This window comes from Molossus molossus, unplaced genomic scaffold, assembly GCF_014108415.1.
Source record: "Molossus molossus isolate mMolMol1 unplaced genomic scaffold, mMolMol1.p scaffold_m16_p_10, whole genome shotgun sequence".
Classification (NCBI taxonomy): Eukaryota; Metazoa; Chordata; class Mammalia; order Chiroptera; family Molossidae; genus Molossus; species Molossus molossus.
Window position 1 is genome coordinate 5,443,505 of NW_023425345.1, and position 126,967 is coordinate 5,570,471.

At 52.6% G+C, this 126,967-nt stretch overlaps 5 protein-coding genes and 1 long non-coding RNA gene across 11 annotated transcripts; 2 read left to right on the forward strand and 4 right to left on the reverse strand.

The window, feature by feature from the left end:
* Positions 1 to 1,226: 1,226 nt before the first annotated feature.
* LOC118624519 lies at positions 1,227 to 13,449 on the reverse strand. Its single transcript, XR_004958370.1, has 3 exons — positions 13,340 to 13,449; positions 1,730 to 1,874; positions 1,227 to 1,563 (listed from the first exon to the last, which is right to left on the reverse strand). It is a non-coding gene; the product is annotated as an uncharacterized LOC118624519 (long non-coding RNA).
* Positions 13,450 to 15,045: 1,596 nt separating this feature from the next.
* Positions 15,046 to 24,802, forward strand: SOX10 (SRY-box transcription factor 10). Its single transcript, XM_036252878.1, has 4 exons — positions 15,046 to 15,259; positions 15,707 to 16,209; positions 20,279 to 20,547; positions 22,908 to 24,802. Exons 2-4 carry the CDS (start codon positions 15,785 to 15,787, stop codon positions 23,609 to 23,611), a joined length of 1,398 nt encoding a protein of 465 aa, XP_036108771.1. The 5' UTR covers positions 15,046 to 15,259; positions 15,707 to 15,784; the 3' UTR covers positions 23,612 to 24,802.
* A 3,606-nt stretch (positions 24,803 to 28,408) lies between these two features.
* On the reverse strand, positions 28,409 to 38,199 carry POLR2F (RNA polymerase II, I and III subunit F). 3 transcript variants are annotated; one of them, XM_036252879.1, is made up of 5 exons: positions 38,096 to 38,199; positions 36,704 to 36,773; positions 33,707 to 33,837; positions 29,071 to 29,142; positions 28,409 to 28,580 (listed from the first exon to the last, which is right to left on the reverse strand). In XM_036252879.1, exons 1-5 carry the CDS (start codon positions 38,113 to 38,115, stop codon positions 28,490 to 28,492), a joined length of 384 nt encoding a protein of 127 aa, XP_036108772.1. In that variant the 5' UTR covers positions 38,116 to 38,199; the 3' UTR covers positions 28,409 to 28,489. The 3 variants fall into 3 exon arrangements, with proteins under 3 accessions (XP_036108772.1, XP_036108774.1, XP_036108773.1); XM_036252881.1 differs by having other exon boundaries at positions 28,575 to 28,647; XM_036252880.1 differs by lacking the exon at positions 28,409 to 28,580 and adding an exon at positions 28,590 to 28,704.
* Positions 38,200 to 38,326: 127 nt separating this feature from the next.
* Positions 38,327 to 44,907, forward strand: CUNH22orf23 (chromosome unknown C22orf23 homolog). Its single transcript, XM_036252537.1, has 7 exons — positions 38,327 to 38,463; positions 38,714 to 38,825; positions 39,624 to 39,686; positions 43,344 to 43,526; positions 44,164 to 44,295; positions 44,517 to 44,617; positions 44,799 to 44,907. Exons 2-7 carry the CDS (start codon positions 38,723 to 38,725, stop codon positions 44,868 to 44,870), a joined length of 654 nt encoding a protein of 217 aa, XP_036108430.1. The 5' UTR covers positions 38,327 to 38,463; positions 38,714 to 38,722; the 3' UTR covers positions 44,871 to 44,907.
* Positions 44,908 to 46,174: 1,267 nt separating this feature from the next.
* Positions 46,175 to 72,753, reverse strand: MICALL1 (MICAL like 1). Its single transcript, XM_036253070.1, has 16 exons — positions 72,608 to 72,753; positions 68,430 to 68,478; positions 67,967 to 68,108; positions 63,051 to 63,130; positions 61,821 to 61,963; positions 60,097 to 60,527; positions 58,820 to 58,877; positions 57,651 to 58,030; positions 56,066 to 56,469; positions 52,851 to 52,985; positions 52,160 to 52,286; positions 51,950 to 52,040; positions 51,720 to 51,793; positions 49,214 to 49,328; positions 49,030 to 49,076; positions 46,175 to 47,829 (listed from the first exon to the last, which is right to left on the reverse strand). Exons 1-16 carry the CDS (start codon positions 72,751 to 72,753, stop codon positions 47,708 to 47,710), a joined length of 2,544 nt encoding a protein of 847 aa, XP_036108963.1. The 3' UTR covers positions 46,175 to 47,707.
* Positions 72,754 to 78,077: 5,324 nt separating this feature from the next.
* On the reverse strand, positions 78,078 to 116,615 carry EIF3L (eukaryotic translation initiation factor 3 subunit L). 4 transcript variants are annotated; one of them, XR_004958300.1, is made up of 14 exons: positions 116,449 to 116,615; positions 115,862 to 115,910; positions 114,723 to 114,933; positions 111,373 to 111,452; positions 106,282 to 106,343; positions 100,471 to 100,540; positions 99,502 to 99,575; positions 96,681 to 96,852; positions 94,362 to 94,516; positions 93,099 to 93,269; positions 91,750 to 92,247; positions 89,052 to 89,132; positions 88,029 to 88,182; positions 78,078 to 78,205 (listed from the first exon to the last, which is right to left on the reverse strand). XR_004958300.1 is itself a non-coding variant. In XM_036251409.1 (13 exons), the coding sequence occupies exons 1-13, from the start codon at positions 116,479 to 116,481 to the stop codon at positions 88,144 to 88,146; spliced, it is 1,695 nt and encodes a 564-aa protein (XP_036107302.1). In that variant the 5' UTR covers positions 116,482 to 116,615; the 3' UTR covers positions 87,472 to 88,143. The 4 variants fall into 4 exon arrangements, 2 of the variants coding, with proteins under 2 accessions (XP_036107302.1, XP_036107303.1); XR_004958299.1 differs by lacking the exon at positions 78,078 to 78,205 and adding an exon at positions 87,472 to 87,801 and having other exon boundaries at positions 87,906 to 88,182; XM_036251409.1 differs by lacking the exon at positions 78,078 to 78,205 and having other exon boundaries at positions 87,472 to 88,182.
* Between the last annotated feature and the right edge of the window lie 10,352 nt (positions 116,616 to 126,967).

Consider the following 126,967-nt stretch of genomic DNA (forward strand, 5'->3'; position numbering starts at 1 on the left):
GGGACAAACTGCAACCGAGGTAGGTGGCCTTAGCGGGAACCGAACCTGGGTCTCTCTGGACCTCAGGCCAATGCTCTAACCGCTGAGCCAAACCGGCCAGGGCTGATTTTTTCTTTTAAAAGTCTGGGTGATGGAAGATGACTTGACTTTGGGTGGTGGGCACACAGTGCAATATACAGATCTTGTGATATAAAAATCCACACCCGAAATCTACATAATCCTATTAACCAGTGTCATTCCAATAAATTTTAATTAAAAAAAAAAAAGTCTGACCATGTCACCATGCTCCTCTCCTTCTTAAAACTTCTCCACAGCCTGGCCGGTGTGGCTCAGTGGTTGAGTGTCGACCCTGCACCAAGAGGTCGCCAGTTCAATTCCAGGTCAGGACACATGCCCAGGCCGTGGGCCTGATCCCCAGTAGGGGGCGTGCAGGAGGCGGCCAATCAATGTTCTCTCTCATCAATGTTTCTATCTCTTTCTCCCTCTCCTTTCCTCTTTCTCTAAAATCAATAAAGAAAAAAATATTTAAAAGAGAAAAAAACTTCTCCATGGCTCCCCATTGTCCTCAGGGTAAAATCCCCTGCCAACCTTTCTAGAGACACTCGGGCCCCTCCCCTGTTCTCAGACCCCAAGTCCAAAGTATCTTTCATTCCAAACAGTGTGCAGGCCTCCCCAATCCTCCACACGCTTTCCTGCCTCTGCACCTTGACTCTCGCATCTCCTTTTACCTTACTGACCACAAGGCTGCTTTCCTTTCTGTTCACACCCTTCTTTCTCTATGAGGTTTGACCCAAATGTCATCTCCACTGGGAAGCCTTCCTTGATTGCCCCAGACGCAGCTCCCTTTGCTGGGCACCCCTGGCCTTTGGTTCCCAGAATCATTTCATACGACCCTGTAGATCTCAGACTGACCCCACTTCTCACTGAGCCCATTAAAATGCACCCTCAGCACATGCTAAATATAATCATGTGGCTAGAAACACATTGTAAAGGGTTTTTGTGATTTTCTCATTTGGGAATTTTGACTAATTTTTATTTTGCTATTTTCTTCACGTGCTTTGAAACTGGTGCTGTCTTCTTTAGTTCTCGGATGGTTTGTGGGCCAACAGAAAGCCCCTAGGCCCTGAGCCTCCCCTGCCAGAGGTTCAGATCCCCCGGTGCTGTCTCTACCCAACGTGACTGTGGGGGTGCAGTGGATTAGGGGTTTATCTACCTATCTCCTCCTCAGGACCATGACGCTCCAGGTCAAGGGACAGTTCCTGACTCCTCTCTACGTCCCAGGTGGTCAGCAGACAGCTAGGCACGTATGCTCAGTCCATGGAAGAGTAACTTCATCAAAATCTTCTGCCTCTACAGTTCTAATACAATGCAACTCATATTTATTTCTGTTTCTGTCACTGTCTCTACAAAAGATTTCTATAATTGCTACCTGTTCTCTCAAAGCAGCTCTGTGTCAGGTCACTCTGTCGGGGTGGCCAGTGTGTGCGGTCAAGAGCCTGCCGTGCCCCCGGGTGTCAGCTGCCCTGAGTCTCGTGACGATGCCATAAAGTCGACCTGTTAACCCTATTGACAGAGAAGGAAACTGAGGCTCAGAGCAGAGGACTAACTTGCAAATAAGAGGTGGCAGAGGTAGGAAGCAAACTCAGGACTGTCGGACTCCCAGTCCCCTGACCGCCCTCAACACCCCGCCCTCCCCGGCACAGGTCCCCTGTCCGCCACCACACCTCACCTGCTCCTCGTCCATCCTCTGCTTCCAGGCACGACACAGACTTCACCTCCACCCACACGCGTCACCCCGCCAACAGTGGGGCTGTCTCAGCACCGTCACCCTTCGGTCGCAGGTGTGCTTCCAGAGTCCGCCCGCTGCGCACAGGCTGCAAACAAGAGGTGAAATGACGAGACGCCAACCTCACCGGCTCCGAGCTCAAGATCAGGCAGCCAGCCCGGCGCAGAGGTGAGACCTCGCTACCCGCCCTTCACTCTGAAGATGCCGGAGGTCACGTTCAAACACCCACCACACCTCCGAGTTGGGCAGGGCCCCCAGGGCTGCCTTAGCGCTTCCCCAGCTTGAGCCCACCCTTGGGCTCCGAGCACCAGCCACCCTAGATCCCCACATGGGGTTCGGAGCAGAGCGTGGGCACAGGCCTGGCCACCTGCCATCCTCCTCTCAGGGTCTCAAGACCAGGGGTCAATACGTTCATGGGAAGTGGGGTCCCAAAGTGACCCACTTAATAAACCCCTGTATTTCTTTTTTGTTTTTCTTTATTGATTTTAGAGAGAAAGGAAAGGAGAGGGAGAGAGATAGAAACATCGATGAGAGAGAACATTGATTGGCCGCCTCCTGCATGCCCCCCACGGGGGATCGAGCCCACAACCTGGGCATGTGTCCTGACCGGGAATCGAACCAGTGACCTCTTGGTGGATCGGTCGACACTCATCCACTGAGCCACACCAGCCAGGCTAAACCCCCCTATTTGTAGAGTAATTGCAATTTGCACAAGGCTCCGCCTCCTTTATTTCGGTAGCTCCTCCCCCATCCCAGCTGGGGGCAAAGAACGACCCAGTCCACTTGGCTCCTAGAGGTGGCACCTGGGCCAGGACCCCAGAGCCCAGACTGCAGCCATGGAGAGGGGCCTGCAAGCTCTATTCGTCTCTCACGGACTCAGAGGGGCCCCTCTTTTCTAAACCTCAGCTCCCTGTCTGTGCCACAGGGGTGTGTGGCCGGACAACCCCTAAGACCCCGTGTCGACCATGGTGCAGAAGGCTGGTTGGGCTACCAAGGGGGAAACTGAGGCCCGGAGCTTTCTAGAGCGCCCCCCCCGCCCCGCCCCAGCAGCTGCACACTGTCCCTGTGCGCTGTCAGGAGGAAGTCACCACATTCCAGCAGGGCCAGCAGGATGAGTCACCAGGTGGAAATGATGCTGCAGAGGGAGGCCTGGGGGCCGGGACACTCGCCCCCACCGAAACCACAGCCGAGGAGGGCAGCGACGGGACTCCGAGGACTGGCCCGAGGGCAGGCTGCCGGGCACAGATTCAGACGGTCAACGGTGAGCTCAGTGAGCCTTTCAGCCCGAGGCCCTGGAAGCCACCCAGACCGCCAGTGATACCAATAATCACAATAAAAACACCAGCACTCAGCAGTTAGCAAGTGTGTCGGGCGCCTTACACCTGTTACCTCACGGCCGCTGCCGCTGAGTGTCAGAGGACCCACCTGACAGATGAGAGCCAGGGGGCGCAGAGACACTAGGGTGCTGTCCCCGGCCACACGGGCAGCAGAGCCTCCATCCTTCGCACCCAGGGGTTCTCCCCACCCCGCACAGTCCAGGAGCGCTTCATGTTAGCTCAGAGGCCCGCAGACACCTGGGAGGGCCCCCAAGGGGCAGAGTCATGAACTGGGCTGAGAGGCAGATGACTTATGGGTAGGTGGTACCCTCTGGGGCCTTAGCCTGCACATCCCGAAAACCAGAATCGGACCTGGAGTGTCTCCAAGGCCCTTCCTTGGGCTGTGACCGTTGAGAGGCCTCCAGGACCTCACGCACAGGCATGGCCTCGCCGCACCAGTGAGGGAGGCGGAGCCCCACAGTGGCCCAGTGGCCCCCACAGGCAGGCAGCCGAGGGTGCGATGCTCATCCGGCAGGAACGTGTCTGAGCTCACCTGGAACGAGGCCTCGGGGCCCTGGGGACACAGGGTACAACTCGGGAGCCCGAGCTGGGTCTCCACAGTGCCAGCCTCCGGGCTGTTCCCACAGGGAACGCAAAGGACCCCAAGCCAAGACGGGGCAGACGGGGGGTGCCAGGAGAACAGGCCCGTTGGCCCGCCCCGACAGGTCCACAGCTGGGCTGGGCTCCAGGCCTCGAAGGAGACAGTTACATGGGGTGGAGGCTGCAGGCACCTGGGCAAAAGGGAGGACAGAGGGAGGAGATCTTCGGTGAGAGGAGAGGAGAGGAGAGGGGTCTCCATCCTGCACGGGGACAGGGATCCATCTGTGATGAGAAGCAGGACTCCCGTCTCAGGGCCACAGGCTCACCGCCAGGGCAGCTCCTGTTACCAGCCGGACCCTGATGCCCTTCCTCTGACATCTCTGCCTCAGGCCTCTCCCTGCCCCCTCCCACCACTCTCTCTCTCCCTCTCTCTCTTGCATTCCTCTGGGAGCTGATCAGGGCTTGAATGACACCCCAGATGACTCTTTGCTATTAATTCCCACACACAGAATGGGGCCCTTGTTCTCCTCTCCCTGAGGAGTCACCGTGGCCAAAGCCATCCCAAGAGCTCCTGACTTAACCCTTCTCCTGGCTGCTCCTCTGCATGTCCCCACACAGGGCGTGGGCGCAGAGAGCACGTCTGGGAGAAACCAGGGCTCTTGCAGCCCGGAGCTCCAAGCACCAAGTCCCCAGGATGGGACAGCAGGACCACCCGACCTCCCTGGAGGGCCTGACCCAGCTGCTGGCCTGAGGCTCCCCACAGGACTAGTGGCCAGAAGGCCTTGCCTGAGTGTAGAGCCCAGGGCCAGCCTGGCATCGCCGGCCCCCGGGAGGCTTCTTCAAAGGGAAGCCCTGGGCCCTGCCCTGGCCCTACGGGTTAGAAGGACTAGAGGCCCATCACCGCCTGTCCTGGCAGGTCACCGAGGAAAGAAAGAGGTGATTCTTCCGAGCCTGGAGGACAGAGGAGGCACTGGTCTGTTCAGTCAAAGCCCATCGTCCCCTTCATTCCCGGTCCCCACCCCCACGCCACCCAGACCCATGCCGTGGGAACACAGGGAGAGGGACCTCTGCCTCAGAAGCAGCTAAGCTGGGAATAGGAGCTGGGGAGCTGGGCACAGGCCTGAGAGAGCAGCAGGGTGAGGGGCATGGCTGTGGACCAGACAAGGTGGCCTGGGGGGAAGCACGCTGGGGCCACGGGCTGGGGCCACGGGCTGGGGCCACGCAGGGAGGCCCGGAAGGTCAGGCAGGAGGTGTGCACCCTCATCAGAGCCAGTCTGTGGTCCTTGGCACAATCTTGGTATCTCTAACTTGTCACTTCTCCCCATCGCTCCTTCCCCAGGACCCTGCACCCCCTGGTCGACAGGAACAGGGCAGGTGAGGGGGGCGGGGCACAGAGACTGAGAAATGCAGGGCTGGGGAGAGCAGAATTAGGGGCTAGAAAAGAGGGCGAGCGAGGAAGGAGAGGGGCCAGAAGGGGAAGGACCACCCGCTGTGGGGTGAAAACTGCGAAGCCTCCCAGAGGGAGAGGCTGTGGACAGAAAGAACAGAGAGAAGAAGCAATGGTGAGAGAAGGAAATCGAGGCAGAGAGAGTAAAACAAGCCTCGGACAAGAGGCAGGGACAGAAGTAGAAAAGGGAGAGAGCCAAGGCCAGAGGAAGAGGAGGGGGCAGCCGGCCTGCGCTGTCAGGGCCCCTCCCGAGCTCCTCTTGGCCCTACAGGTCCACCGCCCCACAAGGCGCCTGCTCCCCAGCAGCTCCTGGGCAGGCCCAGCGCAGCCTCGGGGCTCAGCTCCCCATCCGCTCCCCGCCCTGCCCGAGGTCCTCCGGTGCAGTGAGGGCACCTCGGAAGAGGTGGGAGTTTTGAGGCTGGGAGGGGAGCCTTAGAGACCATCTGTTCCAATAGTTCCTGCCCCAGCTGCACCATACTCTCCATGAGCTTTTAAAAATAGACACCCACCCAAGTCTAAGACAAGGAATGGGACCTGGGCATCAGTGTGCTGCAAGCTCCCCAATGAGTCTGCAGTGACACCAGGTTTGGGTCACAGGGCAGAGGAGGATGCTGGTCTGTTCAGTCAAAGGTCATACAACCCTCGGGAGCTGGGACTCACAGCAAGGCCTCCGGGTCCCAGCCCAGCCCGGTGGGTCCACCCAGTGCCAGGCAAACAGGAAGGGCCTAAGTGGCAGCACCCTCTCCCTCTGTCCCTTTAGCCTCAGGGCCCAGGACCAGCTCTCCAGGGGTTGCCAGGGCAATCACCATCCCGAGGCCAACAAATCAAAGAGGAAGGCATTGAGCCAGAATGAGATTTCTGTCCCCATTCCCCCGCCCCCGTCCCCCTAGTGCCAAGGCCTGGGGCTGCAAGCTCTAGCCAGAGATGGGGGCGGAAGGTGGGGCAGGAGGGAGGAGGGAAAGACCGGGTGCTTCCTGTCCCCCCCCAGCCCCACCCCACCCTTTCCCTGCAGCCTCCTGGGGCGCAGGGCTGGGCCCCGGGCAGTGCTGTCTGAGCTGACAGATCTTCCCCGTCCTTCCTGCCTGCTGGAGGAAGAGGTGGGGCTGCCCGGGAGCTGGCTCAGCTCCCCATCCCCTCCCCGCCCTGCCCAAGGTCCTCAGGTGCTTGGTGTCCCACTCAAGCCAGCCTGTCTCTCCAGGGCCCCCCAATTCCACAAGAAGAAGAGCACTGGGAATCAAGATGCCTACCTCCATCACACGAGACCCTGGGCACGTCTCCAGTCTAACAGGCAGCCACCTCTTCGGGCCACCCGCCGCCCCTCCCCCCCAGCCTCCCCACCGCGACATTTACTCCTGCGCGCTTCCTTCACTGGCCGCCTGTGGTGTGCCGGGCACTCGGCTCACCCTCAGGGACTCGGAACGTGACCCTCTTGTGGGCAGACAGACAATGCATTTCACAATAAAATACATGTAATATGTATGTAATGTATATAACATATAACGTGTATTATACATTATACATACGTCAGGGTTGTAAATGTGTGTGTCTGTTCACAGAGCAGCGTGGTACAGTGATGACCTCACAGCAAACACGCGGTCACAAGTGGCAGTGAGGGCCGCACAGGGCAGGCTGGGGTGCTGCTGCAGAACCAATGCTGGGGCGGAGGGGGTGTCTCTGTAGGGGGTGTCTCTGTAGAGGTGACCTTTAGGCTGAGCCCCAAAGCGGAGCCAAGGAGGGGCTGTTGGAAGAGCTGAGGGAGGGCGCCCGGAGGCCCGGGCCCGAAAGCTCTGCCCATGTGGGGAGCTGGAAGACGGACACTGGCTGGAGTCCGGGGACGAGGGTGCGGCCGGGTCACCCGAGCCTGTGAAGAGCCCGGACTCCGACCCTCACAGCGGGGAAGGAAGCACGTGTTTGATCGGTCTGTGATGGGAGGTTTTCTTCCCGTCGGTACCCCTGAGCAGGGGGTGTGAACGTGTAGGCACTGCCCCCAAAGAGCCGGGCCAGCCCAGGGACAGGTGCTCTGGGAAGAGGTTTCCGGCGGGTTCTCTCTCTGGTCAGCAGGGTCCAACAAGCACGTGTGCACCTGCCGTGTGCTCGTGTCGGGCACTGAGCAGCTGCCCCCGGGACAAACCGGATGCGAGCCTTTCCCATTACCCTAACCCTGAGCGTACAGGACCTGCAGGGCCGGGCGGAAAAGGCGACGGGATTAAGAAGTACAAACGTAGTGACGGCGATGTGAAGTGCAGCCTAGGGAATACAGTCAATAGTAGTGTAACTGCGCACGGTGCCAGGTGCGTACTTGAACTACAGGGGGGTGCCTGGACCCCTGAAACCCATACCAAATAACACTGAATGTGAACTATAACTGAAAAATAAAATTAAAGAAAAAAAGAACCCCTGGAGGTCTCAGAGGCCAACGCCCTCCCTGCACAGATGCAGGAGGGACTTCCCCAAGGTCACACAGCAAGAGTCGGGACCTTGGCAGAGGCAGGAGCAGCTCTTCCCACTGCACCTGCCAGAGGTTCCAGCCCCGAAGGGGAGACATTCAACCTCGGACTTCTCACCTCGCCACCTGGTAGGGCGACGAGACAGATGCCCATGCCGGCGGCTCACAGGTGTGTGCCACCCAAGCACCTGGACACGCGCGCACTCAGGCTGGGCCCGATCCCTTGCTCTCGCCAAAGTCAGTGCAGCTCCCCCCTGGAAAGGGAAGAGATGTTCCCGGTGTTATTACATCCAAGACGTTACTGCACCCGACACCTGAGCCACCCTCCCTGCAAAACACTGGACATCGGCCTGCAGCTGAAAAGGCCGGGAAGATAGTTACTGTGTCTACCTTTGTCCGGGCACTGTGCTGAGTACCTGCTACTTCCTGGTGTGTGTGTGTGTGTGTGTGTGTGTGTGTGTGTTTCTATCTTTGTGACATTCCTACAAGGCAGCATTGTCATCCTCATTTTAAAAACGAGAAAACTGAAGTATAGCAAAGTTACATGCTGGCCCAGCCCCACCACGGATTACTGGGGCAAAGACCAGATTGAACCCAGTCTCTCTGGCTCCAAGTTTCAGGCTCGTCATCACTTCCCTCCCTTTTTCATTAAAAAGTGACATCATCAAAGGAAAAGGGAACCTTATTATAGAAAGGCCCCTTCAAGCTCTGAAGCTACTGAAATCCCACTGGGTCACCCCATTGTCACTTTGAGGGGACAAAGGTAACCTTGTGAGGTCAGGGATGCACTCACAACCCAACCTCAAACGGGCATCTGTTCATGCCCAGGCCAGCCCCCTGCCCCTGCCCTCCGGCATCCCTACCCCCAGGTTGCCCAGTTGCCTGCTCATGATGGAAGGACACAGGCCTTGCATTTGCCACACAGCCACCTTGCCCTGCAGTAGCAGCCCCTCCAGGGACAACATCTGGGTCTCATCTGATAAAGGCCACCCTCGGCCCTTCCCACCCTTTCTTCCCTCCACCTGCCCCATTCTTCATCCTCACATGTCTGTGCTGCCCTGACTGTGAAGTGTGTGGGAATGAATGAATGAATGAATGAATGAACCAACCAACCAACCAACCAACCAACCAACTCCCAGCTCATGGACAGTGTCCTTGAAGACAAAGCGAGGACTCCTCCCTCTTCATTACCCTTCAGACAGCAGAGCCTTGCCTAGGGTGGGTCCTCAAAAAACACCCGGGTGCAAAGAGTCACGGCAGAGAGATCAGGTTCCATGACTAACAGTCATGTGACCTCAATCAGTCACAGTCAACCCCGTCCACCCCTTTCTGCTTTGGTTCAATGTGATGACAGTCCTGTCCTGGCTCTGCAAGTCCCCAGGGTTACTGGGAGCGATGGGGGAGCAGCCATGACAGCACTTTGGCAGGACAAGAAGCAGTGACTGCTATCACACCCAAGGTCAACCGACAGCCACCTCTGCAGGCAGATCCCCGAGATGCTAATGACAACAGCTGCCATTTACGGAGCCTGTCATGTTCAAGGCACTGTCGTATTTACATACATTATCTGATTTAATCCACCCCACGACCTGGAAGGAGACGGAGACTCAGAGACAGTAAGTCACTTGCCAGGAACACACAGCTAATACATGGTGGGGCCAGGATTCCAACCTGAAGCGTCTGACGAGAGCACCGCACCTTGCTGCCTGTGTGTTGATTCATTCCTGCACGTCGCTGTGTGCCTTCCATGCGCCAGGCGACATGGTGGCAGGTGACACAGACCCGTTCACAGGGACAAACCCAGGGGGAGCAATGTCCTGGTGCAAAGGTGAGCGAGGCAGGAGGCAGGGAGGGCTCCTGGCCCCGGCCAGCCGGCAAGGTGTCCCGTGGACAGGGCTGGGCCTGCTGGAGCTCGGGCCACGCCTCTGGAGTGGGGAGAACCAACGTGGCTGCAGCTTTAGGTCAAGGGTAGGGGCAAGGTAGGGTGTGGGGGCTGTGGAGCTCTGTGCTGGGATCCTGGGGGCACGAAGAACTGAGGACAGTGTCCTAAGCAGTGCCCAGCCCTCCCTGCAGAGCTCCTCAAGGGACACCCACCTTCTTGACTCCTAGGAGAGAGGGAGAGAAAAGGACCAGAATGGGAGGAAGGGGGGTCAGGATAAGAACTTTAAGCAGATCCACTTCTTAACTGCAGCACCTAGAGCATCTCTAGAAAGAGGAAGTGAACACATTGCTTCCCAAACAGATTCGCCCACAAAAGTCTCTTCAAGAAATTCGGTTCAGGTCTAAGGAACAGCAGGGGCCTGAGGTACCATCTTAGAAACACTGGCTCAGGCATGGCCTCTTGTTTTGAAATATCACTCACGGGCTGTCGAATCTGGGCGCGCCCTCAGCGACAACTGGCCTGGCCCCCATTTCACAGGGGAAGAAGGCGGGTGAGGCAACAGGGCCCCCGGAGTCCAGCTGCACCTGACCCCGGCCCTTGGGGCTCCAGCCGCCCGTTCAGCCGTGGAGGACCTCGGCTGTGCCAGGGTTCCGGGTTTTTGGGAAGGTGTCTCCCATTAAACTCAGCTCCTTGAGGTCATACTCTGACCTCCATCACCCTCCCCACCCCAGCTCTGGCCGTGCCCTGCACAGAGGGTACGTTCACAAAAGTTAACCACAGCTTGAGAGGTTCAAGGGAGACACCAGGAAGGACTTTCCGGCAGCTGGACTTGGGTGACAGGAACGAGCAGTCTCCTTCTCTGAGGGCTTCTAAGAAGAGGACAGAGGCCAGCTGCCCCGAGGCGGTGCTGGGCATTAGCCCCAGCTCCCTTGTTCCTGGAAAGGGCGGGATTAGGAGAGGAAGGAAGACTTAGGCCCCAGGACCTGCCTTCCTGGCCTGGGTCCAGGACCCTCAGCTTGGACTGGAAACAAGGACAGCCGACAGCCTCTGTTGGGACAGGCCCCAGAATGCCCCCTCCCCCAGCACTCAGGCCCTCCGCCTCCAGGAAGCCACTCCTGCCTGCTCCAGCCCCTCTGATCGGTTCATCCTTGGAGCTTGGAAGGTAACTCAGCTCGGGGAAGACTCTGTGAGGTCCTGCTGGGCCCATGGCCCCGCCCTCAGGGGCTCCCAGGAGGACGTGGACACTGGCCTGGACAGCAGCCGTGCGTGAGGAGGAAGGCAGGTACTAAGCTCCTGCCTCACTTCCCTGGGCAAGTACCACAGGACAAGAACTCCAACCAGCGTCCAGGAGGCCAGGGCCCGAGCTGGGCTGCAGCAGTGACGAGGAGAGCAAGCGGGACAGGGCGGGGGACGGGCCCTCGGTCTGATGGCCGTAGAGCCCAGGGGTCAGAGGTGAGCTTGGGAGGTGAACTTCGGGGGCCAGTCCACACCCTCCCATCATCAGCTGGGTGAGCTCAGGCCTGTCACTGGGCCTCTTTGTGCCTCAGTTTCCCTCTGAGAGGGAAAATGATAACAGCACCTACTCAGGATTGTTGAAAGGAGAGGACCCAGTGAGTCGAGGGTCAGGGGTTCTGAGCTGGGCCTGTCCACGGGAGGCTCTAGAAGTGGGGGTGCAGGCCAGCGAGGCCCACCCACGAGGGACCTGTCACACACCACCCTGGTCTGATGTTGGGAGTCAACAGGCAGATTATTAACTCCTGAAGGCAAGTCCCCAGTAAATCCCTGCGCGTTTAAAGTAAGTCTCCTCACCTCTCAGTACTAAAGTCCTTTTCCTAATGACCACATATTGAGTACTCACATGTAATAGATAAAATTATCAGCACTTTACACATGCAAAAGCCAGGTCCTGGGAGACGGGCATCATTCGCCCAAGGCCACAGGGACACCAACAGCAGGGTCCCCACTCCAAGGCCCGCGCTTTCCTGGGCCCCACACCAAGAACACAGCCTGGCCAGAGGTGGGGGTGGCCCAGGAAATACTCGGAGCCCCACACGCTCCCCATACATGCACCCGGACTAAGCTTCTGTATTGGTCACTATCGTACCCTTGACCCCTGACCCAAGTTCTTCAGTCCCCCTCCCCTGCCACACCCCAGTGGAACTATACTTCTGGCCTCCAGCTCTGGGGTCCAGAGCCCCAGCCCCCGACCCTGTCCCTAGAGATTTTGGGTCCTGCAGGGGGGTCATCATAGTCTGGGCTCCAGAGAGCCAAGTGAGGGTGAGCAAGGCCCCAAGGGAGGTTCGGAAGGTAGACATGCCTGGACCTCCTGCTCAGTTCACCATTAGCCAGTCTGCAACGGGATCCAAGTTTCAGTATTTTTAAAATCTCCACACACTTCTAAAGAACATCAAACCAGTGCTCTGGGCAGAAGCTGTCAGACATGCAGCGTCTCAGGCCCCGCCTTGGGCCCAAAGAATGGGACCAGGTGACCCTGCACCTTTGCATGGAGAGCCTGGGGCCACCTGTCTCCACCAACCAGCGGTGGGGTGCAAGGGTCCCTGGGTGCTAGAGGGGGCTGGTGCGTGTTCGAGGTGCTGGGAGGGCACAGGCCTGCAGAACAGGGAGAGGACAGCCTGGCCCACGCATCAGCCACACAGCACCAGAGGGGGAGGGCGCTTTCCCGGGTCCGCCTCGGCCCTCAGCCCAGCCACCTGAGGGACTGGGAAGCGTGTCTCCTGGCGGGAGAGCGAGCACTGCCCCAGGTGACAGGTGAGGGACCAGGCCCAGAGCAGGGAACCTAGGGCCGACCCTTCCGCGGAAGCAGGACGGGTGCCCTGGGAAGGGAGCTCGGGGAGCTCAGGGGTTAAGGGTCACTGCAGCCAGCAGCAGCCCTGCCAGGCGGGTCATCAGTGGGCTTTCTCCTCCCCTCAGGGGCTGGGACCAGTATTGACAGCACCCAGGTTGGATCCCAGGAAAATACTGTTGCTCCTGAAAGGCTTCTCCACCCAGGAAAGGACGCCTGACTTTCCAATACACTCACACTCGGCGGGCGCGTTGGGCGAGGACAGGCCCAGAGCCCCCCTCTCCCGCCTCACCGAGGGGGCAGCCTGGGCTGCGTGTGGGGGGGAAGGGTCCTGATGAGCACCCTTGGGGGAAGGGTCAGGAGTGAGGGGGAAGGGGCCCCTCCCACCCGCACTGGGATGGGAGCAGGAGGTGGCGCTGGCCCACCTGGCGGTTCTGCCCAGGGCAGAGGCCAATGTCTTAATCCTGGGCTCCTCCCCCTCTCCAAACTCCCTGCTCTCCAGGGATGAGTATGGGGCCTTTATCCTCCCCTGCTGGAGAAAGCTGGGCCCCCAGGGCCTGGAATGGGATGGAGGGGATCACAGCTGCCAACATGGTGGGTGGATGGAGGAAAGTGTACACAGTGGGAGTCCCCACCCCCACAGCCCTGGGCATCTGACAGCCCTCCCCCCACCCCTGCGGCCCACCTGCTCATCCAGCACCTCTCAGCAGAAAGCCCAAGCACACACTGAGGAGAGGGGAGGAGAAAGGGAGAGACAGAAGGAAGGGAAAAGAGAGGCCCCCCTCTGTCCACCATGGCTTCTCTGCAGGCCCACAGCACCCAATGCCACCCCCACCCCCATCCTGGTGCAGCTGGGCCGGGGAGAGTAAGGGAGGAGGTGGGAGTCAGAGAGGGGAACTGTGGGACCCCACACCCAGCTTCCACCCTGGGCCCTCGCCCTCCATAGCCACCCCTCCCTGCCCCAGGGGGTCTCAGGACCGACCACAGACACCACAGGGGGCAGCAGGCCCTTCCCTCCAAGAGGAGGAACCAAGGGTGGAAGGATGAATGGGGACCCACCGGGATCAAGAGATGCCAGGCAGGCGGGCAGCGGATGGGCAGCAGCGGGTGTTGGAGAGTGCTGCAGGCAGCCAGACACGACCGGCTGGATGCTCGTCCCTCCGTCCCTCTGTCCATCCAGGGCGGCTCCTCTCTGGGCGGTTCTGAGGCCGGGCGGGCGCTGTTAAAAAGCTTTTTATGTGTGTGTGTGTTAATCACATGATTGCCGTTCACCTGTATTTCGAACAAAGACAGCTCACTGTTTCAAGGCCCCGAACAAGAGTCTGGGCACAGGGAAGAGAAGGGAGGCGGGGGGAGGAGGGTTGGCAGCGCCGGGGGTGGCGTCGAGGAAAACTGGGGGGAGATTGTCCAAGGCCGGCAAGCGAGAGAAAGAGAAAACCCTTATCAAACTCCTAATTCACTGGGCTCCGAGGCCCCAGACACACTGGCCCGATTGTCTGGCTGGTGGTGTTCAAGCATGTGTGTGTGTGTGTGTGTGTGTTTCAATGTCCGCTCCCCCCAGCCCCAACATGCCTTCGCCTCGTGTGACTACTTCATTGTGTCCCATTACCCACCCCCCTCCACCCCTTGGCCTTTCCCAAGCATGAGGCCTTGCCCAGACCCCCTTCCAGCCCCACTGCAGACAGGACTCCCTGGGGTGGGCCTGGGGCACTGGCCAGCTGCTGAGGAGCTCAGACCATACCTGGTGGCCAGTGGGCCCAGGCTCCACCTGCCCTCCATGCACACACCTCTGCCTCACACCGCCCACTGAGAGGGCAAGGGAGATGACCTTCGGAAGAGAGACCTAGGAAAGGAGAAAAAAGGAGCCTTGGGTGATGAGCAAGACGGAAAAATGGAGGGTTCACCCAGCTGGGGAGGGGGCTGAGGGGAGAACTGGCAAAGAGGAGGAAGAGGGGAGCAGGGAGTGGGAGTGGGGGACTTCATGATAACCAGGACTGGGACCCCCACCAAGAGTGTGTAAACTCAATGTGAAGGAAGTAGGGTCCCAGGAGTGGGGTCCCAGGAAGTGGGGCCCCAGAAGCCTTTCAGCCCTACTTGAAGAGGACCCTCGGCCCCAAGCCCAGCCTACCGGTAACTTCAGTCCTGTCTGTCTATGGTGAGCCAACCCACCCTTATGTGCGCGGGGTGTCCGGCGAGAAGGGACCAGGGCCAAGCCGGGGCATCTGCACTGGGCAGGAGGTGTTTAGCTGCCTGCTGCCATACCAAAGTCTAGACCTGGATCACTGCAAGTTGAGGCCCAGAGGGCAGCCAGGGTAGCGGCTGAGGCAGTGCGACAGCTGAGAAGCGGGGCCTGTCCACAGCACTCCATGAGATGTCTTAATGTCAGCCACCCTCACACACCAACAGACCTTCACCTGCCTTCTCCTCGTCCTCCCCAGGCCCCTGCTAGCTGCCACCTGAGGCTGAGAATGGGGTCACAGCTGGGCCCAATTTTCCTCCAAGCAACAGGTTCTGGCCCCACCCACGTGCATCCCTCGACTTTCCTGGCTTCACTAGCCCACTCCTACACCTCCCCAACTAACTCAGGCCCCAAGATGGGCCTGGGGCAGCGCGCAGGGAGCTGCGGTGGGGGGGCCTGGCGGAGGAGCCCTGAGTGTTGGGGACGAAGGAAAGCGCTGGAGGCTCCACCTTCTGCCCTTCCCTCCCTCCCCTCCCCCTCCCCCTCTCCCCCTCCTTCCGTCCCCAGCCCTCGGCAGCAGCTCAGTGCTCAGTCAGTCTCAGGCTGTCCGGCCAGGGTGGTTGGTGGTGAGGATTCAGGCTCCGTCCTGACGAGGCCGTGGCCTGAGGCTCAGGGCCCCCCAGCCCCTCCCTCCCAGCCCACCAGCGTCAACCCCCAGCTCCGAGCTGGACCGCACACCTTGGGACACGGTTTTCCACTTCTTGAGGACGAGCCCCAGGCTGGAGGAGAGGTCCGAGGAGGTGAGTGAGTGCGCAGCCCGCTCCTCCCGTCCAGGGCCCAGGCCTGGACCCAGGGTGAGGCCTGGGGTGGAGAGCGGCTGACATCCTCACCTGCCCCCCACCCAGCCCCTCTGGACCGGCGGGCAGGCAGAAGGGAAGGAGGAAAGGTGAGAGAAAAGGTGGGAAATTCCAGGAGCCAGGATTAGAGCAGAATAAAGAGTCCGTTTTTATAACTTTCCATCAACAAACCTCCACCCAAAAGGAGGTTGAAAGAAATCCCAAGCCCACCCACACCAAGAGACGGCTGGGACCAGGTGGTGGGAAGACGCGGAGGCAGGAGCTAGGAGGCCACGCTGGTCCGGTGTGCGCGCGCCCGGGGCTGCCGTGGGTTAGGGGGAGAAGGCAGGCGCCCCGCCGCCGTCGGGGCTGCGCACGCAGCCGCTCCATCGCACCCTCCTTCCCGTCCAGGTGAGCGTGGGACTCTTCGCGAGGACGCCGGCGGCGGGCCCCGGGGAGGCGGCCGAGGCGGTGGCGGCCGGGGGCGACATGGCGGAGGAGCAGGACCTCTCCGAGGTGGAGCTGAGCCCCGTGGGCTCCGAGGAGCCGCGCTGCCTGTCCCCGGGGAGCGCGCCCTCGCTGGGGCCCGACGGCGGCGGGGGCTCGGGCCTGCGAGCCAGCCCGGGGCCGGGAGAGCTGGGCAAGGTCAAGAAGGAGCAGCAGGACGGCGAGGCGGACGACGACAAGTTCCCCGTGTGCATCCGCGAGGCGGTCAGCCAGGTGCTGAGCGGCTACGACTGGACGCTGGTGCCCATGCCCGTGCGCGTCAACGGCGCCAGCAAGAGCAAGCCGCACGTCAAGCGGCCCATGAACGCCTTCATGGTGTGGGCGCAGGCGGCGCGCAGGAAGCTGGCGGACCAGTACCCGCACCTGCACAACGCCGAGCTCAGCAAGACGCTGGGCAAGCTCTGGAGGTGAGCGCGCCCACCGCCCCGCGGGCCCCAGTTCCTTGGGCCCTTCTCTGGGGGCAGCCATCTCCTGATGAGGCTGGAAGGCCCCCCACAAGTACCCCTTGGGGTGGTGCCGGCTCAGAACTCCTGGGGCCTAGGCCGGCTCCCCACCGGGGCAGCTGGCAGAAAGGCGCCCCCTCGTGGCTGGAATTCTGTCGGTGGCAGGCGGTAGGGCCCGGGCTTCTTTCGGGAGGTAGAGGCTGGAGGGAGGGCAGGAGGCGGGCGCTCACCCCACAGGCCTTCATAGCCGCTTTCCCACAGGCACACACTCTCGGGGGAGCCACTGCCCCAGCTTAGTGGTGGGGGATGCGCTTGGCAAAGAATTGAGGGCGTGGCTGGACAGGAAGGGAAACTGAGGCAGCCAGAGGCAGAAGTGGTGGCAGTTCAAGGAAAGCAAGGAATTCAGACAGGAATCAGAGAGGAGTGCAGACGGCTGAGGGACAGATCTGTGGCTGCAGACCCTGTTCTAGCCCAGTTGCCTCCACTGTGCCTTCCTGGCCCCCTCTCTCAGTCTGGGGCCTCTTCACCCCCAGGAAGGAGACCCCTAGAAAGAAGCCTTCCCCTCCCACCCTGTCCCAAAGCTGCCAGACTTGTCTCTGTCCCTCCCTCTCCCAGTCGGGCGCCATCTTCCTTTCCAGGGCCCCACCCAGCGTTGAGTAACCTCCTACCCTCCACCCTGAAGCAGGAGCTGGGAGCCCTGGCCAGGAGGAAACCTTGGCCCCGCTCCTACCCAGGGTCCTCAGACTCCCAGGCTCCTGGGACCAGCCCAAACTTCTAGGGGAAAACATCTCCCCAAGGAGGAAGTCTGCCAGCCCTTTACTCAGCCTGGCTCCTTGGGGACATGTTGAGCGAGGCAGCCCCCACCCCCAGCGTTCTGGTCAGCAGCCTTCGGAGGTCACCCGATTCCCCACTAGACTGCCCAAGAGAGCCCCGAAAGGCAAAAGGACCGCAAAGGCCTTGCAACAGCTAGTGGCAGAGCCAGGGCCAGAACCCAGGCCTCCTGACTCCAACCAGTGGTCTTACCCACACGGTCGGTGACAGTGGCAGGTCACCGTTTCTCTCCAAGGCGAGCTCGGGAGGTTGTGAGGATGGGGCGGAGAAGGAGCGGTCCGTGGGCTTGCTGGAGGAGCCCGCTGGCCCCAGCACAGCGGAGACTGGGTCCTGAAGGTCAAAGGCTTAGGGTGTCGGAAGGAGCCGGAGAGCCTCCAAAAGACCAGGAGGGATTCACATCTCACCCCGGGCCCTGTCCTTGGCCATGTGTGTGCTGAAGGCCTGGTGTCCCCTTCTCCCTCTCAGCCCTCAGCACTCTGCTCATCCTGGGCAGGTCACAGGCCTCAGACCCAGAGGGTCCAGCTCTGCCCAAGGTCCATCCACAACCATGTAGGGCTTAGCCCAGGCCAGTACCGTTGGTACCATGGGACAGAAAAGTCCAAGAGTGAGACAGACAAGCAGGAGGGAGACAGACAGGCAGACAGAGCAGGCCATGGGGACAGTGAACAGACCATGTGAGAGCGGCAGAGCCAGGATGGACCCCCACTTCTCCCAGCATCCCAGCACCAAGGATTTAAGATCGGACCTCCCGTTACCCGTGTCCCGGTTCCCCCAGCCCAGAACCCTGGGCTTGGGCTCCCAGAGGACTCCTTCCTGGCCACCACTCAAGGTGTGAGCACAGGGGCCCAGCAGGCCCCCCAAGGGCCGACCTGGGGTGGGGCAATCCGGAAAGCAGGTACTGCTTGCTCAGGCCCCAGTGCCAGCAGTAGGAGGGTGGCAGGACAGTGGCCAGGATCCAAGACTATGCCAACATGTGGGCGGGCTACCTCGATCCTGGGGTCCCGGGATTTGCACGGGCCGGCTCCTCCTGAGGTCCCAGCCCCAGGATCATGACTCCCAGGCCATCAGGAAGGGGGGTGATTAGGTGGGCGAAACTGGAACACAGGGGTCCTGACCCTGAAAACAGACAGACAACTGTATAGGGTGCTGGAAGGGGGGGGTCAGACACACCCCCATTGGTCCTGGCTCCTAAGCAGCATGTGGGCTCCAACAAGCGCACTAACCTTCGGTGCCCACCTGGGCCAGGCCGGGAGGTGCGGATCACGTGGGGCTGGCTGGGTGTTAGCTGACCTGCCCGAGGGGGACAGAGCCAAGAGACTGAAGGGGCCGCAGGCTGGACCCACAGGCCCCTCCCTGACAGGAGGAGCGAAGGGAGCAGCTGCCAGTGTCCCACCTTGGGAGCCCCCAGGTTGGGGTTCTGGTTTGCGTGGGGAGCCAGCCTTCCCTCCCCTGCCCCCCTTCCAAACCTTGGAGTGCAAATAAGGACCGGGTTTGCAGTTAGAGCTGTGGGGGGGCACTGGGGAGATTTACGTCGTGGGGCAGGATGGGTTTGGGGTCAGAAGAGAGCCTACGGAGCCATGGGCTGGGTGAGGCTGGGCTGGGGCTGGAGCTGGGGTTAGGGCTGGGGTTGGGGTGGCAGGTGGGCTCAAGGTTAGGTTTCTGTCAAGGTTAGGGTACTGGGAGGAACCAGCAAGGGAGGCGACGGTGGGATGCAATGTTGGAATCTTCCCTCTCTTCTGGCCTGTGCCCTCCCTCCACACCCCCTGCCTGAGGGCACAGGGAAGGTGTCCCAGCCTCCCAGGGAGCTCTGAGCTGCTCTTTGCCCTCCTGCGAGTTCATCCCAGCCACCCCGCCCCACACACACCTTCAGGGCCTGCCCCTCCCACCCCCCTGGGCCCAGCCTCCCAGAGACCCGGCTTGGGGGAGGAAGTTGGCATCCTACTCCTGACCCCTGAAGCCCTCAGCTGGAAGGACCCTTGGAGAAGCTGGGCTGGGGCTGGGCTCCGGCCTGGGGAGAGGGGGCAGGGTGGAGGCTAAGCTGCAGAGGAATGCTGCAGCCGGCTAGGAGGTGCCTGGTATGACCACCCCCTCCCATCCTGGGCAGGAGTGCTCAGCTTTGCTGACTAGGGGAAGAGGTGCCCACTGGGGGTAGGGGGCTAGAGAGAGCGGCCCTTTGGGCAGAGAACAGAGCTGCTCCCACAGAATCCCTTGTCTAGGATTCCGCAGGTCTTTCTTTCCCCTCAGCACCCTCTGCAAGGTACCCCATCCCGCCCTCCTCACTCAGCCAAGCCCGGAACACCTACCCTCCCCGCCCTCCGTCCCGGGCCTGAGACTGGTCCGGTGGGCAGGGGCATTGCCTTCAGGGCTTCCCTCCATTAGTCTTGGGCTTGAGAAAGGGTCTGTCTGCCCTGTCTCTGGTCTGGGAACAGTGTCTCTCTTCCTCCACCCTCTGTCACCCCTGGATGAAGAGATATCACCTCCCCCCAGAGGGAGTGAAGGGCATTCCCATCCTGCCCCTTGGCCCCAGCACACTGAAATGAACAGATCAGTATTCCGAGTTGATGGGCCCACCCTGGGTCCTCCCGTCCAACCACCCCCAGCCGCGCTGGAATAGCACCTACTTCTCCAGCGCCAGCCCCCACCCCTGCCCGGTGCAAAGCGCTTCACACCAGGATCTTGGTCAGTCCCACACCTGGCGAAGTGGGCACCGTCGTCCTCATTTTGTAGGTGAAGAAACTAAAGCTCAGAGAAGTGACTTGCCACAGTCACAGAGCTAGTAAGTAACAGGCTGGGCTCTTCCCCTCACCAGGCTGCTTCTCTGTTTGCACACCTCTAGTCCCAGGGAGCTCACCCCCTGATGAGGCAGCAAACTCCACTTAGACAGCTGTGATGCTGAGAAGTTTTCCTCTTTGAAATGACGCCTGCCCCACCTAAGCTCTCTTCCTATTCTAACTCCATCCTAGGGGCTGCCAGGAACAGCAGGCTGACGCCTCTTACGCCCCAGCCCCTCAAGACACTTGGGGGTGAGGTCACAGTCCTCTGAGCCTGGGGTCCCTTGGGCCTCACATCTGCCAGTCCATAAATCAAAGGGCAGGCTCCCACACTGGGCTCTGCCCACTGGGCTCCCATCCTCAGGCCTCGTTTTTTTCCAGGCAAGACACTCACACTGGCCCCTCTGCTGTCTCCCCCACTGCCCCCCCAGGCTGCTGAATGAGAGTGACAAGCGCCCCTTCATTGAGGAGGCAGAGCGGCTCCGGATGCAGCACAAGAAGGACCACCCAGACTACAAGTACCAGCCCAGGAGGCGGAAGAACGGGAAGGCGGCCCAGGGGGAGTCGGAGTGCCCTGGCGGGGAGGCCGAGCAGGGCGGGGCTGCCGCCATCCAGGCCCACTACAAGAGCGCCCACCTGGACCACCGGCACCCGGGAGAGGGCTCCCCAATGTCGGATGGGAACCCGGAGCACCCCTCAGGTGAACACTGGGATGGGGTATGAGGAGCTGTGGGCGGGGGGAGCCTGGCAGTGGGGAGAGGTGAAGGCTGGATGGGTGGCATGAGACCCTGACACTCCGCGATAGCCCTGTGCCCTGGGAAGCACTTGCCAGGCTGTGTGGTCACCGCAGGTGGGGCGCAGGGACCCAGAGGGAGCTCAGTGGGGACCCAGGTGCCAGGGAAGGCAGTTGGGCAAGACGGCTCTGGCTGGGTGGCAAGGCCCGTTAAGGAGGCCGTGGGGTGAGCTGACACACAGGCAAGGTGGCACAGGACGAGTGTGATCACTGCCCTTCCCACCCCCAGGCTGATGGGGACACAGCACGTGACACTGAGCAAGAGCCACGCAAGGGCCAAACAAGCCATCTTGTTTCATTCTCTTTCACGATAATGACAGCTAACATTAACTGAGCACCTACTGTGTGCCAGGCACTGTGCCAGCTGCCTTCTGTGCACACTCGTTCAGTCACTCTACACTGGGACGTGAGCCGCCTTGCCGGGCTCAGACCTCAGCGGTGAGGCTCGTCCTCCCCCGCGAAGGGCGAGAGAACCGGGTGATGTGCCGCACAGCTGAGGTCTGGGCCCAGGCACTCTGGCTCTGGGGCCTCTGTCAGCACCACAGCTACCTCACGTGGGTTCATAATGTGTAGAAGCCATGCATGTCCGGCCGGCGTGGCTCACTGGTTGAGCGTAGACCATGCACCAGGAGGTTGCCAGTTCGATTCCCGGTCAGGGCACATGCCCAGGTTGTGGGCTCAATCCCCAGTGGGGGGCATGCGGGAGATGGCCACTCAATGTTCTCTCTCATCGATGTTTCTCTCTCTCTCCCTCTCCCTTCCTCTCTCTCCAAAATCAATAAATAAAAAAAGAATGCCGTGCGTGCCTCAGGCACACGGAGTCTCATGAGCAGAGTCTGCCTTAGGAGACAGGTCCCGATGCCCCTCTGATCCAGGCCCAGGAGCAGACTCAGGAAGCCAGGGTAGAGGAGGAACAGGAGAAGCACACATGGAGTAGGTGTAGGAAGGGGCAAGTGCCCAGAAAGCCTATCCAGGACCCAGAGGGGCATGGTCTCTGGGGAGGAGTCACCCACCATCTGTCAGGTCTGGTCCAGCCAGCCGCCCACCAGACTGGTCCCGGAAGGCTTCAGGACGGAGCCGTGCCTGAGCTACGTGGCATTCTCTGTTTCACCGATAAGGAAACTGGTTAAGAGAAGATAGGGGTCTGCCCGGGGTCACACAGTGAGTGACAGTCCAGAATGCTTGGCCAGCACAGGCCTGCCCTGCAGGCCCTCCTGGTCTCTCTGATGGGAGCTCCAGTCCAGTCATCCTTCCCACACACACGTCACCCTTCGAGACTCAGGGACACCACCACACACACCCGAAGACCCTGGACCATGTGCAGAACCCCCAGCTCAGAATGCAGCTGTGGGCATGGGCCTCTCCGCAGCGAGACCTGTGCCAGGGCCCGGACAGGTGACCGGCTGCTTCTGCTGGCCCCGGCCCCCACCTGCCCTGTCATCACAGCACTTCGGAAGCTGCCCTCTAGCCACGTGGGTCTCAGGATCTCCCCCAAGCCTCTGAGCTCGTGAGGACAGCGGCCCCTTTTACGTACGCTGTATCCCCTCTGCCTGGCACAGTGCCCCTGAGTGTTCGCTGAGTGACTGCGTGTGGAAATGGACAGGGGGCAGTGGAGAAGGTCGTCACCTCAGTGTTCTGACCAGCGGGGGAAAGCCGCTGGAGGAACGGGGGGCAGCCCGGCCGGTGGGGCTGGCTCAGAGGGAAGGGGCTCCCGGAAGAGGCCTTGCAGGAGAAGAGGGCTGGAGGCTGCTGGGGGCCAGGGCAGGGGGAGGCACAGGCAAGCCGGCCAGAGCGAAAGGGAGAGTCCAGAGCGAGGCGGGCGGCGAGGCGGCGAGGCGAGCAGCCAGCGGGCCGAGTGGGCAGTCACTGAGGGGAGCAGGAGAGCTGGGTGGAGGGCAGGACCCCACCGGCTGGCAACTAAGGAGCCATGGAGCAGCGGGAATGACTTCAGCTGATGTGAGGAAGAACTTTCCAACGAGAAAGGTTTTTCTGAAGGAAGCAGGTCTTTCCAGGAGGGGATGACGGAGTCCTGCTCTGGGTGGGAGGCAGGACCCATCCCTCAGATTGGGGAATTTCAAGAACAACTAGAGACCAACCCAAGACTGTTACATAAACATATGCCAACTCAGACTGCCCAGACACGCACAACGTGCGAGGTCACGCAGGGGCCAGCCCTCAGCTCCGAGAGACATGTTCTCTGAAGGTGAACCATGCGAATCTGGAAGCTCTGACCTCATTTCCTCCTCCTCTGTCTTCCTTCCACCCAGGCCAGAGCCACGGCCCGCCCACCCCTCCGACCACCCCAAAGACAGAGCTGCAGTCGGGCAAGGCAGACCCCAAGCGGGACGGGCGCTCCATGGGGGAGGGCGGAAAGCCTCACATCGACTTCGGCAACGTAGACATCGGTGAGATCAGCCACGAGGTAATGTCCAACATGGAAACCTTTGATGTGGCTGAGTTGGACCAGTACCTGCCACCCAACGGGCACCCAGGCCACGTGGGCAGCTACTCAGCAGCTGGCTACGGGCTGGGCAGCGCACTGGCTGTGGCCAGTGGACACTCCGCCTGGATCTCCAAGCCGCCAGGCGTGGCTCTGCCCACGGTCTCGCCACCTGGCGTGGATGCCAAAGCCCAGGTGAAGACAGAGACCGCAGGGCCCCAGGGGCCCCCGCACTACAGCGACCAGCCGTCCACCTCCCAGATTGCCTACACCTCCCTCAGCCTGCCCCACTACGGCTCTGCCTTCCCTTCCATCTCCCGCCCCCAGTTTGACTACTCTGACCATCAGCCCTCAGGACCCTACTATGGCCATTCAGGCCAGGCCTCTGGTCTCTATTCGGCCTTCTCCTACATGGGGCCCTCACAGCGGCCCCTCTACACCGCCATCTCTGATCCCAGCCCCTCAGGGCCCCAGTCCCACAGCCCCACACACTGGGAGCAGCCAGTCTATACGACGCTGTCCCGGCCCTAAGGGGCCCTGTCACACCCCTCCCAGCCCCTCTGGGTAGCGTGCCCCTCCCCAAGCCCTCACGTCCTGGTCCTCGCCCTCTCAGGCCTGGTGGTGGCTGGGGAGGAGGCTGCCGAGGCTGACAGCTGAGGGAAGGCTTTCTGTCTGGCTCACTGCCTTTGATGACCCCCACCCTGTCCTAGCCAGGCTCCAGCCCAGGCAAAGCCCTGGACTACTAGGCCGGGCGGAGGAGAAAGAGGTTGATTGTTGCCCCTTGACTGAAGGATGAGGGGCTGCACCTTCCCCCCAGGATGACCCTTGATCCCAGGACCTGGGAAGGACCCGCTCACCCTCCTCTGGGAGGCGGGAAGCATCCAGGGTCGGATGGGAATCGGAGGCCTAGCCATTCCTGTGACTGTTTCCTCTCTCGTGGAGAGTGGGGGGGTCTGACATAACCCGTGCCACCTGTGCCATGTGCCTAAGGTCGCCCCTCCAAGACCTGCATCGGTGCCTGGAGTGGGCTGCGTCTGCCCCTTGGGGGCTGAGGACAGCTTCGAACAGCCTCAGAGGGTGTGGGGGGGCTCGGCGGGAGGTCTCCTCATGCCCCCCCATGCCTCCTCCCCTCCTGAACACAGAAAGGAATTGGCATAGAGGCCCCAGATCCGATTCTAGGCCAACGACCTCATTCTTTGTCTCATGGAGAAAGAGGGCCCAGGTCCTCCTCCACTACAACCTCCCAGATCTTGAGGCTCATCCCCGGAGGTGAGGAAAGAATTCAGAGACAATTCACAGAGCCTTCCTCCTGGCTCCCCGCCAACCCCTCCCCTCGCCAGGCTCCGTGGCCCCTGTGCTCAGCCTCAACCCCTTGGGCTTCCCAGAGGGCATCAGCTGCTCAGGCCCAAACCCTTGGCTCCAGGAGGACACGCAGGGCCCAGCACCCAGGTTGCTGGCAGCAGGCTAAAGACACTAATTCCTGACGTGTACATTCTGCCCTGGCCTTTTGCCCTTTGCTTCCCAGTGGTATCTGAATAAAGTATGTAGCTCTGTCTGCCCCTATTTTCCTGTTCTGCAGCCCCACAGTCCACATGTAACTCATTACTGCCCCCTCTTATTTATCTCAGTAGCTCCCTCTCCCCTCACCCCTCTCCTAGGTTCTCCAGCCCCTATTAACTCTGCATTAAGCATTCCACGTAATAAAATTAAAGGTTCCAGTTACCTGCTTGGTGGGCCTGACCTGGCCTGTCTCTTGGTCTCTTATCCCTGCACCTGTGCTCCTCGAACACTTTCTGGAGGTAGGTAGGGGTGGACTGCAACGGCCGGCTCGCCCAAAGGCCTCCGCCGAGGAAGGTGGGCGCAATGCAGTGGGTGAGGTCCGTCTGCTGTGTCTGGGGCTCAGATGGGAGCTCTTCCCCCCGCCTCGCTGTGCCCACACTACAGGTGGGCCACTCCCTGGGCTCAAGCTGGAACTCGGCCCGAGCACCTTCCGCGCGGCCCTTTGCTTGCCCAGTGGAGGAGAGGGGCTTATAAAGAATCTGAGGGGCAGGCATTTGGAAGAGGCAAGTCAGGCCTGCCTCCTTGGTGGCTGGCAGCCGCCCCAGTCCTTTAGGATGTGCCTTCTTTCTCTGCACCCCTCCATTTGCCACATGTCCCAACACACACACACCCAGTCCATGCCAGGATGGAGCTGATTTTCACAGCAGGCCTGAGTGTAAGCCCAGGACGGCAGCCCTGCGTCTAATCCGTCGGTGCGGCCCCTCGGCTGAATTCTGAGCTGTGCTGGGGCCGAGGAGCCGCTCCGCCTCAGGGGCGGAAGATCCCGCCACGTGCTCCTGCTGGACGGCCCCGACGGGAAAGTGACAGTTACAGCTACCGCATGTGGAGTGCTCCCTGGCAAGTGCTTTATGAGGGGGTGGATCCAGTCTTTTTTTTTTCTTTTATCCTCACCAGAGGACATTTTTGCATTTATCTTCAGATAGAGTGGGAGGGAGAGAGGCGGAAAGAGAGAAACATCGATGTGAGAGAGAAGCATTGACTGGCTGCCACCCAACCGGGACCAGGGACAAAATGCAACCGAGGTACGTGCCCTTAGCGGGAACCGAACCCAGGACTCTCGGGTCCGTGGGCCGGCGCTCTAACTGCTGAGCCAAACTGGCCAGGGCTGGTGGATCCAGTCTTTATCCTCATTTTCCAGACGGGGAAACTGAAGCTCTGAGAGGTTCATGCTAAGTGCTGATGCTCTTACTCCATCGCTGGGCTCTTAACCATCTCTTCCACCGGCCCATCATCTGTGGGCCTACTTCCACTTTTAAACTGAAGTGATGCCTTTTCCACTGCTCCAGACCAGCAACCTCAGCTCCCTTATCCACCTCTCGCCTTCTAGTCAGGACCTGGGGTGGGGTGGAGAGTGCCCGGGCCTAGCCCGGTTCTCCGGGGTGACCAGACCCCCATCTGGAAGCTTCATGGAGCTCTTCAGGCAACCTCACCAAAACCGCTGGCTCCATGAAGCTTAGTGGTAGCTGCGAACCCCTGTTCTCATGAACAGTATCTGCTGCCAAGTCAGATCGCCCCCGACTGTATATGTTTTCTGGTGTTTCGTTGTCAGTAAATGCAGGATTTCATAATGATCTTTAACAGATTTCATCTTGTTAGAATTGACCATTTCCCACCTATATTAAACCTTTTGGAATCCTGAATACAACTTATTAGCTCTCCTGAGCTTTATGTGTCTGCAAACCTGAATATCCTCATTCAAGGCGCTAATAAAGAAGGTTGAAACGGAGAAGCAGACCGTGTACACCACTAAGTCCTTCGCTGTCGTTGCTTCTGTCATCTAAACTCTTCAGACTGGTGATCAGTTCTGAATCACCACAAAGTACACACTTCTTCATCAGAGCACAAAGATGCCTCACTAAAACCAAGACGTGCTGTACCCTCTGAACTTCCAGACCAGTCTCCATTGAAAAACTCAAAACTCGGTTCACTTGGCAAGTCTGAGAACCCCTGCTAGCTGCTGGGTCTCTAAGTGTTTGCCAGTATGCAGTGACCTATTCTAGGTATGTATTAGGGACCGATCAGTACTAACCTTACGTGCTCATAATCTTCACAACCCACCCTTTGACTTCTACTGAAAAACGGATGTTAGTCCATTTCCAGTCTGGTCATTGCTCCGGCCCTCGGCAGGCCCCTGCATCTCAGACCAACTGGAAGTCACTGGGGATGTGGGAAGAGGAGAAATGGACCCAGAGAGAATAAATGACCTTGGAAAAGTCAGATCTGGCTTGTGCTCATCCCTTAGACCCAAGGTTCTGGATGTGCTGAGGCCTCAGTCAGAGTGACCACATGTAAAGAAGGAGCCAGGTGTTCCTGGAGAGGGTCGAAGAGATTACGCCCCGGCCTGGCCAGCCGAGTAGCAAGGGACTGACTCCCTGAAAGAGCAGAGTGGAAAGGTGGGGGTGGGAGGAAAAACACCCCCTTCTCCATCTCTCCTACACCCTATCCCCTAAGAGTTAACCCCCCCTCACTCTTCCAGCCCCAACTCTCCTCCCCCACCAAACCCCATCTCCCTTTAATCACATCTGATACTGAGCGGCCCAGCAGGAACAAAGAGACCATTTAGAGAAACGGGGCCGAGAAAGTGACCCCCACACTGGGGCGGCCGCCTGGATGCCAGCACAAAGGCGGCGTTTCAGAGCTGAAATTTCAGCACCCAGCTTGATTAAAGGATTCCACAGGCTTGGAGGGTGGAAGGGGGTTCGAAGTCCACTGCTCCCTGAATTAACCCTTCTCCAAGGCAGCAAGCACCCCTCCTGGGACTGCCCATCACTCCCACCCTGGCCAGGATGCACCCACCCAGGGGCCATGCCTCTTGCAGAGGGCAGGCTAGCCCGGCTCCTCCTCTTCCTGGAAGGGGAGCTGCAGTAGGATGGAGGTTAAGGCTAAAACAAGCTGGGAGCCAATTTTCCCTTCAGTCTCCTGTTGGTGTCAACATAAACCCTCTCCCTGCCCCTCCCCGCAAGGGAGGAACCAACATGATTGGTCTCACCACATGTTGGGTAAACAGAGTGAAGAGAATAGGACCCATTAGAACCTAGGACAGAGGATGATGAGCTCGTCCTGAATTAATGCTACGCCTTGAGCCGAGGAGCCCTGCTTCCCGCCTAGGCATGCCAGCACCCATCCCGTCAAGGCCTCGGAGGGTCACAGCTGAGGGTCACAGCCCGCAGAACAGAAAGGGCATCTTCCAGAGGCTGGGAAGGAGAGGGTATGGGTGTGGCAGGCCAGAGAGGTGGGCCACGGAGTGGGGACCCAAGGGGGCTGAGGTGGGCAGGTGCTCAGTCCTTGCTCCAGCTGACTTGCCCAGCGGAGCTCTGCTTGGGGAGGGCGGGGATCACTGCGTCCCCAAGCTTCCTGCTGGGGCACTGCTCCTGAAAGGGGATCCGAGCCTGTGATAAGAGGCTCGAGGCAGGTCCTCAGGAAACAATGGGTGGCTTGATGAGACCTGCTCTGTGATACTCCTGAGAAGGGAGAAGCCCCTGCAGCCAGTCCCCACTGGAAAGGAAATTGGGAGTTTCCATGGCAACCAGCTCCCTGGGCACAAAGGCTCGTCTGTCTGCTGGGAAGGCAGCTGAGGTGTCTCCTGCAGCAGCCTTTGCTCTGGTGAACGGGGAAATGGAGGGAGGGATGCAGGATATCCACAGGGGGTGAGGGCCCCTGGTGCTTCTTAAAGAGCTGACAGTCATGGGTCCACTGGGATGGGTGCAGCCTCCAGACAACAGGGCAGAGTGGGTGGGCACAGCAGATAGCTGGAGGCAGAGGAGTAGAAAGGCTGAACAGTTTATTATTTACATATATATAGAATGTGAGGCGTTGGGGATGAGGCACAGTTGGGAAGATGATTCCAGCTCAGTCGGTGATGATGAGCTCGTCCACCCCCCAGTCTTCGTAGCTCCCGTCTGGCAGGTAGCGCCGAATGATGATGGGGATCTTTCGGGCCCTGGGCAAGGGAGAAGTCACAAGTACATGAGGGCTGGAGACCCCAGCTCTACAGCAGGGAGGACAGACTGTGCAGAATGCAAGGAAAGAGAAGTCTTAGGAGCATCTTCCTGGGGCTGAGTGTACTTTGGAGAAAAAGAATTACAATAAAAAGAAAAATCCCTGCATCCCGGAGTGTGGGACAGTGGGTCTGGAAGGGCTCTGCCACCGCATGGCTGAAGGGAGGAAGGGGTGTCGGTAAGTTAGACTACAGCAGGAACCCGGAACTCTGACAGCCAGGAGAGGTCTATGTCTCATCAGTGCTCTCTCCTTGCCTGCCCCTCCACTCCCTCCCTCCTCCTTCCTGGTGGGCTGACTCCTGAACAAGCTAAGGACCCACAGGAATAATCACACTTCCCCAGCCAGGGAAGTACGGGCCAGGGTGTGCAACAGAGAACCCAGAAGGTGCCTCCCAGGGCTCTGGGGCAGCGAACCATGATCTGGTGACTTACTTGAGCTCTTTCATGGCGATGAGCAAGGGATCTGTCTCCCCCTCCAGTTCCACCATCACCGGGGCACACATCCTGTAGGTATAGGGACAGGTGTTGGGGAGACGGCAAACACAGGGAGAAAGGTCTAGCAGGAAGCTGGGGGTGGGGCTTACTTCACAAACAGAACTGGACGGGCACCCCAGTCCTCACCTAGAAAGGTCACCTTCTAGGCAGACAGGTGTGGCGGGTGGGAAGCAGTGGTTAGGGCACTGAGAGTGAGGGTGCGCAGTGGGAGCCAGACTAGGTTTAATTTTCCCCCAAAGACAATGAACTCTCCAAATCTCAGTAACCTCATTTGAAAACAAAGACAAAAAGCCCTGCCTTGCCTACAATGACGCTACGATACTACTGGCTAACAAGCAGACTCACTGAGTACCACCATCAGTTCTTTACACAAACTATTTCATCTGAGATGCGTACTAGTGTTACTGCTGTTTACTGACGAGGAAACTGAGGCACAGAGAGGTCAGTAACTTGCCCAAGGTCACACAGCCAAGATTTGAACCCTGCATGCCCCTACCACTGTGCTATAACACCTCCCATTTATAAGCTGAAGACCCACAAACTTAAAAAAGGTATTGTGAGTGGGACAAGAGTAAGCTTTAATCACAAGGCCACGGGACATTTACTGTGTCAGCTCCCCTACCAGGCCCCTCCCCAGGGCCTATGGCAGACTCCTGAACCTGGTGGCCCAGGCAGTTTTCCAGCACAAAGAAATGGCAGGTGCAAAGGCTCCCCTTCTGATGGCTCTAACTCACCACCCCCCACCCCCCGGGCCTGTCTCAGGGCCCAGCTCCCATGCTCCTTCTCTATCTTGGCAACACCCCCTCAGAAGTCCTGCTCTTCCAGCCTCCACACAGGGCCTACATCAGGTGCTCACCTGCTTATTAACCTCCCATGATGCCCCATGGCCAGTAAGAAGAACCCAGTCTGGCCCCTGGCCCACCTTGCTAGCACCTTCTCATGCTGCTTGCCTATATTCACCCCATGTTCCCATCACATCAAACTCCTAAGGTTCCCTAGACAGACGCTCCTCATACCTTTTTGTGTCCTCTTACAGCTCCTGCTCTCCCGACAGGCCTGGGAGACTCAATGTCTCCAACCCAGGGGTCATGTGCTGGACCCTCAGTCCTGTGCTTCTCTCCGCACCAGTCCCGCTGCTCTCTATTGCTTGACGTTTTCCCACAGCAGACCCTGAAGAGCGTCCGGTGGCCCAGGACACGCCCTCGCACAATGCCGGACCCACAGCAGAGGCTCTCAACAAAAATGGGTGGGGTGCCAGTTCTAGGCCCACCTCCTCTAGGAAGCCACCGTTGATGAGTCCAACTCAGGTGTACACTAATGGATCCCAAACCTGATCATCAACACTACTAGGAGAATATGCTAAAAATCTAGGATCCCAGGTCCTTTTTCCAGACCCTCTGAATAGACTCTCAATGAAAGAGCCCGAAAACCTGCGTTTACAAAGCTCCCTGGTGGTTCTGGTAATCAGCCAGTCGGAGAGCCACCAGTTTACACCAAATAATTACCAATTTTATTACTAAATATTTTTCTTTTCTTTGTTGATTTTAGAGAGACAGGAAGGAAAACAGAGAGAGACACAAAACATCGACTGGCAGCCTCCTGCATGCCCCCACTGGGGATCAAGCCCACAACCTGGACACGTGCCCTGACCGGGAATCAAACCCCTTGGTGCATGGGTCAACACTCAACCACTGAGCCACACCGGCCGAGCATTACTAAATATTTTCATTTATTACTATGAAAAGCCTGAAAACTTCCCAAGGGCAGAGACCAAGTGTTTAATTTTCCCTATATCCTCTCAGTAAGTACTAAAACTTTAAAGAATGTGGCAAAAATGCCTTTCGTGATCTACACATGCTTCTTTCTTTTAAGATATGAATAATTAAAGAACATGCATTCATCCAGCCCTACTGTGCACACGCAGTGCGCTAAGTGTGCAAGTGTGCCCTTTGGGAATTTGCACCAGAGCCTCCACAAATGAACACAGCAATGATCCTTAGGAAGAGGCTGTGGTACACTTCGCCACTAGGTGGTGCTAATGAAAGGAATAAGACTTCTCTAAAAAAGGACCAAGAAATGTTTGTTCAGCACCTACATGCAGGGTCGCACACCTAGTGCTGGAGATAAGCTACAGCCCTGGCTGTCCACCAGTCACAGCAGGTAGGGAACCACCGGACAGCATCCTACCCCTTAATCAGAAGGAGCACTGCAGACCCAACCAAATGGGACCATGCCTTGCTTCCATAGAAAAGCAAGTCACTGGGACTTAGTAGTGTTCTGAATGTCTGTCTCCACACTTTTTTTTTTTTTTTTAATCCTCACCCAAGGACTTTTTTGCATTTATCTTCAGGCAAAGCGGGAAGGAGAGAGGGAGGAAGAGAGAGAGAGAATCATCCAATGTGAGACCGACACATCGAGTGGTTGCCACCCACATGACCCCAACCAGGGCTGGGGACAAACTGTAACCAAAGTATGTGCCCTTAGTGGGAACCAAACCCAGGACTCTCTGGTCCACAGGCTGACGCTCTAACCACTGAGCCAAACTAGCCAGGGCCTGTCTCCACACTTTTAAGTATTGCCCACTGCCCACCAAACACACACCAATCTTCTGAACTTGTCACTCAAGGCACCAGTGACATCTTTTCCAAGTCTTGTACCCCAAGACACTTGCCATTCATTCCCCACCACAAGCCACACTTGCCTGTCTCCACTTGGACCTTTCCTTGTGCTATTTGTGGTCCCTCAAAACCAAAACCACCTCCCTTTCCCTGTCCCCACTTAACTCTAACCTCCTCATGAGGCTTTTCCAGTCACCCCTGCAATTACTCCCTTCTCCCTTTTGGCACCTCTTACAAAGCATGACACCTGCCTGCCTTGAGTTCTGGGTACTTGTGAAGGGGTCCATCTCCCCACCAGGCAATAAACACCTGGAAGACAGGAGGATTGTGTCTAATTATCTTCTCATCCCCGACAGGTACAAGCATGGTATCATATTCAATGTTGAAAGACTTTAACTTATTTGAAAAATAATTCATGAATTATTCCTTCTGGTGGGTCATTTTGCAGAGATGAGCACTAGAGCACCAATAAAATGCTTTGCAGCAGTGGAAATGTTCTATCTGCACTCTTCATTATGGAAGCCACGGCCACAGTTGACTACTACATGAAATATGACTAATGACACCAAACAACTGACTTTTGATTTTAATTAATTTAAATTTAAATGACCACATGTATTTAGTAGCTACCATAACTGATGGTGCGGGCCTCGAGGATCTGGACCCCAGGGATACCAAAATTATCATACGGATTGTGGTTCTAATTTCCCCCAGACCAGCAAAGAGTGCAACCAGGCTGGCAAGAGGTCTACTGCTGAGGAACGGATGAGGAACAATGTTGCCCAGCTGCAAAACCCTTTATTGAAGTGGACACAGTGGTCATCTTCACCCCACAGGACTGGAGATCACGTCCAATGCTCACTGAAAACTAGGGGGGAACGCACAGATTAGGTGTCACTGCCCCTCCGCACGCTAAACTCCACAATGCTGGCCCCAGCTTTCTTTCTACCCTATTTTCCACTACTCCCCACTTGAAGCAACCCAATTTCCAGATAACCACCATTTCCCACACCAGCTTGTAAGAAGTCTGGGTAGGGCTCCTTTCCTTGGCCTTGTGTTTCCCCAGGAGACCTTCTATGAGAGCAACAGTACCACACCTGCCCTCTCTCTGTTCCCCGACTTACCCCACCCCGAGGAGAAGTAATTGATCTGACAGAGGAACCTGGAGGGGAAAGCAGGCATCTGTGGCACAGCTTTTTTGGGAGTCTGCATTCTCAAAGCCACCTGCCTGCAGAAAGGGCACTTCTGTGAGGCGCAGCACCTTCCCAGGCAGGCCTGCCCCTGCAGACCCAGCTTCCAGACGCCTGCACTGCCTGACCATGCACTCAGCAGACACGGTTGTTAATCCTCAACAGGGATACTTTTTCCACTTATTTTTAGAGAGAGTGGAAGGGGGAGACACATCGATTAGTTGTCTCCTGCACATGCCCCCACCAGGGCCAGGGATCAAACCTACAACCTAGGTACATGCCCTTGACCAGGAATAAAACCTGCGACCCTTCAGCATGTGGGCCGACGCTCCAACTATGGAACAATACTGGCCAGGGCCTCATCAGACATCTTGGTCTCCACCTATCCACTGGCTCTCTCTCGAATCTTGTTATTTTTCAACTGGTTCCAAACTTGGAAGATAGAGAGGAGTTTGCTAATTTCAAATCCCCAGAACCGCACCACTGTTCTGTTTTCACATCTCCAGCATGGCCTCTACATGGAGGGCTCTCCCACTCCTCTGGGCTGGCCACAGTCTAGCTCAAATCAAGAACCACCATAAGCCCAATGGGTGCTGCCACAGCACCCACAACTTACTGGCCCACAATGGTCTAGGGCTCTCTAAATCCACACTTTTAGCATTTGAGAGCAGGAAGAGTCTGTTCTTAGGTGTCAGGCTGGGCCACATCAACAGCTTGGAGGCTCTCTGTGGCCTGATGAACAGGAAAGACGGGGCACACACTCACGCAATCTGGAGGGCTCGGGTGCCCAGCACGCGGGCTCGCTCATACTTGGTCATATACGGCGTGGTGATTCGTTTCTGGTTGGCCTGCGGTCGCTCTCCGGAGGGGAGGATCTCAACATTCTCCTGGCCCTCCTGGACACCAAGGAAGAAGGAGGAAAAATCTCAGGATGCATTATTGGGGGTGAGGGGGAGGGTGATGATTACAATGATTATAACGACCACAACCACTATTGCCTATTACATGCCAGCGACCTACTTATTTAATCCTCACAATAACATAAGGTAGGGATTACAGTGCCATTTTAGAGGCTTGGAGAGTTAGCTAACTTGGCCAAAGTCTCAGATCCAGTAAAAGAGAAGAACCATGATGAGGATTCCAAAACCAGCTGCCTCATCCAGAAGGGAGAAACAGAAGGTCCAGAGAGGGGGCAGTCCAGGAACATTGGCCCATACAAAGAAGTCCTTGAGTACAGACAACAAATCACCCTAAGCAGGAAGCAAGGGACAAGCATTTCATCTTCAGGATAACTGAGTCAATGGGTCAAGTGGTTAAAAAGTCAGAGTGAAGGCATAAACATACCAAATATGTTTTCACATATGTATGTATTCATATATTTAACAATTCTTTTTTTTTATCCTCACTGGAGATCATTTTTCCATTTTTGTTCAGATAGAGAGAAAGGAAGGGAGGGAGGGAGGGAAACATCAACGTGAAAGGGATACATCAAGTGGCTGCCTCCTGCACGACCCAACCAGGGCTGGGGACAAACTGCAACCGAGGTACGTGCCCTTAGCAGTAACCAAACCCGGATCTCTCTGGACCACGGGCGGAGGCTCTAACTGCTGAGCCAAACCGGCCAGGGCTATTTAACAATTCTTTATTAAGCATCTGTCACATGCCAGATATCATAATAGGTGCTGAGACAGAAAGCTAAGAGTTTCTGCTCTCAAAGAATTCACGGCCTGGGAAGGAAACAAGAGTAAACAAAACAACAGGTGCGTTGTAGGTATTCAAGTGTGCAACAAAATCAACAAGAAGGTGGGAGACATCTAACTCATGCAGGGGGTTAGGAAGGCAGTCCAGAGATGAGACCTGAACTAGTATAAAAGAATTAATAGGAGTTCCCAAGCCAACAAGGAAGGAAGGACATTCCAGGCAGGTTGAATTGCATGTCCAAAGGAAAGAGGAGGAAGAGAATATACTAGGTTTAGACAACTAATTTTGCAGTATGATGAGAGCAAAGGTGCACAAAGGATAGGAGGCAGGAGAATAAATTCTATAATAAACAATTCAGTCAACAAATATTTACTGAGTGCTTACTACGTATCAGGTAATGTTCTAAGTGCATGGGACAGAGCAGGAAGACATAAAAATTCTTCCCCTATAGAGCTTATATTATAATGAAAAGAGATAAACAATACAATTAATAAGTAAAATGTACAGTACAGTACAACAAGAGAGAAAAAAGACAAAGTCAGGGCAGTGGTGTGGGAGGAAGGGCAGATGCTGCAATTGTAAACAGGATGGTCACAGAAGGCCTCACTGAGATGACTTGGACAAAGACCTGAAGAAGGAAAGTGGCAGGTCATGTGCATATCTTAGAAAAAGTCTTCTTAGAAGAGGCAACAGCGTGATCAAAGGTCCTAAGCAGGAATCTGCTTGGCATGACAGGGACAGCAAGAAGAGATAAGGTCACAATGACAGCAAGTGGCCAGATCATGGAGAACCTTGTACATCTTTTTGGCATTTATTCTAAATGAGATGGGAAACCACTGGATGAGAGCTCTGAGCAGAAGAAAGACCAATTTGACAACATTTAAAATGATCACTCTGGATACTCTGTCGAGAATACTCTGTAGGGGCGAGGGCAGAAGCAAAGAGACCTTTTTAAGGAAGACCAATAGTAAACAATCATGTGGCCAGTAAGAAAGATGACTCTGGCAGCAGAAAAGCAATCAGGCATATTGAAGGCAGGAAAATCAGGAACACAATTTCTGCAGTAACGTTGGAAGAAAACAGTAAAGATCTAAACCAAGCTGAGCACTAGGTATGTAGAAAAAGAACAGGGTTGAACCACATGCAGGAGGCAAAACTCATAGGCATGGAAGGGGACCAGAAAGATGGGGAAGGAGGTTTCTGACACAGCGAATAGGTACCCGAGAGTGCCATGCAGAGAGAAAATTCAAAGAGGGGCTTCAGCTTTCTAGCCTAAAAAAGTCAAGGGATCACTCTCTGCAGGAGATATAAAGCACTTCTTCCTCCATCCGTCACACAAGAGAGAAAGCCCTATTTTATTCATGAAGCTAGTAACCCATCTACCTAGTTGCTCAAGCCAGAAACCTAGGAGTCATCCTCATCATCTCCCACTTTCTCCACCCCATATCCAATCTATCAAAATATTTCTTTCCTCTTTCTCATTCCTGACTCTAGTAGTGCCGAAGTCCAAGCTGCAGGTCTCTCACCTGGAATCTATGAAAGTTCCCTAACTGGTTTCGCTCTTCTACTCCTGTTTCTCCCCAATTTGCTCCTTACTGAGGCAGTGTGCTCTTTCTAAAGTGCAAACTGGATCATGCCACTCCCGAGCTCAAAACTCGTCAGTGGCTTCCCGCTACCTTTAGGCTATGAAATCTGCCTGATCTGGGCCCTTACCTCTCCAACTTCATCCCAGGTCCCTCTCCCCCTTGCTCCCACTCTGCAGTGTACCTGGCACACAATAAACATTCAACACATTTGTTGAATGAAGGTGACATTTCACTCATCAGTGAACTGACTGTTCCAGAAGCCGCGGGCTGTAATCCAAATGGACAAAAGCCTTCAGGCCCACCCTGAAGGGCTTCTCCACCACCCAGGACCAGAACTCTGCTCACTCTAATTGGGGGTGCTTGTGGCAGGGGCTCTGACCACAAACAGGAGGCAGAGGCATTCAGGGAATTATCACTGGCCAGGCTATTTGGCAGCCTGGGGTGCAGAAGGGAGAGCCCAAAGCTAAATACTGACCTCCTCAGCATTCTCCAAGTCATCCAGTCCTTCATCCTCCTCCACATCATCAAAGTCATCGCCATCAAAACTGTACAAAAAGAGGCCAGTTAGTTAGAGCATCACTTACTGGAATCAAAAAGAGCAAAAGGTGCTCATCCAATATTTAGGAGGTCCTCAATAAATACCTACTTAATGAGTAAATCAAACTTGTGTTTCATTTTACTACTTCAAACTTGCCCCCATCAGCCCCTAAATTTTGTTAGGACTCATTCATCATCACTGTTTCTTTTATCTCTCTACTGGGAGCCAAAAGCATGGCCAGAGGTTGGGCACAGAAAGGCTCAAGCTCGAGGGTCCAGCAGTCACCTCCTCTTCTTGACTGACATTCCCCTGATCTCACCTGTTGCTTAGTTTGGACTAATATCCTTATATGGACCACTCCCCTATTTTTATCTTCAGAACAGACCTCTCCTTGGACCTCACACATCAGACAATCATTTTGGCCCTAACTTCAAAATAAATCCAGAATTCAAAACCACTTCTCACTACTTCTACTACTCTCACCCTAGTACAAGCCACTTCCTTCTCTCACCCAGACTACCACAACCCTTCAAAGTCTCACCAGTCCTGCTTCTGGAGTACTTCTATATAGTAAGTCCTCACGTAATACATCACACTGTAAATAGGTTCTGCGACTTTACGCAAAGGAATGCATGACAAGCCCGGCCAGAGTGGCTCAGTGGTTGAGCATCGACCCATGTACCTGTCGGGGCTCATGCCCAGGTTATGGGCCAATCCCCAGTGCGGGGCATGCAGGAGGCAGCCAGTCGATGTTCTCTCTCATCGATGTTTCTCTCTCCCCCTCTCCCTTCCTCTCTCTAAAATCAATTAAAAAAAAAAAAGAATGCATGACGAAACCAACTTTACCATGGGCTAACTGATACTGTATAAACAGGAATTAAGTTCCTACAGCATCTCATCACCGTTGGAACAAAACGACGTCGCTGGAGGACCTGCTGTTCTACGAACTTATACTGCCCAGTCTCCCACGATGCTGTGCTACCTGCTTGCCGGCCCGTGCCCTTCTGGAAGGCAGCACGTGGAGAGCAGGGACGACGCCTGATACACCCCACTGCTGCCAAAACAAGCTCAGGACAAGTCTGCCGGCGGACACTCCCCACTGACGCTCTGGGCCCTCGAGCCTGAGCCTTTCTCTGCCCAACCTCCAGCTACGCTTCTAGCTCCGCGCCCTTCCCCGCCCCCGCCCCCGCCCCGCGGGCCCCCTCGGCAGCCCCGCTGCCCTCCGAGACTGCTCCCCGACTCCTGGCTCCTCAGCCTCCTTCGACCCAGGCTCCCGCTTCACCCGCCCATCCCGAGGATCCGCGAAGCTCACTTCGCTCCCGCACTCACTTGTCCTCGTTGTCTGACATGACGCCGGCGCCGGAGCGACCCGAGCCCGCACCCCAGACCCCGGCGCAGACCCGCGAACAAACGCGCCGCCTCGCGCAGCACCACACGTCCTCTGCGCCTGCGCGATGACCCGGAGGCAATTACTTCCGGAAGTCAGGCCAGCACTGTAGGTGTGCGCATGCGCCGAGTAGCAGGTGCTCGTTACCATGGTAGCGAGAAAGCGTCCGGCTGCCGGCTCTGTACGGCGGGATCTCAGAGTATTTCTGCTGGGCCCCCGCGCGGCGCTGCGGTAGAACCGTGGTTACGGTCTCCCGATTCCAGCCGCCGCGGTCCGCGGGGGGCCCACCCAGCCGGCGTCTTACTTTAGGGTGAGGTTTCAATTTGGGCGTAACACCCGAGGCACTATCTTAAGGCCCCCTTCCTAGGGCCTTTCCTGCCACAGACACCGGATCAAGATGAGGTTTCTGTTCGTGTGTGTCTTCCTGGGTTCGGGGTGGAAAGATCGGGCACTGTCTCAGCCATGAAGAGAGGCGTCACAGTTCTCTTGGGGCCAGACCCGCTCCCAGATTTGGGTGGTGTTGGGGGCGGGGGCTGAATAGACTTTTTTTCTCTCCTCAGGGCCCTCCCATGGCTTCCCAGGGTAGGGTGGAGGCAGCGACCAAAGGAAGGGGGTTCTGGCCCTGCCCCAAGCAGGCCACTTACACCCCTGGGACCTGCGAGCTCCTCAGAGGTCAGTGCGTTTAAAGGACAGGGTAAGAACGGTGGTAGCAGTTACCCTCTGACACTCAGGTCTCCCCCTCCTGCCCTGTGGCTTAGCAATTGCTATTTTCATTTTACAGACCAGAAACCTTGGGTTCAGGAAGGTTCGTGTCCTACAACTTGCAAGTGGCCAAAAGTCAAAGAACTAAGAATTTTAGAGTAGATAACTCCTGTGCATCCCTTTCAGTTTCCTCCCGGGAAGCCTCAACTCTTCCCCACCTACCCCAACAGTGGAACCAACTGGGTGTGCCCTAACCTACCAAATAGCTTTTTCTTCATTGGACTCAGCATAGCCTGTAGTCTGGTATTTAGTGTGTCCCATTGGATCAGTAACCATCTACCCCTCTAACCGGTGAACTCCATCAGGGCAGGACTGTTCCTGTGTTGGCTCTCTATTGTAGCTCCAGTGTCTCACACACGCTTAGTGAATACTTACTCATTCACTCAAGGAAAAAAACTTTAAAAGCCCACTCTGTACTTTAGACATTGTTCTGGGTGCTGAGGATACAGCATAAGGAAAAGAAAAAAAGCAAAAAATTTTGCTCTCATGGAGCAAATATTTTAGTAGGAGTGTAACATAAAAAATGAGTAAAGTCTATAGAACTTAGATGGTGATCAGTGGCATAGAAGAAAAGAAAGCAGGGGTGGAAGAGAGGGAGGACTCAGGTGCAGAATGGGGTAGGGGGTGATCACTTTAAATTTCTGTGGCATGAGATGGAGCCTTCTGCCTGCAGCCCAGGAGGCCTCAATAAAGTGCTTTATCTTGCAGCAATGATGAAGGAATCCAAACTGACGAAATTCCAACAGCGCCACATCATGGACACCATGAAAAGTAAGAGTCGGTCCACAGAGGCATCCTGAGCAGAGGGATTCTGGGCCATGGTTTTTTGTTGTTGTTGTTGTTTTTATCCTCACCCAAGGACATTCTTCCATTTTTGTTCAGATAGAGTGGGAGGGGGAGAGAGAGAGAGAGAGAGAAATATTGATGTTAAAGGAACACATCAAGTGGCTGCCACCCGCACGACCAACCAGGGCCGGGGACAAACCGCAACCGAGGTACGCGCCCCCAGCGGAAACCGAACCCGGGTCTCTCCGGACCGCAGGCCAACGCTCTAACCACTGAGCCAAACCGGCCAGGGCCTGGGCCATGTTTTTAATGCTGCTCCATATTAAGGGGTAGGGGCATCATTTTAAAAGACCACAGTAGTATAGTGTAGTATTTTTTACCTTGCCCCTGGGGAGTTGACCTTGAGGAGCCTTTGTTACTTCTCCCTGACATGCATCCCAGCACAAGAAGCCTCCTGCAGTCCAACTCTAGCCAACCTTCCCAAGAGATCCCAGAGCAATCGAAACTTCCTGCCCAGCCAAAACTGTCTCAAAACTATCATGTCTACAGTCTCTCCCTTCCTGTTACACCCATACCCTGTGAGCTCTCCAGAGGAGCGGACTGTGTATGTGTCTTGTCATTTTATTACTTCATAGCTTAGCCAGCAGAAACGAGGAAATTGGCAGAATTCCAACTTAGGAAGACTATGCAAAGCCTTTCCACAGCTCACCTCTGACCACACCTTGTATTATTTATTTTTAAGAAAAACTAAAGGTGAAAGTACATGGGCACTAAGATCTTATAAAAACCCTTGCTTTCTGAATCAACATTTAATGGATCAGAACAGAGACCTGTAAAGTTGCCTTTAAGAGACAGAATGCCAGTGCTGGTCGGTGTGGCTCAGTTGATTGGAGCATCCTCCCATATACCAAAAGATGGCAGGTTCAATTCCCAGTCAGGTTGAGGGTTTGAACCCTGGTCGGGGTGTATACAGGAGGCAACAGATCAGTGTTTCTCTCTCTCTCTCATCAATGTTTCTCTCTCTCTCTCTCTCTCTCTCTCGCTCTCTCTCCTTCTCTCTCTCTCCCCCCTTTCCTCTCTAAAATCAATTAGAGAGAGAGAGAATGCCACAGCCGGCCTGCCAAGTTTTACTTGAATCTATCAAAAGCTATTGCCTTCTCTAAAGAAAGAATGTGCCTATTAGGAGGACATCTGATCAACCACAGAAGCATAGGGATGGAAGATGCAGAGAATCAGATAATGGCAGTGCCTGTTCAGCACTGGCTGGGGGAGGGAGGCTCCATCAGGCCAGGTCAGGGGTCACATGTTCTTCCTTATTGTGAGCAAGGACAACTCAGGCTGGCAGAGCCTAGTGACATAACACATCTGAATCATAACTCAATATCCAGACTCAGTAACGTATTAAAATTGGTGTCTCTTGTAGCACAACTACAAAGAGACTATCCTAGAAATTCCACTAAAAGGAAATACCAGAAGACCAAGGACTATGTCGGCCTTGTTCACCATGGTAGCCCCAGAACTCTGCTCAATATTTATTGAAGGACTAACCGCATTAATTGTTAGGCCAACACAAGTAACTGGTTCATCTGGCGGTGTTATTCCCCTTAGAAGTTTTTTTATTTTTTAATTGCCTCTAAGCATTGGTGTTCAGTCTGCTTCCTCCTCCTCCTCCTCCTCTTCCTCCCTTTTCCTCCTTTTTCCTCTTCTTCTTCTTTTTATTAATCCTCACTTGAGGATATTTTTCCATAGATTTATTTTAGATAGAGTGGAATGGAAGGGAGGGAGGGGGAGGAGAGAGAGAAACATCAATGTGAGAGAGACACATTGATTGATTATCTCCTGCATGACCCCGACCAGGCCAGGGATCAAACCTGCAACCCAGGTACATGCCCTGACCAGGAATCAAACCAGTGGCCTCTTGGTGCATGGGATGATGCTCAACCAGTGAGCCACACCGGCCGGGCCCTACTACTGTTTTGAGCCTTAGTTCAAATTCTGTTGCAAGCCACACATTTCTTTCCTTTACCTGAACATCCAGAATCACTGGGGCCATAATTATTTGCCGAGAATGGGCCAAAGAAAGAGGTGGCATTTAGCACCGGATGGGCAGAAATAGGAAGTGGAGGGAGCAGGAGGGACCTTCTAGGAAGCACAGCATCTCTTTGGAAAAGAGACGCATAAAGCCGTGGCCCCAGGTAGAGGACGTGAGAAGGGTAAAGTCAGTAGGAAATATTGGCAGCTCCATCCTCCCAGTTCCTCAGGGCAGACACCTCAGTCATCCTTGACTCCTCATCTCCTAGACCCCTCATCTGACCCATCAGCTAGCCCATTGCTTGGCCTTCAAACCATATCCTGACTCTGACCACCTCTACTCTTGGCTCCCAACACTGTAGTTTCAACAGCAACCAAGGAGCATGTCATTCCTCTGCTCAGAACTCTCCAGTGCCTTCTAACCTCACACAAAGTAAGAGCCTGTCTTCCAGAGGCCCTGTCTTCTTGTATTTCATGAACTGTGACCTGTACACCCACCACACCCCTCCTGCTCACTCCTTCCCCAGCACCCTAGCCTCCTGGCTGTTCCTCAGACACTCCAGGGACATGCCCACCTCAGGGCCTTTGCTCTAGCTGTTCCCTCCGCCTCAAATGCTCTTCCCTGAAATATCTGCATAGCTGTCCCCCTCACCACTAGTGGGTCTGTTCTCAAAGGTTACCTTCTTCCTGAGGGCTTCCCTGGCTGCCCTATTTAAATGGTAAATCCTGCCGTCATGCACACTAGGCTCCATCACCTAACATACTATAGATTTTATTTTATCATCTTCCATACCCCCAAATGCAGGTGCCACAAAAGCAGGTCTTAGTCTTACGCTCTACCCCCAGTGTCCTGGGCCTGGGACTGCTCATGTCTTCGCTGGGTGCATGATAGAAGGCTGGGAAAGTAGAAGAGGTAGACAGGAGCCAGAGCCAAACAGTGGGTGGGGGCTGCTCTGAGCTGGGCGTCAGGGTGACTAAGAGGAGGGGCCCGTCAACCAGACAGGAGGTGACATACTTGGCTGGCCTGGGGGAGGAGCCCCAGGTCTGGGCTTAGGTAGTGAGGATGGACAGTAGAAGGGAATCCATCCAAACCACCCCTCCTTACCCGTGGACCAAGCGGGTTTTAGGAATCCATCTATAGAGATAAAAGCACCAGTACAAAAGCTTGATGTACAAGAATGTTTATTGTAGCATTGTTTGAAGTTGTAAAAACAGAATAAAAATAGCCTGGCTTTCTGAAACTAAGAGACTAGTTGAATATCTAATGTAGCCATTAAAAGGACGAGTATACAGCTGTAAAAAAATAAATTATATAAATGGAGTGATCTGGAAAGCTATCCACGATAAATTATTAAGAGTCTATCATTGAATATAACACAGTATGGTCACAGTTTGAAAATAAAATCTTAAATATGCTCATATATCTTTGAACATATTTATATAAGCATCAAAAAGAACGGCCTGAGACCACCAAACTGTCATTGCTCACTGTAGAGGGGGTACTGGAGGGGAGAAGGTACTGTACTGTTAGCCTTGTTATAACAGGCAGGTGCCACTTTTAGTTGAAAAAAAGCCAGTGGATCCCCCCAACTCCAACCTTTTCTTCCCCAGGAGGAGGTGCTCTGCCCCTATACTGCAGTCCAACAACCAGCCAGAGGGTCTTGCCTTCCAAGCAGCCAGCCTCGGCTATCTGCCTGCCTCCCATCCTGACAGCCCGGTCCAGCCTCCGGCCTGCCAGCGTGTGCCAGGCCAACGGGGCCTACAGCCGGGAGCAGTTCAAGCCTCGGGCCACCCGTAAGTCAGAGGGCCTGGACAGAACCTCTCCTACCTCTGTCCATGGGGGATGGGGGTGTGGGAAGATGAGCAGCCCATAGGGCAGGTGAGCGAGTATCTCATCAAATTCTCCTGTTTATCCCTATGCTTGGGGGTGTTCAGGGTGCAGGGGAAAACAGGTTGTCCTTTTTCAAAATTTTTCCAGAATGCTCTTTGACAATTAACTGGATTCTACCAGTCTCTGATGAATGGCTGACCATCAGATCCCATGACCGCTGGTCTCTCAAGCTTACACGGTGCCTCGGGTCCGAGCTCTCTGTGCCCCAACCTACTTCAGGGAGCCGTTCATCCCCCCTCCTCCTTGGCATTTGACACAACTCTTAGCCCAGACCCTCCTAGACTGCACACAGCTTCTGCACACAGGCTGCCACATGGCGATCACTGAGCTTTCTCAGCCTTGCTCGGCACCAAAGCTGTGTGTGGGTTTTCCTGCCTATCTTGACACGACAGGCCCAGGAGCCCTGGGTGGAAGGTGCCGGGATTGCAGAAGCGCTTTCCATGTTACCCAGGCACCTTGGAGCAAGCATCCCAATTGGGAACACCAGCCACGAATGGGGGTGCCCTTCATGCCCTGACCAGGCCTTTCTGGGCCTTACAGGAGATCTGGAGAAGGAGAAGCGAAGACTCCAAAATATCTTGGCCACGGGGAAGGATAAAGAGGAACGGAAAAGAAAGCCCCCTCCCGTGCAAAGGGAGGACCCAGCCCCTGAGCTGGACCGGTTTGAAGAACGTAAGCCACTGAGGGCGTTATGCTGGGGAAGGGAGGGTGAGGGGGCCCAGGATTGGGGGCCCAGGCTGGGGGAGGGCTGATCCCTGCCAGCCAACTGGTGAGAAACAGTGTCTGACCATAGAACTGCTTCCTCTGCCCGAGAGGCAGCTCCTGCCCCTCCCGACCCGCCCGGGAGCCTGCTGGCCATTGCCCTGTATGATGACGACCTTTTCCCTGTCTAGTGGTCAGGGAGATCCAGGAGAGGAAAGAATTCCTGGCTGACATGGAGGCCCTGGGACAGGGCAGACAGTACCGAGGAATCATCCTTGCTGAGATCTCCCAGGTAGGAGGAGCAACAGGCAAATGGGAGGGGCCGCAGCCACCCTGCCCGGGAGTGTGAGATTCGAGTAGAAATAGAGGGTCAGCGGTGGTTGAGGTTTGGGGAGTCCAGCTGTAGCCTCAGATCTATGTAGGCTCCGAGAGTTCCTGCTCTGGTACCCAGCTTCCCCTGACACCCTCTGCAGAAACTCCGGGAAATGGAAGACATTGACCGCCAGAGGAGTGAGGATCTTAGCAAGGCTCTGGCCAGCACCTAACCTGTCCCCAGGGGCGGAGTAACCCAACCTTGACCGCTGGAGCCCACCCCCCCTTGCCAGGCAGGGTCATCCCAGGTCAGCACACCCACTCGGGCCTTCAGCCACGTCAAGTGGTCACACAGCACTGCCCCAGCCTAAGGTACCCCCCGGGCATATCCAGCGCCCTAGAAAATGGACATCAGAGAATGAGCTGATTCTCAAGACTGTGCCCAGGGGCCCTGGGTCAGCTGTGCCTGAGACCCAGTCACAGACACATGCACACATGACTGAGTCTTTTCTTGGGGGAAGAGCCCCGGACAGTGGAAGCAAGGCCTGAGTCTCACCGTCTGGGGCGAACGTCTAAGGGCGCGCAGCGGCCTCTTCCCACCCTCTCCACCCACTGTGTCCCCACATTTAGTTTTCTGGACTTAAGAATGAATATGATGCCTTTCGTCCTCCCTATTGTAGGACCTACTTATTTCACTTCTTACAGCCTTGGGCAAATGTTTAACCACTATGATTAATCGGCCAATAAAATACATTTAAAGCAGGTCATTACACATGCCGTTTTGTATTCAAAGGGATAAGGCTTATTTGTTCAAGGAGTTAGAATTTTTCAAGCATGTTTCTAGTTGTTTGCATACTTCAAGCGGAAGTGGAAACCAGCGCCTCTCGAGCACCGATGGCTGGCGCCGTGGCAGGTGCAGGTGGTTCCCTCCGTAACCCCTGCGGTGGCTCGTCATCCTGTGAAAACAGGCTCACCACGGTACTGTGACCGAGGTCATTCCACTAGCAAGTAGCCCACTCAGGAATGAGAGTTAGCTGTGTGTCCTTGCACTAAACCCACAGCCAGAGGAGGAAACAGAGGGTTGGGAAGGCCCCGGACCCAGAGCTCTGGCGTTGGCATTCCAGTCCAGCCTGTGCTGCCTGAGCGTGGGCGCCCAGCCTCAGAGGAGGCGTCTGTCCCGAGCAGCCCCGGCCTGGCACACAGTACATGGTCCCCATTGTCTTTTGACAACCACGAGCCCTACATTCCCCAGTATTCTGTCATTTTCTTGTCTCCATAAATCAAAACATTTTGACATTTTCAGCCAACCCTCCGACCTGAAGGGATTCATATAGCCCTACAGGCCACATGACCCAGGGTTTGGTTTGTAGGGTAAACTCCACCCACAGCCTCAAACAGGTAAGCGGAGCAGGGGCAGATCACGGGCTGGTTCAGGAACATTCCAGGGGAAGCCTGTGTCCACACGCCCTCCAGAACCTGGGGCCAGAGGGTGCAGCATGACAAGGACAACCATCCTCCCCCTCAGAGGCCCCGCGTGGCCCAGAGGCAGCAAACTGGAGTGCCCTAGGATGCATGCAGCCTACCCTTGGTTTAATTTGCGGTTAGTTGCCAACATTTACAAATTACACACACACACAGTATCTAGATTTCTAGTTTCTTTTGAAAAATGGAAAGATCTGACGACACTGGACCACATTCCCAAGGGCTACAGTTGACGTAAGGAAGACCCTCCCCCTTTAGCTATGGCACAGACACACCCATTCCCCCGAGGCCCCACCACCCGAGTCTCCTGACACCCAGCCAGTTCGTGTGTCCTGGCCCCTGAAACACCCTGGAGCTGGTGACCCCAGCTCCAGGTCAACAGGCACATTTGGAATGAGACCACCAGGGGCAGCAGCCACCTCTCCCTGCAGAGCAAGGGAGCCCTGCCCGACCAGGCAGTGAGGGTCACAGCCCCGTCAGTGGACAGTCAGCGGACAGCCCTCCACGCCCCGGGCCAGCAGTGAGCCCTGGCCGCAGTGGAGGCAGGGAGGAAGGCAGACCTGGCTGGGAGCGCTGCAGGGCTCTGGCATTGAGGTTGTCTCCATTTATGGTTAGTGAGGAAAACCCTCACGGATTAGTACAGTGTGACCTTTCCCAGAGGGTGCTGAGGGGAGGGGGCCTAGAGGTCCCCAGAAATAGCTTATAGCAACAGTGTTTCGACCAGGAGCTGCTGGCACGGTCCCTGGGGAAAAGGCATTGCTCCCATCGGCGCCCCCCAGTGGGGTGAGTGGCCGTCAGTCCTTTGGTGAGAATAAGTCAGGAAAGAACAAACAACAGAGAAGTGTGAGGAGACTGGGGATGGCCACGCACAGAAATGGGCCCCCCATGCCCTCCTGGGGGGAGGGGGAGCCTCAATGAGGCTCAGACTACAGTGTGTTAAAGAACCAGGATTAGCACCTACGGAAAGCATCGATCAGGGACCAGAACTGCAACCGGGGCCTGCCTTCCAGAGACTGTCGTTGGGAGACTCAGCATAGGGCCCCCACCCACCCAGTGCGGCCGTCACAGCCCTGCGCTGGTGAGGTTCCTACAGAGCAAGGAAAGAGGAAGGAAGCACCTCCTAGATTTTCCAGAGACAGGGAGGGTTTCGTCCACCAGGTCCATTCGAGTCTGAGGACAGAGTCACTAAGTAAACTAGGGACTTCATAAATAGAGCTCCTGAGTGAGGAGAAACAGACTCGGGCCCCTGCCCTGGGAGGAGGACAGGGACCAGAGCCAGCACAGCCCGGCCTGCCGAGGGGAGCAGAGCCCTAAGGCAGGAGACCCCTGCACAGACCCTGTGGGGGAAGGACCCTCAGTCAGAACTCTGACAGCTAAGAATCCCATCCGGACATGACACAGAGGGAAGGACCCAGGAGCTCCTGTTACGGCAGGGGCTGGGCAGGACGAGGAGCAGGTGTGCCCAGCTGCTGCCGCTCCCTGGACCCGGGCCCCTGCTTGCTCCTTGGGTCCATCACAGCATCTGGAGTCATCAGAACCAGACTGGGCAGGGCGGTACCAGCAGGGGGTGGTGGAAGTCCCCTCGATGTTAGCTCTTGTCCCCGGGGAACTTGCTCTTGGTGTCACGCTTATTTCCTAGCAGCTTCAGCACCTTCATGGTCTTGAACTTCCCCTTCTTCCTGCCCTCGGACTCAGCCTCCTTCTGGAACTCTGCAGGAGAGAAGGGGGGTCCATTGGGCAGGCCAGAGGTTGTGACAGAGTCCTAGGAGTGCCAGCCCAGCTCCAGCCCCCGCTCCTGGAGCCCTGGGCACGTCACTTCTCTGAGCCTCTGGTTCTTTGGCTTTAGGATGGGAGCCACACCCTCTCCGAGTATTTTGGCAAGGACCTGAGATAAAGGAGTGTGAGCCCTCTGAAATGTGGCATACATTTATCTTTAAAAGGTTTGTTCCCCAGCCCCGCTGGTGTGGCTCAGTGGTTGAGTGTCGACCCAGGCACCAAGATGTCGCTGGTGCAATTCCCGGTCAGGGCACATGCCCAGGCTGTGGGCCCGATCCCCAGTGGGGGGCATGCAGGAGGCGGCCAATAGATGTTCTCTCTCATTGATGTTTCTATCTCTCTCTCCCTTCCTCTCTCTCTAAAATCAATAAAGAAAAAAAAATTTTTTTTAATAAAAAAATAAAAGGTTGGTTCCCCAGGCTGGTACTCACAGCTCTATGCGTTACAATACAAATACTGTCAGAGCTAGAAGAAATCTCAGAAATCATCTCCTAGCCCTCATTTTATAAACGAGGGAAACGTGGGTTTGAAATGGACTAGCACCAACTGAGCTATTTGTAAGTGCCAGGCTGGTGAAGTGCTCAGCACACACCTGGGAGGTGGGCCTGCACCCCAGTTCTGCAGACCAGGACAGGCAGGCCGAGCAGGAGAAGTGGCTGGCTCAAGTCACCCACAAGCAAGCTCCACAGCTGGGACTAGAACCCCAGCACTCTGAATGGAGTCCAGACTTAACCACAAGGCCACACAATGAGTCACGGGTGGAACCAAGATTAATCCCAGGTCTCCTGACTCCCGGGCCAGTGCTCTTTCAGCCGGTCCTGGCGCTATCTTATGACCGATCAGCACTGCTATTTGAGCCCATGGACTCTCCCCAGACCACCTGCAGCCTCGAGGAGGAACACAGAGCTTAAGGAACCACCCTGGGAAATGCTCCCTGTACACCACAGTCCTCTCTGTGGGCACCAGGGCATCCCACACCCACCCTCCAAGCCCGGGCCACAGCTTTGCTGGCTGCAGGCTGGCTCGCCTTGCCACACACGGCCTTCCCAGCAAAACAGAGCACCCACTCCACGCTCCTGCTCAACCTGGCCCCCCCCAGGACTTGAATGGACCAGCGCCCCAGGAGGGCCTCACCTTTCTTCCTGATCATGGCTTCCAACATCTTATCTTCCTCTTCCTCCCTGAAACGAGAAAGGGAAGCTAACTCTCCCCCAGAGGGAGGGACCAGCCTCCGACTCCGACAGGCTGGACAAGGGTGCACTGGCAGCGAGCCCTTCCCCCAGGGAACCCAGGGCAGCCCCTGACCAGGCCAGGTCACCTCTGCCGGTCCTCATCCAGGCAGTTGACGATGGCATTGCGCTGCTCGATGAGGTTCACGATTTCCTGCATCAGCACCTTCTCCCGGCCCCGGTCCTCCTCTGTCCAGTCCTTCTCTGCCCAAGGAGAAACGCTGGGCTGTGAGTGACAGGAACCCCCGCTGCCTTCCCAGGAGGCCTGAGTGCCTCGGTGCTGAGTTAGGGCCAGCCCCGTGCAGGAGGACAGTAAGGAGGGGCCCAGATGGGTGGGGATTACACGTTTGGGGGAAATGAAGGTTATTATGGAAGAGCCCAAGGATACTAGGCTGCCTACCAAAAACACCACCCTCCGGGAGGGCCCACACCACCTGTTCTGAGAACAGAGACCAGCAGGTGCCAGATGGCTCCCTGCTTCTGTTCATTCATTCATTCAATAAATGTTCATGGTGGTTTCTTGGAGGAGGGAGGCTTTGGGCTGGGCCTCTTGAGAACTTCCAAAGGCAGGCTGGCCAGAGTGGGCAGGGATGGGGAAAGAACAGGGAACCCCAGGGGTCCTCATGCAGGAGAAGCAACGTGACCCAAGCGGCATATTGGAACATCAATGCCATGAAGGAGGGCAGATTGGGGGGGCCCTGGGGAGGGAGCCCAGCCAGGAGGTGTCCCTGAGGTCATATACCTGCTGCTCCTCCAGTTTACTCTCAAGAATCCTCAACAACCACCCTCAGGGGCCCGCCTGCCCCTGTGTGTTCCTCTCACCCAGCCCACGGGCTCCCAGGGGATGGGTGCCCACACTTGCCCCCCCCACCTGCCACCACAGGACTCCTTGTTTTGAAACAAGCATCCGGAGGTCCCCTCGGCCATGCCCCGAGCCCCGACCACTTCACCTTGCCACAAGTCAGGAGCAGATGGCCCAGCATACTTCTGGGGACAGCATGGTGACAGAGTCACCACCCCAGTTCAAGCTCTACTTTGCCACTTCCCAAATCTGGGGTCTGAGTAAATTATGCCACCAATCTACATGTGGGGAAACTGAGGCTCGGGGAAGTTTAAGTCCTTGGCCAGTGTCACACAGCAAGGATGGCGCCAGTGTTGGAACCTGGGCAACCTGACACCCTCAAGCTACAGCCCTTATGGTATCTGTTGGTCTCCAACCCACTTGGGGACTTATAAACAGTCTCACCCTGCAAAAGCACCCTCTGGGACAGGACGATAAACCTAGGAGGGGCTGCCACCATGCAGAGGGCTGCCACCATGAGGAGAGGCAGAACAGGCCAGGGCCAGGCAGGCCTGGGTATACAGGTGTTGTCCCCCCACTCTGGCCACAAGGTGTCGCTGTGTCTCCCTTGGAGTGGCGGCCATCCCCAGCCTCCCTTCCCGGAGATTTAGGACCCACTACAGATGGAGCAGAGTCTCCAGCCATAGCACCCCGAACGCTCCCGATCTCGTCAGATGGCAGCAGACAGCTGGGACTTCCCGTGGCTTCCCTAGGGACACTCCTGCCTCAGGGTCACATCCTGCCTTCCAACTTCCCCAATGCAGAGTCAGGCCACCACTGCAGCTGGCAGGAAGGGCTGTGTCTACAGTGTCGGACCCAGGTCAGAAACATGGGTAGAAGCCCAGGTCCACCTCCAATGGGCAAGAGTCCACCTCTCGGGCTCCCATTTCCTCATCTGTTCATGGCAACGACGATGCCCGCAACCGGGGCCACAGGAAGCGGCCAGAGGCCTGGCTCCCATGCTAAACACCCCTAGCCCTGCGGCCTCACTCCATCATAGCCACAGACCCCAGCTCGGCCACGTAATAACCACCAACTGTCAGCCGCTCGGAGGCCACAGGATTTCCATATCCACCATCTCTTGGCCCCAGTAACACCCTATGAGGCAGGTACCTTCATCCTGTCTTACACTTGAAGCCACTGAGGCTCAGTGAGGCTGAGAAACCTGCCTTCCCTCCCTGTCCCCGCCCCCAGCACATCAGCAGCAAAACACAGGACTGGCTGACTCCACGCCCAGTCCCTCCAACTGCCCTCCACCTTTCTGAGCCAGCCCTGTCTGTCCCTCCCGAAGCCACCCTGAGTCACGCTGTGCAGGGGTACCCTCCACCTTCCCTTCCCCTGCCATGCTCTAGCCTGGCGGCCGTGAGCCAGGGCTGCCTCTGGACAGGCATCTGCCGTCATCTACCCAGCGGAGCAGCCCTGGACCCCGGAGCCTGAACTTCTCCCCCTGAACCCGCCCACCCACAGCTCCAGGAGAGGGGCAGCCACAGGTGCTCAGCTCCTGAGCCTGGTGCTCTATGAGCCGGTCACCTCTGACACCGTGTGTCACACACCACCACGGATCAAGCCTATTTATCACCTGTTACAACCCAGCCGGCACCTCCGGGCCCTCTCCTCTGGCCCTGCCCGGAGTCTGTGCCCACATCAGGGCGCTGTCCGTCCACTGCCCGACCTGGAGGGGAAGAACTGGGCCCACTCCCCTGTACCACCAGGCCCTGGGCAGGTGCCCAGGTTGTGCTTGAGGCTGCACTTACCCGGCTTGTTGAGAAGGCACCGGAGCTCATACTCCACATCGGCCTGACGCTGCTCCAGGTTCTGCTGCTTGAAGCTAGAGGGCGGGAGTAAGCCGACTATTAACTCAGCCCACGCAGGCTGTTCTACCCTGAACCGGCAGTGAAGAGAAGGAAGACAGGGGAGTCTCTCCATTCTAAGCTGTGCGGGTTCCAACAAGAGGCGCAGGGGGCCGAGGGGAGGGAGGACTCACACGTAGATGAGCTCGGACTCCCGCCGCACCAGCAGGTGCTTCTCGTGGATGAGCTTGAACCAGTCCACCAGCATGTCGTCCTCACGGCCCTCTGGAAGCCAAATGCCCCCTGAGGCCAGGGCTGGCAGCAGTTCCCACCCTCAAAAGAACCATGAAGGCTCCCACCAGCCCCAAGTCCCACCCGCCGGGCCCTCCCAGCGGCTCTCGAACCATTCATGCCACCACGCAGTTTCTCCTCCAGCAGAACCCCACGGAGTTCCAGGGCATCCAGTTGGCGCTCAATGGTGTCCACCTCTTGGTGAATGTCCTCCTCGGGGATGTACTGGTCAGCCTGGACCTGCCCGACAGCACCCCGGTCACCTGGAGAACAGCCCACCCCTCCTGGCCGCCACAGGCCCAGGGCTGGGCTCTGTCCCACACCTATCGCGGCCAGACGCAGGACCCAGGGTAGGGAAGGGCTGCTGTGGGTACAGACACACTGCCCCCATGCTCCTGGCCCCAGCGCCAACAGGCACACTCGGGGAGGCACAACTTCCTGCCTCTCTCGGCAACTCTGCCTGCTTGTCTGCCGCTCCACAGTGATATCCCGGTGTGAGAGTGACCCTACTATAGAGGTTAGCTTGAGAACACCCTGGTCCATCTAACTAGCAGTGCATCACGTGAGTGCTTTGATCCTTGAACATCACTGGCAACAAGTTAAACGCGCCACCCTTGCTCCTGCTTGAGAAGAGCTGACCTGCTCGAAATCCCTGTTAAGCTTCCCAGCTGGACCACCCGCGTGCCCCCTTTCCAACACCTGAGCGCAGCTGCCCCGACAGCCCAGCCCTCAGTGTCCCGGGGGAGCCTGAGGCTGCCCAGGGGGGGGCCGGGCCCAGGCAGTCTGGACGCTTCCAGCTGGTACCTTGCGCTTGATGAGTGGGAAGCCGTGTCCTGGGGCCGGTGGCCTCGCTGGCTTGGATCCCTTGGTGGCTTTCTTGGTGGCTGGGGACGCTGTGGGTGATGCTTTGCGGTTAAAAGGATTCTCCTTGCAGGAAGACTAAAGGCAGGGTGACATGACAGAGGATAAGTCTGGGAAGGCAGCAGTAAGACCCTGGCTGCCTGAGCACATGGGACTTGCAAAAACAGGCTGGACCCTGGGGCAGGCAGAGGAGGGAGCCGGCCGCGCCGGCATCTCCCAGCATCCGGTCTCTGGTGCATCAGCTCCACACCCACTCCCAATGCCCAGCACCTCCCGCGCATTCGCTGCCTCGGGAACCTGTGCGCAGCCTTGTCCACTTCTCACAGCCACTCCGCAGAGTGGGTACTGTGACGCCCATTTCACAGCTGAAACTCAGGTTCAGAGGTTAGGCAATTGGCTCAAGGTCATGCACTTCTCAAGGGTCCAAGCAAGGGTGAGAATCTGTGTCAGGGCAGGGCAGCCATCCAGCACTGGGGACAGTGGTCAGGACGTGGAGTTTAGGGCAGAGCTGTAGTAGCTCACTCAGGCCTCACAGCCACCTTCTCCAGAGCGGGGACGCTCAGGCTCAGAGAGGTACAGGTCCTTGCCCAGAGTGGCCCAGCCAGGAGCTACGAAAGCAGGGATCCCACCTCCCATCTGGCCAGCAGGTGGAGAAGAGCAGCCCCCTCGCTACCCAGCAAAGACCCCTGTCCTCTGCTGGCCGCTTCGTACAGCCAGGGCCCTGCATCTTCCTGTCCCTCTCGAGAGCCCTGCCCGAGGCTGCACCGCCAGGCTGGGCCAGCGCTTCTACCACTTTCCCCAGCTCCCTGGAAACAGGAGTCATCGGGGCCCTGCATCTTCCTGTCCCTCTCGAGAGCCCTGCCCGAGGCTGCACCGCCAGGCTGGGCCAGCGCTTCTACCACTTTCCCCGGCTCATTGGAAACAGGAGTCATCGGGGCCCTGCATCTTCCTGTCCCTCTCGAGAGCCCTGCCCGAGGCTGCACCGCCAGGCTGGGCCAGCGCTTCTACCACTTTCCCCAGCTCCCTGGAAACAGGAGTCATCGGGGCCCCATGGAGAGGCCTCCCTACTGGCTATGGAGTGTTCCCAGTGTTTCCCTGGCTTTCTCCCAGAGGTGGGGGAGGCAGGAAGGAGCCCTGCTCACCTCCCCTGTGCCAGTCCGGGGAGAGAGTCTCCCAGGCACAGCAGGGAGATGGGGTATGGTTCCCACAGGACAGCACCCACCCAAGACCCCTGTCCCCTGTCCTCAATGCCTCTGAAATTCTCCTAATCTTGGGGTTAGGGTGGGGTGTGGGGATGCCTTAGAAGGAAGCCACGTGGGACTCTGCCTCCTCCCTCCACAATCGCACCCAGAGGTGCCCAGCAGGGCCAAACAGCCTAAGCCCCAGCCCCTCAGGAGTTCTCAGCCTTTTCTCAGGCGCACAATTCCTTCGCACACTTCCTCCCCTCCCCAGGAAAAGGGCGTTTAAAGGGAGCTGCCTGGCCCTGGTCAGTGTAGCTCAGTGGTTAGAAGAGTATCTGCCCATGCACAGAAGGGTCTCGAGTTTGATTCCCAGTCAAGGGCATGTACTTGGGTTGCAGGTTTGAACCTCAACCAGGTCAGGACATGTGCAGGAGGCAACCAATCAATGTCTCTGTCTCTGTCTCTCTCTCCCCACCCCAGCCTCTGTCCCTCCCCTTCTACTTACTCGCTCTAAAAATCAATAGAGCCCAGGCAGTGTGGCTCAGTGGTTGAGCACTGACCCACGCACCAAGAGATCACCAGTTCAATTCTTGGTCAGGACACATGCCCAGGTTGTGGGCCTGATCCCCAGTGGGGGGCATGCAGGAGGCGGCCAATCGATGTTCTCTCTCATCTATGTTTCTATTTCTCTTTCCCTCTCCCTTCCTCTCTCTCTAAAAATCAATAAAGAAAAAAAATATTTAAAAAAAATAAAAATCAATGGAAAAAATATGCTCGAGTGAGGATTAACAAAAATAAGAATAAAAATAAAGGGCCCCCGCTGGTTTGGCTCGGTGGTAAAAGCATCAGCCCACGGACCAAGGCATCTCAGGTTTGATTCCGGTCAAGGGCACGTACCTCGGTTGCAGTTCGCCCCTGGCCCTGGTCAGGGTTGTGTGGGAGGCAGCCAATCAATGTCTCTCACATCGATGTTTCTCTCTCTCTCTCCCTCCCTTCCACTCTATCTGAAGGTAAACAGAAAAGTATCCTTGAGTGAGGACTAAAAATAAATAAATAAAAATAAAGGGAGCTGTCTGAAAGGGGGGTATCCACAGTCAACCCTCTCCCCCAACTCCCACCAAGGAACTCTGGGGCTTCTCAGAGCTGCTGAGACCGCGAGAAGGGTGGGGCAGGACCTTCTCAAGGTCTCACAGCAGGTGGTGGCAGAGCTGGACAGGGGCTAGCCCCAGGTCAGGGAAGGTTAACTGTCCGAAAGGCACACGGGCAGGGCAGGACACTAGCTCAGCTGCCTCCTCAGCCTCATCCGCAGTCAGCTGGGTCAGACCAAGACCATAGCGCCCCCTATGAGCTGTCCTGCCACCCTCCCCCGGGGCCAGACGAACCTGGGCCTTCAGAGAGCCAGAGTGCGGAGCAAAGGTAGATGACCAGAACTCGGTGGCTCAAAGGGGCTATGGTTGCAAGAGAGGCCTCTCAGAAACTAGATGCCCAGAGGAATGTCCTGGCCCCTGGTGACCCAGTTCTCGGCATGAAACTGAAACAGGTATGCAAACAGCCCGCAAAGGTCGTGAGCTCCCTGGGATGGCTGCCTGGTGCCCACTGCACCTCAAGAGGAGAGGGAGTGCGGGGCGGGCCTGGAGGGGCCTCTGGCATAAGCAGGGACCTCAGGGAACGGAAGGGGGGACAGATGGATGGTGGCTGGGTGAACGGGCAAGGGCGTGGATAGGCAGGTAAGCAGGTGCCTGAATGCATCAGTGACTAGAGGGCCAGGCCGGAGGGCAGGTGAAGAGACGGACAGGAGGACTGGCCAATGGACAGAACGACAGACAGGTGGATCTGTGCCTCAGAGAATGGACACTGCCAGGTCAGTCAAGAAGTTAAGAGGTCAGCAAAGATGGAAGGCCATGGACATCCCTGCCCTGACCCCAGACCCCCGTCCACTAGACAGGACGGCAGCCTCAGGGAGGGTGAGGCACTCACCTTCACCTGGAGCTGCGGGGAGGCGCTGCCGGGGAAAGGCACGGGGAGCTTGTCTCCCACCAACAAGAGAGGGGTGGGGGCAGCACCACTGCAGGGCTTGGCTGGCTGGGGCCCTGAGCTGCCCCTACTATTGCGGGCAAGGCCAGGGCTGGCTTGAGGCATCCGGTCCATGGTGTCCCCAGAGGAGGACAGGGAGGAGTTGGCAGAGAGGCTGGCAGAGGTCCCAGGAGTGCCAGGAGCGTGGACAGCAGGCTCTGAGGAGCTCTTGGGCACAGCTGGAGGCTCCAGAAGCCCCCCACTGGCGGTCTGGCTAGGGCCCTCGGATGACAGGCTCTCCACACTGAGGGCTGGCGACGGGGTAGCCGAGGGCGGCTCCGAGCGTGAGAGGCGGGAGGCGTGGAGGGCTGCAAATGGACAAGCAAGTGCGTGTCAGCCCAACACAGTCCACTCTCCACAGCTCTGCAGCTGGCCTCGGACACCCATGTCCCTCCACATCCAGATGAAGCCAGAGCCCAGAGGACCCACCTCACACTTTCTCACCCAGCATGGCTGCCATCTCCACTCCCCTCCCATATCTGACCTGACCGAAAGCCAAGCCGCATTTGAAAGGCAAATCCGCCAGGGGAGGGGAGGGCACACAGGAAACCCCCAGCTGGCCTCTCCTGTGGCTTGGACCAGGAGCAGAGGGGGGAGGGCAGCGGGAGGGGCAGGCGCTGCCCGGTACCACTTTAATCGTCATGTGGGTGATGGACCTCATGCTGAAAGCGTCGTCATCTGTGCTTTCCAGATGAGGCAACAGGCTCAAAGAGAAGGCACTGGCCCTGGCAATGGCTGGGTGGAGCCAGCTGGGTCTGACTCAGAGCTCATCTCGTGGGCATACCTGTCCATCACCTCCACTGGCTCAGCTAGAGTGGGGACCCCAGACCACCTGGGCACCTGCCTCTGATCATGGCCAACACGCTCTTGGCCCAAGTCTGAGGGGCTCCTGCTGAGGTCTTGGAGGCAGTCGGACCCCAGCCATGGTGGGAGGTGACTGGGCCTAGGGCCTAAGACTGCAAGACAGTGGCAGAGGGGACACAACGCCCTAGAGCTAACCCATCTACTGTCTTGCAGATGAGGAGACTGAGGACAGACACCGGGGAAGGAACTGCTCAAAGTCACAAGGGCTGAGTCACGGAGCCAGGTCAGGGCCTGAGGCTGTCAGCGACTGGAGGACAGTGACTAGCTGGGCAGGGTTCCAGCCAAGCCTGCCACGTGCTTTGCTTTCCCGGAGCCAACTCTATGACAAACGCTTCACCAGAGCGCACTAATTCTCACAAGACCTGCGAGGTGGGTCGTGAACGGTGAAATGAGTGGAGTCTAGAGCCTGGACTCAAATCTTGCCTCCACTGCTTAAGTGCTGTGAGGCCCTGGGAAAAATCACTTACCCTCTCTGTGCCTCAGTTTCCCCATCTGCAAAGGGAGATATGATGCCTACCTCGAAGGTTAGCTCAGGAGTAAATGAGAGGACACACAGGCGAACCACACCCCCTCCCAGGCCCTGACCGAGTTCCCACGGCCAGGAGCTTCCAGAGGTGGCACTCACCGAGTGGGGATGCGCTGGGTGCTTGGGGGGCAGGGCGCTTTTTTGTCTTGGGGCTGCTGGTGGGGGTGATGCCATACCAGGGGTGCAGGGACTTGGGTGTGGACTCCGGGTGGACCTGGACAGGGCCAGTGGCCAGACTGGGTGCAGCGGGGGGTTCCTCCACCTCCTCCTCCTCCTCAAAGGGGTTGTAGGGCTTGGGCTCCAGTCCAGCTGCTGCCGGGCTCCTCGGGGCCACCTCCTCTGTGCCTCCATTCTCCACCTGCCTGCTGTCCCTGCATGGCGGCCGGGGGCTGCTGCTCGGGGGCAGAGGGGCTGGCTTCTTCTTTGGCTCTGCCTGTACCAGTGCGATCCAAGGAGGGTCCTTCCTGGGGGCTGGCGTCCTGTAGGGCAGCAGGAAGAGGCAGAAACCATTAAGAGGTAAGGGGAGCAGTGTCCTCTCTCTGGACAGTTTTGAGTCCATTTCAAAGGCATGGATGAAAAACTATGCCCTTCTCCCCTCCCACCCCCAGCCCTTCTCCCCTCCCACCCCCAGCGCATTGGGGCTGAAATGGACTATAGCAGCCTCTGTTAGCCCAGCCCAGAAAAGGCTCCCTCTGTGACACTGAGGAGTCACGGGCCTGTGCATCAGTCTCCCTCCATGAAAGGGGGACAATGGTAACCCTCACCTCACAAGGCCACTCTAAGGGGGCAGTGGGCACAGCACCTGGCACACAGCGAGTGCTCATGAGTCTGAACTACTGTTAGGGCTGTGGCCACCTCTGTCTCTCACACACCACAGGGGACGCAGCGCTCCAAAGACCAGCGGAAAATAGATGTCCGCACCTGGGACACAGGGTCCCCGGGTGGAGACCTGAGCCAGGCGTTTCTATACCTGGCTGCCAACTCAGTGAGCTGGGCCTCCCATGCTACAAAGGCAGCGGGGCTTGCGGAGATGAAGGGACTGCAGAGGTGACCGACCCCACCGGGCACTGCTGCCCACAGAGGAGGGAGCCCTGGGGAAGGGGACATGCGTACAGCAGTCCTTCCCCACCCAGAAATGAACCCTGCCCATTCTCAGGAGGGTGTGAAGGGGGTCCCATTCCCACAGAAAGCCTCGCCCCCCACCCCCGAGCAGGACCCGGGGCCCCCATTTCCACCACCAGGCCCGGAGAGCCTCTTAGCCAGCGTACCTCTCGGACAGCTTGGGCGTCCCTCTCGGCTTGGGGACGGGGGGTTCGTGCAGTCTTCCTGGATGGGAAAGGGAGTGAGACAGGCCCTCATGGCAGCTATGGGCTCAGCAGCAGTGGGGCACCCGGGCACCGCCTGCCTCACCCAGAAGTGCTCTTCCTTCCTACTGGCGGGTCATGGACTCCAGGGCCATGACGACTGCCCTGCACACTGCACCTCCCCACCCAGAGCTCAGGGAGAGTAGATAAGCACCAAAGGGGACAGGTAGAGAAGGTCGGAGGGACAAGGACAGGGCATCTGAGACCCCATGGCATTTCGTTGAGGGGGGCCCAGGTGCCCCGAGGCACTGCCGTGGGGACAGGAAGCAGTCCCAGCACCGCCTCCTCCTCGAAGCCTCCTGACCCCAGCTGTCCTCTGTGAACCACACAACAGCCTCTGCTCCCCCATCTTAACAGACTTCTGGCTCCACTGAAATCCCTGCGTCTGTGCCGCCTCGAAGGCGCACACAGGTCTGAACGGTCTCTGCCCTCGGTGCCCAGCTCAGGGCTGGGCTCAGAGAGGGCCCACGAGTGCGGAGCGGCAGAGCCGGCCAGAGGGCGTCTCTCCCCAGCCCGGGGCTTTCCTATCCCAACGCCTTCCCTGACCAAGCGAGAGGCCGCAGCACGTCTCAGGTCCCAGGGGCCCTGTCGCCGAGCTCATGCAAGCCAGGCAGGCCATCTGGGGAGGTCCTACGATGAGGTGCGGCAGGGGTCTCCGCTGCAGTCTTTTCTAGCCTGAAGAGAGCCCCCCGAGGCCCACCTGAGCAGGGACACCCTAGCCTGTCCCCTGCCCCTAGCCCCTGAGGGCTCCCAGACAAGGACAAGGGCAAGGGCTGGGCGTGGGAGTCAGGTCACTTGGATGGAGAATGCAAACCGACTGAACACACAGTGTCCCAGATACAGGCAGGACACAGGCACACACAGTGTACACTTACACCCCAAAACCGAACCATACAAGACACACAAAAGAACACAAACACCCCAACACACACAGCATGAGACAACATGGGGCCATCTGTATGCATCTGTTCTATTCAAACTATACCCCCATCCTGGAGGGCAGAGCCCAGCACAGAGGCCTGTCACTATTTCTTGCATGAACGAATAACCTCAGAAACACAGTCACCCCACACAGACGCAAAGGCACAGAGCATGGACCCATCAACCCTCTCAGTGCACGTGTCCATTTAAACACCAGACACTCCCCAGCGAGCGCCCACTCCCAGCGGGAGCCTGCTCACCGTTCACTAGGCTGCTGCTACCCTGCTCCGCCAAGGTCTCAGGCTGCAGACTGGACCGGGGCCGGGGCGTCGGGGGCGTCAGGGCAGGGCTCTCGAAGGCCTTCCGGGGGGCAGGCATGGGGCGGCCAGCCTGGGGACTGGCCAGATCCTGTGGTTTGTCTGGAACACAGGGCTTGGGGGGGATCTGGGGCTCGGCCTCAGTCCCAGCAGCCACACTAGGGCTAAGGCTGCCTCCCTCCACATCCTTGGCTGCTGCTTCTGCTTCTTTTGCTTCTTCTTGCTGTTGCTTTGGCTGTGGGGGGAACCTGGGCTTGGCCCCTGACCGTCCGCCCGGGCCCAGCCTGGCACAATGCTCCGCACACACGAAGGTGCCCTCCTCAGGCCCACTCCTGTAAGCCCCGGGGATCAGGGTGCTGGAGCACTGCCGACACCTGCCAGGGAGAACAGGGTGGGTATTCACCTTGGCCAGGCAGCCAGGCCCAGCACGCGGGCCACGCCTCCTCCAGCAGCCACGCTATTCCCTCCTTCCCCTCCTCCCACCTGCCAGCCTGGATCCTGTCTCAAGACCCTGGTCTTCCAGAGGAAAAGGAAATGGTAACTGTCAGGACCATAGCAGAACAATGAAATCAGCAACAGAAATTGAGAAACGTGTTAGCTTATGCTGCAAGAGGAAGCAGAGGTCCCCAAAGAGATGCCACCCCGCCAGTCAGCGGGCTGCCACTCATTAGTGGCTCAGGAAATCAATTCAGTGGTTTTCAACCAACCAGGTTTTTTGGTTTTGTTTTATGGAATAGAAGAAAATTACATAATACAATCAAATAAAATGTCAGAGTGTATCACACCTGTTTTACGAACTCTAGTTCTAGTTGCGCAGCTTTTATACAAGCTTTACTTCAGGTATGTATTTACAACGGGTCCAACATCAGATAGATTTCTTTCTGGGAGGAGTCACTGTAAAACGTTTTTTTAAAACCTCTCAGTGGTTGAGCATCGACCCGTGCACCAAGAGGTCACCGGTTTGATTCCCAGTCGGGACACATGCCCAGGCTGTGGGCCCGATCCCCAGTGGGGGCGTGCAGGAGGCAGCCGATCAATGTTTCTCTCTCTCTCTAAAAAATCAATAACAACACATTTTTAAAAAGACTGCTCTGATGGCCAGTAGGTTCCCCCATGACACCTCAGTCCTGCAGCCAGGTCCCAGGTTCCAGGTGCAGCCGCCATGGAACACACACACACTAGACCAGGTCCGTGTGCCCAAGGCCACTGTCAGTCACCCGCTCCTTTGACTCTTCCATTTCCTTTCCTGATTTCTTTTTTGTATCATATCTTTTCTAAGTTATTTATATTTTCCTTGCCTCGTTCCATTTTCTTTAAACCTGGCTTCCCCTAGAACCACACACAGAAAGCAAGCTGTTCTTGTGACTTTTTCCCAATCCTTTTCCCGATGGCTTTCAAAGCACGCTGTGCTCCTTAAACACCATCGGGCAGCTCGCCTCAGAGCGCGCAGACCCGGGGCAGAACCCCGAACCCCGAACCCCAGCCCCGGCCCCGCCTCTCATTACGTGACTGAACCAGTCTTCCCCTCGCTGGCTAGTGTGCCCCTCAGGATGCTCCAGAACCAGGAGCCCACCAAGGGGCCCGGCACACGGCAGCGCTGAATCCACGGATGCTCCCTCCTGCCATTGGGGCGGGGAGGCCCCGCCCCCAGCTCCCCAGCCACTCACCGGAAGCAGTGCCGGTGGTACAGCCTGCCCTCCGCCAGGTAGCGCTGCACCAGGTGCACGTGCTGCCCGCAGGCTGCACACGCGCTGCTGGGGGCCCGGTGGGCACCCTGCTCCGACAGGTGCCCCGGGGAGAGCTCCTCGCCCTGCGGGGAAAGAGTGGGCAGATTGGGGGGACACGGTCACCCCTGTTCCCCCTCTAATGGCCACTGTCCCCCAAGTGCTAATGTGTTCCACCAGAGCCCTGGAGGGGACCGAGGGGGAGAGTGTCACCGTTTCACAGACGAGGAAACTAAAGCCCAGAGAGGGCGAGGCACTCAGGTCACTGAGTCAGGATGGGACATAAAAGCCCTGACTTCAGTTTCGGGGCCTTCCCCACCAGGAAGGTGGCTCCTGGCTGTAGGGCCCCTTTCCTTTGGCTGCTCTTACCCGTCTGCCATCCCTGCAGGTGGCTCCCAGGGCCACCTCGTCTGCCTTCTCTGCCTCCCCTCCTAGGGCCCCAGCAGACTTTAATCCCAGTTTCTCTCCTTCTAAGCACCGTGACCTTGAGCAAGCTGCTGGCATCTCTGGGCCTTGGGGTCCCACCTGCCAAAGTGAAGGGCTGGTGTCACCCTTCTAAGCACCTTGGAGCAGGGGACTGGCAGTGTGGCCCCCACTTGCCAGCTAAGAGACCTTGGACACATGACCAAGACTGTCTGAGCCTCAGTTTTCTCATCTGTACATCAGGACACCTAATGCCAACCTCCGAGGGTTGCGAGAGGGTTAAACAGAATCACCCTGGGAAGTCCAAAGCTCTGTCTCGCTCTGGCCAAGGTTGCAGTTCAATCCCTGGTCAGGGCACATACAAGAATCACCCAATGAGCAGATAAATAAGAGGAACAACAAAGTGATGTTTCTCTCTCTCTCTCTCTCTCTCTCTCTCCTTTCCTCTCTATAAAAATAAATAAATAATTTTTAAAAAGCTGTCTCAGCAGGAGTCAAGGCGCGTATTTGCCACATTACTGTGTAAATCCTGTCAGGCCAGGTGGCAGGGCCAGCGTTGAGAACTGCCCTATGCCCCCTTCCCAGGCCCGGCATCTCCTGACCCCTTCCCTGTCCTGGCCTGTGAGACTGTACTTCCAAAGCCGGTGGGAAAAGGACCCAGCGCCCCCTGAACACAACAATGCCCGTTGTCCCCGCCCCACCGCCCCTCTTCACCCGCACCCCACCCGCCCACCACAGGCATCTGCCTACCTGAGCCTTATCTCCTGGTTCCACGGGAGTAGATGGCGGGGAGGAGGGTGTCAGGCCCTTTCTGGGTGGTGAGACACTGCCTATCAAGAGACAGGACAGACACCTGAGGCAGATGTCTCAGGTCCCCTGGAGTCCCAAGGGGCCCAGGCCGAAGATTTGAACTCCACAGCCATCACCTTTGGTCCCAACGCCGTGGGACCGGAGCAGGCTCCCACTTCACACAGGCCAGGGGACACCTCCACTTCCAAGCTAAGGGCCGAATGCAAGCTGCTTAACACCCTGCGCCTCTGGGGGACAGTGACCCGTGTGCAGGGGTCGTGTGCACAGAGCAACAGAACAGCCAGTTCGGGGCAGGATGGGTAGCTTCCTGCCCACCAGAGCGACGGGCTAGAGGGAAGGAAAAGAAAGGAACCACCCGGTGCAGGCCTCAAGGTTCGGGGAAATGGGCCCAGAACCCTGCCTACAGTCCCTCCCGCCAGAAGAAACCCACCCACCCACCTCCTCCAACACCCCACTCCTTCATTCCTTCAGCAAACATTCCCTAAGCACCTACTTCGTACCCAGTGACTGAAATAAAACCCTCAATTCCGAGAACTGTATGACCAAAAAAAAGTCTATTTTATTGTATGACCATTTAAAAAAAAAAACCAAGTTCCTTACTGTGGTCTAAAATAGCATTTACTGTGGCTCAGTGGATTAAGCATCGTCCCACGGACTGAAAGGTCCCAGATGGATTCCCAGTCAGGGCACATGCCCGGGTTGCAGGCTCGATCCCCAGCAGGGGCGTGCAGGAGGCGGCCGATTGATGTTTCTCTTTCACACTGATGTTTCTATCTCTCTCTCCCTTCCTCTCTCTCTAAAAAAATCAATAAAAAACACATTTTAAAAGATGAGATAGAAGCCCTTGCCAGTTTGCCCAGTGGTTAGAGTGTCGGCCTGCAGACCAGAGTCATGGCTTCGATTCTGGTGAGGGCATGTACCTCCATTGTGGTCCGATCCCTGGCCCTGGTTGGGGTCCCGTGGGAGGCAGCCAATCGATGTGTCTCTCTCACATCAATGTCTCTGTCTCTGTCTTCCTCTCTCTTCCCCCCTCACACTCTATCTGAAGATAAATGGAAAAATATCCTTGGGTGAGGATTAAAAAAAAAATCAGACAGAAGAGAAAATATCTGTGTGCATCACATGTTGTAAGGGGAAGAACTGTTTCCTGAAACGTGTTTCAATTACATATGTGTGCATAAACGTCAACTGTGATAGGAACTGTATTTTTTACCGTGAATCATAGTAAAAAAAAAATGTGGAAGCCTAGCCCCTAATCAAGTGCCAGCCCCCACAGCCGTCTGTCCTCGCCTCCTCCCTCCCCACACCCCGAAGCACACAGACCCCTGCCGCCCTCCTGCCTCGAGCATCCCCCCCAGATCTCCAGATGGCCTCCTCCTCTCCCTCGGAGGGCCCCTCGGACCTCCTCCCGTGGCTTTCACCTCATTTCCTTACTTTGTTTCCGTGCTGACTTTCCTGAAATTAGAGTATGCATCACATTGTTCTTCTCTGTCCGCCCCCAGCCATCAGCCCGCAAGCTCCCTCCCTAGCACAGGGCCTGGCGCACAGGAGCCGGCACAGGAGCCCGGCAGCTGCCGGCCCGCAGGATAAGTGCAGGTGATGGAGCTCTGTGCCTGCGAGCCAGGCGGGCTGCGGGGGGAGCGGGGAGCACATACTGGGGCCCCAGCCTCACGTGTTCGACACGGGCAGGGGCCACAAGAGCACCTGGGGTACATCAGGGCAGGCTGCTTGGGGCAAAATGGGAAGATTGCAGGACCAGTTGGAAAACATGTGCTGGGGCTGGAAGAGGTGGAACAGAAAATGGAGTTGGGGGCCGGAGGATCACCAAAGAGAAAAGCTTCACAGTAAAGAACGTGACGTGTTCAAGAAGCACGAGGAATTGGAGCCGTGGGTAGCTCAAGCGAAGCGTGGGGAGGCCCTCAGGGCCCTATCAGATGCTGGACCTGCCCTGGCCGGTTTGGCTCAGCAGTTAGAGCGTCGGCCCGCAGACCAATGAGTTGCGGGTTCGATTCTGGTCAAGGGCACGTACCTCGGTTGCAGTTCATCCCCAGCCCTGGTCGGGTCGTGCGGGAGGCAACCAATGTGGCTCTATCACATCGATGTTTCTCTCTGGCTCTCCCTTCCTCTCACTCTGTCTGATGATAAATGAAAAAATATCCTCAGGTGAGGAATAAAAAAAAAAGAAGCTGGACTTATCCTGATGACAACTGCCCATGCCACCCTGAGGGGGCTGGTACCCCTCCTCCGATTTCCCAGAGACTGTGCTTCCGGTCCTCATACTCTGGTTCCAGACCAGACTGTGGCTCCTGGGAGTCAGGGGTCAGCTGATGTGCCCAGGGTCACTGGCACAAGCTGAGCACTCAGCATGGCACTTCAGTGTCTCAGCCAGGACCAGGTTCAAGGTTACTCACTCAGTCCAGTGAGAGTCCAGTCCAGTCAAAGTCACCCCTGAAATCCCTCCATTCGCCCAGAAAGTACAGTATAGGACCATCTGGGGGAGTCAGCTTTGCCTCCGGGGTTGGAACACATCACTCGGTTTGCTTTGGTTGAGCAGCGGGTGGGATAAAAACGACTTGCATTTGGGGAACCAAGTTATATGAAAAGTACAAGCTGTACTTTTAGCAACAGGAATCCCCATAGGGCCCTGGCTGGCATGGCTCAGTGGTTAGAGCGTCGGTTTGCACACCGGAGGGTCTCGGGTTCAATTCCTGGTCAAGGGCATGTAACTGGCCCTGACTGGGGATGCATGCGGGGGGCAACCAATCCATGTCTCTCTCTCACACTGATATTTCTCGCTCCCCCCCTCTCCCCTCCCTTCCACTCTCTAAAAATCAATGGAAAAAGTATCCTCCAGCGAGGATACAACAAAAATTCCCTGCAGGCCCAAGGGGTGCTCCTGCCCAGGTGCAATGGGGGAGCTGTACCAGGGCGCCCACGGCTCCAATTCCTGTGCCTCTTGAACACATCACATTCTTTACTGGGAAGCTCTTCTCTTTGGTGCTCCTCCAGCCAGGGCGCCTCACCCCAGCATGTGCCCAGTGAGGACCCAAGATCAGAGCGGGCACCACTGGCAGTAGGTTCAAGGGCTTCCCACACCCCCCCCCCAGCTCCCCAGAAGGTGCCCCTCCAGAGAGAGACTGGGGTTTTTGACAGGGAACCCTGCAGAAGACAGGCCTGAGCTGTGGCTCTAGGTAAGTAAGGGAAACTCTAACCGACGATCAAGCCATCATAATAATACTGACCTTGAGTCCTAAGACAGGTTTACATTTCCCTGTTTACTCCTCACGTCAACCCTGTGAGATGGGCACAACATGTATCCCCTTACTAAGGAGAAACTGAGGCAGAGAGTTGACCATGGTGGCCCACTGTCACCCAGATAGTAAATGGCAGAGAAAAAAGGTTGCGTCTATGCTCTTTTTTTTAATCCTCACCTGAGGACATTTTTTTTTTTTTTTGCATTTATTTTCAGATAGAGCAGGAGGGAGAGAGGGAGGAAGAGAGAGAGCAACATCGATGTGAGAGAGATACATCGAGTGGCTGCCACCCATACAACCCCAACCGGGCCGGGAACAAACTGCAACCGAGGTACGTGCCCTTAGTGGGAACCGAACCTAGGACTCTCTGGTTCGCGGGCCGATGCTCTAACTGCTGAGCCAAACAGGCCAGGGCAAGTCTATCTCTCAACTTCCACTCACCTCAGTGGTCGAGAAATCCTTTTAATTCGATTTATACTAAAATACATATAATGTTATTTGTTCAAGTATAATACTAATCCATAGCATTATCTCAAGAAGGGGGGAGTATAGATTATGTTCATTTTTATGCCCTTTTCTGTGTTTTAAATTGTCTACGGTAAGCATGCTTTATTAAAAAGGGAAAAAAGCTCTGGCCAGTTTGGCTCAGCGGTTAGAGCATCAGCCTGCAGACCAGAGAGTCTGGGGTTCGGTTCCAGTCAAGGACATGTACCTCGGTTGCAGTTCAGTCCCCAGCCCTGGTCGGGGTTGTGTGGGAGGTTAACCAATCGATGTGTTCCTCTCACATCAATGTTTCTCTCTCTCTCCCCTCCTCCCTCACACTCTATCTGAAGATAAACAGAAAAATATCCTCAGGTGAGGCTTAACAAAAATAAATAACACAAAGGAAAACAAGACCTAACTTCATAGAACACTTGGAGAGATGGGCTGGGACTGTCCCCCTGGAGGGCAGAGGCAGGAGGCACAACTGAAATAGGCCAGGGAGGGGCACAGTGCTCACCTCCTCAGAACCCGTGGACAGCAGTGACCCAGACAGGAGTCTGGACACCTGGGTCCTCCACCGAGCCTTTCTGCTCTCCTGCTGTGTGACCCTGGACTCCTTGCTTCCCCTCTGGGACCACTTCTTCTCTACAGAAGCGGCCCAGTGCCCACGGGAGATTCCTGCATGGGGATTCTCCAGGCAGGAGGCTCTGCAGCCCCAGCAACAACTCAGAGCAGAGAAGTACCCTTGTACCTCAGGGATCCCCCCAACTCTCCGGCCTCTCAGTTTTCAGGCCTTGAAGGTCACGTCTGGGGAAGACACCGCACCACAGCCCACAGAGCCACAGGAGAGGACTCACAGACAGTGGGGACCCCGCCCTGCTCTGTCTCCTCCCACATTATTCTGCTCAGCTATGGGTTGCTGTGTCTGTTGTCTGGGCGCTCAGGAGGGCAGCGACCTGTTCACAGCTGTGCCCAGCACAGTGCTGTCGCCCCGTGGGGCGTGTTTCAGCGAGCGAATGAGCAGCCCAGTGAGCGACGATGCACCGCCCCCAGCGCCCTTTGCAGCCCAGCCCCAACCCAGCCCCAGGGCCGGTCTCCCTGAAGGGCTGTCCCTCTCACCTTGGCCAGAGCTGGCGAAGTGGTTGTAATACTGGGACACGTAGGTCATGATGCTGAGGCAGTCGGGGACACTCATGGAGACCATGTCACTGGGGTCCAGGAGAGCAGGGATGCCCAGCTCCTTCTCAGCCACTTCAAAGGCCTGGGTGGGGGCAAAATCAGCCACAGCAGGAAGAAGGGGAGGAGGCAGGATTAGTGGGCACCCCTCAGCAGAGGCCCCCCTTAGCCCCTCAGTGGGATGCGGGGGACCAGGGCAGGGTGACTATGGGCCCCCCTCAGCTTTGACCCCACATGATGACCTAGAGAAGGGGGAGCACTGGTGCGCCAGGGACAAGGGGCCTAGGGAAGCAGGAGGCGGGGAAAAGAGCAGCCAGGGCCTGAATGCCAGGCAGCCCCTCAGCTCCTGCCCTGCAAGACCCCATCCCCCTCTGCTTCTTGGGCTGTCATATGTCTGGGGACTCACCAAACGGTTATTCTCGAAGACATTGTCCTTGGAAAGTGAATCAAAATCTCTGCAAGAAGCAAAGTGGGGAAGGGCATTGAGGAGGTGACTGGGCAAGGGTGTGACCAGAAGCTGGGGGAAGGAACCTCATCCCAAAGGGCGGGGTCTGTGAGCCGTCAAGGAGGAAACTGAGGCAGCAAGCACATGCTTGTAGAGCTGGGCCTTCCCGGTGGGCACAGGATGGGCTCCCGGCACCAGGAGGCATCCAAGCAGAGGTTGCAAACCACTGGGAGGGAGGGGCTCCAGTTCAAGCTCTCATGTTTAAGGTCCCTTAACTCACTGCAAATCTGGACAGCCTTCCTCAGGAAGCCACATTCTGGTCAAAGACAAAACTAAGACCAGGACAAATGCTTGTAAAATCAGGGACATCCGTGAATTGATCTCACGTCAGTGCAGTGCTGAGCTCCTGTCTTTAATTTACATTCTTTTCAACTCTCTCTGGCAGGTATTTACCCCGGGTTACAGATGAGAACACTGAGGCTTGGAGGGGGGAAACCACAGCTCTTGGAACCCACATTCCTGGTCCTTCTACTGCATGTCTCAAACCTGGAGAAGCCACACCAACATGCTGAGTCCCAACCCAGCCCAAAGGTGAATATTTGTAATGGGGACAGGACTAGAACAAGTTTGAACTAGACTGGCAATCGTAGCCTCAAAGCCGCTGGCAGGCACTGAACGGCTGGCTGCCCCTGCTGGGCCACTCCTGGGGCACTTTCTCTTGGGGGAGCAGTGCAGGGTTTCCCAGTTTCTAAGCTGAGACAGGTGAGAGGAAGCAGGGCTGGCCTGGGGGACCCTGGAAGGGACAGCTGGCCAGCCTGCTGGCTTTATCTATCGCCCGCCCTCCCTCCATTGCTCCAGGCTGCTAGAGTGGCTGGAACCGGTAGACGCAGCCCAGCCTTCTTGCTGGAAGTCTCCTGGGTGCACCACCCAAAGCATTGCCCTTCTATGGCTGAAAACTGCAGCCTGACTGACTGCCGACGCAGCGGCCGTGTCTGGAGCAGGCAGCACGCCCTCCAAGGTCTGGGTCCCAGGTTCTGCTCTTCAGTCTGGGCTGTGTGACCTTGAGGAGGTCGGCAGCCTTCATTTTCCCATCTGTGAACTGGGGAAAGCTCTAGTAGCACCTCCCGGGCTGGTGGGGGGAACTGGGCGAGTCTGGGCTTGGTGAAGGGCAGCCTCACAGACAGGGGAGAGGGCAAGCAAGCTCCCCTCCCCTAGCCCTCCTACCCCCTAGCTCCTCCAGGCAGAGTCCAGGTACAGTAAGCTGAGAACCCCAGAAGGAGGAGCCCCAAGACTCGGTGGACTGTGTATGGGCATTAGCCCCCTTTTGCCCTCTCTGGCCAGACGACTTACTTCTCCCCTCAGCTGGGTCCCAAACTCCCCTTGCTTTGCCACTGCCTAGAGCATGGCCCTCAGCAGCTGTGTAACCTCCTCATCCTCAGCCTCCTGGTCTGTGACGGTGTGAAAGGGTTTAGGGACACCAGCGTAACCTCTGACAAAGGCTTGTTCCCAGACCACGTGGAACAAAGCAACTTGTCTTGGACATTTATTTCAGTCTCCCCAACAGCGTTCTTAGAAGGATGTGATTACATTTTGTTCACCCTGTGCCCCCAATATTCTACATAGTCCCTGGTACTTAGTAAGTGCTCAGTAAGTGTTATTGAATGAAGAAATAATGGAAGCAGCATGACAACTGTAAAGGCCCCTAAGACACGACAGTTCTCCCTTCAGCCTCTCACCCTGCCCCTATCTCTGGGCTTTGGTAACAGATTTTCTGAGCGTTTCAAAGGCCCGGGAAGTTCCATTTGGCTCTGGGAGAGATGAAGGGCACAAAAAAAGAAACCCACATGATGTCTACCCTCTAGGGAGCTTAAAGGTGCTTGGACTGGGGGGAGAGGGAATGAACATGGCAGCAGAACCCCACCCCCAGCAGAGGCAGGGCCCACAGCACCAGGAGCTTAAACCACTTCAGATGATTGCCAAACCCTACTCCCATGGAGATCCTCCCCTCTGCATTGCTAAGGTGCTCTCTATGCCTTCTGTGGGGCCTAGGCCTCAGTGTTTGTCCTGTGCAATGGGCTGGCAGCCCCAACACTGGCCTGCCTTGCCAATGAATGCCTGGGTGTGATTCTGAGGGATCCATTCCAACCAACTCCGGCCACAACCCTCCCCTGCTTAAAACCGACATGGCTCTCCATGGCCCCATGCACCCTCCTTAGCACTCTGGCCCAGCCACTTCTCCTGGCCCTCCCCGCCGTGTGCCATGGGCTCCAGTGGCACTGCTCAGGTGTCCCCTCTGCCCAGGACCCACTTACCTGGCTCCTGCTATCCCCTTGAAGATTATATGACATCTGGGAGGCCTTCCATCCCATCCCTCTGATATAGCACTTCCCACAGAATTACCATCCCAGATTCTACATCTGTTACTCCCACAGGTGTGGGAGACTGAAGGGGTTTGCCTCTTTGTCGGCTGCTTATCTCCACTGCCAGGCACAGCGCCCAGCACAGAACAGTAACTCTGTAAATACTTGTGGAGTAGATGAAGGAATAAGACACTTTCATCATCATCCCCCTTCTGCCTAATAACACTACTTATAATAACCAATGTTAATTGAATGCTCATTACCTCTTTTAATCCTCACAACAATCCTGTGAGGTCGCTCTTATTATCAATCCCACTTTACAGATGAGGGAAGTGGAGCCTGGAGGGATCCGGTGATTTACCCAAAGTCGCACACCTGGGACAGGGAGGCGCCGAGCACCAAACCAAGCGGCCTGCGTTTTGATGCTGGCAGGCTCGGGCCCACCAAGCAGCTCAGTTTGACACCCAAGTCCCTGCACACCTGGCCCTGTGCCCTGCCCCCTGCCCCCTGCCTCAGCACCTGCCCCTCAAGCCCTCCACTCCATTCTGGGTGCCCTTCCCCATTCTTCAAGTCCCCACTCCTGAGCGCTGCCCACCTCTATTAGTGCAGCTGTCACATGCCCCGCAGCAGGCAGGGCCCACCTACGTCTGTCTCCACCTCATCTGGTTCACCCCCAAAGCCCTCTCCTCCAGGGCCTGCCCCACCTCCTACAGACATGGTGGTACCACATGGCACAGACTAAAGCAAGTGCACGTGCCATCGGATCCTTTCCTTCCTTCCTCCTTCCTCAAAGTCCTCTCAGGTGCTGTCTGTGGGCACGTCTGTTCCTGGAACAGACGCAGAGACTCCAGACCCTGCCAGGCTCAGGTCCCCCTTGGTGGTGGGCACTGTAGGCACGAGATCGCAGGCAGCAGATCAACTTTCACTCTGTTTTGAGTGAGTGAATGAATGAATGAATGAATGAGTGAATGAATGAATGAATGGGAGAGGTGCCAGGCCCAGGGAAGAGGGAGCTGAGACAGAAGCTCTGGGGAAGGGGGTGTCTAAATAAACTTTCCTGGGCAGCCGGGAACAAGAAGGGGGCATTTCATACCCTGGAGCAGCCGGCTGGTGGCTGTCAGTCAGACACTAGGAGTATTCGCTTGGCCTTCCTGTCCCAGTGAGGACAGTGGGACCTTGGGGCACACACCTGGGGAGACAGGTCTGTGTCCTAATGGGGGTCGACGGGGCTTTACGTCCATTCCTTCAGCCACTGTTAACCTGCAGTCTCCTCCGTGCCAGGCACCGCGCTCGCCCCGAGACAAGATCGCATGGGGCGATCAGAGAGGCGCGGTTCCCTGTACTCATAGCAAGGGGGCCCCCACACAGAAACAGGCCTCATGCCTCACAGGAGGGGGTGCTCAGTGCGCCTGTTTGCGAGGAGTTGAGTGCAGGAAAGGCAGGGTCCCCAAAGAGGGCTCGCCGGCTTCAAAGAGTCCGGGCCTTCGGGGACGAGTCCCTCCGGCGGAAATCAGTGCCTCGTGGGCGGCGCCGCTCCCACCCCCACCCCACCCCACCCCCACCCCCACCCCGACCCCGCGCAGAGGCAGCAGCACACCCGGTCCGCTGTCCCAGGGGCGGGGGGCGAGGCCCCGTGGGGTTGGCGTGTGCCCGGGCGGGGGTCTCGGCGACCCACCAGGCGGCAGGGCCCTCGGCAGGGTCGGCGTCCCGGTCTCTGCCCGCCGCGTCACTGAGGGGGCGGGGGTCCCCGGCCCGCCCGCCCGGCCGCCCGGCACTCACAGCAGGTCGGGCCGGTGCCGGTGCAGGATGGCGCAGAAGGCCAGGCCGTCCCGGAAGGAGCTGCTCAGGTCGCGGACGTCCACGCCGCGGTAGCCCTCGCACTGGCGGCGGCACCAGGCCAGCAGCGCGCCCCGCGGCCCCGCCATGAGCAGCGCGGGGCTCGGCCCGGCTCCCGGCGCCGCCGGACCAGGCTGCGCCCTCGGACCCGCCCGGCCGAGCACCGGCGGCGGCTGCGGCGGCCCAGCTGGAGCTGCTCCGAACGCCCTGCGCCGACCGCCCGGCAGGCACAGGGCGGGGAGGAGGCGGGGCCGCGGCCTGGTGTCCTCCTGGGCTCCCGCGGTCCCGCGGCTGGCGGTCCCCGCCCGGACCTGCCCGGACCAGCCCAGCCGGCCGCCGCTTACTCACCGCCGCCCGCTCCGCGCTGTGGGCTGGCCGCGGGCACCCGCGTCCGCAGGCCTGGGTCCCCGCCCGCCGCCGTTGGGGAGCGGGGAGCGGGGAGGGGGCGGCGGCCCGGCGCCCCACCCAGCAGCGGCTCCGCCCCCAAACGCGGAACCACCCCCGCTCCACCCCTGCCTGATGCCCCGCTGCCCCTCCTCGGCGATCTCCGGGCACCCCTTACAAACGATGACCCCCAGAGAACTCTGGGACAGCCCCTTAACCCCTCACCCACCGAAAGCTAGCCCCTCCCACAATGACCTCCTTCGCCCCACCACCTCCACCACGCGGCTCACCGGGAACTCGCCTCTTTCTCCCATTCTGAGTCCTTCCCACACTTTGGCCCCAGGACCTGCTAATCCCCACACCGATATCACTAAACCCACCTAGCTACCCTGGCCTGAAACTTCGGGGAGGCTTCCCCCCTGCCTCAGGCCAATCGGGCAGTTCCCTTGCAGACTCCAGAGCACCCCAGATGGCCACCTTCACCCTGTCTCACCACTCCAAAACACCCCTGCCGTATCCTGCCCCGGTAGACTGCTCCCCACCACCACCATCAGTCCAGGGTCCTCTCAGGGCTGTACTGAGCCTGCAGAATTCTGACCCTCTGTGCAGGCTCCGGGATCGCCCCCTCCCCACTGGGGCCCCTCTCCTGCCCTGATTAGGGTGGTGGTGGGTTGGACTCCTAGGGGAAGGACCTATAGGAAGCAGGCCCCTGTCGGGCAGGGCATTAGGTGTCTGGCCTGGAACCCTTCTCCATGTGCTTCCCCTTCAAGACCTGGGTCCAGGACCCCTCCTCCCCAGAGGCCTCTCCTCCTCCAGGAGATGAATCAGCCTTCCACTGGCTGGCTGCCCGCTGCCATGGCAGTGATGTCACTCTGACCAGTGCACCGGTTAGCTAGGATAGGCCTGATGATCCACCCCCAACCCAAGGGAAGGAGCAGGGTCTTAGTCATCTCTGGGGTGGGTGGGGGATGGGGAGTGGAAAGAACAGGGATTTGGGAGTCATATTGACCCAGGCTCAAATCCTGGCTTTTCCCACTCACCCAGCCATGTGATCTTGAGCCCTGAACCACAGTTTCTACGTCTATAAAAATGGCTCCGTGGTTAGAGAGTCAGCCTGTGGACCAGAGAGTCCCGGGTTCAATTCTGCTAAGAGCACGTACCTCAGTTGCAGTTTGTCCCAGCCCTGGTTGGCATTGTGTGGGTGGCAACCAGTTGATATGTCTCACGTCAATGTTTCTCTCTCTTCCTCCCTCTCTCCCTCCTGCTCTATCTGAAGATAAATGCAAAAAAATAATAATAATCCTCAGGTGAGGATAAAAAATTTTTTTAAAAGGGGATAATTTCTTCTTTACAAGGTGGCTGAGAAGATTAAGATGTGTCTGACCCTTCAGTCATCATTCATAAATGCTAACTATTGATACCTGGTACCTGGTACACATGTAATAAAATGGACTTAAAATATTTCGTACCCAGCTTGTCACCTGGGCCTGAGTCATTATCAAGTAGAGAGGCTGACTAGGGGAATCTCACCTCTTGAAAGGTCTACTGAGTCCCAGCTCAAGATACAATGACGACCCAGGGTAGGGAACCCCAACTTGCTAACCTGGGCCAGCCTCATACGCTGGATCTGTCTGAGACCTGAAGGCCACCATCTTGGCCCAGAATGTAGACTCTCAGGCTACCTAGGAAGGGGCTGCCATGGGCCAGGCTGCCTGGCCAGCCCTCCTGACCCTTAACTGGCCTGCACTGTCACCTCCTGCCTTCCCTGTCCTCTCTGGAAAAGCAACTCAGTGAAAGGAGGGTTCCATTAAATCGGGGATTTGGCCTGAGGACCCCGATAACCAGCACCCACCTTGGCCTTCAGAGTCTACCAGGACTCCCATTAAAACCCTGTCCTCACCAGCCTAAGGGGCTCCCTTCAGGGCCCTGAAGAGAGCTCCAGATCTGACCTTGATCCCCTTGCCATAATAATAGCTTACATGGCACAGCCCCCTGGGCCCCCATTAGCCATTTCTGGGTTTTATAAACTTATTATCTGAGTCAGCTCACCGTGATAGGAAGTAAGGGCCTCCATGACGATAGCAGTGTAACCACAGGGCAGACAACTCACCCCTGTGAACCCCAATTTTCTACCCTGTTAAATCAGGATAATAATCTTTGTTAAGCCTGTGTTCCAGGGTTGTAGGTAATCAGGTGAGATAATGAGTTGAAAAATGCTGTGCAGACTGTAAATCTGGGTTCAGGTAGGAGGAGAGACTCTGTTTATAGGTGAGGTCAGAAGCCACAGACAGATGGGCAAGTCAGGTCACTGGCCCAAAATCATGCCAGAATTTCAGGATTAGGACAAGGGTTAGAATTCCATTCAGTGCTTTTCTTTCTTCTGAACTATCAATTTAGAAGTGAATACATTCTCCTTATCAAAACATTCAAAATAAAGCTGAAGTTCCTGCTTGACTGTCTCCCTCGATTCCAGTCCCCTCCTAAGAAGGAACCACAGTAGTCAGTTTGAAACTTCGCCTTCCAGACCTCGTGCAGGCATTTATATTCAAACATGAATTCAACAAATACTACTGAGCATCGGAGCCCAAGGGGACATGGGGGTGAACAAGACAGGGTTCCTGTCCTCATGGCCTTAACATTCCAGTTGGGAAGATGAGCAGTAAACAAACGAACCAGCAAAGATTTCTTCCGAGGTGCTCAGAAGAAAATTAAGCAAGGTGCTGTGATCAAGACGATGGAAACAGACAGGGCGGCCTTCATCGCTGCAGGGGTCCCAGTATCAGAGCAGGATCCTGGCTGGGAAGTGCTGGCTAGTCTGATGAACGAGACAGACTCCTCACTACTTTTTGTCCAGCATGATCAGGGGGTAAGGAAAAAGGATGCCCAACGAACAGCAGGTGTCCAGAGGAGGGCCCTAACTAGTTTGGGTCGAGGTGTCATGTTTTCCACTTACCATTCTTCCTGCCCACCTGCTTTTTGGGCAGCTGTGAAGGAGGGAGGTTCAAAAGCTAGATGGAAAAAACAAAACAAAACAAAACCCACAGAACCACTGGGGTGGGAGAAATCAACATAGAATGAGCACTGGGACTAAATGAGTAAATGAATAACCGGGATCTACAGTTGGTTTACATTTATTTTCACACAGATCTCAAGGTCATTTTCAGAAAGATATAAGGGAGAGGAACCGCCATGGAGGGGACCTGAAGAAGCTGTGGGGAAAATGGATTTCATCATTGCCCTGAGACCCCCTGCCTGTGAGTCCACCTGACTCTGCACCTGTTCGGAGGCTGGTGGGCTTGTTGGGCTGCTTCTCAGAGCCAGAGGTCCATGCGTGTTCCCGCGGATGGGAAACGATGCCTATCTGGCCCCATTTCACCCACTACCTACTCTCTATGCCACTGTCGTGCTGGAAGACCCTGGAAGAGGGTGTCACTTGTCCAAGGTTTAATGTCAGTATCTATAAAAGGTAGGGATTTGCCCGGCTGGTGTGGCTCAGTGGACTGAATGTTGTCCCATAGACTGAGAAGTCCGGGTTTGATTCCCAGTCAGGGCACATGCCCGGGTTGTGGGCTCGATCTCCAATAAGGGGGGTGCAGGGGGCAGCCAATGGATGTTTCTCTCTCTTCCTTCCTCTCTCTAAAAAATCAATAAAAACATATTTTTAAAAAGCAGGGATTTGCCCATCCTGCCCTGCAGCAGGCCTGTTTCTAGGACTCTGGCCTCAAGATACTATCCCAGTGGACCTGAGATGTATATACAAAGATGTTCACCTAAATGTTCACTAATACGGGACCGGGTAATTCAGTTTCAGCACAAAAACATACAGCTGAGCCCTGGCCGGTTTAGCTCAGCGGTTGGAGCGTCGGCCTGTGGACCAGAGTCCCAGGTTCGGTTCCACTAGGGGCACGTACCAAAAAGAAACAAAAACAAAATAAAACAAAACAAAACAAAAAAACGCACAGCTGGAAAAAAGAATGTCTGGGGATACAGCCTTAAAAGAAGTGAAGCCTTGGCCAGTGTTGCTCAGTGGTTAGAGTGTCGGCCCACGCTCGAAAGGGTCTCTGGTTCAATTCCCAGTTAGGGGTATGTACCTGGGTTGCAGGTCAGATCCCTAGTCCGGTCAGGGCCCCGCGCAGGAGGTAACCAATTGACGTGTCCTCTCACGTGATGTTTCTCTCTTTCTCCCTCCCTCCCTTCCACCCTCTCTAATAATCAATGGAAAAATATCCTTGGGTGAGGATTTTAAAAATAACGTGTTGAGCCCTGGCCGGTTTGGCTCAGCGGTTAGAGCGTCGGCCTGCGGTCTGGAGAGACCCGGGTTCGGTTCCCGCTAAGGGCATGTACCTCGGTTGCAGTTTGTCCCCGGCCCTGGTTGGTTGTGCGGGTGGCAGCCACTCGATGTGTTCCTTTCGCATCGATGTTTCTCTCTCTCTCTCTCTCGGTTACTCTCTCTCCCTCCCACTCTACCTAAACAAAAATGGAAAAATGTCCTCGGGTGAGGATAAAAAAATAAAAATAAAAATAACGTGTTGAACAGAACATTTTCATTGCCGCCAAAACTCTATACCCATTGGCACTCACTCCCAATGCCCCTCCCCCTTGCCAGCCCCTGGCAACCATCACCCTTCTTTCTGTGTCTCCATGTTTGATAGCTCCAGGCTGCATATAAGTGCAATCACAGTATTGGTTTCTAGTTAATTTTTATTTTTTATCCCCACCCAAGGACATTTTTGCATTTATCTTCAGATAGAGCAGGAGGTAGAGAGGGAGGAAGGGAGAGAGAGAAACATCGACGCAAGAGAGACTCATCGACTGGTTGCCACCCACCCGACCCCAACCAACCGGGGCCAGGGATGAACCGCAACCCAGGTACATGCCCTTAGTGGGAACCAAACTTGGGACTCTGGTCGGGGGGCCGATGCTAACCGCTGAGCCAAACCGGCCAGGGCGGTTCCTCGTTAATTTTTAAACTCTTGCTCTGTCATAGTGTTAACCAGTCACTTGAAAAACAAAAGTCACCTTAACTTTCTCATAGCGACACACATTGTTTGGGATTCAAGGCTGCTAGAAGCAGATCAGGCCCCAGTTTTCAAACAACCAGCCCCAAATGAACAAGAGGAAGTCTGTCCACACAACACCAGGGCCACGGGCAGATCACTGCAAGACAAGAACGAGATGGGTGGAGCAAGTATAACTTGATCATGAAAGAAATAAATGACGTGAGAGGGCGACTTTGTGAAATGGGCCGTCCCTCCAGTGCAGGGCCCTGGAGCCTCAGCACCTAGGTCTTCTAAGTCTAGGATTTTGGTTTTCTAAGCTCTCCTGTCGGCCAGATTCTAGGATTCTCCGAGTTCCATGTGGGTTTGACCACTGTGCTTTTCTATCTAGCTGTGCCCCAGGACTCAGGGACTTTTTCAGGCCCTGGTGTCTGAGCTGTTCCCTGAGGGGTAGCCTGGCAGAGCTGCGGACAAGAGGAGCATTGTGGGACCTCGGAAGAGGGGGCCTGGGAGCAGCAGGAGGCCTGTGGGAGGCTTGAGTGGCAGCAGTAGCAGCTGCTTTGCAGCTTTCCCCTGTCCTCACTGGGCCAGAAGCACACCCTGAGCACGCCAGGACATCCTCAGCCCCAGCCTGCCTAGATGAGGCCTGGTCCCCTGGAATCCCAGCTATGTCTGAGGCTAGTTCGGCTACCTCGAGCCTTTCTCCGCAGACCATGCTGCTGCCCACGTATACATACAGACTCACTCTGGAAAATCCATCCCGGACTGGGCAAGTGGGCTTGCTTACCTCCAACCAAACAACCTTTCCACTAACCCAGCAGTTCTCCACCTGTGGGCCATGACCCCTTTGGAGGTCAAATGACCCTTTCACAGGGGTTGCCTAAGACATAACAGTAGCAAAATTACAGTTATTAAGTAGCAACGAAAACAATTTTATGGTTGGGGTCACCAAAACATGAACTGTATTAAAGGGTCGTGGCATAAGGAAGGTTGAGAACCACTGCACTAACCCCTCCAGAACCGAAAGGACCACATGCTGCCCAAGAGGGAAGACTGGAGCCCAAGGAGGGGATACGTTTGCCTGAGGTGGCAGAGGTACTTAGAGGGGGAGCTAGGACTAAACGTCATCCCCTGCCCTCACTCTCTGTGCAACAGGTTGGGTCTCAGCCTATCACACTGTCCCTTGCCCCTGAAATGCTTATTGCAGCTGTTCCAAATCCTACACCGGCTTCAAAGCCCAGCTCAGCCATCACCTCCTTCCTGAAGCCTTCCCTGATAAGCTCAGACAGAAGCCACAACTGCAAGTCTCACAGAAGCCCATCCTTAGAATTAGATGGAACCCAGAGGGGTATCCTTGTTGATTTCACACAGGAGTGTCCAAATGCTCACCCTGGAGGGACTGGCAGACCAGTGTGGGATACAAATACGAAAACTGCAATAAACAGTCACAGAAAGACAAGATAAATAATGCGATGGAGAGATACGCAAAGTGCAACAGGGCTTCCAGGAGGAGCCTCTCATCTCCAGCCTGTGGGTACATCCCTGAAGGCTGCATGGAAGAAGTGGCATTTGAACAGCTGCCCACATTTTATGGCATTTGTCTGTATATATGTATCTCTCCCCACTGGACTGTGAGATCTGCAATAATACTGATAGCTCACCTTTATGAACACTAACCATATAGCAGATATTGTGTGTGTGTGTGTGTGTGTGTGTGTACTATTACACTGCCTCATTGATTCTTCACAACTCTGTGAGCTAGAACTTATTTACTGATTAGTATAGGGCTCTGACAGGTCAAAGCCTGCTTGAAGCCACACAGCTGTGAAGAAGTATAGTCAGGCCTGGCCAGTGTGGCTCAGTGGTTGAGCGTCGACCCATGTACCAAGAGGTCACTGGTTTGATTCCTGGTCAGGGCACATGCCCAGGTTGTGGGCCGATCCCAGTGGGGGGCATGCAGGAGGCGGCCAATTGATGTTCTCTCTCATCCATGTCTCTCTCTCCCTTCCTAAAAAAAAAAAACAATAAAGAAAAAAAATTATTTATTTTTTTTATCCGCACCCAAGGATATTTTTTCCACTTTTTGTTCAGATAGAGTGGGAGGGAGAGAAAGGAAGAGAGAGAGAGAGAGAGAAACATCAATGTGAAAGGGACACATCGAGTGGCTGCCACCCACACGACCCAACCAGGGCCGGGGACAAACTGCAACTGAGGTATGTGCCCTTAGTGGGAACTGAACCCAGGTCTCTCTGGACCGCAGGCTGACACTAACCACTGAGCCAAACAGGCCAGGGCAAGAAAAAAAATTTTTTTTTAAGTGAGGACTTGCTGTATGAATAAGTGATGAATTTGCCTTAAATCCCCTCTAGAGCCCTGGCCGGTCTGGCTCAGCGGTTAAAGTGTCGGCCCACGGACCAGAGAGACCTGGGTCAGTTCCCGCTAAGGGCACGTGCCTCGGTTGCAGTTTGGCCCCGGCCCCGGGTTGGGGTCGTGTGGGTGGCAACCAGTCGATGTGTCTCTCCCACATGGATGTTTCTCTCTCTTTCTCTTCTTCCCTCTCTCCCTCCCGCTCTACGTGAAGATAAATGCAAAAATGTCCTCGCGTGAGAATAAAGAGAAAAAAAAAAATCCCCTCTAGAACACGGAGGCGTAGAATGAATAAATAAATGATGAATGTATGCAGTGCCCAGCACAGCCTTTAGCAAATGAAAACCGGCCATGCCGTCACTGGCTCTGCCTAACAGCGATCCTTCATCCTCACCCGCAGCCTGCCCTGCAGACTGGACAGGGGCTGGAGTGCGCGGTGGCTGGGGGTCAGGAGCCCGCCTCGGTGTGGGAAAGGGCGTCGAGAAGAGGCTGAGAGGGAGGCGGGGAGGCATTGGAAGATGCAGAGCCAGATCAGCAATTTCCTGACGTTTCCCAGAAAGAAGGGAGATCAGGGAAGCAGCAGGTCGCCCTGGTTCCTGTGGCTCCACATTCTTTCCAAGCCTGCAGCTGAAAAATCCCAGCTTTGCCTTATTTCTGGCCCCACCCTGTTCCTCTCCAGCCACTTGATCAAAGTCAGGATACCTCCCTGCTGCCCCTGCACCCACTCCCATGTCTTTCCCTGGGGCCAGTGCACAGGGGAGTATGGACTTCACTCTCCGGTCACGGTTGGGAAGTGGCAGGGAACTTAGGTTCCATTCAACCTGGTGCTGCCCCCTTCGAAGCTGGGACATTTCAGCTCTTCCTTGCTAAGCTTCTGCTTCCCCAGTAATCACCCCCTCCCAGCCTGGCCCTTCTGAGTGTGATATAAGTGATGTTACTCACATCCATCCTGGTTGTACTGTTGCCTGGAGGCAAGGTGTGCCCTCTCTAACCTGTTCTATTTAGAGGAAAAAGCAACTCTTAGATCTTCACAGACAAGTCTCACTTTCTGTTTCAGACAGGAAGAGCTTTCTTGCTCGCTGTCTGTGTGCAGTCAGGTAAGTGGGACACGAACAGTCCTTGTCTAGTGTCTGACAGCCCGCAAGGTGGTCTGACCTTCTGGGTCACTGAAATCTCCCCAGCCTGACAGCCCTTCCTTGCCGCTGGGTCCTCGGGGAGAGGTGTGTCAGGGAGGCTCAGAAACCATCTCCCACTCTGCCTACTTTGCCTTCGGGAGCTGGCCAGGTTGGTAATGAGGGGTAGTGGGAGGGCTCTCGCCCCCATGCTCTCCACCATAACTCCCAGTCACCCCCTAAGAGTCAGAGCATAAACAGACTGGCTTTGTGGGCCCAGCCCCAAGTCAGGCCCTCCAGTCTCCCTCCCGTCCTCCTGCCAGACTGCTGCCCGAGCCTCTACTGTGGAGCAGCAGGAGCTCAACTATCAGTGCCATGAATACTGTGTGGGCACCCAGCACCAGCCCTGCTGGCCTGCTGGGAGTGTCCCAGATCCAGCATGTTTACTGCAGTTGGAAGAAGGGAGCATTGTGGGCCGGGCCTCTGGGGGCTGTGGAGCTGGGGTTCCTGGGGAGGGTTCTTGCTCACCAGGCTCATAGGCACATAACCATAATGCATGTACAGTGGACACTCGGCGTTCAGTGAACTGGACACAATGCCTGCCTCAATATACCAGTGACACCTCTTTGCGGTGGAAGTTGTTTTTGAAGTCAGAGCTAGACAGAGTCCTGACTGCACCTCTTTTTTTTTTCCATTGTTTTACAGACAGACCAGCCTCTGGTGGCCTCAGCTTCCTTTCCATGTCTCTCTCTAGCTTCCTCATACACTGGACTATGAGCCCAAGACGGGGTTTCTCTTTCCAGTATGGCCTTGGCCTTAGGTGGCTGCTGACTACCACATCTGCAAAACGAGGCAACTATCATCCAAGAGCTCAGCCCTGCAGTTCCAGAATTCTGGGTTACATCCAAAATTGGGTCAGGAGTCCCATGAGCACCTGAGAAGAGGCAGCACTTGGGATCGATGGTCTTTGCAGAGAAAAGACTGTGTTGAGTGAATAAATGATGCATGAGGAAGTGAGTGAATGAGAATGTGTTACAAAGTTGATGAGAAAAAGATCAATTCCCAGCAGGGGCCACTGCCTGTGTGGAGTCTGCACATTCTCCCAGGTCTGTGCAAGTTTTCCGCCACATGCCAAAGGTGTGTGTTAGGGGAATTAGCGTCTATACTGTCCCAGCCTGGGTGAGTGCAGGAGTGGGTGAGTGCTCCCCAAGATGGAAGGGCGTCTTGCTCAGAGTGGGTGGGACCTTGAGCTGTTGCAGGAGGCCACTGTGACCCTGAACTGGAATAAGCAGGTTGGAAAATAATTCTCTTAGTTGTTTTTATTACTCTTTCTTATATGTATGTATGGCCTCCATTTCTTTCTTTTTAAAAAAATATTTTTTCTTTATTGATTTGAGAGAGAGGAAGGGAGAAAGAGAAACACCGATGAGAGAGAACATCAAGTGGCTGCCTCCTGCATGCCCCTCACTGGGGATCGGGCCCACAACCTGGGCATGTGGCCTGACCAGGAATTGAACTGGTGACCTCTTGGTGCTGAGGCCGGTGCTCAACCAGCGAGTCACATTGCTGGGTAGCCTCCATTTATTTCAATGTTTAATATTAGAAGTATATGGGGGACATATTTAGAAGTCTGGTGATGTTTTTGTGACCTATAATAGGCTGAGAAAATTTAACTTTTGTTTCTGTCAATTAGCCTATAGTAAGTAAAAGTGGTTTCATTAAACCTCATTTCACTTAAAGTTGCAGTTTCCAAGAACCTATGGTCAATGTTAAGTGAGGACTCTTAGCTTTGGGGTTGAAGACCAGGATTCCAGCCCCAGCTGTTCACTGACTCTGCCCAAACCCTTCCACCCTGGGCATCTCCACCAGGATGTCTCATAAGTGCCCCAAGTTGGAGTGCAAACCCAGTTCTCTACCCACCTGCATAGGCCACCTGCTCCACGAACCCCATCTCAGAGTGGCTCCACTATCTCCCCAATTGCAACTGCCAGAGGCCTGGACATTTCCCTCCCCACCACCACCACTTGGCCTCCTGCCAAGTCCTGGCCTCTGTAACCTAAGTCACCTTGAATTCCCTGCCTCTCCCTATGCCTGCTTCCCCATGTGTGAGGTCAGCTCCCCTGCAGCTGGGCGACTCCAGACAAGTGCCTCAGCCTCTCCGTGGACCGGCCTCTGCACCGTCTCTACATGGGCTCGCCTTTGGTTCCTGGAGGAATAGGGCTGGGGAAAGCCCCTGGGTGGGCCTGGAGGCTGAGTCCCAGATCTACCACAAAGTACCATGCTGATCCACACATGACCATCCTGTCTCTATAACCTAGGACTGATTTCCAAAGCCACAGACAGGTAACAACGACCTTCACCTTGGCTGGTTTAGCTCATAGGTTAGAGCTTGGGCCCGCAGACCGAAGAGTCCTGGGTTCGGTTTCCGCTAAGGGCACGTATCTCGGTTGCCGTTTGTCCCCGCCCCGGTTGGAGTTGTGTGGGTGGCAGCTCTCTCTCACATCGATCTTTCTCTCTCTCCCTACCGCTCTATCTGAATATAAACGCAAACAAATGTCCTCAGGTGAGGATTTAAAAAAAAAAAAAAAAAAAAAAAAAACATTCCCTAATCACACCCTAAGGCCAGGTGTTGGTTATATAATTTAACCAACAGAACAATCCTGAGGCAGGTGCTACCCCTATTTTATAGATGAGGAACGAGGCATTGAGGAGGTATATAACACGGCCCCTGGTTACACGGATGACGTGAAGTCAGGATTTAAACCCAGGTCTGACCAAACGTAAGCCCACACTCTGCTATATGACCTTCTCTTGCTGGTGCAGGAACTTTAGGTAACTGGAAGCACCCAGAGTGCCCCATTCCTTAATTGATAAAGCCCTCCTCCTTTTACGCATGGGAGGATCATGAACCTACTTCCTCCACTCTGGGCAGCAGGAATAAAAAGCCTGCGAGTTGGCTGCAGCTGCTGAATGCCCTGCATTCCGAGAGCAGTAAGTACCAGGCGGAGTTCAGCTGTGCCTGTCCCCTCACAAGGGCGGCTGCTGGCCAGCACTGCCATTGGACCTGGACCAAGCTACTAGGAAATGGACACGGACGCAGTGTCTTTGACCTTGGGCTCCTGAAACGGCCCATCTCCCACAAGGTGAAAAGTGCCAAGAGGCTGTCAGCACACCTTGACCTGGCACAGTTTCCACCACGGGGACAGGAGACTTGACAAGAACCAGGAGATCCTGGTGTTGAATCCAAAATGTGAACCCTGGGGGCTGCATAGGTGGGTCTGAATTTCTATGAGCCACCACTGCCAAATGTCAGGACTGGCAATGGGGACAGCTGAAGAGACGGTGCTGGATAAGCCGTCTTTTCGAGGCCCGGGGACCAAGGAGTAAGACGCTGTGGAGGGTAAGAAAGCCTGGCTGGCACTTGCCTGGCAATCAAATCGCTTGGCAGGATCCCAACTCTGCACTCGTTAGGATCCAGAAAGGTAACAAATGAAGTGCTTGGAAAGCTACCAAGAGCACTATGAATGTTTGGACTTATTACTGATTACTCATTCAGAGGCTGTTTGTGTTTTTCCTTCTTTGGGAGGTGGGGCTGAGTTGTAGGATGGTGTCCAGAGACTGCACGGGCTTTACAATGCAGATCAAAACGGGTGACCCCGATTTGATCCTGGCCTCTCTTTAGCTCTGGGAACTTGGACATGTTCTGTAACCCTGGTGAAGGGCTTTCCCCCTCAGTCAGACGCAGTTCCAGTCCTTACAGCCATCCAAAGGGCCCTATATGTGCCCAGGAGCTTCATTGGTCCCTGGCCTCTCATCACCCCTTCCCGCTTTGCTCACTGTGCTCCAACTGACCTCGCCACATCCTCTCAACACACAGAACATGGACCTTTGCACTTGGTCTCTCCAGGTATGTGCAACGCTGTCTCCTTGCCCACTTCAGGTGTCCGCTCAAGATACCAGTGTGCTGTTTTCTTTGTCAATCCTCACCCAAGGACATTTTTCCATTTTTTATTCAGATAGAGTGGGAGGGAGGGAGAGAGAGAAACATCGACGTGAAAGGGACACATCGAGTGGCTGCCACCCACACGACCCAACCAGGGCCTGGGACAAACTGCAACCAACTTATGTGCCCTTAGCAGGACCCGAACCCAGGTCTCTCTGGACCGCAGGCCAATGCTATAACCGCTGAGCCGAACTGGCCAGGGCTCCACTGATTTTTAGAGCATGGGAGGGAAGGAAGAAGGGAGAGAAAAATACGATTAAGAGAGACATCGATTGGTTGCCTCCAACATGACTCGGGCTGGGGATCAAACCTGCAAACCAGGTACATGCCCTTCATTAGGAATCGAACCCTCGACCTTTCCATCCACGGATCAGCACACTAAGCACTGAGCCAAACCAGGCAGGGTCAGTGTGCTGTTTTCTCATTATCCTATTCAAAATGGTAACTCCTACCCTTGATTTTACTCCAGGGAGGAGTAAATCACTGAGCATGCATTCTGGGCCCAGCACCCTACAGGGTATTTGAATCGCATCTCACTTATTCTTCACAGCTACCCAGTAAAGCAGATTCTACTGTCCTTGTTTTATATCAAGGAACACGTCTCACAGCAGGTTTCCACCCCAAAGGCCATACTGGTGCCCACCTCGGGGTATAGGTACAGCACTAACCCCCAGGACAAGAAGAAGCCATTTCACCCAGCTCCAGCCACTGCCCACCATCGAGCTCCCCAGCACAAGCACCTCGAGCGGGCCTGCTGTGGCTGGCACGGGCACTAAGATCTCTCAGGTGTACTGCACGCCCACACACCCATTCACTCTCACAACCTGGAGAGGCAGATCTTTCCTTTCAGACGAGGCTACCAGCCCGAGAGAGCACAGAGCACATCAAGTGACACAATCCAGGTGTGAATCAGATGTCATGCCTTCAGTCAATGGTTCCTTTCATGCTCTCAAGCTCCCTCATTACCAGAAAACTCAAGAGTGACCAACCACACACCAGGTAAGCACAAAGCCTAGCTCAGGAATTCATAGCAACCCTGTCTCTGGGAGGCAGGGACAGCCTTGCCAGCCATGTCCTTCCGAGTTACAGGAAGTACCTTTTCTTTTTAGGGCCGATATGCACACCACACAGAGTCTTATGGGTTATCTGCTGCCGTTTCACCTCTTGTGCCAGTCTTTTTTTTTTTTTTTATCCTCATCCGAGGACACTTTTTCGTTTTTTGCTCAGATAGGGTGGGAGGGAGAGAGAGGAGGAGAAAGAGAGAGAAACATCGACGTGAAAGAGACACATCGAGTGGCTGCCACCCGCACGACCAACCAGGGCCGGGGACAAACTGCAACCGAGGTACGTGCCCTTAGCGGGAACCGAACCTGGGTCTCTCTGGACCGCAGGCCGATGCTCTAACCGCTGAGCCAAACCGGCCAGGGCCTCCTGTGCCAGTCTTATGGTAGGACTTCCTAAAGTAAAAACACAAGTTTGGGTAACAAAAGACTTGTCCTTACTACCTACTACCTTGACCTTGGACAAGATATTTAATTACTCCAAGCCTCACTTTCCTCAGTAAAATAAGGATACCAAGTGGACCTGTCTCCAGAGTGAAATAATGCTTAACCTGTGTGCAGACCTGAATAAAGCATCTACAGCTCCAAGAACCTTTCACCTTCGCTGGGTAGGTTGGGGGACATGCCTGGGATAACCAGCTTCAGGCAAGTTATCAGCTGCCATAGATCTGCAGTGTCTGTTTTGTTAGAAAAGCTTAGAAATCAGCTCTGATAATGGTGTGGGCTGCTAGGTTTTGAGGTGCAGTAGAAGCCATCTCAGAGAAGTCCCCAAGACAGCAGATCCACGTGGATGTCCAGGGGGGTGGCAGAGAGAGGGAAAGCAGACACAACCCCCCTCAGTAGCTGTAAAGGAGATGGCCGGCACGCTGCATAGCAAACCCACCAAGGGTGCAGGAGGCTGCACACGAGTTCCCAGTGCGAGGAGAAGACCTGGCCAGCAGAAGACAGTAGAAAACTGTAGTCCTCTGGAACCAACTCTTGGCTTTTGTATAACAATGTGACCTTGATCAAGTGACTTAATTCCCCGAGTCCGTTTCCTCATCAACAAAATGGAGCTATTTCTGCTAAGCCCGAGCTGCAAGGTGTAAGCAAGGTATGTGGATTCCTCTTGGCACAGTTCCTGGCAGCAGGAGTGTTTGCAAATTATGGCAGGTCGTTTAATGCTCACTGGATTCTGGTGAGGTGTAAATAAGATACTGAAAGTGGAAACGTCCTGTAAACTGTATGACACTTTATGAAAACAGGGAATAAAGAATTCAATTTAAACACCAACAACTAATGTATTGGGAGAAAGCATCGTGACACATGGGAAATTACCTACTGTTGCCCTCATCCACAGATGCTCCCCAACAAAAATGAGATGACAAATCTGGCTCCAAAGAAGATCCTTTACTGAGACCTATTGAAAACATTTCAGTCCTTGATTCAAATAAACTTCACCTTGGTTGACAGGCTGATGGCTGAGCTAGGCTTAGGTAAAGGCTTCACAGTGGCAAAAACACTCCCCACCGACGATATCAAAATAGGTTGATGACTAATGCGAGTGTGAGTGTACTCAGGGTCTCTGTCCCATCTTCTTCAGGGTTCGATTAAGCTAGAAGAGATGAAAAGGAAAGTCAAACCTTTCCTATGGAGTGCGTGGACACCAGATCAAAGACTTCCAGGCTGGCCCTCTGAAGTCAGGGGGCGAGTGTCTGATGCGAGCGTGGGCTACTCTGTGTAAAGGCCCAGTCAGGCCCTCCACTGGACATTCACAGGGCCTCTCACAATTCTTGCAGATTGTTCTTCTACTTGCCCTTCACACTCAACAAACACACACCCTACACTGCTCTGCCCATTTTATACACAGGAAAGGGATTCAGAGTGGCTAGACTTGCCAGGGCTGTATTATTACCCTGCAGGAGGAGCCTGGTGGCATGGACCACAGCAGAGCAGTGACCTCTGCTGGAGGACTCAAAGTACCAGTACACAGTGGCACCATCTACGGCCACAAAAGAGACCCAATACCCTTGTAATGTGTGGCCTGACCCACAACACCTCTCCTAGGGCAAGACATGGAATGCACCAAGTCTGTCAAAACAGAGCTGCTCCCTGTCCTCTGCCTGCAGGAACTGGCCAGACCTGTCTAAGTTGCAGAATAACTGCCAAATAGGGAGGGGTGGGTGAGAGCAGGCAATGAATCCACCCATATTAGGAAATACTAGGGAGGGAAAGAAAGCTTGCTGGCCATTTGCAGAGGGAGATCTTGGAAGAGATGCTGCAGAGAAGGCTGACACAGCAAGTCCTACAGGCCCAACCCCACTCCCCACTCCCCAAGCAGCCAGCCAGTCTAGTTCAGAAACTTCAAGGGTCAGTTTTGGGCTTTCTCAAAAATAAAAATGAAAAATAAAAAAGTTTCAAACTCCCCTCCAGTTCCTAACCTCTGTCCCCAGCCCACATGCCTCCCTCTCTCAGACCTCTCACCTCCTCAAATTTGTGAATCTGCCGGATGAAAAAATCCCCATAGCGCCTGGCGACTTTGGTGTCTGCAATGTGGATCATGTCCTGTGGGAAAAGCAAAGTCAGATAAAAGTAGTCAGGCGGGGCCACTTACAGACGTGCAGATAATCACTATGCTAATTGCTAGATAAACCCAGAAAGTACTTTTCCAGTTAATAGCAGTTCTTTCTTTCTAGATGATTCATATTTTCTTGTTAACTCATTTTTATTTCTTAGTCTTTCTCAATGAACATGAATCAGGACACATGCCCATGTTGTGGGCCAAATCCCCAGTGGGGAGCATACAGGAGGCGGCCAATCAATGTTCTCCCTCATTGATGTTTCTCTCTCTCTCCCCCTCTCCCTTCCTCTTTCTCTCTCTCTAATATCAATAAAGAAAAAAACGTAAAAAAAGAAAAACAGGAGGAAAAAAAAACATTTTCTTTACTTATGAGTATGTACATGGGGAAAACAAAGGGGGAAGGTGATATTTCATAGAAAAAAAAAAACAATTCTAGGAGTCTAACATATTTTAAATCTGGAAAAAACTCACAAAAGAAAACTTCTTTAAAAAATCTCACTAGGCCCTGGCCAGTTTGGCTCAGCGGTTAGAGCATTGGCCTGCGGCCCGGAGAGACCCGGGTTCGGTTCCCGCTACGGGTATGTACCTCGGTTGCGGTTTGTCCCCGGCCCTGGTTGATCGTGCGGTGGCAGCCACTCGATGTGTCCCTTTCACATCGATGTTTCTCTCTCTCTGTCTCTTCCTCTCTCTCCCTCCCTATCTGTACAAAAAAAAAAAAAAAACCTCACTAGGACATTAAAATGTCCAACTTGAACTTAAAATCCCAACAGTGAAAACCAATACTGCTCCTCAACACTCCTCTCCTCCAGAGAGAAAACCACCACTATACTGATTGTGCAAAACAAGCAACATATATACCTTAAAAAACAAAAACTGAAAACTGACAGCTACCCCATAAAGCCACACGTGTACTTTTTGTAACAGCCAAAAACCATCCAATACCCATTAGCAGGAAGAATGAAAAAGCGGCAGTCAATAATCGCAGTAAAGTAGCAGCACTATTTACAATAGCTAAGATCTGGAAATAGTCCATCAGTAGATGAATGGATAAAAAAGCTGTGGTACATGTACACAATGGAGTACTGTGCAGCTGTAAGAAAGAAAGATCTCTTATCCTTTGAGATAACATGGAGGGACCTGGAAAGTAGTATCCTAAGTGAAACAAGCCAAACAGAGAAAGACAAGTATCATATGATCTCACTTATTTGTGGAAGATAATGAACATAACAGTCTGAGGAATGGGGTAGTCCCAGAGACGTGGAAGAGGGCTACAGACTGACAATCCCCAGAAGAGGGGGTGGTGGAGGAGAGATAAACTAAAGAACTTATATGCATGTATGCATGAACAACGGACATGGACAACAAAGCTGGGGACAGGGCAGGGAGGGAGAGGGAGGGAGTATCAGTGTGGGGGGGAACATCTGTAACAAAAATAAATTAATTTTAAAAAACAATAATAATCGCAGTAGACACTAGACTATCACAGAGCAATGAGCATGAACGAACTTCTGCTACACACAACACTGGATGTGATTCTCTTGAATGTAATGTTGAGCAGAAGAGCTAGACAGAAAACGAGCACATACTGTACAATTCTATAAGAAGCTCAAAACCAGCTACACTAATCTAGGACGGTACAAATCAGGACAATAGCTTCCCACTTGCTAAATACTTCCAACAGTCTATAAAGCACCCATGCCCTTTCTTCTCCAACCTCACCTCAGCCACACTGCTGCTGTTCCTCAAACATACAGGGCTCACTCCTGCCCCAGGGCCTTTGCTCTAACTGCTCCCTCTGCCTGGAATGCTCTTTGATCAAATATTTGCTTGGCTAATTTCCTCACCTCCTTCAAGTCTTTGCTTCAATTTCACTTTCTCATTTTATTTAATACTGCAAACCACGCCCTTTTAAACTTACTTTATTCATTTTAAATATGTTTTCTATTGATTTTTTAGAGAGACAGAAACATCAACATGAGACAGATACATCGATCGGCTGCCTCCTGCTTTCCCCCTACTGGGGATCGAGCCAGCAACCTGGTCATGTGCCCTGACTGGGAATCAAACTGGGATTACGCTCAATTCAGTAAGCCATACTAGCCAGGCCCCATGCCTTTTTAAAAAAAAGAATGTATTTCTTTTTTATTCATAGATTGATTTAGAGAAAGAGGAAGGAAGGGAGAGAGAGAGAGAGAGAAACATCAATTTGTTGTTTCACTTATTTATGCATTCACTGGTTGATTCTTGTATGTACCCTGACCAGGGATTGAACCCATAACCTTAGTGTATTGAGACGACACTCTAACAAACTGAACTACCCAGCCAGGGCTGCAACCCATGCCACCTTCCACTACCACTACTCTGACTTCAGAGCACTTAGCAACTCTAACCTACTACATAGCTTACTTAAATACAATATTTACTATCTATTTTTTAAAACTAGAATGTCAGCAAAGGGCAGAAATTTTTGTTGATTTTTTTCACCAATGAATCCCTAATACCCAGAACAGTGACTAGAAGACAGTAGAAGCTTAAGAAATATTTCTTGCTAATGGACGAACAGAGAGTACCCCAGAAACCTAGTCCAAGGGGCAGCCATACCTTATCGATGTAAAAGTCAACCTCAGAAGCTGACTGAAATTCACCGTCTAGAGCAGAGATGCCACTGGTCCACACCAGGTTCTTCATTTTGTGCTTGAAGACAAGAAGCTGGATCCGAAACTCCTGCTCTGTGAGGTCCAGGAAGCCAGCCAGCTTGGCCACAGGCATAGTGGTGTAGAGCTTGAGGAAGCTGCGAATGGTCGAGAGCTGGGCCTGCTGCTGCACTTCGTCAGAAAACACCTTCAGCTGCTGCAGGAAGGGTTCCTTGTGGTAGTTGGGGTGCACATTGTCATAGTTGGGAACTACAGGAGACAGGAATTTGGGGCAGGAATAGCTGAAAAGCTCCTCGTAGACCTGAGGGTCACCCTTCTGCATGCGCAGCATCTTATCCCCGTACTTCTCCCGCAGCTGGAGGTGAATGCTCTCGTCGATACGCATGGGGTACATGGTGAGGGCGATGGCCAGCAGCGCATGCATCTGCTCATTCTGCTTGTTGATCTGGGGTCAGGGGTGAGAGTGGAGTAGGGTCAAATGAAATGGACTCTCTGAGGTCCCCACTGCCAACATGGCCTCACCACTCTCCCAAGCACACTGCACCAATCTTTGACTTCTCCCTTGGTCTTGCACCAGTTAACTTTCCCAATGTCTCTCCCAAGCCTCCCCCTAGCTCTATTCAATTCTAGTCTATTTCCAGGTTCTCCTTAGTTGTTTCTTGGATTCTTTACTGGTAACTCTTAGTCTCTCCAGTCTGCCACATTCACCACTAGCAGGTCAAGCCTCCCACACCAGTTCTGATCAAGTCACCCAGACATTTTTTATGGTACCTCAATGCCTATAAAATAAAGACTAAATACTTCAGTTGGTAACGAAGGTTACTCCAGAATCTAACACCCAATTCAACTACTTCCTGCTCTCCACCCAAAATGGTTTATAGTGCTGCTACATCTCCATACACTTCCAAGTCTCCATAGCTTTGCTCTGCCTAAAAGTTCCTCCCAATTCTATGCATGTCTTAGGCCCATCCTCCCCCATGGCAAACTGCTTGAGCACAATTCCCACATCTCACTCATTTGCAAACACCCACAGCCCAGAGAACACTCAGAAAACTGTTGCTGAATAGATAAGTGTAGGCACCGATGGGGGATTAACCAAGATTAAAACATACTTCCTTATCATCAAGGTGTCAATGACCTAAGTTAACAGACACAACAAAAAACTCCTAGGGTAGGCCAGTCATAAATAAATCGTGCTGGAAAAGTACACTAAAATAGCAAAAATCCGGATGGCATTTACCAAAAACTGTTGGCTTGCACAGACACCAAGAGTCAGGTGGTCAGAGGTCCCCTTACCATCTCATATTTGTATGTAGTCCTCTGGAACATGCTCTTGGTCCTCTGGATGTATAGGAGAATGTTGGCAAAGACCCGGATGGCATCCTGGTAGCGACGCATCATTAGATATGCAAAACCAACATAATAGTATGTGGTGACCTGGCACTCGGGCACTCGGGAGTACATGCTCTGTGGAAGGAGATGGAAGAAGCATCTATGAGGCCCATGACCAATTCATCCCAGATAGGATCTGACAGTTGGTATAGGCTGAAGTCAGAGGCTCTGATCACAGATTAAACCATCCACCAATTAAGTTATGTGACCTGAGGCCTCCTCCATTTTCTTAGCTGTAACAAAGGGACTGGACCAGGTGACCTTAAAATCTTCCAGCTCTAAACCCACTACACCTCAGTTTTATATTCTTCTCTGCTTTCTACTCTTTGCTTTTGTAAATAAGCCCTATATAAGGAACAGATAGTTTGAAAAGACAGATACATAAGTTAAACAAAAAGGTACCAATTTTTATGTGGCTAGTCAAAACCACCAGTTAATTATATTATTCATACCACCTCAGAACTCAGTCTTTTGTTAATTAAGACTAGTGAAACTTACCTGGCCAGTGAGGCTCAGTGGTTGAACATCAACCCATGCACAAGAGGTCGCCGGTTCTATTCCCAGTCAGGACATATGCCCAGATTGTGGACCTGACCCCCAGTGGGAGGCATGCAGGAGGCGGCCAATCGATGTTCTCTTTCGTCGATGTTTCTATCTCTCTCCCTCAAAGACTAGTGAAACTTGAATAGTAAAAATGTGCCATTATCACTCTGTTTTGGAAACAGAATCAAAAGACTACTGAATATTTTAAGTAAGAACCAGAGAGAAACCACCTTGACCAGGTTCAAATATTCATTGCAGTGTTTTCTCAGTTCTCAATTTCTTTTTTCTTAGTTTTCTTTTTATTTATTGATTTTAGAGAGAGATGAAGGGAGAGGGAGAGAGAGAGAGAGAAACATCGATGAAAAAGAACATCAATTGGGAGCCTCCTGCATGCCCCCCACTGGGGATTTGGCCCACAACCTGGGCATGTGCCTTGGCCAGGAATCAAACTGGCAACCTCTTGGTACATGGGTCGATGCTCAACCACTGAGCCACCCCAGCCGGGCCCAGTTCTCAATTTTTAACTGGCCTGGGAAAAAGGAGTCCCCTTTCACCTTCCTGATATTTGTCCTAATAGATGCAGACATACTTAGTGGCCCTGGGAAGATAGGCAGAGGAAATTACCTTCTTGTTCAGTTCGATGTTCTCCAGCACCTTGATGGCCTGGTAGTAATCCCCCAACAGGGAGTGCAGACGCAGAAGCCCCACCAGGCTGAAGTAGCCAAGCATCTTGTAGAGGGAGTGTCGTCCATATTCCCCAGCCACACTCTCGGGGTCACCTGAGAGAGACAGACACTGAACACTGCAGCAGGGAGAGGTGAAGGAAGGCAAACTTGACTCTTGAATGTCACTCAGTAAACTCTTCACTCTCTGCCAGGCTTTACAGCCTCCTGCCACAGGGAAATTCTGCCTCCAAAGGAATACCAAGAAATAGCATACTGGGCCTAATGCTAATCTTAAATTTACCTACAGTTGGGTGAAGGGTAGTAGCTCTTTATTTTTTGGTCCCAACACACCTGAGAATATGAAAGGGTCCCTCTCATTAATAAGTTATTATTCATCAAGGCCCCTCTTTTCAGGAAGCTCACAAGGTCAAAGCTATTTTCTTTCTTTCTTTTTTTTCTCACCCGTTTTTTGTTCAGATAGAGAGAGAGAGAGAAAGAGGAAGAGACAGAGAGAGAGAGAAAGAGAGAAACATGGACGTGAAAGGGACACATCGAGTGGCTGCCACCCGCATGACCAACCTGGGCCGGGGACAAACCACAACCAAGGTACGTGCCCTTAGCAGGAACCGAACCCAGGTCTCTCTGGACCGCAGGCTGACACTCTAACCACTGAGCAAAACTGGCCAGGGCTATTTTCTTAATAACACTAAGATGTTACTTGACTTCTCCTAGGAGTGAAATTTGCACCAATGATGCATAAACAATGCCAGGTGAAACTACTGACAACTTGGCATAAGTCAGGCAGGGCACCAAGCTGTACTAGTAGCCATTGTATTCTTTACCACCACACCCTTGCGGTTAGAAAAAACTAGCCACTTTCCCACAAACACCCCTTTTACTAGAAAAAAAATGACAGACACACAAACTATGATTATTTAAGCAGCCATTTTCTCAAAATGAATGTACCAGCCTGTTATACTTCAATGTAAGCAACTGACAGAATTACTGCAAAAAAAAAATTTGAGCTTTTAAGCAAAAATTAGACTTTTATAAAACTTGTACTTGCCACTATGAGCTAAACAGCTTCCAAATAAAGACTTACCTGATGAGATTGACAGCAAAAACAACAAAGTGATTTTTTCAAAATTGTGTAACAAAAAAAGTTGTATAACAAAGTGTGTCATCATTTGGAAAGTCTTGACAACTCAATGAACCAATATTTTACAAAATCACGCACATGTAAAAGACCCATTCAAGCCGCAGGAGAAACCAATAAATTTTAATGTACGAAAGTCAGTTCAGTGATATGGTTTCAGATTCTTCACTGCAATTAGCCAGTAAGATACTACCACATGTCAAGTTTCATTGTGGTATCAAAGAACACATACCATCTGAAAAGGCTGTTAAAAACATCTCCCTTTCCCAACTAGGTATCTTTGTGAGGCCAGATTTTCCTCATATACTTCAACCAAAACAGCGTATTGCAACAGACTGAAAACAGGGAAATGAGAATCCACTCTCTTCTAGAAGCCAGACAGTAAAGAGATTTGCAAAAATGCCACTCTTCTCAATTAAAAAAAAAAAACTTGCCCTGGCCGGATTGGCTCAGCAATTAGAGCGTCAGCCTGCAGACCAATGAGTCGCAGGTTCAATTCCGGTCAAGGGCACATACCTCAGTTGTGGTTTGTCCCTGGTCCTGGTCGGGGTCATGTAGGAGGCAGCCAGTCGATGTGTCTCTCTCATACCAATGTTTCTTTCTCTCTCCCTCCCACTCTATCTAAAGAAAAATGCAGCCCTGGCCAGTTTGGCTCAGCGGTTAGAGCGTCAGCCTGCGGTCCGGAGAGACCCGGGTTCGGTTCCCGCTAAGGGCATGTACTTCGGTTGCAGTTTGTCCCCGGCCCTGGTTGGTCGTGCGGGTGGCAGCCACTCGATGTTTCTCTCTCTCTCTCCCTCCCACTCTATCTGTACAAAAAATGGAAAAATATCCTCGGGTGAGGATAAAAAAAAAAAGAAAAATGCAAAAATATCCTCGGGTGAGGATTAAAACACAAAACAAAAAAAGACTTAAGGGTCCTGGAGGAACAGAAGTGTTTCCAAATGCACAACTCAAATGCTGGTTCAGCCAGCCAACATCTGCCAGGCCCAATAGCCCCCTGCTTCGGCTACTGTTCATATCCAAACACCCACAAGGAGCAGCAGCCATGACCCAGGAGGAGCTTTCTCCTCCGTGCTCCCTGCGGTCTCTACTCGAGTGGAACAGATGGCCAGCAGCACTCACCCCCGCTCGTGTACACCTCCAACTGCCGGTTGATGTTGGACTTGTCTACCAGGGAGTGAAGGACATTGAGGACACTGTGAACATTCCAGATTTTGGGATTGGAACGAAGAAAGTCAATCTCCTCCTCTGACTTCTTGGCGGTCTTACAGCGGTACTGGCTAAATGACTGAAACTGTTGCGGAAGAAGGAAAAGGTTCAGTAGTGGCATAAAATCCAAGGTGACAGCCCAGCACTATGGACTGGGAAAAGATGAGGGCGACTCCTCCTCCTCATGCTAACCCTCTCTGTACACTATTTGCTTTATCAGAGCCTTCTTTAATTAAGCTGTGCATTTTGTTCATTACTGAATGTTAGTTGTTCCACAGTTAAAACATTCATGTTGGAGTCAAATACGGCCTCAAGTCATTTAATATCTCTGAGCTTCACAATGCAGTCAATCTGGCCACCAAAATCAGGCGGTTTGTAACAGACCTCTGTTCATGTGGCTTTGCACACGAATGTTGACGTGGTGGAGATGGGGTAGGTATCTGAATGTGTATGTCTTCCCTGCCACAGCTGACCATCAATTCACCTAGAATAGGAATCCAAACTGAGTCATCTCTGTGCCAACCACAGAGCCAAGTGTAAGGCACACACAGGGGACATCCCATAGCTATTTGTTTGGGGCAGTGGTTCTGAGACCAGCATGAGGCTGGCTCCATCACTCACCCAAACAGTAGCATAAGAGACCACCTACTCGATCATACTTTTTACAAAGCACCTGTCTGACTCTGTGGCACACTCAGGTTTGAAAACCAGTGACCTAGAAAGGCTCTAAGTTCTAGATAACCCACAATTGTTCTTCAAAGCTCAAGTATTACCTTCCTCTAAGAGTGAAGGAAAAAAGACTGTCAAATTTACAAAAAACAAACAGTATCCAGATTATATAAGAAATTCTCAGAAATTAATAAAAACAAGATAATCTAATAGACAAATAGGCAAAGAACACTGATGACCACATCAAAGAAAAGCAGAATTGGACTATTAACAGGGAAAATGTTCAATCTCTTTAGTTATCAGAGAAATGTAAATTAAAATGAGTTGTCCATTAAGATGACAAAAATTAGATCCAGTCTAGAAAGCGTGCTCCTAAAAGCTGCTGGTAGGAGTATAATTTGATAGGGTCTTTTGAGAGGACAACATATTATTATTCATTAAATTCGAAAGTGACTGAAATGTTCCATATCTTGACCATGGTTGGGTACCCTCTTGTCATATTTCATCAATTATACACTTTAAATCAGTACATTTATTGTATGCAAAGTATGCCTCTATAAAGCTGAATTTTAAAAATTTAAAAAGTGCCGTGGCCAGGGCAGCTTAGTTGGTAGGAGCATTGTTCCTGTTTCTCTCTCACATTGATGCTCCTAGTGATTTTTCTTCTTTCTCTCCCCTCCTATGTCTCTGCCTCATCCCCACTATTTATAACAGTGAAAACCAAAAACCCAAATGTTCACCATCAGGAGTGGTATACTCATATCATGTACACTGCACAAAAGAACAAGGCAGCTCTCTATACAGACGTGTTAAGGGTTCCAAGTCACAGCAAAATACACAATACAGTAAGATACGACATTTTTATTTATTTTTATTTTTTTTGGTGGTACGTGCCCCTAGCAGGAACCAAACCCGGGACTCTCTGGTCCACAGGCCGACGCTCAACTGCTGAGCCAAACTGGCCAGGGCAAGATACGACATTTTTAAATGATGAATTTTTATATGTACACATTTATGTAAATGCCTGAGAAACATTAACGTGGTACCTATCTTTCCAGACAATAATCGATGCCTCTGTAAAGACAAGGAAGATACTTTCATTTTATCTGCACTTTGAAAAAAAAATTTTTTTAAATGCATATTAACCTATTCATATATTACTTATAGCAATAAACAAAAGAGGGTGGCAGGAAGAGCCACTCGCTCCAAGTGGCATCTACCAGGAATCACCCAGCCTTCACTGGCCAGTCTTTGTTAGACATGAGAATACCTTAAGCCGCTTAGGAAGAGAACACCAGCTAAACCAAGGGAATTATGACCGTCTTAGAGGGATGAAGAACCTTAGCACAGATGATCCTCCTTGACTTGCTGTGAGTCAACACGACTGACAACCTTCTAAAATTATGCCAACCTTCTAAAATTATGCCAAATCAAAAAATATATATAGCCCTGGCCGGTTTGGCTCAGCAGTTAGAGCATCGGCCTGCGGTCCAGAGACCTGGGTTCGGTTCCCGCTAAGGGCGCGTACCTCAGCTGCAGTTTGTCCCCAGCCGGGTTGTGAGGGTGGCAACCACTTGATGTGTCCCTTTCACATCTCTCTCTCTCTCTCTCCCCCCCCCCCCCACTCTATCTGAACAAAATATTGAAAAATGTCCTCAGGTGAGGAAAAGAAAAAGAAAACCATGACATGCCCTGACTGGGTGATTCAGCTGGTTGGCGCATCATTCTATGCCAAAAGGTTTTGAGTTCAATGTCCGGCAGGTTGCAGGTTCAATCCCTGGTCAGGGCATGTATGGGAGGTAACCGATTAATGTTTCTCTCCCATGTTGATATTTCTCTCTTACTCGTTCTCTCCCCCTTCCTCTAAAATCAATAAAAAGCATATCCTCAGGTGAGGATTTAAAGAAAACCATGACAGAGGATTCCACCACCATGGGATATTTCAGTTTAGACTACGATGGGCATATTTTTATACTACACATCCTTTTAACAACACAAGCAATAGTAACAGCTACTCTTTGTTTGGACCTGTTATTTCAAACTATACCAAAGGCGGACCACTTACCTGATAGATGAATTCATCAATAATATCCCAGAGCCACTGGTTGGGTAGTTCTAGGGGAGCAGGACCATCAGCATCTGTGCAGATCACAGAAAAGTCAGACTAAAAATAAAGACTATGCCCACTCAATAAGGCTACAGAACACATTTTGCAACTTCTCTCTTAAAAAGACTGTAAACTGTGGCCCGACAGGTGTGGCTCAGCGGTTGAGCATGACCCATGCACCAAGAGGTGGCCAGTTCAATTCCCAGTCAGCACACATGCCCATGTTGTGGGCCTGACCCCCAGTGGAGGGCATGGAGGCAGCCAATCAATGTTCTGTCATCGATGTTTCTCTCCTCTCTCTCTAAAATCAATAAAGATAATAAACAATGAAAATCAAATTTAAAAACAAAGACTAACTTGCACCCTGGCTGGTGTGGCTCAGTTGGTTGAGTGTGACCTGTGCACCAAAAGGCTGCCAGTTTCATTCCCAGTCAGGGCACATGCCCAGGTTGTGGAATTGATCTCTGGTATGGGGCATGCAGGAGGCAGCCAATCAATGTTTCACTCTCATACTGATGTTTCTCTCTCTAAATATATATATACATATGTTTATATATAAGTAAAAAATAAAACACTGTAGCCCTGGACGGTTTGGCTCAGCAGTTAAAGCGTTGGTCCACAGACCAGAGAGTCCCGGATTCGGCCCGTGGTTTGTCCCCAGCCCCGGTTGGGGTAGTGTGGGTGGCGGCCAGTCGATGTCTCTCTCTCACATCAATGTTTCTCTCTCTCTCTCTTCCCTCCCTCTCCCTCCCATTCTATCTGAAGATAAATGCAAAAAAAATGTCCTCAGGTGAGGATTAAAAACAAAACACAACACTGTAAATCATAAGGCATTATCTGCCCCCTTCCCACCTGCACATTAAATCTTGTTAAAAACAGCTGGGCCTCATCATACCCTCCACTGCATGGCCAAACCCCAGAACTTACTAAGAATATAGTTGAAAAGATTGCAGTAGTTATAATAGGATTCAAATCTCTGCTCCAGTGATGGTCCCCCCTGTAAAGAGAGCAAAGACATCAGTCTCAGATGGTAGATAATCAATTTAAATGTGTTACTCATGTACTGGCCAGTTTGGCTCAGCAGTTAGAGCATCAACCTGCAGACCACAGAGTCTCTGGTTCAATTCCTGGTCAAGGGCAAGTACCTTGGTCCCAGGTTCCATCCCCCGCCTTGGTCAGGGTCATGTGGGGAGCAACCAATCGATGTGTCTCTCTTACATTGATGTTTCTCCCCCACCCCTTACACTCACCCCCTCTAACAATCAATGGAAAAATACCATCAGGTAAGGATTAAAAAATAATAAGTAATTAAATAAATGTGTTACTCATAGCCTACCATGATGGCTGAAAACAAATACAGAAGAATTGATGTCTCTCTCCTTAATATGCAAAAAGCACTCAAGTGAGAGGGAGGACAGTATGTGCTACAGCAATTCAAAGGGGCACTGAATACCAGGCCATAACGGTTAGGTTTCATGGCAACAGCTTTAACCAAAGTTAGGGAACAGGCATGCACATCTGGCAAAGAGGAGGAAAGGTGTTTCAGCAAAAACAGTACTAGCAAAGGTAGATGCAAAACTGTAAGAGAAGAAAGTGCTACTCTGGCTATACTGGACCACAATGGATTATACCAGGCCAGGAATGAAGAGGTCTTTAAAGTCCAAATAAGAGCCCTGGCCGGTTTGGCTCAGCAATTAGAGCATCGGCCTGGGGTCCAGAGACCCGGGTTCGGTTCCCGCTAGGGGTGTGTACCTCGGTTGCAGTTTGTCCCTGGCCCTGGATGGGTCGTGCGGGAGGCAGCCACTCGATGTGTCCCTTTAACGTTGATGTTTCTCTCTCTCTCTATCTCTTCCTCTCTCTCCCTCCCACTCTACCTGAGCAAAAAAAAAAAAAAGAAAAATATCCTCAGATGAGGATAAAAAAAATAATAATAAAAAGTCCAAATAAGAATCTAGGGCCCTGGCCAGTTTGGCTCAGCGGTTAGAGCGTCCGCCTGCGGTCCGGAGAGACCCGGGTTCGGTTCCCGCTAAGGGCATGTATCTCGGTTGCGGTTTGTCCCTGGCCCTGGTTGGTCGTGAGGGTGGCAGCCACTCGATGTGTCCCTTTCACATCGATGTTTCCCTCTCTCTCTCTTCCTCTCTCTCCCTCCCACTCTATCTGTACAAAAAATGGAAAAATGTCCTCGGATGAGGATAAAAAAAAAATAAAAAATAAAAAAAAAATAAAATAAAAAAAATAAAAAGAATCTAGGCCAGGAGGTCAGTAAATCTAACATCACTTATTTTTGTAAATGAAAAGTTTTACTGGGACACAGTTTTAATTATCTAGAGCTGGTAGAAAGGCATAGTTGAATAAATTTGGCAGAGACCATTATGGCCCTTAAATCTAAAATACTATCTGGGGGTGGCTGGGAGAGATAAACCAAAAGAACTTATATATATATATGCACAACCAGTGGACACAGACATTAGGTTGAGAAAAGCAGGAGGGGGATGGGAGGAGGGGGTCAATGGGGGAAAAAGGGGGACATCTGTAATACTGGCAACAATAAATAAATTTAAAAAATAAAATAGCTCTGGCCGGTATGGCTCAGCGGTTGGAGCATCAGCGCGAGGACCAGAGAGGCCAGGTTTGGTCCCCCATAAGGGCATGTACCTCGGATGCAGTTGGTCCCAGGCACTGATCGCGATTGTATGGGTGGCAACCACTCAATGCGTCTCTCTCACATCGATGTTTCTCTCTCTTCCTCCCTCTCTCCCTCCCACTCTGTCTCAAGATAAATGCAAAAATGTCCTCGGGTGAGGATAAAAAAAAATAAAATAAAGCCCTGGGCGGTTTGGCTCAGCGGTTAGAGCGTCAGCCCATAGACCAAAGAGTCGTGAGTTCAAGTCCAGTCAATGGTACATACCTTGATTGCAGTTCAGTTCAGAGCCCTGATCGGGGTCATGTGGGAGGCAACCACTTGATGTGTCCCTCTCACATTGATGTTTCTCTATCTCTCTCCCCCTCCCTCCCACTCTATCTGAAGATAAATGGAAAAATATCCTCAGGTAAGAATTTAAAATAAATAAGAATAAAATACTATCTGGCACTTTACATAGAAGACTGCTGACCTCCAATCTAGACTTTCTGTTGCAAGCACCGGCCAACTACTGAAGGTTTCCAAGCTGGGAACAGCATGATGACGTATTTATAAGGGAGTAGAAAGAACACTGCCTTGCAGCCTTAGCCCTGTCTTTCATTAACTATTGTGTTCTAAGAAGATGTTCCACCTCTCTGCAAAATGAGATTATGTACTGCCTAATACAGTAAATGCTCTTTCAAGGAAAACCCTCCCTCTAGGGGTTTTTTCTTTTTGTCCTCACCTGAGGACATTTTTCCATTTTTGTTCAGACAGAGTGGGAGGGAGAGAGGAAGAGAAAGAGAGAGACAAACATCGAGGTGAAAGGGACACATCGAGTGGCTGCCACCCGCACAACCCAACCAGGGCCAGGGACAAACTGCAACCGAACCCGGGCCTCTCTGAACTGCAGGCTGACGCTCTAACCACTGAGCAATACTGGCCAGGGCTCCCTCTAGGGGTTTAGAACTGGTCATGTATTGAAAGTGTCCCATTTGGCCCAGCTGGTGTGGCTCAGTGATTGAGTATCCACCCATGCACAAAGAGTTTACCAGTTTGATGCCTAGTCAGGGCACTTGCCCAGGTTGTGGCCCAAATCCTGAGTGGGGACATGCAGTAGGGGGTCAGTCAATGTTCTCTCTCATTGATGTTTCTCTCTCTGTCTCCCTCTCTCTCTCTAAAGATCAATAAAGGCCCTGGCCGGTCTTGCTCAGTGGTTAGAATGTCGGCCCGTGGTTCAGTTCCCACTAAGGGCATGTACCTCTGTTGCAGTTTGTCCCCGGCCGAGGTTGTGTGGGTGGCAACCATTCAATGTGTCTCTTTCACACTGATGTTTCTCTCTCTCTTCCCCACTCTCTCCCTCCCACTCTATCTGAAGTTCAATGCAAAAATGTCCTCGGGTGAGGATTAAAAAAATATATATATAGCCCTGGCCAGTTTGGTTCAGCGGTGAGAGCATCGGCCTGCGGTCCCGAGAGACCCGGGTTCGGTTCCCGCTAAGGGCGCGTACCTCGGTTGCAGTTTGTCCCCGGCCCCGGTTGGTCGTGCAGGTGGCAGCCACTCAATGTGTCTCTTTCACATTGATGTTTCTCTCTCTCTCTCTCGGTTCCTCTCTCTCCCCCCCACTGTACCTGAACAAAAAATGAAAAAATGTCCTCAGGTGAGGATAAAAAAAAAAATATATATATATATATATATACTTTTAACTAAGAAAAAAAAAAAAAAAGAAAGAGTGTCCCGTTTGGTACCTAGCAGAGAGGTTATGGGGTCAGTGAACTTCTGCCAAATCTTCAACAGACCAGAGGAAGATTAGAGGTGGTAAAACCAGCTATACTATGTGTTCTGATGTCATGGTCTTCCCCAAACAGCCATATAATACAGGCTGGCTAGATTCTCAGCCAGGCCCCCAAAGTACCTGACCCAACGCATCAATGGCAGAAGAGACTCTACTTTCTCAGATAAGGCACTCAGAGCTCTCACTGGCATGCCAGAAAGACACCCTGGGTTACTTTGGCAACAGGAACTGCCCCAGCTACCACCACTGATGGCAGCAGGCCAAGGCAGAAGTCTAGTCAGGTCAAGTGGTCTTCAGGGATGAGAAGTTGAGTAGCTGGGACCTCCTTGGGTGGAAACATTTTAAGGAGAGATCTTGGGGCCAGTTTTCTTCATTTACATACCCACACACGCTCCAACAATTAATGCATGTAGTGCCTAATACAGTAAATGCTCTTTCAAGGAAAACCCTCCCTCAAGAATTGGGCACTGGAGTATGATTGGGCATGATGACGTATTTATAAGGGAGTAGAAAGAACACTGCCTTGCAGCCTTAGCCCTGTCTTTCATTAACTATTGTGTTCTAAGAAGATGTTCCACCTCTCTGCAAAATGAGTCCATGCCCTGGTGGAGCTTACCCCTTAGAGGTGAAAGCCAACAAAAAACAAATAAATTATACAATGTCATCTAGCGATGTGTGCTCTGAAGTGCCACCAAGTATGGCTAGCCTGGGGAAAGTTGCAGGAAATGAGACTGGCAAGTGAGTCAGGGGCCAGTTGAAGCAGAACCCTCACTAAGACTTGGGATTGTATTCTAAGTATGTCGGGAAGTCATGGTAGGATTGAGGAAGGGAGTGATTTGATGAGACTATGATTCAAAAGAATCATGCTGGTAATTAGCTTGAGAATAAACTTAAGTGGGCAAGAGTGGAAACTGGCACCAGCGGGGCAGCTACGCAGTTCAGGTGTGAAATAACGCCTTGAACTAGGCCAGCGGCAATGGTGACAGAAGTAGTTGGTTTCAAGTACGCTGAAGGTACAGCTGGACAGGATTTGCTGCAAGGCTGATGTCAAACGAGAAAGTCAAGAAAGATACCAAAGTGTTCAGTCCCAGTAACCGGAGACTAATGGTGTCATTTATTGAGATAATGAACATGGGATAAACAGGTTTAGAGATAAAATAAGAATTCAATTTGGGGCATATTAAACATATATAAATGATAGACGGTATCCTAAAGAGGTTTTAGGCACTTTACAATTTAGAAATTAGGAAAAGAAGAATCAAACAAGTATCTCAAGTTGAGGTAGTGTGGTAAAAAGAACACTGGTGTGCCCTGGCCGGTTTGGCTCAGCCCGTGAACCAGAGTCCCAGGTTCGGTTCCTGCTAAGAACACGTACCTCGGTTGTAGTTTGTCCCTGGCCCCGGTTGGGGTCACGTGGGTGGCAACCAATGTGTCTCTCTCACATCGATGTTTCTCTCTCTCCTTCCCACTCTATCTGAGGATAAATGCAAGAATGTCCTAGGGTGAGGACCAAAAAAAAGAACACTGGTGTCATAATAAGACAGCTCTGGGTTCATGTTTTGTCACTTCCCTAATTGTGGGAATTTGAGAAGAAGCAACCTGTTTGCATACTTTGTAGTATCACTGTGAGGATTAGAGACGTGTAGATGTGTGCCAAGTGCCCAGCATTGTGCCTGGCAAACAGTGGTAGTTTTATTTATGTTTCAGAGAGAAGGATGCTCAGTGGTGATGTGCTGAGGGGAAAACGGACAACCCAAGCAGAGGCAGCACAAGGTGCTTGGAACACACTACTGGGATGGCAGCCTGCAACCCAGTGCCTGGTGGTGAGTGCCCACCAAGGACTGGGGATGGAAAAATTAGAAAGGATGTACCGGCCATGTAGTGTTATAGTTTGTCTGGAATAGGTAACTACCTTTCTAGGCTCAATCATCCCACTGCCATTTCTTTCTTTTTTTTTCATTAATCCTCACCCAAAGATATTTTTCCATTGATTTTATAGATAGAGTGGAAGGGAGGGAAGGAGAGAAAGAGAGAGAGAAACATCAATGTGAGGAAGACACATCAATTGGTTGCTTCCGCACGACCCTGAATGGGACCGGGATGAACCTGCAACCCAGGTATGAGCCCTTGACTGGGATTGGAACCTGCAACCCTTTGGTCCATGGGCCAACGCTCTAACTGCTGAGCAAAACCGGACAGGGCCCTCTGCCATTACTTAAAATATGCCAACCACTCTTGGACACTGAACTAATATAGATCAGTGACTGTGTTCCAGGGACAAAATGGCAGAGTTTAAAACTGTCAGCGATGTTTAGATACTCACACTGACTTTGGCATATATGTGCCTGTAGTATAATTCTTTGTACAAAATCAGGAAGACGGCATCTGAAAGAGATGGCACAGGGGTAGTTTAGTGATCTACAAAACAACCAGGGTCTTCTGGCAATTACAGCCCCTTAGGGGCAGTAGAGGGATAAATATGATTTCAGAGACTAAACAGCTAAACTCTAATGTTGACACGTAAGAATACACGCAGTAAGAAAATTCATTTCTTGAGGGAAAGAGACTAGATTTCAGATGGTGAGCAAACAACAGACTATACACGTCGTATTTAAAACTGTACACCTAAAATTTATTAACCATTGTTACCCCAATAAATTTAATTTTACAAAAGAGAATCGATTTCTCATTTTACTAATCATCATACTAATTCAGGCCCATTTCTGTTCACCATTGAAAGACTTTCACCAGCACAGCCAGTGTGGGTCAGTGGATTGAGCATCGTCCCATGGACTGAGAGACCCCAGTTCGATTCCCAGTCAGGGCACATGCCCAGGTTTCGGGCTCGATTCCTGGTGAGGGGGCGTGCAGGAGGCAGCCAATCAATGTATCTCTCTCATATCGATGTTTTTCTCTCTCTCCCTTCCTCTAACAAAGTCAATGAAAACATATTTACAAAAGTAAATAAATATTTTAACTATAGTTGCTTAAATAAACCAGCATGTAAATAAATGGTAATGCCATGAAAAGTAACATGATACTACCTACCAAACTTGCAAATATAGGAGTATCACTGACTTATTTGGACCTTGGCCGGCATCTGGGAACCTAGATATCAGGAGGGTTCCCACTACCCTGATAAGGGCACTTCCTCTGCTATGCCTAAAATATGCCAACAATATGGTTTATTCTGAACACTTTTTCCTTCTGGGAGTCAGGAATTTTGGTACATGGTTGGCAGAGTGTGTGCCTACATGACCCGCCCCCAATAAAATCCCTGGACTTAATTAAGTGTACTTTGTTTTGTTTTTTTAATCCTCACCTGAGGATATTTTTTACATTTACCTTCAGACGTGGGGGGAGGGGGAGGGACACATCATTGTGAGAGAGACACATCAACTGGTTGCCACCTGCACAACCCCAACCGGGCCAGGGACAAACCGCAACCGAGGTACATGCCTTTGGCCAGAATCGAACCCTGGACTCTTTGGTCCGCGGGCCAAAGCTCAACCACTGAGCCAAATTGGCCAGGGCAATTAAGTCTATAATAAACATCTCTGGTAGACAACTTTTTTTTTTTAATGTTTTCATTAATTTTTTATAGCTAGATAGAAACATCTATGTAAGAGAGAACATTGCCTGGCTGCCTCCTGCATGCCCCTACTAGGGATAGAGACCCCAACCCAGGCATGTGCCCTGACCAGGATTGAACCAGGACCTCTCAGTCCATGGAAGGATGCTCAATCCACTGAGCCACACCGGCGAGGGTAGACAACTTTCCACACGATGTTACAATTCCTTGCTTGAGGAATTAAGCGCTCCTGTGTGACTACGTGCAAGTGGACTGCTGGAAACTTGCACCTGGTTTCCTCTGGACATCAGCACATGTACCTTCTCCCCTTGCTGATTTTGCTCTGAATCGTTTTGCTATAAACCCTGCTGGCTGTGGGGATGACTACACACAATCCTGTGAATCCTCCCAGCAAATCATCAAACCTAGAGGTGGTCTTAGGAATGCTGTAGATGCAGAATCCTCTCCAAATATATAATTTAAAAAAAAAGGAAAGAGACATTTAGTCTATGTAAAAAAGGAACAAAACAGCTACAGTTAAGCCTTGAACAACATGGGCTTGTACTCTGCGAGTCCATTTATACATGGAATTTCAGTAAATACCTGTACTGTTTTTTATTGCAGTTGGGAGTTGAGATGAAAAGGACTGACTATATGCACTGATCTATGCCATTTGATATAGGAGACTTGAACAGCTGTAGATCTGGGTATTTGCAGGAAGCCCTAGAACCAACCCCTGTAGATACTGAGGGATAACTTAAGTTTCTGGGGAATCAAAAGTTATATGCAGATTTCACTGTGTGTGGGGTTAGCACCCCTAACTCCTACTCTGTTCAAAGGTCAACTGTACTGTTTGCACATATATATACACACACACACAGAGAAAGAGTCACAATAATAATAAACAGAAAAATGATAACACTAGATGGCTCCAGAGAAAGAAACCGAAGACTCTGGTACAGAAGTGGGAGGGGGATTTTTATACCAAATCTCCTTTGATACTCTAGAGTAATGTGAATCCTTACCTATTGAAAAATACATTGTGAACCCTAGTCATTGTAGCTCAGTAGAGCACTGGCTCTCAGACCGGAGGGTCATGGGTTCAATTCCCCATCAAGGGCATGTACCTGGACTGTGGCTTCAGTCCTCAGCCCTGGTTGGGGGAGCAAGCAGGAGGCAACCAATCAATATGTTTCGCTTCTATCAATATTACTGTCTCCTTCTCTCCCCTTCCCTTCCTTCTACTCTCTAAAAATTAATGAAAAAACTATTCTTGGGTGAGGATTAAAAAACATACATTATGAGCCTCCTAGTGTTCTTAACATATATAATTATTACATTCTTTACAGGCAAGCAGGCTCTATAATACAGTCTCTATATTAAAAAGAGCATAAGGTTTGAACAACATAAAAAATTACATTTCTTTCAGCATTAATTCTTAAACCTGCATAGTAACAATGATACTAATAGTAAATGTTCAAAAAAAAAAAGTTAGGTATAGTCCGGCCGGTATGGCTCAGTGGTTGAGCATCAACCCATGCACCAGGAGGTCACCAGTTAGATTCCCGGTCAGGACACATGCCAAGGTTGTGGGCCACATCACCGGTGGGGGACATGCAGAAAGTGCCCAATTGGTGTTCTCTCTCATCGATGTTTCTATCTCTGTCTCCCTCTCCCTCTCAAATCAATAAAGAAAAAAAATTAAAAAAAAAGTTAGGACCCTGGCCAATTTGGCTCAGCAGTTAGAGCGTCAGCCTACGGACTAGAGAGTCCTTGGTTCGGTTCCCGCTAAGGGCACGTACCTCGGTTGCAGTTTGTCCCTGGCCCTGGTTGGGGTCGTGTGGGTGGCAACTACTCAGTGTGTCTCTGTCACATCGATGTTTCTCTCCCCTCCCCGACTCTATCTAAAGATAAATGCAAAAATGTCCTCGGGTGAGGATTTAAAAAAAGAAAAAAAGTTAGGTATAAAAAAGAAGTGCAGCCCTGGCCGGTTTGGCTCAGCGGTTAGAGCGTCGGCCTGCGGTCCTGAGAGGCCCGGGTTCGGTTCCCGCTAAGGGCGCGTACCTCGGTTGCAGTTTGTCCCCGGTCCTGGTCGGTTGTGCGGGTGACAGCCACTCGATGTGTTCCTTTCACATCGATGTTTCTCTCTCTCTCTCTGTTCCTCTCTCTCTCTCCCACTCTACCTGAACAAAAAAATGGAAAAATGTCCTCGGGTGAGGATAAAAAAAGAAGTGCAGCCCTGGCCGGTTTGGCTCAGCGGTTAGAGCGTCGGCCTGCGGTCCGGAGAGACCCGGGTTCGGTTCCCGCTAAGGGCACGTACCTTGGTTGCAGTTTGTCCCCAGCCCTGGTTGGGTCGTGTGGGTAGCAACCACTCGATGTGTCGCTTTCACGTCGATGTTTCTCTCTCCCTCTCACTCTATCTGAACAAAATATCGAAAAATGTCCTCGGGTGAAGATAAAAAAAAAAAAAAAAAAGAAGTGCAGCCCTGGCTGGTTTGGCTCAATGGTTAGAGCATAGGACCACAGACTGGAGAGTCCTGGGTTCGGTTTCCGCTAAGGGCACGTACCTCGGTTGCAGTTTGTCCCCGGCCCTGGTTGGGGTCATGTGGGTAGCAATCAGTCGATGTGTCTCTCTCATGTCGATGTTTCTCTCTCTCTCTTCCCTCTTCTCTCCCTCCTGCTCTGTCTGAAGATAAATGCAAAAAAATTCCTCAAGTGAGCATAAAAAAAGAAAATTAAAAAATATTTAAAAAGTGCAGTCCGACTGGTGTGGCTCATTGGTTGAGCATTGACCCATGCACCAAGAGGTCGCTGGTTCAATTCCCGGTCAGGACACATGCCCAGGTTGTGGGCCAGATCCCCAGTGGGGGGCATGCAGGAGGCAGCCAATCAATGTTCTCTCTCATTGACATTTCTCTCTCTCTCCTCACTTCCTCTCTCTCTAAAATCAATAAAGGAAAAAAATAAAATAGAAGTGTAAGATATGTATACTGAAAACTACAAAACATTGCTAAAAAAAATTAAAGACCTCAATACATGGAAAGACATCCTGTATCCATGGACTAGAGGACTTATTATTAAAATGACAATACTCCAAAAAGAAAAAGAAAAATAGAAATAAAATAAAGCAGCAATACACCTCCCCAAATTAGTCTTCAAATTCAATGCAATCCCCATCAAAATTCCAACTGGCTTTTGATAAGCTGATCCTAAAATTCATAGGGAAACCCAAGAAACTCAGAAAAACCAAAGCAATGTTAAAAAAAAAACACCTCTCAATATCAAAACTTATTACAAAGCTACAGTAATCAAGACAGTGTAGTACAAGTCTAAGGCTGGCATATATTTTGATGGAATCAAATTCAAAGTCCAGAAATAAGCCGTTACATTTACATGATAATCAATTTTGGCAACTGTTTCAAGACAATTCAGTGGGGAAAGATTGGTCTTTACAAAACTAGTACTGAACAGCTAGTCAGCCACATGCAAAAGAATGAAGTTGGACACTCCTACTTCACACCGTATATAAAACACACCATCAGAAGTGAAAGGTGGGAGGAGGCTGGAGAGCCCATCCCAGAGTCACTGTAATGACCCCCAAATTACAGAGGGAAATGAAAAACAAGTCAAGATAAAGATTTCAAGTTCAGCTTTCACCACATGTGAGAAATCTCTGTCCTCTTCATTACCTTCATCCAACAAGTTATTTACTAAGGGTCTACTATGTGCAAAGCCCTGGAGAAATAAAATGATGAGCAAAACAAACACAGATCATCCTGAGATTCTAATGACCCCCAGTCACAGGATCCCATCTAGCACACAGGACAAAGAGCTCACACCTACCGTTGCCAACCTGTGGAGCAATGGCTTCAGCCTCAGGCCAAGGTGTATTCTTGAAGAATCTTTCTGTCAGTTTTGTCCAGCTGAAAATCAAGCAGAATAATTCTAGAACTCGAGAGAAAAATAAAAGACCTGAGAAGCAACACATTTTACAGATAAGGACCTTGGCTCAGAAAGAGGAAGATGTACCCTAGCCGGTTTGGCTCAGCAGTTAAGAGCATCGGCCCGCAGACTAGAGAGTCCCAGGTTCGGTTCCCACTAAGGGCATGTACCTCGGTTGCAGTTGGTCCCTGGCCCCTGTTGGGGTCATGGGTGTGGCAACCAGTTGATGTGTCTCGCTGTTTCTCTCTCTCTTCCTCCCTCTCTCCCTCCTGCTCTATCTGAAGATAAATACAAAATTGTCCTCGGGTGAAGATAAAAAAAAAAAAAAAAAAAAAGGAAGATGTCACAGAAATAAGGTAAGGGCCAGAACCTTCCAAGTCTACAACTTTCCTCAACCAACTCTGTACCTCAGACTATCTTTCTTAATTCAGTAAAGAACTCCTTTTCCCTACGTTAGGCACCCACCAAGCTCTTCAGGATCATCTCTTGCCTCTGAATCATGAACTCTAGCTGCTTGCTACTCCCTGGTCTGAGAACTACCTTACAGTTTCTCCCACCCCTCCCTTAGCAATACTTCCTACAGCACTGTGCCTCCTCCTCTCTCCAAACACAGAAGCAAATCAATTTGTTGAAGTCTGATGCCACACTCTGCTTTGCTGAACTCTGAGCATCCAACCCACACACAGCTTTCCGAGATGCTTCACATGCCTACAAGAGGTTTCTGTTCATTTTTTCTCCTGACCCCATTCAGCAGCTACTTCAACTTTCCCTGCCTCTCCTCAAGCCCTTCTTCCTCTTCTCCCGTCACTTTAGCACAGAAACAGAGTGTTCCCCTTCAAAACGCACAATAGAAAGTGTTTCAATAACTGTCTAAGTCCTCTACACTTAAACTCCCCTTTCTCAATCTCCACTTCTCCCCCCACTGTTATCTGGCTTCTGCCTCCACCACCCCACTGAAACTGACTTTGCTAAGGTTACAAAGCACCTTCTAAGTTGCCAAGTTCAACTGGCTGAGCTCTCATCTCGTAGATGCACTTAACAACTAGCAACCATTCCTCGCTTCAAAGTCTCTTCTCTCTTTGGTTCCTGTGACACTTCTGATTTACTACCTACTTTTCTGACACTTCTCTGCTCACTACCTAGTTTTCTTTCTGCTGTCTCCTATGTTGTTGCCTCTTTCTTTGCCACCCCCTGAAAAAAACACATTTCCCAAGGTGCCAGCCTTTCTTCTCACTACACATTCTCCAAGGGGAATACTGACCACATGCTCGGCTCAACTACTGTCTATGTCTGCCTGTACTGTCCAGTACAGGAGCCACTGGCCACAGGTGACTAAATAACTGAACTTTTAATTTCAATCCATTTTAATTAATGTAAATGTAAAAAATACTTAACTTGCCCTGGTCAGTTTAGCTCAGTGGTTGGAGTGTTGGCCCATGGACCAATGAGTCGCGGGTTCAATTCTGGTCAAGGGCACGTACCTCGGAGGCATGCGTCCCCAACCCTGGTTGGGTTATGTGGGAGGCAACCAGTCGACGTGGCTCTATCACATCAATGTTTCTCTCTCTCTCCCTCTCTCCCTTCCTCCCACTCTGATGATAAGTAGAAAAATATTCCTAAATAGGAATAAAAAATAAACTTAACTCGGTTACTGGAAAACTTCCAAGTTTTAGAATATATTTTATATTTGGAACAACTTGGGTATGTGAATTTACTTTTCTAATTGTGAATATTATGAAATCTAAACAGAGATCAAGTATTTCTACTGCACACAGATTGAGATGTGCTATAAATGTAAAATATGGGATGCAAAAGACTTGGTACAAAGAAAAAGTAATATATCTTTTTCTTTTTCTTTTTTTAATTTTCACCCAAGGACATTTTTGCATTTACCTTCAGAGAGAGTGGGAGGGAGAGAGGGGGAAGAGAGAGAGAAATATCGATGTGAGAGAGACACATCAAGTGGTTGCCACCCACACAACCCCAACTGGGGCCGGGGACAAACTGCAACCAAGGTATATGCCCTTAAGCTGGAACCGAACCTGAGACTCTCTGGTCCGCAGGCCGACGCTCTAACCACTGAGCAAAACCGACCAGGCTGAAAAAGTAATATATCTTAATGGTTTAATACTGATTACGTGTAGAAATATTTTAGCTATGTTAAATTACTAAGGTTAATTTCATATAATTCTTTTTTTTTTTTTTTTTTTTTTTTAATCCTCACTCGAGGACATTTTTCCATTTTTTGTTCAGATAGAGTGGGAGGGAGGGAGGGAGGGAGAAAGAGAGAAACATCAACATGAAAGGGACACATTAAGTGGCTGCCACTCGCATGACCCAACCAGGGCCGGGGACAAACTGCAACTGAGGTACATGCCCTTAGCGGGAACCAAACCCAGGTCTCTCTGGACCACAGGCCGACGCTCTAACCGCTGAGCAAAACCGGCCAGGACTAATTCTTTCTTTTTTTAAATGTAGCTGATGAAAAATTTTAAATTACACGTGGCCAGCATTGTATTTCTGTCAGACAGCACCGGTCTATACATTTTTACCAAAAAGACCCAGGGGATGAAGGAAACATAGGTCAGGGATTAACCCCTACTCACTGACCTAACAGGCCTTTAGCTGCTTGCTTTCTATTCATCCTTATAGAAATTGCTTAAATTCTAGTTCCTTAATGAAATCTTTACTAACTAACCCAACCCTGACTGACCTGTCTCATCTCTAATGCCATTACACAAAGGCAGTCCCCTCAAAACCAGAAGCAACCAATCACTTAAAAGCTCCGCTCACCCAGTTACGCACTGAGGAGATATACAGCACAGTTTAGAAACTAGGCTCTGAAGCCAGATGGTGCAGGTTCAAATCTCAGCACATCCTCTTAACTATGTGACTTGTCTTTTCTGTGCTGTTTCCTCATCTGTAAAATGAGGAAAATAGTACCTACACTTCATGGGGTTTCTGTGAAAGGTAAATGAGTAAATACCGGAACAGCACTCTGAACATACTTTGATCTGTATTGATCATACATACTAATTGCTATTATAATTATTGATAGTCATGTTATTTTGGGCCTTGTACAAATTCTGGGGATAGAGTCTGACAAAATAACATGTCCCTAGCCCTAAGGAATCACAGAAAGTACTCTCTTTATAGAAAAAAAAATTAAATTGCACCCCCTTTTTAGAGGTTGCAACACTAAGCCAGCCAGTCCCACCCAGAAAGAGGTCATTTCAGCTGGCAGCCCATACCTGTTCTCATAGATGTCCTGGATCTCATACACTTTCTGGTCAATGACATCACTGGAGACACGACTTGCTTGTAGTTCATACACCTTCTGGTCAATCAAATCTGACACGGTTTTGTGGAAATATTGGATGAAGTTTTTTATCACTTCAGGGATCACCTGATAGGTCTGCTGTTCATACTGACGTTCATAAGCCAGATCCTGCTTTGGATCGCCTAGAGGTTAGAAAGTATAAATAAATACTTTACAAAGTGCTTTCAAATCCACATATATAACAGAAGGGCAAGACCATCCCCCAAACTAAACTCAAATTTATAAAATCGGATACAATTCCCCCTTTAAATACTCAGATACAATCCTCCTAAGAGCACTCCCAATCCCACTGCCCTGTTTCTTCAAAACATTTACCACTAAAATCATTTATTATCTACTTCTCCCACTAGAAAAACCTAAAGTCTACAAGAGAAAGAACCTTGTCAGTCTAGTACCCAGATGTACCCTCAGACCTAGAAGAGTGTGTGCTGCAGGAGGGGGTAAGGCTGTGGAAAGGAAGAGTAAGTAGTAGGTACTTAATATTATTTAAATGAATAAACTACTACCATTTTCTACCTGTATGACTTGGTACAAGTAATTAAACTTCTCTGTGCTCAGTTTTCTCATGTGTAAAATGAAAAAAGACAACATTATTTCACATACAGTACTTTATAGAACTGTTGTATGGACTAAATTAAATACTTCACATAAAGTATCCAGAATGATGCATGGCATTTACTAAGCCAAACCAAGTTACTATTAACATTTCAAGAAACCTAAAAAACCTTCCAAAAAGATTTCATTTGGGCTTCGTTTGAATCATTTCAATTTTTTACAATAAGATTTTCTTTGACTAGTAGTTTATGCAAACAAACAAAAATCACAGCCAGCACAGTAATCCTTTCCTTCTGAGATTTTTAGGTGGACTGTGAAAAAGTCTAGGTTTATTAGGCTCTGTACCACCCTCCTGATGAGAGCTAATAACTGACTCCAACCCTAGCCCATCAAGAAGCAATTTCAAACAGGTTCTCGTCGGCGCTGTTCTGAGACACTAATAAAGGGACCAATCCCCCTAAGTACCCAGCTAACCAGACAAACTCGTAGTCTCACCTGTGTGCATATCATAGTCGCCTGGGTAGGCATAGGGATCATATGCAGCCTGTTAACGAAAAAGACGAGAACATTCACCAATTCGTGAATCCAAATTGCTCGTTCCAGGGCTCACATGCCAAGCAGAGTACTAAGGATACAAAGCTGGCTAAAACACGGCCCCTGCCTTTGAGAAACTCGCATGCCTGTTAAGAAAGGGACTAAGTAGACGATGACAAGCCAACGTCATGGTGTTGTAGAGAGCAAAGCACAGAGACTGTGAAACATCAGCAGGGTTTGACAGGACTGAGCCTAAACCAAAAGAGCTCAGCCGCAGAAACACAGAACCCATACCAGCCTCTGGCCCCGGTCTTGGAAAAGGAGAGGACGAGGGGACCAGACACGGGAAGTGGGCGGGCAGAGACGGGGATGACGAGAAGCCGGGAGGGGCGGCAGCAGCATGAGGGCCGCGGAGCTAGGCGGCAAGCTGGAGCTGGTAGCAGCCCGCGGGGGCTCCCAGAGACGACCGGACACCGTCTCACCTCGGGGCCCAGCATCAGACAAACCCGCCCCGTCGCGGAGACCAGCACCCGCTCGGGCCAGATTACCTCGGACTCGTAGTCATCCGCGGGGTAAGACATGGCTGCGAGGTTCGTGAACACTGCCGGAGAGAGCGAAAGGAGCGCCTGCGCCTGCGCCTGCGTCGTGAAGCCGGAAGTTCAGCCCCTCTGGGGAAACCGGAAGCCTTGCGGGACAGCCGACGAGCTGAGACAGCCACGTTAGGAAGGGCGAAGTCCACAAACAACTAAATGTTTCCTTGTTCTTTAAATGGAGACCTTACAAGGGAAGTGACTCTGAAGTACTACGTAAATTCAAAAATGAGGACATGAAATAGTTCGGCATAATAAACTATGGGCAAAGAAACCCAAAGTGAGGCCACACAAAAGATGGCTGACAGCTTCTTTAGGCCGACTTCTCGCGAGAACGGAAATTCGGATACGAGAGGGCTTGATGTTGGATTTAGGTGTAAATGGTTTGCCTGCGGCGACAAATGTCTTCCAACGTTCCGGCCTCAAGAGACTAAATTTACTGCGTGTAAAAGTTGAGACTTGGTCCCACGTAGGGAGAGGGCCCTGAGAAAAGGCGCGGCCCGACTTTGGACGTTAAGGTTGGAGCAGGCAAACATGAGGCCAGCTCTGGCGTGAGGCCCTGGAGGAAGCCTGGGACCCACACGTGCAGCTGGAGCGCTCAGGCTGTGGGCGGGTTCCGAGTCCCGCGGTGGTGGTTTTACGTTCTGGGAAAGCCCTCGAGTTAGGGACGGGGTTATAGAGCAGTAGAAACCGGCGTGCGGGTCAAGGGCCTTAGCCCAGCCTCTGCCCCTTCACAGCCCCTGGTGGAGATCTGGATCCTAGTCCCTGCCCGCCCAGTGAGGTGCTGTGTGACACCGGATGGCTATCATGTTGGCTGTTGTCATTTTTTTTTTTTTTTTAATCCTCACCCGAGGATATTTTTCCATTTTTTGTACAGATAGAGTGGGAGGGAGAGAGAGAGAGAGAAACATCGACGTGAAGGGACACATCGAGTGGCTGCCACCCGCACGACCAACCAGGGCCGGGGACAAACTGCAACGAAGTACGTGCCCTTAGTGGGAACCGAACCCGGGTCTCTCCGGACCGCAGGCCGACGCTCTAACCGCTGAGCCAAACTGGCCAGGGCTGTTGTCATTTTTTAATTTGAAATCTAAGGGGAAAGAGGTTAGTGCCCCTGACTGAATAATCAGGGACATATTCCATGTTTTAAAAAGTCTTGTGGCACACCAACTGAAAATCGCTGTGCTGGAGGAAAGACTAAGTTACCTTAACACTCTCATTATGGGAAACGATGACACCAAAGTGTCATAAAAAGAGGTGGTCAAAGCATACTGAGCTTAAAAAAGAAAAAAATACTATGGAGGTGTTTAAGAAAATTAACAAGTGTGTTTCTTTTCTAGATTTCATGATGTTGAAGCTTTTTGTCAGTTTTTTTTTTTTTTTTTCCATTGCTAATTGCGGTGGCCAGGAGGCCCATGGCTGTGCCCCCAGCTCACACCAGAGCTGAGACCTCCATCACGGCAAGTGGGGGCCCCACCCACCTTAAAAAATAAATAATAGCCCTGGCCGGTTTGGCTCAGCGGTTAGAGCGTTGGCCCGGACCAGAGAGATCTGGGTTTGCCACATATCTCCATCCCAGACCCTACCCCTGAAGTGGTCCCAGTGGCCCAAGTGAGCACCTCAAACTGAGCTTCTGAATTTCTGCCTTAACTTTCTTCCTCCCACAGTTTTCCCCATCTTGGTTAAAGGCAACTTCACTCTTTCAGTTGCTCAGGTCAAAGCCTCCAGACCACCCTTAACTTCACTGTTACACCACACATTTATTTGATGAATCTGCATTTTGCTGGCTCTACCTTTAAAATCTTCCCAGACTCTGCCCTGGCCGGTTTGGCTCAGCGGTTAGACCGTCAGCCTGCGGTCCAGAGATCTGGGTTCAGTTCCCACTAAGGGCGTGTACCTCAATTGCTGTTTGTCCCGGGCCCTGGTTGGTCGTGTGGGTGGCAGCCACTCGATGTGTCCCTTTCACATCGATGTTTCTCTCTCTCTCTTCCTCTCTTTCCTTCCCACTCTATCTGAACAAAAAATGTCCTCGAGTGAGGATTAAAAAATAAAAAATCTTCCCAGACTCGCCCTGTCCAGTTTGACTCAATGGTAGAGCGTCAGCCCGTGGACCAATGAGTCACGGGTTCGATTCCAGTTAGGGACATGTACCTCGGCCCTGGTTGGGGTGGCTCGGGAGGCAACCAGTCAATGTGTCTCTCTCACGTGGATGTTTCTCTCCCCCTCTCCCTCCCACTCAGTCTGAACAAAATGAAAAAAAAATGTCCTCAAGTGAGGATAAAAATTTTAAAAAATAAAATCTTCCCACACTCAATTATCACCACCATGTCTCTATCATTCTTGTCCCAGCCTCCCATCTCATTCAAATTATAGTAGCTACCTCACCCTTCCTGCTTCCAATTTTCAATCCATATTTGTAGAATTTCACTTGAATTAAAACAGGCCATTGCTTGGCAGCACAGGAAGTCTGCTTAGAAATGCAACTTTGGTCTGAAAACAGCTGGAACTCCATTACAGATGACGAAATTTCTGATCACAGGGTGATTTTTCAAGACTCCCTTGCTAATAGAAAACAGTACTTCAAAGAGAAAGAAACTGAGGACAAACCAAAGCTCCTGGAATTTTACCTGGGAGAGTTGTTGAGGGAATTTAGCAGCTGAAAAATTGCCCTGGTTCTCTTCATCTATTGCTTGGGATTTGAAGCAGGAACTTCTCTGACTCAGAAAAGCCATTAATTATAATTTACAGTCAGTCTGGGCTCCTCAGCTGGGTTCATTTCAAGCTGTACTTCCCAAGACTCTTGTTTATATTTCACTTACTGTCCTGTTTGTTTCACTCTCCTGAGCACGATCCAGCTCACAAGCCCCTGCCCACCCCCCTTTACTGCAACAATATGAGGGCCCTGGGACAGCAGTAGCTCAGTCTTTTTTTTTTTTAAGGTATTGTCAACCTTCTTTTCAAAAATTTTTTTTCTTTATTGATTTTTAGAGAAAGAGGAAGGAAGAGGAAGAGAAAGATAGAAACATTGATGAGAGAGAACATCGATTGGCCACCTCCTGCATGCCCCCCACTGGGGATCAGGCCCACAATCTGGACATGTGCCCTGACCAGTAATCGAACCAGTGACCTCCTGGTGCCTGGGTCGATGCCCAACCGCTGAGCCACACCATACGGGCATTAGCTCAGTCTTTATAGATCAGAATTATAAACATCCTTAAGGATCTCTGGTATAGGAGCCCACTAGATAAGAAAAAAAATACAGTGAAGTAACAGGCTTTTCCCTGACCACATATTAGGTTGTATGCCTTCTTTCTTTTTTTATCCTCACCTGAGGATATGCTTACTGATTTTTTTTTCCTTTATTGATTTTAGAGAGAGAGGAAAGGAGAGGGAGAGAGAGACAGAAACATCAAAGAGAGAGAACATGATTGGCAGCCTCCTGCATGCCCCCCAACTGAGGATCAGGCCCACAACCTGGACATGTGTCCTGACTGGGAATCGAACTGTCAACCTCTTGGTGCATGGGTTGACACTCAATCACTGAGCCATATCAGCTGACATGCTTACTGATTTTAGAGAGAGAGGACAAGGGAGAGAGAAACATTAATCAGTTGTCTCCCAAACCCAACCAGGAATCGAACCTGCAAATTTCTGGTGCATAGGACAACATTCCAACAAACTGAGCCATGCAGCCAGGGCAGGTTGTATCCCTTCTTTCACCATAAACACTGAAGACTATTGTGCTTGCTCACAAATAAATATGCACTTACTTTTCTGAAAACACAGGGCCCACTCTCTGTGGCCTGAAAAAAACAATTCTCAAGTTGTTAAAAATGTAGTTGTCATATTCTGTATTTTGATTGGTGTTGTTACCTGAGTGTATACATTTGTCAAAAATCAGCCCAGCCGGTATGGCTCAGTGGTTGAGCATTGACCCATGCACCAAGAGGTCACCGGTTCGATTCCGGGTCAGGGCACATGCCCAGGTTCTGGGCCAAATCCCCAGGAGGGGGCATGCAGGAGGCAGCCAGTCTAAGTTTCTATCTCTCTCTTTCTCTCCCTTCTTCTCTCTCCCTAACATCAATAAAGATTTAAAAAAAAAAAATCAGCCTTGCCCTGGCTGGTTTGGTTCAGCAATGAGAGCGTTGGCCAAAGGACTAAGGGCTGTCAGTTTCGCTCCCCAGTCAGGTTCAATCCCTGGCCCCAGTCAGGGTTGTGCAGGAGGCAAACAATCGATGTGTCTCTCTCACATCAATGTATGTCTCTCCCTCCCTCCCTCCCTTCCATTCTCTCTAAAAATCAATGGAAAAATATTCTTGGGTGAGGATTAAGAGAGAGAGAGAGAGAGAGAGAGAGAGGAAGGAAGGGAGGGAGGGAGGGAGGGAGGGAGGGAGGGAGAGAGGGAGGAAGGAAGGAAGGAAGGAAGGAAGGAAGGAAGGAAGGAAGGAAGGAAGGAAAGAAAAATCACCCTTGCCCTGGCTGGTGTGGCCCCATTGAGCATCTTCCCATACTACCTGAAGTTCACAGATTCAATTCCCTGTCAGGGCACATGCCTAGGTTTTGGGCTCGATCCCCAGTAGGGGGCGTGCAGAAGGCAGCAGATCGATGTGGGAATTTTACTGTATGTAATTTCTGCCTCAATAAATATAATTTTAAAATTATAAGTAAAATTAATAATAAATACTAACCCAAACCATTTTGAACTTACATGATGACAAAAGATTAATATCCTTTAGAGATTATAAATATAATTCTCATACCAATAAAAGTCATCTTATTTAATCATTAATGAAAGAACCAACAGTATGACAGAGCTGATTTGAAAAGAATTTGAGAATCTTTCATGGGCAAAGGAATGCTGAAATATGATTGCTAAGTTAGAGCCAAACTTCTTTCATGTTCTATAAGGTAATAAAATAGTAACTTTGGGGTTGGTTATCTTCTCCATCGAACATACAAAAAGTACTGCACCTTGTCAGTTTCCTACAAGTTAACCTCTAACTTTACAAAGTTATTTTTTTTCTTTTTATACAAAGAAGCCTTCTTTGATGAGCACATGCTCTTTGCTACTTCGTGTTCTTGCTGTTGAAATAAATGGTAGTAACACATGATGTGAGTCTTTACCTGCGACCTCTTAATGCGTGGGTCAATGCTCAACCACTGAGCCACACTGGCCAGGCAAGTTGCCTTATTTGGGTTTTTTAGAAATTCTCTAGCATGATATTAAAAAGTTACATAATCACTACATCACATTTTCAGATACTAGATAATTTCCTTCCACATATTTTCATTATTCCACGTTTGATAAGGACAAGAAATATATTAATTTCCTTTTAACTCAGCCTAGGAAAAACAATACCATAAGAATGAAAATAAGTGGCAACTGCCTTTAGGACTAATGTGGAGCTAACAGAGTAGCAGGGCACTGGCAAACCAGAACCCCAGTGCATCGGAAGGGAAAAGTGGCCGTGCGGCTCCAGACTCCTCCTGCCACGGGGCAGAGCTGGTCCTTACTGCCATACTTCCCCTTTTTTTATCCTCACCCGAGGATATTTTTTTGCATTTATCTTCAGATAGAGCAGGAGGTGAGACAGAGGGGGGGGGCAAGGGAGGAGAGAAACATTGATGTGAGAGAGACACAATGACTGGTTGCCACCCGCATGACCCCAACAGGGGCCGGGGACAAACTGCAACCGAGGTACGTGCCCTTAGCGGGAACCGAACCCAGGACTCTGGTCTGCGGGCCCACGCTCTAACTGGGAAGCCGAACCAGCCAGGGCTTTACTTCCCATTTTTTTAAAGAAACTAGAAATAGAAGATTTTATGTGAAAGCTCTCAATTTTTAAATGTTGGCAACTAGACCTAGCCAGTTTGGCTCAGCAGTCAGAGTGTTGGCCCTCAGACTTGAAGGGTTGTGGGTTCGATTCCTGGTCAAGGGCACGTATCTAGTTTGCAGGTTCGATCCTCATCCTTGGTTGGGGTCATGTAGAAGGCAATCAATTGATGTGTCTCTCTCACCTCAATGTTTCTCTCTCTCTCTCTCCCTTCCACTCTACCTAAAAGTCAACTGAAAAGTATCCTTGGGTGAGGATTAATAACAAGAACAAAAATAAATAAAATAAAATAAAATAAAAATGAAAATAAAACAAATGTTGGCAACTAGTTCAAATTGCTCTAAAATACAGTAAAGGCCAACAGGATGAGGAAAAGAATGAAAGGAAAGCCAACTGCTATAGGGTTGGGGGTTTGGTGGATGAACAAAATGTAACCTTGAGGTGTGTATTCTCGGGGCCTGGCCAGCCAAGGATCAAAGTATGCGTGTGACTAGATAAGGTGCGCATGGATATGGGGTTTGGAAAGCTGTGCTGAAAGCAACAATGGGCAATATGCCAAGCATGAATGAGTTTGTTAGGATGTATCTCTGCTGAAAACAGGGAGAGACAGAAAATATTCTGGGCTTGGCTGTAGGGTGAACAGAGATGCGATCTCAAGGACTTAATTACCTAAAACACCATGTAACCTAGGGAACCACTTTGGAAATAAATTGGCTGCATCCAGAGACCTTGAGCATTTGCTGCCTTGCGATGCTCCCCCTCACTCCAAGCAGTGTCTGCTTGAAGTTCACTGCGTTGCTATGACCCCGGCAGGCCGGCCGAGAGAGTAGGCAAGTGGTGACCCAGATTCTGATTCGAATATACAGCGACGTGTTATGACCTGATCAGCAACATAACAGTATGTGAAAAGGAATTTGTGATATGGATCGAAAGCAAATGCTCAAGTTATCTGGAATCAGCGGTGCAGGGCTTGGGACAGCTGCCCACATACCTAGTGCCATGAGGGGTTTTCCAGTAACTCAGCATGGGGTCAGGATTTCTAAAGATCAGCCACTTTATGGGTAAGTCTTAGAACAACTGCTGAAAGCAGCTTAATGCTCCCTATTGTATGGGAGCAAAAGCTCTTGCAGCTTCTGAGGGAGGGACTCGAAGGAGCACTGCCCATGGTTCCCTAAGGAGGCCACGTTTGATTCTGATGTGTGATTCAAAGTAGGGGAAACTTTTAGGGTGTGCAAGGATTTGGGGTGTAATCTCTCCACCTCGACACTTCTTTTAGGGTAACTGGTATTTACAGCATTGCAGCCGGCTAACTAAGGAAATCAGTCCTAGCAGCAAGGTGGCTCCAATCTCCCCTACGGAGGAGACTCCGGAATCAGCAGCCCCATGGTCATCAAAGGACGAAAATTCTCCTCTCCCTCCTCCACCTTTTGTGGAGGATTCCTCAGCCTCTCCACACCCAGCAATGGAGGGCTGTCTTAGAGAAGCCCGCAAAGCTGGAGATTTGGGAGTTTTCCCAGCTAAAATACAGCCAGGTCAACAACCTATGCCTGAATATTTGCCCTATTAGATTTTTAAAGAATTCAGGTGAAGCATAATGGAAAATGATTTGCAAAGTTCCTTTACTATAGGAATCTTAGAGGAAGTAGTAAGTAGTTATCAGATGACTCCCTGGGATTGGGCGGCACTCATAAAAACAGTGCCAGCCCCACTCACCATGTGGAAGTTATACTATCAGGAGAGAGCCACCCAACAGGCAATAGGAAATCTTGGAGCAGGGATTCCTATTAAGCAAGATATGTTACTAGGGCAAGGAACCTTTTTAGATCCCCAAGTACAGGTAAGGCAAGATGCTAGATTGTTTCATCAGGCCTCAGATTTAGCTACTAAAGCTTGGCAAAGGGTTCCAGAGTCTGGAGAAAAGACAGGCTCTTTTGCTACAGTTGGCAAGAAGCACAGGAATTTTATGTGTCATTCATTACTTGGTTGCAAGCAGCAGTAAGTAGACAGGTTGATAATACAGAAGCAGCAGACACATTGTTATTACAATTAGCCTATGAGAATACTAACGCAGATTGTGGGGCTGTACTAGCTCCTTTGAAGGGAAAAACCCCAAAGATAGGGGAATATATAAAAACATGTCAGAATGCAGGGACTGAAGTGCATGGGTCCAGGGCATTAGCTGCTGCTCTCGGAACGTTGCAAATTGGAGGATTCAAAAAAGGGCAACAAGGGTCCAAATTATATTTCAATTGTGGGAAGCCAGGACATTTTCAGAAGGAATGTAGAAAAGGAAAGGTTGGAACCAGTGGCCTTCCTGCTAAGCCTTGTCCTCGATGTGGCAAAGGGCTGCATTGGGCCAATCAGTGTAAGTCAAAATTTGACAAAATTAAGAATTCCTTGTCGGGAAACGAGAGGAGGGGCACCAGACCCAGCGCCCAGACAGCTCCCTGAGTCCCTCAGTCTCAGGCTTTTCTCAGCCAATCAAGAGGAGGGTTGGAGACCTTCTAGCATCAACAGCAGGGAGTGTGGGCCTGGGCCTTATCACTGCCACAGAATTAACCCTTAGGGAGTCTGATGGTACTTACCTAGCTCCTACTGGAGTTTATGGCCCCTTGCTTGAGGAAAAGATGGGTTTAGGGATTGGAAGATCTAGTTTAACAATAAAAGGAATATAAGTGATGCCAGGGATAATTGACTCACATTTTAAAGGAGAAATTAAAATAATGCTTAAGGCAGTGGGCTTTCACGTATTAACACCAGGAACCAGAATAGTTCAATTCCTTTTGTTACCCTACTGAGCCACCTCCACAATAAGAGGAAATGCAGGGTTTGGGAGCACTGGTCAGTGTGATGCTTTCTGTACAGCTGCTATTAACACCAAAAAACCCTTGCTCTCCATTAATTTACAAGGACAGCTATTTTCAGGATTAGTGGATATAGGGGCAGACATTTCTATTATAACAGCTAGACTCTAGCTGCTAGAGAATGGCCTAAGAAATGGCCTAAAGCACCCTGGCCGGTTTGGTTCAGTGGTTAGATCGTCGCCCTGTGGTCCAGGGAGATCCGGGTTCGGTTCCCGCTAAGGGCACGTACCTCAGTTGCAGTTTGTCCCCAGCCCTGGTTGGGTCGCGCAGGAGGGAGCTACTCGATGTGTCCCTTTCACGTTGATGTTTCTCTCTCTCTCTCTCTCTCCTCTCTCTTTCCCTCTCACTCTATCTGAACAAAGAATGAAGAAATGTCCTCAGGTGAGGATAAAAAAAAAAGGAAACGGCCTAAAGCCCCAGGATCCCTGCCCCTGTTAGTAACAGGAGTGGGAGGAACTCAAGCTCCTCAACAAAGTACTCGCTCCCTTTCCTGTACAGGTCCAGATAGACAAGGAGTCTCCCCTAAATTTGTGGGGAAGGGATCTTCTCTCTCAGTGGGGGATGATTATTAAAACTCGGCCTTTTCACCCTGGCTGATTTGGCTTAGCACTTAGAGCATCGGCCCACAGACCAATGAGTCCCGGGTTCGATTCCAGCCAAGGGTACATACTTCGGTTGCTGTTTGTCCTTGGCCTCAGTTGGGGTTGTGCGGGTGACAACCAGTCGATGTATCTCTCTCACATTGATGTTTCTCTCTCTCTCGCTCTCCCCCTCCCACTCTGTCTGAAGGTAAATGTAAAAATATCCTCAGGTGAGGATTAAAATAAATAAGTAAATAAATAAATAAATAAATAAATAAAATAAAAAACAAACTCAGCCTTTTGACTAGGGGGTCACTGGTAAAATTCCCCTCCTTTCATTGGCCTGGGAAATGACAGAGCCGGTATGGGTTGATCAGTGGCCCTTAAAGGGGGAAAAATTATTACAAGCCAACAAATTAATAAAAGAACAATTAGAAGCAGGTCATATAGAACCTTCAGTCAGTCCCTGGAACACTCCCATTTTTGTTATTCCTAAAAAAGTGGTAAATGGAGATAACTGCAAGATTTGAGGGCAATCGATGTTGTTATAAAACCCATGGGATTACTACGACCTGGGCTCCCCAGTCCTACAATGATTCCTGGAAAATGGCCTGTAATTGTTACAGATTTTAAGGATTGTTTTTTCACTATCCCTTTGGTTCTTACAGATTGAGAGAAATTCGCTTTTTCTGTTCCCTCCATTAACAATAATGAACCAATGGAATGGTTTCAATGGAAGGCACTACTCCAAGGAATGATGGATAGTCCAACAATTTGTCAGTACTATGTCCATCATGCTATTGATCCAGTAAGGAAACTATTTCCTGCCATTTATCTATACCATTATATGGATGATATTTTGTTAGGGGCTTTTACCCCAAAAGAATTGAATCAGGTCTATGTAATGCTTCAGGAGACTTTGAAAGAGGCAGGATTACAAATTGCTCCAGACAAGGTGAACTGGGCTATTTTTAAAAATCAAACTCCAGCCTGGCTGGTGTGGCTCAGTGGTTGAGCATGGACCCATGCACCAAGAGGTCACCGGTTTGATTCCCAGTTAGGGCATATGCCCAGGTTGTGGGCCCAACCCCAGTGGGGGGCATGCAGGAGGTGGCCATTCGATGTTCTCTCTCATCGATGTTTCTATCTCTCTCTCCCTCTCCCTTCCTCTCTCTCTAAAATCAATAAAGAAAAAAAA

What these genes read in the sequence shown, in the direction of transcription:
- SOX10 (XM_036252878.1), top strand. Translation starts at nt 15,785, where the DNA reads ATGGCGGAGGAGCAGGACCTCTCCGAGGTGGAGCTGAGCCCCGTGGGC. An exon ending in ACGCTGGGCAAGCTCTGGAG is followed by an intron (nt 16,210 to 20,278) that starts GTGAGCGCGCCC and finishes CTGCCCCCCCAG; the next exon opens with GCTGCTGAATGAGAGTGACA. An exon ending in GAACCCGGAGCACCCCTCAG is followed by an intron (nt 20,548 to 22,907) that starts GTGAACACTGGG and finishes CCTTCCACCCAG; the next exon opens with GCCAGAGCCACGGCCCGCCC.
- POLR2F (XM_036252879.1), bottom strand. Translation starts at nt 38,115, where the DNA reads ATGTCAGACAACGAGGACAA. An exon ending in ACCCGAGCCCTCCAGATTGC is followed by an intron (nt 29,143 to 33,706) that starts GTGAGTGTGTGC and finishes CTATACCTACAG; the next exon opens with GATGTGTGCCCCGGTGATGG. An exon ending in ATCGCCATGAAAGAGCTCAA is followed by an intron (nt 28,581 to 29,070) that starts GTAAGTCACCAG and finishes TCCCTTGCCCAG; the next exon opens with GGCCCGAAAGATCCCCATCA.
- CUNH22orf23 (XM_036252537.1), top strand. Translation starts at nt 38,723, where the DNA reads ATGGCTTCCCAGGGTAGGGTGGAGGCAGCGACCAAAGGAAGGGGGTTC. An exon ending in GACCTGCGAGCTCCTCAGAG is followed by an intron (nt 38,826 to 39,623) that starts GTCAGTGCGTTT and finishes TTTATCTTGCAG; the next exon opens with CAATGATGAAGGAATCCAAA. An exon ending in CATCATGGACACCATGAAAA is followed by an intron (nt 39,687 to 43,343) that starts GTAAGAGTCGGT and finishes TTTCTTCCCCAG; the next exon opens with GAGGAGGTGCTCTGCCCCTA.
- MICALL1 (XM_036253070.1), bottom strand. Translation starts at nt 72,753, where the DNA reads ATGGCGGGGCCGCGGGGCGCGCTGCTGGCCTGGTGCCGCCGCCAGTGC. An exon ending in TCTTCGAGAATAACCGTTTG is followed by an intron (nt 68,109 to 68,429) that starts GTGAGTCCCCAG and finishes GCCCCCACCCAG; the next exon opens with GCCTTTGAAGTGGCTGAGAA. An exon ending in TAGCAGCAGCCTAGTGAACG is followed by an intron (nt 58,878 to 60,096) that starts GTGAGCAGGCTC and finishes TTTCCCATCCAG; the next exon opens with GAAGACTGCACGAACCCCCC.
- EIF3L (XM_036251409.1), bottom strand. Translation starts at nt 116,481, where the DNA reads ATGTCTTACCCCGCGGATGACTACGAGTCCGAG. An exon ending in ACATATATGCCAAAGTCAGT is followed by an intron (nt 100,541 to 106,281) that starts GTGAGTATCTAA and finishes CTCTCTTTACAG; the next exon opens with GGGGGACCATCACTGGAGCA. An exon ending in TTGACTTTTACATCGATAAG is followed by an intron (nt 89,133 to 91,749) that starts GTATGGCTGCCC and finishes CTTTTCCCACAG; the next exon opens with GACATGATCCACATTGCAGA.